Raw genomic sequence first — 144,179 nt, forward strand, 5'->3', positions numbered from 1 at the left:
CTATGTTCAGAGTGGTTATACCTAAAGCACTTCTACATCAGACTTCATATAAATGCTTCCCATTAAGAGTTTAGACATAGAGTCAGAACTCAATCAGACAGAAGTTGGAACATATAATAACTCAATAGCGCATTGAGAATAGTAGATACAAATCAAAAAGTGTTCTCCATGTATTCATCATTATCGGATTATAGTAAAAGATCATAATAGAGCTAATAAACATAGCATCATTGTAATCCGATTCATCTCTGAATCATGTCTGACTACAAAGACTCATTTGCATGAGTCCAGTAGTTATATGCATATATAACTGAATAACTATTTCAGTATGTTGACTATGACAACTAACCCCTAAGGGTACTACTTAGGAGTAGAGCTAGTTATAAGTGCCTAGCTAACCCCTAACACCTGGCACTTCTGGTGGATAGGGTTTTTGATTTGTCAAAAACTATAGACACGAAATCTTTACATCAAATATTCTTTGTAAAAGTTTAGATCAATCCCAAGGCTATCCTTTCTGGCGATGAGCTCAAAATCTTCACCACCCTTGTCTTCAATAGAATGATCAGGATCATTGGTCTTAGAACATTTTCCTGTTATCTCTGCATGTACTCTAGGTCTAATCACTATATTATGTTATAGGATACTGAAATGTCAAACTTCAAGTTCTTTCTTTGCTTTAGTCGCTAGCATGTCTACATCAGGTTCCTATGTAGTAGCCTTTACATCTTTGTTAGCAACATCTTTGATAACTACATCTGCATCTTCAATCTCCACTTCTTCACCTACTCGTTTTTACACACAGAAGCTGCCCAAGCTCTTCCACCAACCAATGCATCTTTCATTTCACTAAGCCACTTCTAGACACTGCTGTGGTAAACACTTCTGCATTGTCACCTATTTAGTGAGTTGCTGAATCTCCTCTTCTTTTTGAATTTTATACTTTTCAAACTCCTTTTGGTGACTCAACAACTGTTGCTTCAACTCCTTGATCTGGTTTCCTGCCTATTGGTTGACATCAATCTTTCTTTGTAATTCCTACTTATCCTTCTCCAAAGCTTGAATTCATACTGAATAATCTGTTTGTATTTCATTTTGCTGCTCATGGAAATGTTCTAACACCCTCATGGCATGATCCATCTCTTTCATAGAAACTTTCCCCGATAACCTTGCTTCAGAGACTAATGCCTAGGCCATGTTTTGTTGTATCCCTGGTTCAAACAACATAGGTAAACTACTATCAAATTGCTCCTTAAGATTGGTTGCCAGTGCCTTTTTGACATTAAGCTTAATCTTCCTTCTTTATGGGTCTCCTACATATTCTTTAAAAGCTCAGTACCTCCAATTGGTACATCCCACAGACTCTGTGCCAAGCTTTTCCCAAAAACCATCTTGTGCACTTCCTCAGTGGTATACTTGGCCTCCTTTAATCCTCAACTACTTTCCATTTCTCCTCATCTATGGATGCCTTTTGCACATGCTGATCTCTTCTTGCTTTACTTCTGGTTTCTTCATTAGTACTTGGCATCTCCCTTATAATGATTGAAGATATTTTCCCATATTCAAATAATGTTGTAATAAATGGGGCAACTTTGGAATGATTATTGGTACCTATTAAAGTTTTCTTACCAACCTCTATCATCAGCCTGTTGTAGATTATGTCCGCCCACAAAATATTGTAGCCCTTCTTAGCTACTCTCAGTAATGAATAGCTTTCCCTTGACATTGTATTTGTCTTGATAAGCAATTTAACCCTCTCCAAGTACTACTCCAGCTATTGCCTTCTCATAGAATCTTGAACATTATACATCAAAAAATCTTTTGTTGTTGTTGCTGTGGCTAACCAAACTCCCGAAGCATGTCTGCTTTGACATCTTTATCATAGATATCTCCTCTTGAATCAATGGTACCCAAAATACGTGAGATATAATTCTTGGGTTTGCCACCATACCTGGAGCTATGAGTCCTCCCGTCCTCTTCCAAGAAAGGTCTATGGAAATTGCAGATTGAAAGCAATGAAGTCCTTCAAAATTGATTGGTCAATGTTGCATAAATTAGCAAATTGACTACCAACTGACAGCTAATGACTAAGAACAGCAAAAGGGTTACTATATTTGACCGTTCAGTCATTAAAAATCAACATACAATCAATGTTTAACTTGCAATAGAGAACTTTCATCAAATGTGGTCAAGCTATAGTTTGGAGCATATAAATACTCTAGGTTGAGTCCAACAAGAGTAGATAAGTAGTAGCTACAGCAACTAGCAAGGAATCTGAATAACAAGAACGAATCCAAGTTGAAAGTCGACTAGCAAAGGTACAAAAGTATCCTATCTTTTAGGTGACTAAGGTTTGTACAACACATGCTTCCAAAAAGACCAAAAAAAGAGGCAACCACAATTCAAATATAAAAGTGGCAACTTCCTCCTGAACATAATGATGTTAAAAATATGTATCTTGAGTAGATCCTAGGTGGTAGGTGTGTTGGTGTAGCCTATTTTACTGTGATGAAAATCAATAAAATAGCGGTAGAATAGTAGATGGAAAATGGTAGAAGCTTGGGCAAAAGTCCTCCAAGATGGGGGCTGAATTTTAAAGAGTTTGAGGCAACTGGATGGTGGTGAGCCTCAACTAGAGTTAAAGAAGGCGGCTTGTCAAAATTGAAAATCGACTAGGCTCCTCTAGCAGCACCGAGTGTCATGTCTCTATTGCATGCGACCAAATGGTGTGAATGGAGGCTGATCTAACAAAGAATGGCCCACTTCTTGGGAATGGAAACAACCTAATTTAGCCGAATCTCAACCACCAAGAAGGCACAACTCGAGATGGATTGAGCAGGATCAAGTCACTTGAATGAGATAATGCAACACAAAGTACCAAAGGAGATTAAGTGCAGTGGATTATGTGACCTAGGCACACTCACATGGAGCATGCTTTATAGCACAGAACTACCATAGTAACTAGAGTAAAAAGTGCCCAGCTATGTTCCTACATGATCACTTTAGTGACAACCCCAACGCAAGGATTTCAATCCCTTCACAATAGTTTCTGCATAGAAAACATTTGAGAAATAGGGGATTAATTTTTTGGGGCCGGTACATCCAATTTCTAAGGAAACACATGCCTGATACATTATTGTGGCCAGAGGTTACTTTTCCATGTGGGCTAAAGCCAAAGCAGTAAGGAAAGCAAATGCTAAAAGTATTGTAATGTTCCTATATGAGAATGTGATCATACAATGTGGATGCGCCATAGAAGCTATGTCAGATAAAGGCACCAATTTTCATCCAAGAAGTGAGGTGAAATTTTGACTAGACATATGGTCATCCATACAAGAAGCATAGCCGACTATCCTCTACAAGTAGAGTCCACCAACAAATTACTTGCAATATCCTCACCGAAATAGTGGAACCAAAGCTTTGCAGCTTGGTACACAAACTAAACGTAGCCTTATGGGCATACTGAGCCACATCAAGGTTAGTACAGGATGTATACCTTTTCAATTGGTATATGGACTTGAAGATATGGTCCTTTTTCATACCAAGCCTACATGTAGCAGTACCAGAATGCCCAAGAGATCAAGAATCCCTCTAACAAAGACTATACAAACTAGAGAAGCACACAAAGATGAGGTTGATAGCGTATCATTTCGTTATATCATAAAAATAACGAAGGAAAGCATGGTTTAATAGAAATCTCAAGAGCAAAGAAATAAATAAAGCCAACATACTTTTGCTCTACAATGCCAAGATCCACAAAGGCAAGCTCAAGTATCTAGTTCAAGGGCCTTATAGAGTCAAAAATCTAAATCCTATCAAAACACATATCACTAAAAACCCTTGGTGGATTCCAGTTCACCTCAGCAATCAATAGGAGCAAACTCCAACATTACTATGACAATATGCAAGCCATCATTGACAACATTAGAGATTTGGGAGTCCCAGATCCTCATTAGTTAGTATTAGATTGTGTAATGGGTTCTCACTTGCATATGCCTATCTATACACTTTCTAGCAATATGCATAAAGAAAGATCTCCCACCTCACTAGTCATTCATAGAACACACACATATTGTCGAGAATAGCTAATAGTGTTGCATTAATAAAGAGACCTAATATGAAAAAGTTTCATTCCACAATCATGGCATCATCATCATAAAGCACTATGGAAAAGAGAGAGTAAAATCTATCAACCTTTGACAAATAGTACATGCACGGACGACACAAGATAGGGTGGCAAGAAGACAACTAATCCGTGTTTCCAAATGCCAGGGTGAACACGAAGTGACAAGAAGGATAGAGGCTTGAAGGTCTATTAAAAAACAAGATCCAATACAAAGAAGGACAAAGCCAACTTGACATGAAATGAAAAAGAACTTCAACGTTGCTAATCAAACAGGCTTTGTGTCAAAGGACCACATCCTCAAAATACCAAAATCCATCCCCTAGTCAAATGCCTGGAGAGCAATGAAGTCAAGTATCATTCCAAAGGAGATCATCCCAAAAACACTGAGCTAAGATGGAGCTTCTTGAAGAACACACACATATTGTCGAGAATATCTAATAGTGTTGCATTAATAAAGAGACCTAATATGAAAAAGTTTCATTCCACAATCATGGCATCATGAGCTATCGATGATAGGCGGGCATGTTTCTGCCAGGCTTGGCCTACAAGTGTATTTTATGATCTCACACCGCAAGGGATTTGCTGGCTGTATAGTCCACCACCGTGGTTTGTTAGCCCTATTACAGAGAATCCCTAGGCAGTGAGCTGGGATCTCTGGCAACAAGCGGGTTTTCTTTTATCCCGTTTTTTGTTTTTGGCCACGATTGGCACCTTTTTGGTTTTGCCAATTTGTATCGTTGGATTTTAAGCATTAATAGAAGTTCCTTTTCTCTGTAAAAAAGCCTTGTGTGGCCAAGTCCCCATGCATAACATATCAGATGGTGCACATACATTCATGAAGTCCAAGGGACTACAAAGAATTTTTTGAGAGGATGCAATCCCTCGTTTCCCTACACTTGATATGATAGAATATATCACTCCAATCACAATGTTATATCAAAGCATAGAGTGATAGTAAGATAAATATGACAGAATGACATACAATCACAAGCCTATTCGTATCTACCTTAGCACGTCAATAATGCAAAATGCCTTCCATTTCCAATTGAGGGAGACCTCTAGATGCAAGCTTCTAAGAAATTCAAGATTGGTTCCCACATTGCACAAAGACAACTTCAAGAGATATGACAAGACATGATCCTAGATCTAGTTTGCAAAGAAGTAGCTAAGTTTATGGCGAAGATCGTATATCATAAGGGAGTAAGAAAACAATACATATTTGTCATAACTTTGACACATCTAAGAGTAGGACATGGATACATGATTGGGCTAGGCACATATCCATGCTATTAAGTAAATATACCTCAAGCACCCACCCCATCTACTAGCAATCATTATTGGCTCAATGATTAAATAAGAGGAAACCTATACATTAGCCTTGCCACAAGGTATAACTGACTTGGAATTTTTATTATCTCCTATTTGGAAAATCGAAGCCCAACCAACAATTGATGAGATCTAATCGGATGGAGGTCAACAAAGAATAGGGACAACCTACTCATACAATAATGAAGACCTCAATAGATAATAATGCAACTCAATTTTGATATACTACCACGAAGGCTACCACAAAATGACATTAGAGACCAACTATGGGAGGTAGCAACATCTCACATGAAACTAGTTTCTAGACACATCACCCATCCAAGCTGCATAAGTAGACATAGTCATTGAACCTATTATTCCATTGACACATCTACACAACAAAGCGATTGAAATTATAATCAATCGGACACACAAAATAAGGGATAGGATGTGACATGTTTGCTTAGGAGCTAAAATAAGGGACAGGATGTGACATGGATGCATGGAAGCCAGTTATATCAACAATACAAATACGAAAACCCACCATTTAAAATCAAATAGATAGGGCATCACATTTTAAATCATATAGATAGGGCATCACATTTTAAATCATATAAAGGGCATCACATTCAACAATTGCAACTGTCAGAACATTTGCTAATATGGCATTAAAAGAGCATCAACATGAAATAGAAAGGAAAATTACCCCATCCCTCAAATAAGGTAACAACAAGTAGAGACAAAGAGTCTAAGGCTCAAACCAAGCTTGCCAAATCAAAAACAACAAAAAATTCTTATGAAATTGCATTAGAAGAAAGTATGAATAATAAAATGTTGGTCACAACTATCCTGGAATAGAACCAACTATAGCTTTTAGATGCATTAAATAGAAAAGGAGTGGTAGAACATTCATTCTACTAACTAAACTCTCTTATAATGACCCAAAAAAAGAATTCATGTAATTGCAAAAAGGGTTGCCACATAGAGAAGTAGAAATAGATGTAGGCCATGAAAAAAAGTAGAGTTGTAGAACACCCTCAACGAAGGGGTAGAATATTCATTCTACTAACTAAAACTGTCATATAATGACCGGAAAAAAGAATACATGTAATTGCAAGAAAGGTTGTCATAGAGAGGAGCAGAGATAGATGCATGCCATGAAAAAACATAGGGTTTAGAAAACCCTCAAGGATTCCAACACCAAGTATCAACAGGAATGTGCAGCATCAAAGAATCAGCTGATGAATGCCTATCAAGAAATTGATGCTCAATTCCAGGTATTAATAAAGTTACCAGGACTAGATGACTAATTGCCAGCATAGACCAAAGCATCTCAATAATTCAAGAGTCTTAAACTTTCTTACATCTCCACATATAATAAGAAGAAATGAACATAACTACAATTTCAAAAGGCAATCATCTCAAAATTGAAAGTCCAATTCCTAAATCAAAACAATGAAGACCTATAGGAGCCAATACAAGATCTAGTGCTAATGTACCACGACGTTGTTTTTAAGACCTTATTGAAGAGTCAAGCCCATAAAACAGATGATCATCTTGAAGGACGGCCCCAAATTCAATGGAAGCAGTTGCAAATAAAAATAAGAAGTGCATTACTCACTCTAAATTGTGATAGACCAATGCATGAAACATCAAAATATGAAGTGCATTACTCACTCTAAATTATGGTAGGCCAATGCATGAAAAGACTCTCATACATCTATGCCAACATATGAAAGAGGATCATCAAAATGTGTTAAATCTGTGATTACGTGTAGGCTTCATATGCATGAATCAAGATTCTATGATGATATCTTAATGCCTAATGGGAAGTCCCCTTAAGGTAGTAGATCGTCTTTTTCCTTTATTACAAAAGCCATCGTCATTATCCATGGGGTTCAATTCCAAGACACATCTATTCTTAAAACTTATGATGCTAGCCGAGCAAGAAAAAATCATGTCTGAAGAATAGGTCATGTATCTCAAATACAACCTCCCTTATCTCCCCACTCTCTTCACAGATCTACAACCGTAAGCTATGATGTTGCCCTTCCTTACCACTATTTGCATCAAACCGATTGAGTGGTGGAGGTGTGCTTTTTATTATAGGTGGTAGCGAGCACCTAAAATTTAATGTAATGCATTGTTGTGAAAGAGCTATAGTGTTGCAATTGCTTTACGACTATAACGCATTGGGGTGAGTGCGAGTTGTTGAGTTATGGTTGCTCTACTTTAATGTGAACTTTGGCCTTTTGGATGCTTTCTAATATGTAGTAGCACTTTAGCACTATTTTGTTATGTGTTGAGAAATGCAAAACTTAGTGGGTACTGAGTATGATGGCAAAAGCATTTAGCTAGTGAGTTATGCACCTAACTTTTTTAAAAGGATGTGAAAAATATAGTAAATACACTTGACACAATGATTGGATAACATTCTAGGGGATCTCCCCAAGAGGATTGCTCCAAGTTGTTTCTTCTTGCTTTGGGAACACTTGAAGCCATGATTGTAGAATATTATTAGGGTTTCTCCCCAAGAAAGCTGTTCCATGTTGTTGCTTCTTACTTTAAGTAGAGTTGGATAGGGTGGACACATTTCAAATTATGAATGCAAAATTTAGGGGGCCTCATACGGATACAAGTTGTCTTCCATATAATGAATAACAATGTCCTAGAATAGAAGTCGCTTTTATGCTTGCTCACATTGTTAACAACTTTGTCCTACGTGAGACGAAAAGAGTTATCCTAAATAAAGGTAGCACATCGACGTCAATCTAGGCAGTGCAAACACAGAACTTGTAGAGGTTGATCTCTATAGCCTACTTTCTTAAGAATAGCAAAAAGTTGTTTTCAAAAAACAAGTTTGTTTGTGATTTACGTGTATCTCATGTACTAACATAGATCAGCAGAGATTTGGTTGGTCTAAAGATCGCATTAAGGCCAAGCTTAAAGGCTAGAATGGAATGCTTGAGCTTTGGTGGTGAGCTCGTGGTGAAACATATGCTGTCAGCAACTACAAAAACACTGTGGAGATTTTGGCACAATCAATGGATGAAATTAGAAAGATGTTTTTGAGCCTTCATATGGGCTGAAGAAGGGGATAAGAGGCAAATGCACTATATTAAGTGGGAACCCCTCAAGGCTCCAAAGCAGGGAGGTCTAAGGCTTCCGGATATCGAGCTGAAAATTTATCCTTGATTGAGAAATAGCTTCCCCGGCTGGTTGGGGAGAGGTGCCCTTGGGTAGAAGTGACCCAAGACTTAGTCGTGGGGTGAAGCTGGGCTTATGGGACGGTTTGTTGTGATATGAGAAATTTTTCTCTGAAGGTGAAGGGGTCTTATTAGATAGCTGATCTTGTGTCGGCATGGAGAATGGTAATTGGTAAACTTGTTTGGAAAGGGATGGGGGGGTCTAAGAGGGGATGCCAATCTTGGGGAATACATCTGGTGGGGAAAGGAAACTATGATCGAGAAGGTTTCCAGTGCACGTTTAGACTTGCCAGTTGCCCGCAATATCGTCAAGAAGGGGTTAGTGTATTAGTCTCAAATCTTGGAGCCCCGAAAAGGGGACTGGAGGAGTATAGGAGACATTAGCTGCAGATACTATCAATCAAGGGGACTGCTTTATGCATAGGGGACTGGGGTTGCTTCCCGAAGGTTGGCCAACGAACTGTATTGAAGCTAAAGGGACGAGGATAGTTCAGTGGATTTTAGGGAAGGTTAAGCTGCAGAAGTGATCAACCGAAGTGATGTATCGAGGTTTGCTGGAGGACCAGGCACTAATGAGGGCAGTTGTGTGTTGGTTGATCCAGCTATTAAGAAATCAAAAGGCCTTTGATGAATCACTTGCGGGAGCTGCACTGATTAGGATGGCGCGATTGTTGTTGGTTGATGTGTCTGTAGTGATGGGGAAGGCTGACTCACTGGTTGGTCATGCATTGGCTGAGGTGGCAGAAGCCTTGGCTGTTTGAAATAATACCTTTTTGGGAGTATATACATGCTTCTGGCTTTACCCCTTAGTTGGGCTAATTTTTGTAAGTGGGTTTTTAAAACCCCCCTCCATAATACAAGCTGGCAATTCATGATTAAAAAAAGAGTTCCTATAGAACCACTAGTTATACAATTTACTCACTCAGAAGTTATCCACTGCCAAAGGTGCACTCCTTCATAGAGGATACTTATAACCATAGACAAATAGAATTAGTATTAGTAGGCGGACGGTTAGTGGCCCCATTAACCTAAAAAATGAATGCGCGATTAATTTAACGTGAGAAGGCGATCCGAAGCTTCTATACTCGCTCGAACCTTCTCAACCTCCATCGCCTCCCTCCGTCTTAACGTTCTTACTGCCTCCCCCCCGCCCCCCCTCTCTCTCTCCGCCCCCCTTTCCTTGCTGCAGTCGGCCTGCCAGCTGTGTCTCCTCTCCAGGGGGCTTTCCCCTCTGGTCCACAGCCCTCCTTGCCTCTCTCTGTCTCTGATTCCCTCTCTCTTCCTCTCTGCATCCTTCTCTCGCTGCTGTCGTTCAATCTCTCAGCAGCACTGCCTTTCAGTTATCTCCTACAGAAAAGAAAATCTCACTCGATTAGATTAGAGTAGTGTTATTAGCTATCATAAGGCTGTTAGCTCCATCTATTAATTAGAACCTAGCGTCAGGCTATCCAATCGATCTTCCTGTTCACACACTAGACGAAATCTCACTCCATTAGCATGGGAATTTTCTTTAAATATTAGAATCAATTTGCAATTGATTCCAGCTGAAAACGATCAGTGGTTTAGTGGTTATAAATTTTTAAATCTGCGTTAGCCATTAAATAGAGCAGAAATAACTGAAGGCATACATAATTGGTGAATAAATCTTTAACATTCTGTTTTTTAAACGCTTAAATCTAATTAAATAGTACAAATATGTCAAAGTGCCACTCATAATACCGCATACACCTCTTCTTCACCGCACCCTAGCCTCTCCACTGCTCGCCCCACCCTACTTCGCTTTGAGCAGAGGTGGTTCTGAGCTTGTTGTTGAGCCCCCGTCCCCCCTTACCTTGCTTTCCGTTTGGCCTGGACCTGCTTGCCAGCGAGGGTTCTGTCAGCAGCATGCAGCGGCTCCTGTTTCCAATTGGCCCCTAGGCTGCTGACATTGGAGCCCACTGCCACTCCGTCATTACATTGGAAGGGGTCTTGGAGAGCACTTCACCCAGGGTTGCTGGGATTCTGTTCGAGCGTGCAGCAGCAACCTTGCTCCTTCGCAACAGCCTTTGGCATACCTCCAAACAGCTTGATGGTTCAAGCAGGTTGCTCCCTCAGGTTCCTTGTGCCACATGTGCTCACGTTGGAGGAGAGCAAGTTGAACACAGATGTTTGGGGCAAGGATTCACGCTCCTAATTTTCTTTCTTAAGCAAGTTTTGGTGTGGGTTTTTTTTGTGAGCTACACACTGAGAGTTTCTCTCTGCCTCTGGTCTTTTGTTCGGATCTGTTGTGGAGGTTTTGGAATGGAGATTACCCTCCCACCTCTGCTGTAATTCATACTTCAGTACTGTATCGTTTTGAAAAGCATATAATACGGTTTTGCTGTTTCAAAAAAGCCACTCAAATGATGCCTCCTCTCAAGTCAGGTATCCCTCTGTGGAAGAAAAAAGTATTAAGAGATGTAAATAAGAACACCATAGACCAAAGAAGACCTGCTGCCAGGAAGACTGGGCCTCTGGCAATATGTCGTCAAAAGAAACTCATCAGATATGCAGCACCCAAAATGCTGATCCAGAACAGTTGCTACACCCATCTAAATTACTTGCCATGTTCCAATCAATTTACATCTCATATACATCACAGACTACAGTTGGAGCAGTTCCCTTTGCTTAAAAGAAATGGCACTTCACTAAAAGTCCAGGTTTAACCTGAATTCATTTATATGAATACTATTTTAACCCCACCAATTGTTGAAGACACTGCAGCACATTATAGCTTGCAGATATATTATATCACAGCGAACAGGGGAAGATATATTATATCACAGCGAACAGGGGAAAAAAATGATCCATGGCAAATACCAATTTAATCATTGGATTTTTACAGAACAAATGATCATACAGAGAGGGGGGCGTTAGCACTGGGCCGGAGTACTTGTTGAAGTAATCTTGCAGCAAGCCTTTGTGTAACACCACCTAAAACTTGCCCACCAATAGCCTGTGCTTCCGGTTGTTGAAGGACCTGCAAGCATCACATACAAATGAGAGGCAATCTCTACCCTGCATATGCTTGTCACAGCAGAGTTCTAATGCCTGCAACCTACACATTCCGCTGCCCATCAAGTCAAGGGTTTAAGGTACAAAACAGAAGGTTTCTAGATAGTCCTCTTGGTTTGATAACCCAAGTACACACAGCCAGTATATCGGAGACTGAGAACACACAAAATGAATGGAGAAGCCCATGAATGCAAGATGATACACTAAATGTACAAGACATGTAGGTTCAAGATAGTAACTGGGAGTTTTAATGATTTCAAAATGAAGGAAAGACATATTCATTGCAAAATAATTAGATCAAAACGTCCAATCAACTTCACAGTTTCAGCCATTTTTTAATTATTAACACTTGCAAGGTTGAAAGAGTCAAAACACCACCTAGAGATGCCCCTATGTCGCTCTTAAGGACTTTCACAAGCTCCAAGCTACAGGCCCCTTGTTGATCTATGACAATAAGAAAATCTTCTATTTCTGGTTATTTTCTATGAAGATAAATTTTATATGCAACTGTAAGAGAATTGTAGAATGCCAAGAGGGACATTTTGGAGCCTTCCACATCAGGCACGGCGTCCTGGAATGGCCTTCTACCTAGCGAGTACCTGTGGTGAGGCACTGTGCTTTTAAGCCCCTTCATGCTTTTGCACCCCGCCGGCTTGCTCCGAGAGGAGTAAAAAGGGAGAGAGAGAAAGGGGCAAGACTAGCAAAGCATGTAGCAGCTATGTGGACTAGCCACAAAGAGAAAGAGAAAGTAATGAAGGATCAGGAGGAAGAAAGCGCTGCAATAGGCGGGGCAGGAGTGCAAGCAAGGGGGTAGCATGGGTGGTGGAGAGGGCACCAAAGAAAGCAACACAATGGAAGGTACAACGGGAAGGGAGGAGGGATTGAGAGTGGGGCGACATGCTAGTGAGGGGAGCAGTATTAGGGGACTTTGGGTTGATTTGCAGCATCGGTACCTGGAACGGCTAACAGGACTCCAAGCAGACAAGAATGGGAACGGAAAGACCACATTACCTATGGTGGACGAGTTGGGGTTGGAGTCTTTAGAGAACATATAAACTAAAGATGATGGATTGCACAAACAAGGCAACTAGGAAAAGACCATGAAAAGGCAAGCAAGTTGGACACAAAGAATAACTCCTTGGATCCTACGAAGCTGAAAACTGTTATCCAGTGATAGCCCCTATGGAATCGCTTCCAAAACACCCCCTAGGCATTCCTTGGCTTTTCTATATGCTTGTGTTCCCCATGCATTCCCAATAGTCATCGTGAGCAAAACGACGTTCCTTGTTGACTACGAGTAGCACAAGGAGGGAAGATAGGGCAAGGAGAAGAGAGCAGTGCAAGGAAGAGGAAGTGCAAAATGGGAAAAGGTGCGATAGAGAGTAGTAGAAGGGAGGGACCGGTGATACTATTAACTAATAGTGGTCTTTTAAAGCAATCTTTTACAAAAATTGTTGTGTTGTGAGCACTTGCTTAGCTAAGTCGTACACTAACTCCAGGACTTAGCTGCAGTGTTCTCAAACTTCCTTTAGGTAGCTTCCCAACTCTTTGACTAGTTGTTCCAACACTGTTTTTAGCGTGTTCCTGCTGTGCCTATATTTTTCTCGAATGTGTGCATAGGGTTGGCATTTTAAGAGCACGTGTTGCTCATTTTCTACCTCCACTATGGGACAGATTCTTGCTTCTCTTGGGATCCTCGATCTTGCCCACCTATCCCTCTCTTTCATTTTGAACATTGATATTGTAAACGTTGTGCCGGAAGCATGTGAATGAGAGAGAGAGAGAGAGAGAGAGTAATGGCAAGTGCATACGTCCAAAAGTACAACCTAAGCCACAGGAGAACAAGTGAAGGAGGATGCCCCAAGTGACCACACAACAAGAGTGAGGGGGGGGGGGGGGGGGCAATTTATAGCCCCCTCGCTATATGGTTGGCCTACTATAGGCAGGCATACATGGACGACCCATGGTTGGTCTGACCGACTGGTAAGTCGGGCTGACCAAACCCAAAAACGATCGGGTTAGGTCGGTTTAACCAGACAGGCTCGTCGGGTGACCTGACCTGGTTAAGTGCCCAAATTGGGTCCCAACCTTGCCCTAACCTTGGGCCAAGTAGACCAGCCCCAGCCAACCTCTAATAGGCCACGAACAAGCAATAGATTCTGCCGTAACCAGCCCTCACCTTGGCAAATTATGCCCTGGTACCTGGCTTGCATGATGAACAGTGTGAACCTATCCTCTCGGGGCGGTCACACCCACAAAGAAGTCGTCTCACTTTACACATGAGATGCCTTAAGCTCTAACATCCTCTCTGCAGCTCATGGTATACAAATGATCTAAAGAAGCAAGCTGAGGAAGATGCTAGCACCGTGAATACTGGTTCATCTCAGAGAGAGATCTTGTCAACTCGGATCCTTGAAACATAATGCCACCTCGAACACCATAGAGATTTCCTTGGCTTTGATTTCCCTATTAGCACTTAGCCCTAGTATGAGCCTTGTAGGTCAGGTCAACTCTGTGAGTTGACTCCTCTGGTCAACCATATGGTTGATTTGGGGGCCATATAGGCCACCCTTTGTATTTTCCTCTTATCTATTTGAGCAATACTACGTTTTGCTCCAGCTTGTTGTTTGCTTCCCGCACTCCACTCTCGTTCCATTGCTTCCTACACCCAACAATGGTATCAGAGCAGGTTCTCTTGCTCCTACCTGGCTTCCCTCGTGCTCTCCCATTGCTCCTACCTGCCATTTTGCTCCAGCTCAATCTGGTGCCTCATTTCATCGCCAGGAACTTGTTTTTTGAGCAGAAAAACAGTCCAGCGATTATTTTTTAACTTTTGAGGTCCGATTTCAACGTTTTTAGAAATTTCTCAGCTGGCCGCATACAAACGACTTTGTCTTGCACCATTTCGGGCGAAAAATTGTTTGTACAGATGTACGGACGCCCGTATGGACGTATGGCCCCGAACAAATGGGTGCACGATGCTGCTGGGAATCCGTACGACTTGTTAGAAGTTGATTTCGAGCATTTTTAAATAGTTTTTGGAGGTTTTTTGCTCATATCTGGACTATTTTCAGTCATTCGGGCCTTCCTCCAAGTGCTCCAACCTGCTCTAGCACCATTTGGTTGGGATTCTCTCCCTCTTGACTCAAATCTGCTTGGTACAGTTAGATTTGAAGCTTTTCACCCTCTTTTATGTCACGTTTGCACACATTGCAGTGACATTGAGGATTTTGCTCTAGAGATTGGGGCTTTTGTGTCACATTTGCTGATTTTGCAGTGACATTTGCTCCTTTTGGTCACATTTTAGGGATTTTGCAATACTTGCCCTATTTTGACTTCATTTCCACTCCGACACTAAGGATTTTGGATCTATTGCTGACAGATTGCGGGATATTCTTAGACTTGCAAGTTATTTTGTCACATTTGCTTTAATTCAGCAAAATTTGGGGCTTTTGATCATTTGCCCCAAATTTGACAGTTTTGCCCTTCCAGAAATTGGGTGTTTTGTCAATTTGTTGAAATTTACAATGACATTGGCTTGGTACAGCCAATTTTGGACATTTGGTAGACATTGACATGCAGGAACATTGACATTGTCTTGGAATTGCAGCACATTGAATCACATTTGCAACTTGCAGCACAATTTGGGGCTTTTCCCAATTTTCCCTCTTTTTGGCATATTTGCCCTCTCAGATTTTGGGGCTTTTGCCAAATTTGTTGTCCATTGCAGTGACATTTGCTTTATTCACCTCAATTTGGGTATATTTATGCATTTGCCCCTTGATTTGGGCTTGTTGTCTTGTCAGATTTGGAGCATGCAGCCTCCATCTGGGACATTTACAGCTCAATTGATCATTGGATACATTTGCAGACATTTGCCCCTTGGCAAGGGGGGACTTTGACCGAACAGATATTGTTTTGCAGGTCATATTTTTGGGGACAGCATGTGCATTTTGCTCATTGTTTGAGCAATCAATTTTTGGTTTGTCAAGTGGCCTGACATTTGCTGTCATTTTTGGACAGCCAGCTCATTTTGTAGTGAAAGCCTTGAGGCTACTCTTGAGCGCACATTTTTCCTTCAGGGATTTATTTTTGCCATGGGAAGCAATGATTGGATGGGTATGTTCTCAGCTGAGGACAAGCTCGATGGACCCAATTATCCCATGTGGTCATACATGGTGAAACAGTTGCTTTCTTACGCAGGCAATTGGAGAAATGTCAAAAGAGGGGGACAGCATGGATGTATGCATCACAAAAACAAGAGCAGCTCATTAATGTGGATGAAATTATTTCGGATGCTCAAGTAGTGTCCACGACACTCAATGGACTTCCTGAGTCCTACTACGGGTTTGCTACTACGTTGAGGTTGGTTGCCATAGGCAATCCCAACACTTACACTTTCGACCAGCTTGTTTCCCTTCTCCTGCAGGAAGAGCAGAGTTGCACAAATCGTGTTGCTTCTAAAATTGCAAATCAGGCTTTTGTCGCTCATCACAAAAATAAGGGAAAGAACGGGCAGAACTACAGCAAACCCAAGCCTTCTGGAGGCTCATCTACTGCTGGACACTCTTCTGATTCTGCCCCATTAGATGCAAAGAAGAAAAACAGCAAACATTGTAATTACTGATGGAAGCCACGACATGATATTTTTGAATGTCGCAAGCGCATCGCTTCTGAAAAGAAAAAGCAGCAAAAGGGACTTGCTGTCACTACTGTTGCTGCTACCCCAGATCATGGTCATGAGGCAGCAAATATTGCTCACCATGAGTGGGCTTTCACGGTGACATGCCAGTACCATCCAGAGAAGCATGCTACAGCCTTGTCTGTCTGATAGATTCTAAGTCAGATTGATGCTTCGACAATGGTGCTTTTAAGCACATCACTTCTTGCATATCACTCTTTCATACATTTGAGGCTGCTCCACATGGTGGCACAATGACATGTGCCAACAATTATCCCGTGAAAGAGATTGGCCAAGTCGAGGTCATTTCAGTTTCAGGTGATATGATCTCGCTCATGAACGTTTTGTTTGTCCCAGGTATCAGAACCTCATCTCCATTGCAGCCATATCCTTGAATGGCTTTCGAGTTCTCTTTGATGGTTATCGATGTGCCGTGTATGACAACTGGTGCGATGACATCATAGTACTTACTGGGTCACTTTCTTTTGGGCTATATCATCTTGATGTTTATGACAAGCAACCTGCTATAGAGGCAGATTTGGTGGCTGAATCTGTAATTTCAGATTCCCACTTATGGCATGCGAGGTTGGGTCACCTCAACTACAGAAGCTTGGTTAAAATGCATTCACAAAACATGGTGGTTGCTCTCCCACCCATGCATGCATCAATTAAATATATTTGTGAGGGATGCTTGTTGGGCAAAATGCACCGTTTCTCATTTCCAAAGGATGGTGCAGTTGGTGCATCCAGGAAGCTTCACCTTGTGCATAGTGATGTGTGCGGGCCGATGCAGGCAGCATCTCTTGGGGGCTACCTTTACTTTTCTACCTTTGTGGATGACTACACGGCTACACCAGATTTGCTTGGATATGGCATGAAGGCCAAATATGATGTGTTCCCATGCTTCAGACATTGGCTTGCCATGGCTGAAAATGAATCAGGGAACAAGCTCCTTACTCTACGCACTGACAAGGGGGGAGAGTACATGTCCCGTGAATTCTCCGATTTTTTGGCAGCTTGGGGTATTATTCATCGATGTACAGTGCCTTACACTCCGCAACAGAACCAGCTGGCGGAGAGGAAAAATCGGTCAGAGATGGAAATGGGCAGGTGCATGCTCAAAGGAAAGACTTTGCCAAATAAGTTTTGATTGGATGCTGTCATGTGCTCAATCGGGCACCCACAAAGGCATTGAAGACTATCACACCTTATGAGGCATGGCATGGTCGCAAACCTGAAATTTCTCATATGCGGGTTTTCGGGTCATTGGCTTATGCTCATGTGCCATCTCAGCTGAGGCACAAGCTTGAAGACAAAGCTGTAAAATGCATATTCATTGGTTATAGCGCAGAGAGCAAGGGATACAAGTTGTATCAGCCCAACACGGGCAAGGTCATTGTCAGTAGGGATGTTGTATTCCCTGAAAATGTGCCTTTACCTTGGCTGGAATGCAAAAAACAGCCTATTGTTGATTCCTCAGATGTCTTTGATACATCGTTGCCTCTCTTCCAGTCGCCCACAGATCCAGAGCAACCAGTGCAGAGTGTAGTGCCATACACTTCTACCAGTGCACATCCTCCTCCAATAGCTCCTGCTCAGCCTGATATGCCTTTATAGTTGATGATCATGCTATTGAGCAGGCAGTTGCACAGGAGAGTACTGTCATTAAACAGCAAAAATCAGTCCTGAGATGGCTTTTGGACACACTCAGGGACAGCAAACAAGATGAGCTTTGCCAGCTCACACTAGAGGTGCGCATAAACAGATGCATGGCAACTATTTGGCTGTAGCTTTGGTTGCTACTGCTTGCAATGAGGAACCTTTATGTCACAAGGATGCCTTTGACAGCAAGGAATGGATGGATGCCATGAAGGCTGAGCTTGAATCCATTCATGCCAACAACACTTGGGAGTTGTGTTACTTGCCAGCAGGAAAGCGTGCCATTGGCACAAAGTGGTTCTACAAGGTGAAAAGGAAAGCTAATGGCAAAGGGATATGCACAGCAGCACGGCATTGACTTTGAGGAGACCTTTGCTCCCACCTCATGCATTACTACTATCAGGTGTGTTATTGATATGGCATCTCATCAGCATTGGGAGGTTCATCAACTGGACATCAAGACTGCCTTCCTTCAAGGTGATCTTCAAGAAGAGGTCTATGTCAGTCGGCCACCTGGTTTTGAACAATTAGGTTCTGAAAATATGGTTTGTTGGCTCAGAAAAGCCCTCTATGGCTTGAAGCAAGCACCTCGAGCACGGTATGTGAAAATACATGCATTTTTGACAGCCCGTGGCTTTCAGAATAGCCCAACCGAGGCCACTCTTTATGTTCGAAAGAGTGCATCAGAATTTTTAATTCTGATTTTATATGTGGATGACATGCTTATCACTGGGCCAGATATGGAACACATTGCAGATTTCAAGGCTGATTTACAGCAGTTTTTTGCCATGATAAATATGGGCCGGTTGCACTACTATTCGGGCATACCGTTTGCATATGTTGAGGGGGGTATAATGATGAGCCAGTCCAAGTATATTGGACAGCTCCTTCATTGCTTCCAGTTTGAGGATTGCAAGCCAATTTCTGGCTTTCGTTTCTCCTCCGAGGATGGAAGTCCGCCATTTGATGCATCCCTTTATCAGCAGGCTGTTGGTTGCCTCATATACCTTTGTCATACCCGGCCTGATCTTCAGTATGCCATTTCCCAGCTCAGCCAGTACATGCACAACTCTAGTACGCAGCATTGGCAAGCAATGAAGTGGGTCTTTTGATACTTGAGGGCCACGCACCATTTGGGTTAACTCTATGGTTCAGAGGCCCCACTTGTTTTGCATGCATTCACGAACGACGACTGGGCATGATGTTACGACACTAGGGTGTCACACAATGGCAATTGTTTTATGCTTGGAGCTTCATGCATATCTTGGTTCAGCAAGAAGCAGCCTACAGTTGCCACATCCAGTTGTGAGGCTGAGTACAGAGCAGCTTTCACAGCTACAGAAGAGTGTGTTTGGCTTCGCAAGTTACTTGCAGATCTTGATATCATTCAGCCCGACTCTACTACGATCTATACCGACAACCAGAGTGCTTTGGCAGTTGCTAGAAACCCAGTGTTTCATGCGCGCACAAAGCATATTGAAGTCCACTATCACTATGTTTGAGAGCGACTGTCTGGTGGAGACATCTAGTTGTCCTATGTTCCCACCGAGGACAACTTGGCAAATCTTTTCATGAAAGCTTTACCGCATCCCAAGTTTGAGGCATTTCGACATGCTTTACACTTGGCTCCTTTTGTTACATGAGGGATCACTCTGTACATATCATAGGTTGCTATATCCCTTTAGGACGAATATGTACGTTTCCAGGTATTCATGAGATATTTCCATGATACTTCAGCCATACCATGGAGGGGGGTTTGTTAGCACTTAGCCCTGGTATGAGCCTAGTAGGTCAGGTCAACTCTATGAGTTGACTTCTCTGGTAAACCATATGGTTGACTTGGGGGCCATATAGGCCACCCTTTGTATTTTCCTCTTGTCCATTTGACCAGTACTACGTTTTGCTCCAGCTTGTTAATTGCTTCCCGCACTCCACTCCGGATTATTCCATTGCTTCTTGCACCCAACATTCCCATACTGAGTTTCCACAAGGGAATGATGAGCTATAGGACACACCACATCCAATATATCCTCTGGTGGACACATCACGTCCAGGAACCTCGAACAATGAACTTCAAAACACATCATGTCCATAGTCTTTTGTGAGATGGCAATGAGCTTCGAACAACTCCACAATCTTGCCTCAGCTGCCACACTTTCAAATGATTGAGCTTAAGTCATCCCTCTCTCCTGCCCACACACCCTCTTTGCTTGTGACACGTGGGGGAATTGTCATAAAGCTAGTGTAATCTGGAGACCTTGGGAAACAACTACCTTGGGCGTCCCAGACTAATCAGAAGATAACTCTAACTAAGTGTCTTGGTCCTCAACTTTGTTCTTGGACCAAGAATCCTTTGCTAAATGCCCTCTCTTCCCGCATACATAACACTTCCACCTTCCTTTCATGAGTCCTGGTGCGTATGCCTCATGGCCCTTTGAGGACGACTTCTAAGATAACACAACGGATTCCTCCTCGAGAAGAAGGGAGCATAAGTCATCGACATCCAGGGGGCTTGTCGTGACCTGGCACCGCAATGTCCGAGAGACCATGTCATCATCTTTGAACCATCCTTCAGGGAGCCTCCCACTCTAATCTTCAATGCATTATCATGTCTGACCTCGTGTTCCTTGATCTCTTCTTGGATATCAGTCTTGTTTGCCTTTGTGTCAAACTCCTCAAACACTTCTTTCTTGATTGATTGTACTTTAGTTATCTTTGACTGTAGAGACTAGTTGAGGAGTAGGAGGAGAATTCTTACATGAGTCCACAACCTCAGCAATTACTGCCTACTTGCCCAATCCCTCTAGAAGTTGAAGTTGAGCTTTTACTTCTGCCAGCTCAAGCCTTAACTCTCTAACTATGAGAAACCTGATACAAACAAGCTAAAGGGTGGAGAGAGAGAGACAGAAGTCCACACAGAAATCAGACATGCTCTGATACCATGTGAAAGTTGTGCACATGCAAAAGCATGTCAGAGACTAACACATAGAGGGGGGGGGGGGGGGGAGAGAGAGAGAGAGAGAGAGAGAGAGAGAGAGAGAGAAGTCGACACAGAAATAAGGCAATGGCAACTGCATACATCTAGAAGTACAACCTCAGCCGGAATTACTATCATCCATCCATTGTGCACCTCACACCTCTCCTTTTGACTCTTGTCCCTTTCCTGTCTCTGCAATAGCCAATTGCATGGTGGTTATCTGTGTTGCCACTACTGGCCCATTGCTTAGGGTTGTCACTATGCCCGCAATCTCCTGACCAAGGCTACGTATGAGGCAATCTTGCGCATCTCTTGTGCATGTATGTTGTGAACCATGACGATATGTCGCAAGCCTCGGGTGGAATTGGGTGTGCCTGAAGTGATTTCGGTGGTGTTTGAGCTGCTTTTGTTCTTTCTCTTCGTTCTTGTCTCCTTTTGCCATGGTGCTTGATGTTTTTTTTGGCTGTTTTTTGATTTGGGGGGAAAGGGCCCATTGCCCTTCCTTCCCATTGATTTTGCCTCTTGGGTTCAAAGGGATGTGTGAGACAAGGCAAAGAGACAACAAGACAAGAGGAACGAGGGGGCACAGTGTAGAAATGGGCCAGGCAATGCTGGCGTAGGGGGAAAGAGGGCAAGCAGGTAGAGTGGGGGGGGGGGGGGGGCGCTGAGGCTGAGGCTGAGGCGAGGGGAATGGGACAAGCAACAGCGGGGGAGGGGATAGAGTCAAAAGGGGTGTAGCGGGTAGGGGCTAATAGGTCGGTGAGGCTGAGTTAGCAAGGTGGGGAGGGGTGCAATAGCAAGAAAGTAAGTGGTAGCATGCAAAGGCTTCTAAAACAACCTTAGATTAACTGCAATTAAAGACTAGATAGCATGAGAGAGATAGAGAGGTAAAGAGACAAAGATTTGACACAAGACACACAAATTGGTATGCAATGCAATGTGCAATTACTACTATGAATGGGAATGTCTAAATACAATAATGAGCACCTTTAGATATTGGGCTATGACTGACTCCTGTTGCGAGGCTACTAAGGACTAAATGCTGATGTAGATGATGTAACCTATGCTGGGGCAAGCAGATCAAAATGGAAGGCCTTTTGTAGCTGAATTGGCGCATTCCAAGAACTGCTCCAAACTGAGGTGGGCTGCAGCTGTATGCTGAGGTGATGCTGACTTTGGTATGTTGGACTATTGTGTAATGCTAAGGCTAAATGTTGATACTTGCTACTGGAATTGAGAGCCTAACTGCCTAGAATGGATCCTGGATTGCTTGAATGGAAAGATGGGCGGGCACCTCCTTTTATGGTCGGCTGGTCAACGCCCACAGTTGACCAAGTCGGTCAAAGTCAACATCAAGTGAAAAGTCACCGCGTTGACTTTTTTACTTTTAAAAAGTCAACTTTTGAAGTTTTGACTACCCAAAACCATGTAAATCTACTGCTTATTGATCATAGAAAATGATGATTGTGCAGCCAGGTGTCACGGCCACCTAGGCTTGACCCTTGTGCATGTGACATTCCCCTCTGTTGAATTTGTTGCTAGGTGGACATCGTGCAACGCTTTGCCCTAGCGGCCTAAGCTGCTCCGTCCTGACCTTTGACTTTGGGGACCTATCGACCCGACACAAAGTCTCACACCAATGACCTGATGGAAGAAACCTTTCATCCCTTTTCTTTGGGAATCCATGAACTGCTGTCTACACCAAGGCGACTACTAAAGTCCGCTTCCTGTGCCATAGACAAAACCTAGGGCTCATGGTATGTGCGAAGCTGCAGAGAACCTCCTATATGCCAAAGCTTGTACGAAACTCCTTGAACTCCTTTTGATGACAGATGTCAGACCACTCCCTAGGATGTCATTAATGGTCTTGCCTATAAAGCTTGGACTAATATGAAATGACTCATCTGACTAAACTTACTGTGGGAACTAAGTGACCGCCTAGAGTGGTAGCCCAAGACACTCACTGACTGCAACTACTGAGCTGTTCTCCATGATGAAAGACCCCTCGAGCTAACGGTGGAAGTTGAGAGCTTTCCATGGGTGGTAGACCCAAGTGAGACCCAAGACTAAACTGCTTGAACTGTAACTGTGATGAAAACTGTTGCAAAGTAATCCACCGTGTTGTGCTCGGAGAACACCAAAGCGGATGAAGGGCTACCTACAAATGAAGGACTCATGACATCACTGACTATGCTTTGACTAGACTGGGTGGCAAGACTGACTATCCTTTGACTAGACTAGGTGGCGAGATTGATTATGCTTTGACTGGATTGAGAATGACTGACTAGCTGTGGCTATATGCTGATGCAAGCCTAATCTATATGCTCCTAATGCGCATGCAAGAAGCACATGACTTGCAATTAGACCTTCAAGATTGGATTGATATGAGCAGAAGCGAATGAACAGTCTGGCAGCATGGTTATGATCATGATCCTAAGCTTGTCCACCTATGCTCTGATACCAATGTAACACACAGAGGCTTCTAACTGTAGTTAAAAAACTCTAGACTACCTGCAATTAAAGACAAGGTAGCACTAAGAGAGATAGAGAGGTAAAGTGATAGAGATCTAACACAAGACACATAAATTGGTATGCAATCCAATATGCAATCACTAATATGAATGCAAATTTCTGAATACAATAATGAGCCCATTTAGATGATGGGCTATCATTGACTCCTGTTGTGCGAGATCTGACACAAGACACGTAAATTGGTATGCAATCCAATATGCAATTACTAATATGAATGCAATTTCTGAATACAATAATGAGCCCATTTAGATGCTGGGCTATCATTGACTCCTGCTGTGCGAGGCTATTAAGGACTAAATGCTGATGTTGTAGAAAAGGGGGAGGGGAAAGGGGGATAGGCTGGCAGAAGGGGAGAGAGATAGGGGAAGAGGGGAGGAGAAGGGGTAGGAGAGAGAGAATGAGGTAGGAAAGAGAGGGAATAGGGAAGAGAGATAGACACTGAGTGAGCGTAGGCAGGAAGGAGGAAGGGGGATTAGATGTCACATCAAAAAGTGTCCTTGTACATGAGAGGACGGTACTTATATAGTACCTCCTTACCCCTTTGGACCCCTCTATCTTGCAAACACCCCCAAGTACTAATTATCCTAACCCCCACTAGCTTGACCAACTTTTGGCCTTCATTACAACCATCCCTGCTCAATAAAATTTTGTCCTCAAAATTGCAGAGTGGTGGCTGGAAACAAAGGCTCCTTGCTGCTGCAAAAAAAAAGTCATGCATGCTACCTGGGTCAAACGGAAAAGTAAGACAGTTGTTGTCCCCATAAGTTGTAGTGCCACCGGGGTCATGTAAGCGCTGATCCCACCTAGCATGAGCTCCAAAATCACACAAAGATGGGCGGTCCCCAAGACACTTATTTTGCGGACCTCTCTATGCCTTGATGTCCACTTTATTCTACATGGGAAGCATCGATTGCTTTGCAATATCCCCCACATGGTAGCTTCCATGAGCTATCTTTGCATTGCATCTCTGGTTATGCTGTCCTCGCCAAATGTCAAGAACTGAAACTCATCTTCATTATAGCTGCTGCAATTGGACTCGAAGTACATGTGCAACCCAAAGTACATGTGCTGACCCATAGTCTTGCGTATGCATGCCATATTGATTGCATCTGAGCATCATTGAGCAACTCGTCTCTGCCATAGTCCTCAAATACAACTAACCAACATCTGGTCAAGCCCTCTGAAGAGTAACCCTTCTTTGTTGAAGGAGAGGCATGAGCTTGCATATGATGATATTGAAGATATGCTGCAACCAAATCTGTAATAGAAGTACCATTACCACACAACACCAGCAGGTTGCATGTAGATACTTTCCAAGTAGCTCCTTCACACTCAATTAGTTCTTTTGCAGACTTGGCTCTGCTTCATGCAAGGCACAATTCCCAATATTGATAACATTGCAGGATTTCAGTCAGCTGCCAAATAATTTTCCATAAATCCTCATTGGGAATGGGCTGAAATAGTGGCATGCACATAGGGCTATGTAATGCATTATCCCTTGAAAATAATTGCATCAAAAGGTTCAGTTCCATAGCCACGATGCTCAAATCTGAAAGTACAATGGACTCATTCCCGTCAAGGCTTGAAGGTTTGTCTATCAAGCACCTATTCATTTCAAAAGCATAGTGACCATGAAGGAACTGGCAAACATATCGGTGGACTCCCTGTGACACCGACATCCATGGACCTTCCTTGTTGACAAGCTGGAACAACTGCATGCAGCATAAATAAGCATAATGCCCTGATGATAAATATGCCAAAATTTGTGGCCCAAAAACCCTCAACATTACACTGCATTAGAGCAGCTGAATCTCGGGGCTTGTCTTGCTGGCCTATGTCTGCAACTTGCTGGACAAGAGCCTTTTAAATATTTTTGAATTTCTAACTCAAAGGCTAGTGATGTCTGCATGTTCCTAATAGTCAACCTTGATGGGCTGTACTTAATAGTCCCAAGATCACCCTCATAGTTTAGTTCAGCCTCATCCTGTGCACATGGATTTGCTTTTGCAAGTGCCACTACTACATAGCTGCAATATTTGTCACGTACTATATGCAGCACGAGGACATCGTTCCAACGTTCTGCCCTTGCATTTACAGCACTCCTATGAGGTGCCATTGTTCTCATTATGGCTGCTGAGTCTAGAAGGCAAAGCTCCCAGGTATGCTCACCTAGTGAGCAGCAGTGATGGGCATTAGGTATGGTAAAGTTGTGGCCACATCCCCCACTACATGCTTATGAATGTGTTGTGATGCAGCTTCCAGATTAAAACTGTCATGCATATCTTGTTCATGCTGCACAAACTGCTGCTCCTCAGTGTGTGTAAGTTTACTTTGGCATCCTTTGATATCATCTATGTGGTCTTCGATATTTTCTCCTTTTATAGAGACCATACAATGCTGGATACTCACCTCCTCAAAAACTTTGTCCTCAAAGTTTGCATGCCTAGAAGGATCGAGTGTAAGTGCATCCACATCCTTATCTTCTTGTGCATCTTCATCAATATCACAGAGTTGCTCATGATATCACAGAGTTGCTTGGCGCCTCATCTATCTTTTCACCAATCAGGTCTGCTTCATTGTCACGGTTATGTAGGCTACTTTGAATATAGGCATTTCTTCCATTAGTGTGCTGACTTGCCAGGGCATCATCTGGAGCAATGTATCGGTCCTGCAAACTGATATAACAGCCCCCTTGCTGTCCATATTTGTTTCCATCATGTGGGCTGCTCTTTTTATCTGAGTGGCTATCCCCAAAAAACCCATTTGTATTTACAGCTGTAATCGCCTTGAAATAATCAGATTTGTATCCTGCATACAAAGGCCTGTTCACTGGCTTTGAAGCATGATTTGGATGTGTACTAGTGGGAGGCATAGGATGTCTTGGCTGCATTGGCTGCGTTACCCACATTTGCACATGTGCATTCTCCTCAGATGTTGGGTGGCTATTTTTATCGGCCTGCTTAGCTTGTGTCATCACCCCGCTTGTAATCATAGCTCCAAAAACACGTGGCTGCTCTATGGCATTTGTATCTCCACATTTAGCGTGGAATGACCCTAGGAATGACATCTTTGTCGGTTCTAACAGCTGAATGTGCAATGTACAGCCACCGTCATATATATCCCGACCTTGCAAGCTGTTTCGTGCTTGCAATGCAGTAGCCTGTGAGGCATATTGTAGTTCAGCTTGTAGACCACCTGAAATTTGATGCATGACAATCTTCTCAATAAGCCCAAAAGGGGAAACTACTTGATGCAACACATCCAATGTAATAGGGTACAAGAGGTTGTAGATGGTAATCGAAAGAGTTCCCTTGGGCTGAAATCCTGTTGTGTGCGCCACATTTGCCATAAAAACTCGGCGTGGTGTAGAGAATGCATTGTGGCTGTCTGATTGGATCCCGTGCTGGGGTATAGGCTGCATGCCTTTGTCCGGTAATGCATGTGCGACAACCTGGCCAATCTGTTGAGGCTGCTGACTAATAATCTGATGTCCCAACTGTAAAGATGTATTCTGCTGGAGCATGGAGGAGAACGTTGCAAGGAATTGAGCCTGAACAACCCGAGATGTAGGAGAGAGGGCTTGAGTGGTAGTAGGAACATTTATACCACTAGTGGATGCACCCACTGTGAAGTTTTTTTTTCTGGGGGGGGGGGGAGGGGTCCTAAGTCACCTATGGCCTTTGAGCGTCGCCATACTTAGTATATAGCCTCTGGTCTCGATTACTTTTCCGGCTAAAAGTTTTGGCCTAACCCGCTAACTAAATCCAAGCTACCTAACCAAACCTACTAACCTAACTAGACCTAAACCTAACCTTAAGAACAAACTAACCCAACCTGACTAACCTAACCTCGAGTTAGACTAACCTTAGAAACAATTAACGCAAGGAAGGGATGGCTGGCGACGCTGCGCGAAAACGACGATGGACTTGGTGAGGCGACAGAATTGGAAAGCTGCATGAACGGGCGGGGGTGGCATGACGGCGACGGGCTATGCAGGGCTTGGACGAAGGGCTGACAACAACAGCGACGGCTAGAGAGGAGCCAGCAATGCAGGTTGGAGAGGAGCGACGACGGGATCTGAAGATTGAAGGCGTCCAGACGGGATTGAAGGCGTCCGGTTGGGTTGGGTTTGATGTAGCAAAGGGGGAGCATCAATTTCCCAAACACACGCTGCGTGTAGGCGACAGTCTACGCTCACAGTCTTACAAGATGTGTTGGGTTGCATGAGACGCGACGAACGATTCAGGCTAAGCAGGCATTTGTCGTTGACGTTGGAGTCAAGATTTGAGCACCACCTGTTGAGTTGGTCGTTAGGCAACTGGTCTAGAATAGGCTGACGACATAGCTGGCTAGGATAGGCTGAGCAATTTGCTGTAGGAAGGGAAGAGCATCAATGGTTGTTTTGCTCCATGCTGGTCTGCTTGCTCCTGTGTCGTTTATCCCCCACAATCGTGAACCTTGATAGTGGATCAGACTTTGTGTTGGATGTCAGACTCTCACGTTGGTCGTACACGATGGATACGACTCCTAACTCCTGCGTTGGTCTACTTTTGGAGTCCGGAAAGAAAGTGAATGGGAAAAAACAATGGTGCCAGGGTCAGAGCTCTGATACCAATGTAGAAAAGGGGGTAGGGGCAGATTTGGAGAAAGGGGGATAGGCTGGCAGAAGGGGAGAGAGATAGGGGAAGAGGGGAGGAGAAGGGGTAGGAGAGAGAGCATGAGGTAGGAAAGAGAGGGAGAGATTGAGAGGGAGTAGGGAAGAGACAGAGGCAGAGCGTGAGCGTAGGCAGGAAGGTGGAAGGGGGATTAGATGTCACATCAAAAAGTGTCCTTGTACATGAGAGGACAGTACTTATATAGTACCTCCTTATCCCTTTGGACCCCTCTATCTTGCAAACACCCCCAAGTACTAATTATCCTAACCCCCACTAACTTTACCAACTTTTGGCCTTATGCTGTAACCTACATTGGGGCAGATCCGACCTGTGGAAGCTTTCTGTAGCTGAACTGGTGCCTTCCAAGAACTGCTCCGAACTGAGGCAGGACTGCAACTGTATGCTGAATTGATGCTAACTTTGGTATGCTGGACTGTTGCATAATGTTGAGGCTGAATGCTGATACTTGCCGCTGGAACTCAGGGCCTGACTGCCTAGAATGTATCCTGGAATGCATGAATGGAAGGATGGCAGGAACCTCCATTTATAGACTTTTAGGGCAGACTGGCTGATCCTGGTTCAATGCCGACCGTGGATCCTGGTTGGGCAAAATCAATGTTGAGCATAAAGTCAACTCACTGACTTTTGACTGAAAAGTCAACTGTGTGTTTTGGCTTATGTTGCCTTTCGCTTCCCAAAACCATGCAAATATGCTGCTAATTGATGATGGGAAATGATGACTGTGCAGCCAGGTGTCATGGCCATCTGGGCTTGACCTTGGTGCATGTGACAACAAGAAGGGTGCAGCAGCAAGAAGCGCGCAGGAGGGGCGGGTTGAGTGCAAGGCAGCCCGCTGTGGGGCTGAAGGCGGAGTGGAGCAAGGCGGGAGCAGGAGAGGCAGACAGGGTGTGGCAGGCAATGCGAGCAGGTGGAGCGGCAATCGCGAGCAGCCCAGCAATGGAGATCAGGCTGGGCAAGCGATGGCAAGCAGGATGGCTGAGCGATGGCAGGCGATCTGACTGGGGGGGAGACAGAGAGAGTCCTATTTCTACCATGTTCTTCGTCAGCATCAAAATCAGTATGGAGAGGCATTAAAAATACTCCAATAACTTGCTTCCCCTGATGCAAGAAAGACCTTACATCCAATTTTTATAAATATAATTAGCACTCCTATGCTGGATTGACTAAGAAAAAGCATAATTTTGGACGAACGTGTGAAGGCAAAATCTAACACTACACCTACCCAACCTAGACGCTAAACAAGCTTCCTGTATCAAAATGTTACGTACCGCATGCAGTTGTAAAACCATCTTGTTCATTAATCCCTGATGTAGAGAAAGAAGGCAGCGATATCAAAAACAAGAAGGAATGCAATAAGGATATGCTTGACTATTTGTATAATTCATCCTTGGATGACAATAAGCATAACATACATATCTACATTGAGGATGTAGTTACCGATGAGACATAATTATGCCTCGAAATTGTCAACTTGAGTTCCATAAAAGACCACATAATCAAATAAGATATTAAAGTACGGAGAAAGCCTCTTACCTCCACGACTGGCTGAAGAAGAGCAGGATCAAAACCATCAGAGGTCCGTAGGAGGCCCCAGATTCTAATAACCTGCTCTCGTAATGTAAGTATTGCAGCTATTTCACTTTCTTTCATTTGCAGAATATTTGCATTGTTTCCACTAGGCAGAAGATTTTTAACCGGCTGTGGGACAGCATTATAACCCACTAACGCCGTGCCAATAATAATTGCTTCAGCTACTCTTACAGCCTCCTTAACTACAAGATTGCGGAGTACCTCTCCCTCTGGTCCAAGGAGAAGTTTTAGCACCGGCTGCAGTGCATCTTTTGCTGCAAATTCAGAATCCTTCCGTCCCTGCACAAGCAGGTTTTCCAGCCTGTTCCACCTGTCAAATGGCTGCAAAATCAGTCATATATATACTATCTGTCAATGAATTGGGAAATTTGCAAAACTATCCTTTACTTGGAGGAGGACAGATTGCCCCTCTGGATGCTTTTTACCTGAATCTACCATCCTTGAAAAGAAGCTCAATTAGAGCATCCCTCAAATAAGGATTAGGATCTGTCAGCAACCGTTTAGCGAAATATGGGTATGCAGCACTGAGCACTTTGAAATTTGGATCCGTGTACAATGCCAATCCCTCTAGCACTGTGAGTGACCTGAGGATCAATGCATAATATGCTGGGACTGCAGAAAAAGTAAAATGAAGACTCATCACTATCTTTGTTTTGTATCGCTACACTATGTGATACTCTTTGCATCAAACTCTATGTTAAGACCTCCTATGTCATTGTATAACCCCACTTGCCTCAAAAGACAAGGGAAAGGAACAAAAAACATAATGTTCTGTGGTCCTTCTGGTTTGGCAAAGGCCTTCCCTGTTAGCAGAAAATTATAGAGTATGCATCCTTGAAAACAGAAACAAACTGACCATCAAAAGGATACTGGTACAAAACAGCCCCCAGGCCATCCACAATCGTCTTGAAATTAAGCTCGCTGACAGTAGCGTTCAGTGCACCATCAAAAAATTCTTTAAGAGCTGGAGCTATAGGTGAGACATCTATCTCAGGGGAAATAAAGTCGAGGGCATAATAATCACGAGCCATAGCTTCATAGTCACGATTCACCATATGTACGACATGGCCAATGATAGCAAATCTTGCTTGTTGTGGAGTCTCACTCATCATTCCAAAATCTAAAAATGCTAGCTTTCCATCGTTTGTAGCGAGAAGATTTCCAGGATGTGGGTCAGCATGAAAGTAACCATACTCAAGGAGTTGACGCAAGCTGCACTGTATCCCTGTATTTACAAGTTCCAGTACATCAAGACCTTTCTGCTCTATCACTTCTTGATCACTCAGCTTTGTGCCTTCCACCCAATCCATTGCCAATACTCTTACACTTGTGTAATCCCAAAACATTCCAGGCACATACACATCAGGCCTGTCTCCATATAGCTTCCTGAATCGTACAGCATTTCGCGCTTCCTGTGAACAGACATTACAGCCAATTTGAATGCAGCAGCAAAGAATCTCTACTCACTACTCAACACAGGACGTTTAAAGGTTTGCACACAGATACACACATGCACCTACACACATATTTGTCCTTAAGCCTGTACCAATGCGCACACACATGCATACAGACTTTTTTGTACAGTCAATTGTAAAACTCAAGCGATTGCCACTACAGCATGAATGAAAAAAGGAATTAAATAAAGATAGCCAGAACACATCTTGTCAAAGGTGTGTAAAGCGAGGACAAAATTGGAAAGAAAGGAATCAGATAAAGACAGCTAGAACACATTTTTTCAGAGATGTGTAAACAGATGTTGAAGCTCCACCAAAAATAACTCAACTGCCGTAATTCAACCATATACAATTAGTTGCATTATACGGCGTGCACATAACATTAAAAAACTACAAGCATATACAACCTTCCATATAAAGGGTTAAAGATGAATCTGTTCCCTGCTTAGAGATAAAGTAGTTATAAAACATTATCTAAAAACCTTCTGAGTTCAAAACTTTGATGCCTTTCCCATTATCGATCAGAGTACTTCTCAAGAGGATTTGATGGGTGCTCAGATCACTGTACATAGATGTGCAAAAAATCCAATATGATGGAGTAAAAAACAATGTCATTGCACAGGGTAAAACATTAGTTCTTATGAAGACCATTGTTCTATGAGAGAATTTAGGAGAACTACTGTCTATGATTAAATTGGGAGGTTGAAGTTACAAATATAAAGGGACTGTTCTGGTCACAAAAAAGCGCATAGGAGGCTCATAAACTGCATGGCCTGCTCTAGGCTCCATGAGCTGAGAAGGTGCTGGATGCATGAAAATCTAGCTCCATCAAGAAATATCTTTTGTATAACTTTTATACACAGAGAAATCTATCGCTTCATTGAGAACAACGCAAAAAGGTGAGAGAGCCTCAAGCTTTGTCTCATGACCTAGTATATACATCATGAGAGAAGGAAAAGTCAACCCAATTCTGGAATGATACCAGAAGCCATAAAACCACTTCGTAACAAGCACATTAGTGCTCTTTCTACAAGGGAACGCTGAGCTATACACCAAAAAGCTAGCTTCTAGAACCTTCCTCAACTAGCACAAACTAAAGTGAAGGATGGATATATGTAACCACCTAGAACAGAGTTCTTGTACGTAGAGCCTCACAGAACCCATGTAAAAGCTCTGCTCCCAGATCTAGGGTATCCTCCTCCTCACCAATGAGGAATGCCCTGCTCTTCTACCAATCCACCAAACTACCAAAAGCTGTGCAATGAAAATCACTAATAACTGACCTCATCAAGGGAATGGCAATCAACACCTGTGTAAACGAAGAAACCATATACATAATTAAGAACATACAGCTCTTCATCTGACATGATGGACTAGGAAACACGGAAATTGACATATCGTTTCACACAAGGAACAAAGCCCAAAGTCTCTCCCAAAAGAAGAAATAGATATAGAGCTAACAGGCAATCTGATCTAACTAACTTAGGGGTCATAAAGAGTCACTCATGCCACCACCAATGAGGACCCTATTCACAAACTTCGAATAAAGGCTAAAACCCATTGGACCCACTACTAACTAAAACCAAGAAGCATGGAGCCCTCCATGCAAGTACCTCTCAACTCTATTCTTAGACGTTTCCCAAATGTTCAAAAAAGACTGATATTTATGAACCCTCTCAGGGATCTATGTGAACTTCAAAAAGTGTTAAGTAGCCTAGAATGCTACAAGTTGATGGACAAAGCCTATTTGCACACAAAAAATGATGTTGGACAATAGGCTTGCTATGTTTTAAGGTATAAAAAGAAGAGAGATCTATCTCCCATTACCCAATAAGGCATTTGACCCCCTATAGGGACAAAGGTGATCAAATTGAGTGATTCTTGCTCCAAAGATCATGAGTGAAGAACATGTGGAGAGGAAGGAGTTGGGGATCAATAAAACCTCAAAAAGTCTTGAAGCAAAGCGAAGAGAAGCCATCATCACATGAACATCTCCTAGTTGACAAGAGGGACAGAGCATAGTCAAGCTGACCACAAGTTAGGAGCTCACACAAAGTACATTGAGGTTCACTATCACTATGTCAGAGAGAGATTATCACAGGTGATGTTCAGCTGTCTTATGTTCCCACTGAAGACAACTTGGCAGATCTTTTTACGAAGGCTCTTCCTCGACCTAAGTTTGAAGCTTTTCGGCAAGCTTTAAATTTAGTACCTTTTGTTACTTGATCTGTTGTACTCTGTACAGTCATAGGTTGCTATATCCCTACAGGATAAACTTGTGCAATCATGACATTAGATATTCAAGTATCCTGAGCCATGTCTAGAATACTTCAGCCCATACCATGGAGGGGGGTTTGATGGCCATTCTATGGGCTATCTATAGGTGCCACTCATTCCTTGATATGTGCCTTGTAGGCCTAGTTATAGTCAATTAGGTCAGTTAGTACAGTTAGTACATGTACCACTTAGAAAACTTTGTCCAGTTAGGGCATTTAGCCCTAGGGTTTTGTTATGTTGGCTCTCTCTTGAGCCTCCACTCTCAGTTTTGCAGCAATTCATTATAGCATCTCGTTTTTTGTCTTCTCACCTCCATTTTTGAGCTTCCATTTCTTGCCATAGCCTCCAGGGTGGTGGAAATTTTGTAAATATATATGGTAGTAGCCAATGTATTAGTTAATTAGGAGAGGAAGTAGCACATTTTCCCCCCTAACCACGGTTAGTGGTTGAGTTAACAGCTTTGTGTTTTAACTCATCTAGGCTCACCCTAGGTTTTTAGGGTTTTATCATGTTGATAGCCCGCTTGTATCTTATTCTTAAACTTCAATTCAGCTCAGCTCCATGTTTTTGAGCTTTCTCCATCTCCAAACTGTCGCATATTTGTGTTACAGACGACTTCCATTACTTTTTCTTGTTCATTAACAGAAATCGACTATGGTGAGGATCGTGTTGTCGAGGCTTACTCAAAAGAAGATGCAATACTTTGCACATTGTGACGGTACAAAGGGGGACACACATCTCAGTGGCTTAAACATGGTGCTAATAAATTATATATGTTTGGGAGTCATCATTCAAAGGAGATTTCTAAATCATTGAGCTGGGCTCTCCTAGTAATGTTAGTTCATGCAACTGAGAGTTTACGTCTTCATTGGTATGTGTAATTTGCTCTGCTAGAGATTTACAATAGGCTTTTTTGACGGATTTGAACATCATGGAATTCACTAAAGACAATCTCGGAGGTGTAGCACATGGTTATTAGTTTCGTATCTAGGAGAGAGCCCTAACTTGAGAGAGGAATTTTTTTGGCCACAGGATTGTTCTATTTGACTCACCAAATTTTGGATTGAGTGAGCTGGAACCATGACAAGGTGTAGAGGACCTGAAGTAAGTACCCTGCACTATTTGCAAGCCACATGAAATGTGAGAGCTCCTTTCTCCTCGGCAACGACTCCACCATTCAGTTTGGAGAAGGCTCTCGGTCTTCGATCTCCTGGCTTTGAACATGAGCAAGGCTATCCTTGGATGACAACCTTTGGCTCTGATACCATGTAGGAAAATAGAGGGAAGTTGCTTGGGAAAGGTCAAGTCCCTCACAGCGGAAAAATTACCCCGAGGTCAAAAGACACATGTACGGAACAATAGATGGAAGTCGCTTGCTAAAGGCCAACGCCCACACAACAGCAGCATTACCCCGAGATCAAAAGAGACATGTACGGAACACTCTGTTTACTTAACTGCAGAGAGGGCAACACAGATCTGAAAGAGAACACAGATGTTCAGCCAAATGAGAATAGGTATAATGGTGTAACCAAGTACAAAAACTGCCACAACATGTACCAATACTTTTAGCCCAAGGTAAGGTACCAAAAGATGGCTCTGTTTGCTGCATCTCTGTGGTAAGCTCTTCTCTTCTGCCTCGTGCCTCCATGTAGGGTTCAGTAGCTACTCGAGGGAGAGCACTCCTGCAAAATCTCTGCTTTGATATTCTCTGCGGAGACAGCTTCCTTCCACACATTCCTAGGGGTGTAGGACTGCACCTAGGATTTGCTTCAGATGTCAGGGACCTATGCTTCTGCAAGAATTCTTCAATGGGGTGATCACAAGGGGATCCCACTTCTCGCACTCCTCCCAAGATGATCTGCAGGCTGAGCACTTAGGATACTAGGACACCCCCACATGGGGCCTTATAAAGGGTCTAGATGGCCTTAAAAGAACTGACTGGTTAGGCCGACCCTTGTGACAGACTGGCCGACAGTTCTACCACCCGACCTGGTCAAGGTACTGCCAACTCAGACCTGGACCTCAGTTCACCTGACATGTGATATGCCAACAGGCCTGCTGCCTATTTGCTGCCCCAACTTGCTCCTGCTGCCTGTAGCCTGTTGAAGACCCGCTCTGCACTTACAGTCCATCCATGCTAACTGTGCACTATCCTTTTCCTAATACAGCACCTGTCCAGTCCATGACCTGCACTAGCCTCTGCACATACATCTGTCTGGGATTTTTTACCAGTAATTGCTGCTGGTGTGGGTGGCCCTTGTGACTGCCCCAAATCAACATCAAGGAGGATCTGCCTTTTTCCCATGTGGCTAAAGAGGCCCCCCCTACAATAGAACTTGGAGTCAATGACCTAGCCAAGTCCCTGAATGATCTTCGGCTTGAGATGGTGGGCATCAAAAATCAAGCCAACTACCCTCCAAGAGACCGTGCTAATGTTGTATGCTACGAGTGCCACCAGAAGAGTCATTATCGCACAGAATGTCCCAATATTCCAAGGCTGAATCTTCTAAGTGAATCAGGCAAAGTGAATCAGGCACTGAGGATTCTGACGTAGAGATCCTTGACCTTGGGAAAAGAAGTCGTACCACCTCGAACCCCTCTCCAAACCGTGTTTGTTGCCTGCATGGCAGCCTCATTCCATCCCCCTACTGAAGCATCTACCGGCAAATTATGCAGGTGTCAAGCCTTAGCTCTCCTAGTTAGAGGATTACAGGTGGGGCATTGACCCTATACTATCAACAACATTATCACTCTTAGAGCTTGATGTCTCACGGATAACGAGGACGTCCTTCAGCCTGTGTGCCTACAAGAGTTATGGATATGATGATGCAACATATGTTTGAGCTTTGCACATGACACATGAAATGGTTAGACAACATTATCGGAGTAATATGCCCACGGTGGTCAAAACTCTAAATATTGGAAAACGGGATTCCGTGCAACAACCAAAGTACTTTGACTATCAGTGAAGATGACAGTAGGAGCAGTCTGGCATGCATAAAGATCTGCAAGTAATTTCCAGAGCCAAACACACTCCACTACTGCTGTAAAGGCTGCTCTATACTCAACTTCACAGCTAGAGGTAGCAAACTGTACTCTGCTTCTTGCTAAACCAAGAAATGCATGAAGTATCAAGCATGAAATAGTTGCCACTATGGGACACACAGATGTCCGAACAGCTAGCCCAAACAATCACTATCAGTGAAGCCACGCATAACAAGTCAAGAATCAACCTCATAAAGAATGCACAAATGCTAAGTGCCTTTGAGATACATGAAGAGACGCTTCACGGCATGCCAATGGTGTGTAGAGGGGCTGTGCATATATCTGCTCAACTGTGAGACAACGTATTGAAGATCAGGTCTCATATGGCATAAGTAAATCAAACAACCAACTGCCTATTGATAAAAAGTGACATCACATGCACCGCTGCCATCCTCAGAAGAGAAGTGAAAATCAAGCTCTAATGGTGTGGATACTAGCTTGCAATCCTCAAACTGAAAACGCTGCAAAAGCTGTCCAATATACTTGGATTGTGACATCAAAAGGCCCCCTCACTGCTAGCAAATTGAATGCCCAGGTAGTAATACAAAAGACCAAGATCAAAATAGCAAATGTCTTCTGCAAATCAAGCTTAAAAGCTGCAATTTGCTCAGCATGTGTCCCAGTCACAAGCATGTCATCCACATAGAGCACTAAAATTTGTCCCACTCTTGCGGATGTAAAGAGTAGCCTCTGTAGGGCTGTTTTAAAAGCCAAGTGTGAGTAAATGAGCATGAATCCTGGAATACCAAGCCCGAGGTACCTGCTTCAATCCATAGAGGACTAACTTTAAGCGGCATACCTTGCTTTCAAAACCTTCAACCTCAAAGCCAGGAGGGTGGGAAACATAGACTCCTTCCTGCAAATGCCCATGAAGGCACAGGTGGGGATCTACCATGGTAGAGGAATCAAGAGCCATGGTAGAGGAATCAAGAGCAAAGGCATCTGCATCTGCAAATCCAACCTCATCCAAGCATCTGTCATAGGCATCAAGTCTATATAGTCCTCTAATCAATGTCCCACTCAAGACCATGGTAAAGACGTGTAGCATCATACACTGCACACCGAACACCATAAAAAAGAACATGATAGCCACATGTAGCGATGGCTGAAATAGCAATAAGGTTCTTGCGAATGTCTGGAACATAAAGCACATTCTCTAGAGTGGCAAGACCACCACAAACAGAAGTAAGAGCAACTTGCCTAACGCCTTTCACTGTATATATTATTGGCACATGTGACACTTCTCCCTTTAGATGTATGCTCAAGTGAGCTGAATAACTTCTTGCAGAAAGTAATGTGCTTGTAGCCCCACTATCAAAGAACCAGGCATCAGACCAGACTCCTTTTCAAATGTAATTCTCTTCCTGCATTCAAAGATATCATGCCCAGGTATCCTATAATAGTTATATCTCTTCTTCTTCTTGTTATCCCCCAAAGAAGAGGCACCATGAGAGTGACCAGCATGGGAATGAGGGGGTTTACCAGCTGAAACCTTGCCCTTGCCTTTGTTTTTATGCTAGCAGCAAAGGCTTGTTCACTAGCCATAGAAGCATTGTGATTTGCACGGCTTTGTTCCTCCTGAAGTAGTAGAGCAACTAGCTGGTCAAAGGAATAATGCTTGGCATTACCACCTACAACCAATCTCAATGTAGTAGCAAAGCCCTGATATAAGTTAGGCAACCCATCAAGGGTATTAGAAACAAGCTCAAAATCAGGCATCACCTCATCAATATTAGCCAATTGCTCTATCAAATCCTTCACATTGGTAAGATAGGCATCTATATTATCACCCTCTTCAAGCTTCAAGTCCTTTAATTGGTTGTGGAGATAGGCAACCCTCGCCTCATTCTGCACCTAATATAAGAATGCAAGCTGATCCCACGCTTGCTTTGCTATCTTGCAAGACCGAATATGAGGAATAATGACCCTTTTCATTGAAAAGCAATCAATGCATGTGCTTTGGCATCATGACCATCCCACTGAATCTACTCTTGTGTAGGAGGAAAAGTACCTGTAGTGGTAGATGCAGCTGCTCTAGAAGTAGCATTAGACCCATCACCTGATGAACCTGAAGCACTAGAGACAGTGGCTGTAGCACCAGAAGTTGCATTGCGTGTAAGCCTAAAACAATGTGCCACAAATTCTTGGCAACCAATACATGCCCCATCATGTATGACCACATCAGGTAATTTGTGCCATCAAGCTTGTCATCAGCTCCAAGCATCCTAATCAATTAGCAAAATTCTGCTCAAGCATCAAAGCTTATGCCTGCAAGAGACTCTGCTGTCCCAAGGTGTACCTATTGCAAAAAAATCCCCAAAAGGCAACACGAGGCCTTCCACATGGGGCCTTTCCAAAATGCAAATGAAGAAGAAATTGGAAAGAACCAATGCAACACCAGCTTACCCAATGGTGTAGCAAAAAATACAGCAACGAAAAGGCTCTGAATGAGAGCAGAAGAATTCACCCTTGAAGGAGAAGTGAAAATGAGAGCAAATGGCAATGAGAAAGGCCAAGTGAGGGCTGGACATGAGAATTACAGCAAGAGAAAGTGCTCTCACGAGGAAGAGAGCACTTGGAAATGAGAGGAGCCCGAGGCAAAGGGAAGTCAAAAGAGAAAGAATGGGCTCAATGAGCCTCCGGATCGCTTCAACAATCTCCAAAAGTCTTCAAACTCCGATACGCAACACGAGACAGCTCCAAAATGCTGAAAAAAGATTCAAATTGATTGACACGAACACTGAGGCAGACCCGTACAGCATTAATTGCACTGAAACAGGTCCGTAGTGCAGTAAATGCACATACAATGGCTTTAAATGCACCGTACACCTCCCGAAACAGTCCAGACAGGTCAAAACAGCAGTAAACAGGTCCGTTCAGCGCTGTCCATACTGCAATTAATGCTGCCTGCTGTCCGTACATGCCGCACAGACATGCCGCACAGACTATACGGAATCCATACAGTCACACATGTGAGGCGGTACAGGCCGTACAGCGACTGCAGCAGCAATAAATTCGCCGTTTTTGTAGTAGGTGCTCCAAAATGCAGATTTCCCACACAAAATGCAGACTTCCCGTGATGGAAGTGCTTGGAGTAGCTTCGGGTGTTCACACACATGAAGAAAACCTTGAGAAATGAGCAAACCAGCAGTAGAATAGGCTGCCAAACAGCTCCCAATGGCAAGAGGACTCCGGGTGGCTGGAAATGGCTAGAAGGAGAACCCTTGACCTGCGCTGAACCTCTGTAGGCTATGGCAAGCAATGGAAGCTCAAAAATGAAGGTGAGAAGACAAAAAACGAGATGCTGTAATGAATTGCTGCAAACTGAGAGTGGAGGCTCAAGAGAGAGCCAACATAACAAAACCCTAGGGCTAAATGCCCTAACCGGACTAAGTGTCCTAAGTGGTACATGTACTAACTGCACCAACTCACCTAACTAATTGTAACTAGGCCTACAAGGCACATACCAAGGAATGAGTGGCACCTATGGATAGCCCATAGAATGGCCTACACACCCCATGCAGTGAAATGTCCTAGTGTACAAGGAGTGATCTCAATCACCAAATGGAAGTGAGACCAAAGCTTTGCAAAAAGCTTTGAACTTTCAAGTTTCCTCTAATCAGGTCTTGGTAAAAATATCTGCAACATTCTGATGTGTAGGACAGTAGATCAAATTGATCTCCCATGCATGTAACCTCTCTTTGAAATAAGATATTGATATGAATGTGTTTTGTGTGTGCATGAAACACAAGATTCCGTGCCACAACAATAGCACTCTGACTATCATTGAGTATAGGAGTAGATGGCTGCAACCACTACGAAGATCTGCCATCAATCTCCTGTGCCATACATATCAACTGTAGTTGTGAAGCTTGCCCTGTGTTGAGCCTCACAAGATGATATATCTAGATGAATCCAGAAACATGCCCAAACTCATGCTCTAAAAACACAACACATAGTGCAATTTCAATCTCATGGTAGTCACTCATAAGTAACCATACACCCCATCATGCATAGCAGGGACTAGCTCCTATGACATCCCGATTAACGTCATCAGCACCTAACAGGGGTTAAGACCATAGTATAAACATCAGCTTCACAAGATGAGGGCTGTTTCTTGCTCAACCAAGATAACCATGAATTGCCAATAAAGAAACAATTTCCCTTGGTGCAATGTCTAGTGTCATAATCCCTAGCCCAATATGAATCACTGAAAGCATGCAAGTCAATGTCACCCCCTGTAGTACCTTGCAAATATTTATAGCACACCAGCGTTGTGTCTTTGGGTTGTGCATGTACTTGCTCAACTAGGATCCACTTTAGCGAATATATGGATGGATATTGCAGAGATAAATAAGGCATCCAACAGCTTGATTGTATATAACATCACCAAAAGGTTCACCTGCATCATGCATGGACAGCCTCAACCCTAGCTCCATGGAAGTTGAAATAGGCTTGTTGAAAATTGAACCTTTGTAATAGTCCCTGAATGTATTGTGATTGTTGAGCACGATGCCTTCATCTGTTTGCATAAAGTGATTGTTGAGCACAATGCCTTCATTTGTTTGCATAAAGTGCATACCCAAATAATAGAGTGACAAACTCAGATTAGACATCTCTGAGCTTCAAGATCCTTCTTGATTTTTGAAATTTTCTCTTAATTTGTGCTTGTCATCCACACATAGGATGATAATCATCAAATATTTTATGCCTTTCTTGACATAAAGGGTACTCTCAGTTGGACTATTTTCTCGACCCTGGTTGGTAAAAAATTTATGAATTTTCTCATACCAAGCCCATGGGACTTGTTTCTAGCATGCCTTATCGAGTCTATATACTTTAAGTTCATTACCGGGTATCTGAAAACCAACAGGCTGACTCACAAAGACTTCTTGCTGCAAGTCTAAATTGAGAAAGGTTATTTTTATATCGAACTGGTGTACTGTCCGAGCAGCCAATGAAACAATAGACTTGATGATAGTCATCCTGGAAGTGGGTGCAAAGGTTCATCATAATCTATCCCCTTCTGCTGAGAATAGCCCTTTGGGCAAATCCACCAGCTCCCATGTATCGTTCTTCATGATAGAATCCAATTCTACCTACATGGCCCTCATCCAATTCTCATTATCTTGAGCATCCTCAAAACTACTTAGTTCTTTTGTATCATACACTGAACTCAACCAAGCTAAATCAACAAAGTTTGTTCCACCTGTCCCTCTTGGACACCAGCCCTTGTTCTACTAGACAGAGGGGCTGAAAGTTTGCTGCCTTATAGAGTCCGTAACAGCCATCTAGAGACTGCTCTAGCTTCTTGTGAAGCAGCCCAGCCCTCTCTTTCCAACAATGTCCTACATCCTGAACCTGATCTGGAGCATCCAAAGGCTTTCGTGCATCAGCATGTGCAGGCTGAATATTCGAATCTTCTACTACCTGCTCTGAAACCTTCAACTACCAGTGGGAAGCAACCCTTTCAAAACATCCCGAGTGCCTGTATGCGGCTGTCTATCAAACTCAGTTTTCTGTGAAAAACTAACAAAAATCCTTCTTGTCTGAGGATTGTAGAGATGGTAAGCCTTGCTCTCAATGCTGTTTCAAGAAAAAAAATGCACTTCATTGCCTTGTCATCCAGCTTGCTTCTCGATTGATTAGGCATATGTGCATAGGCTACACCATGAGATAGTCCATCTTGAGTTTTCAATTCTACCAAGCCTCAAAGGGTGTTACAAATTTCAAGGCCTTGGTGGGACATCTGTTTCACCAAGGCATCTGTTCAGAACATGTACTGCAGATATTATTGCCTCCAACCAACATCTGTGTTCCCTTTCATCATGCATCGGGCCATTTCCATTAGAGACATGTTCTTCCTCTAAACACCATTTTGCTGAGGTATAAGGGCTGTACACTCATGCATAATCCCTCTTTCCTTCAAGAATTCTATGAAGGCATCAGACATGTATTCCCCACCTATGTCTGTTTCAAAGTCTACACTTTGCACCTAGACTCATTCTCAGCCATAGCATCAAACTGCTTGAAGCATCACAAGACATCACATTTTTATTTCAAAGGATATACCCATGAAAATATGGAAAAATCATCTATGAAGGTAACAAAATATAGACAATTGTTAGAATTATTGCAATAATTTAGCAGTGACCAATGTAATGTAATAAGTAGGTTAGGGGCACTATTCCCTCACTTAGAGGTTTTTCCCCCTAACCACAGTTAGTTCACTAACTATGGTTAGTGAAGTGATAAAGTTTTAGTCACTTAGACAAAACCCATCACTCCATTCAGTTGTATCTTACTCTCTCATCTAATTGCAACTACGTTTTCAGCTCTCACACTCTCCTGCTCTTGTTCTCACCTTTGCTCTCTCTCCCATTCTCACATTTGGTATCAGAGCAGGTTGATCCTGCTCCCTGCTCCCTTCTTCTCGTCCTCCAGCTCCAGCCCGCAAGCTCCCTGCTCTACCAGACTGTCGTACAGCTCCCATGCCAACTCACTGTATCGTCCGTATAGACAGCCCGTACAATCTGTACGGACTGATTCCGTACAGTTCCGTACTATGCCTGCGCTGCCTTCCGTACTATCCCATTGTCATCGCCACCGCACCTGCACCAGACGCCGTACAACCCGTACTGCAACTGCAACGCCGTACACATCGCCATCACCGCCGTACAACTCATCGCCAAACTGTACGGTTAGCCGTACAGTTCCGTACAGCTCCTACATACCTTTGCGTCGTACCCGCACGTGTGGCGCCGTACAACCTGTGTCTCCGTACGTCCGTACAGCAGCAGTCCATTCAAGCATCTTTCATACAAATCCGTACTGTTGGGCATCAGTCGTCCGTACAGTTGGGCCCTTGAATCTTTCGTTGGCGTTGTACCCTTCGTAGGTGTCTGCACTTTGTGCAGGTTTTCCTTGCAGGATTTTCTTGCAGGATTGCTTTGCAAGTTTTTGCTTTACATAAGAAGAGCAATTTGGGAACTTTGCAGGAAGCCATTGTTTGACAGAGCAGTTTTTTGGGCAGATTTGAGCGTATTATTTGAATTAGGCATTTTGTAAAATTTGGGGCTTTTCTTGGATTTGCCCCAATTTCATCTCAATTTCACCTAAACATTTGGGGCTTCTGCAATTTCGCAGTGAAATTTGGGGCTTTTGCAGACAGAGAGCAATTTATGCAACATTTGGGGCTTTCAGACCATTTGCCTCTTTCTGGTTGCAATTTCAAGCCACAAATTGGGGCTTTTGTGTTGGGAGAGCAATTTTGCAGGTTTCAGTTCACACTGCCTTTTTGTGAGTGCTTTGAAACGCTTTTGGCAGGTTTTGGAAGAGATTGGATCCTCTGGCAGATTTCTTACAAAGACATTACAGAGATTTAAGTTGCATTTTTAGCAAGTGTTTGGCTGTGTTTTTTTGGGATTTGTGCACTCCATTCCCAGCAAGGGAATTCAGATTTGCATTTGCTGTATTTTCTTTCTCAGACATGGCCCAGCAAAATCAAAATGATTTCGGTTTCAGTGGTCTCTCACAAGAGGACAAGCTGGATGGTACCAACTACTCCCTCTGGAGTTTTATGGTACGCAATATTCTGATTTCTCGTAATTTGTGGGACTATGTAAGTGGGGATGAGTTCCGGCCAGCAAATGTGGCACCTAATACCCCTCCCCAACAAGGAGGAGGCAGAGGTCGTGCACAGGGTACAGCTGCAGCACCAGTTATTGGTGCAGTTACACCTACCACTCTAGAGCAGAAGAGATGGGATTCACGTGATGCTTTAGCTTTGTCGTGTATTTCTCTTTCAATGAAAAGATTCATCATTCCACATATCCGGTCGTGTAAGACCTCAAAGGTAGCATGGGATATTTTGGAGAGCATGTATGCAGCTCGGAATGATGCCAGGGTGTCTTTTTTGAAAAGAGAATTGTCTCATACACGTATGGAAGAGGGTGACTCCATGTCAGTGCACCTCACAAAGCTACAAGATTTACAAGAGCAGTTGCTGAATATTGATGAGATCATTCCTGATTCAGAAATGATTACCACTACTCTGAATTCTCTTCCTGAGTCTTATCTCAGCTTTCATACCTCGCTGAATTTGTCGTTGAGGGGGGGTGCAAATCCTCTCACTTTTCACGAGTTGATAGGACTTCTGCAGCAGGAAGAGCAGACCAGGAAAAACATGGCTTCACGAGCAGGTGAACATGCTATGCTCTCAAAATTCAAGCCTAAAGTAAAGGGACAGGCAAAGACTTCAGCAAATCAGCCTTCCAGTGGTTCAGGACAGCCTTCTCAAAAGGCTAAGGGTGATGCAGGTTAACCAAAGAAGAAGGGAATATGTTATTACTGCAAAAAGCCAGGTCACTACATTGGAGAATGCAAGAAAAGGCTTGCAAAAGAAAAGAAAAACAGCTCCAGTATGGCTGTCTCAGATTCAGCTCCTCATGCATCTGACAATGAGCAAGCTACAGCCAACTTTGTGGAGCACGACTATGCCTTCTTGTCTTGCATTTCAAACTCTCAGTTGGCTGCTCGGGATAGTACAACCAATTGTAATGATGACACACATGCTTTTTTGACATGCAGTTATGATTCTTCCAAGGATGCATCAGCTTTCAGTGTCAATGAGACACATAATACATGGTATTTTGACAGCGGTGCCTCAAAGCATATCACTTCCAGGAAGTGTCTCTTCACATCTCTGCATCCACCACCTGTTGGTAAAAAGGTCACATGTGCCAACAACTCCTCCTATTCAATCCGTGGTACAGGAGAAGTTGAACTTACAGCCATTGATGGCTCAACATTCAGAATTTCTGATGTCTTGTATGTGCCTGGTATCACAAAAAATCTACTTTCAGTTTCCACTCTTAACAGAGCTGGATTTCAGGTCATTTTTGAAGATGACAAGTGTGCAGTCCATGATAGAGAGCATGACTATGCCTTAAGTGTTGGAGATAAGTGCACACTAGGTGTACTATTTCCCTAGTCTACAATTGTCTAGTCTCAGTTTAGTCTTTGTGTCTTGAGTGTGTGCCATGTGGCACCTCTACAATTATCCCATAAGCACTCTTGCTCTCTGTCTTGTACTTTGGCCCATATATTCATGGGTCACATCATTGCAATCTATCTATCTTGTGTCTTGTCTACACTCATCTCAAGGTACTTCTTTGTCTTTCAATCTTGTTCTTATTTTACTTCTAGTTTTCTAGTTTCTAGCTCTCTCTCTTATATTCCTACATGGTATCAGAGCCATGTAGATCCCTCTTCTCTCCCCTCAATCTGCTGTAGCCATAGCCGCACCTCTCCCAGCTATCCTCTGCTTCTACCCCGATCTCGTGAGCTGAAGGAGCCGCCTCTTCTCAGATTTCTGCCCCGCTCAGCTGGTCGCCATCATCTCCGAAACGGGCTGCTCCTGTCTGCCCTGCCATTCTCTGCGCTACCACATCAGGCCGCCTCTTTCTGCCCCACCATCTCTCTGCCAGATCTGCGCGCCATTTCTGCCAGCCGCTGCTGTTCTTGCTCAGTTCTGCCCGCCATTGCTGCGCTCACCTCTTTCAACAGGCGCACCTCTCCAGCCCCTGTTCATGCTGAAGAGCTGCCCACGTCTTCCCTACGGCATTGCTTTGGAGCTCGCGCTGCCTGCACCTCCTGGACCGCGCCCCTTTCTGCGCCTCTGCCTCTGCCTGGGATTTATTGCGCATCATCTAGAGGCAGCTGCAGATCGACTTTCCTCTTGTTAACGAGCTATTTGCTGCATTCAGTTCTGCTCTCACTTCCTCTTGAAGAGTCTACAAGGTACTGTGCATTGTCTCTTTCAGTTTGCTGAGCAGTCTTTTTTTGTTATCCTCATATCTGCAAACTGCTGGTTCCTCATGCTTCGATGGGCTGTCATATGCTATGGCCTTGACAAGTGGTGAGAGAGCCGGCTTCTTGGATCTCTTCTTTCATTCATTTCTGCAATCTTGTAAGGGAATAGACACTGCCCTTGCATCTTAGCAAGAGGCAAGACCTTCCCACATGGCCTCTTCTACTCATTCTCTCATGTCTATCGACAAATTCAATGGGTCCAACTTTCATACTTGGCAAATCAAAATCAAGTGCCATCTTATGAAAGAAGGTCTTTGGGACGTTGTTCACCGTGTTGCTCCCGAAGATTCTGACATTGAGCAAGTTGTCACTTATGTTCCCACTGCCAAGAACGACAAAGCCTATGCTATCATCTTGCTCGGTCTTGGAGATGATTACATTCATCACATCTCCGACATACAGCCTGCTTCTCAAGCATGGATCACTTTGGATACCCTTTTTGGACCCCGATCTAAAAACTCTAAGATTGCACTTATGATCTCATTCTTTGATCTACATATGCAGGAGGGAGCTACTATAGCCTCTCATGTCAATTATCTTCGCAGTCTTATGGTTCAGCTTGCATCAGTGAAGTCCCCCATCTCCGAAGATATTGCTATTGCTGTGCTTCTCAAAAGCTTACCTGACACCTATGCTACTCTTGTCACTACCTTCAAGTATCACAATAATCCTTCTCTTGAAGGTATCATCAATGCTCTCCAAGAAGAAGAAAGAACTCAACAACGAAAGGTAACTGACACTGCATTTTTAGCAAAGAAAGGAAGTTCTAAGGTAAGAACTAGCCTTGCACCCATTGTGGCAAAACTAATCATATGGAGAAGGACTGTTTCAAGGCTCATCCATGCACGATTTGTGGCCGTGATAATCACCGGGAGAAGGACTGCTACTCCAAACCCTCTACATCAGCCCCTGCATCTACCTCAGCCCATGTTGCTGCAACATCTCCATCAGCAGATCTTGTTGTTCCTTCCTCATATGATGAGAAGTGGGCTTTCTGATTACTTCATATTTCTTGTCTACCACTTTGACCACCGATGATGTAGGTCAAGGGGTTCTAGTGTCTTACTCATTCTGCTTTTGGACCTGAGGAGGGAATGTCTCCAAGGTCCATCTGTTTGACTACGGTCAGTCTTCTGTCTATCTAGTCTTGTCTGTCTGTCTATTTGTCTATCAATATGACTGTATTTTGTTTTAGATCCATCTTGTCCCTACCCTTGTGGACCCATATGAGGATATCACTTGAGGAGGGGTGTCTCAGATCTTTGTCTGTCATGTCTTCTGTCTTGTCTCTCAGTCTATCGGTCTTTATGTCTGTCTTCTAGTCTTGTCTTTCTATCTTCCTCCTAGTGTCCACTTAAGGAGGGTGTTGGAGATAAGTGCACACTAGGTGTACTATTTCCCTAGTCTACAGTTGTCTAGTCTCAGTTTAGTCTTTGTGTCTTGAGTGTGTGCCATGTGGCACCTCTACAATTATCCCATAAGCACTCTTGCTCTATGTCTTGTACTTTGGCCCATATATTCATGGGTCACATCATTGCAATCTATCTATCTTGTGTCTTGTCTACACTCATCTCAAGGTACTTCTTTGTCTTTCAATCTTGTTCTTATTTTACTTCTAGTTTTCTAGTTTCTAGCTCTTTCTCTTATATTCCTACATTGAGATTGTCTGGCACTCTGTTGCGTGGTCTTTTTCAGCTTGACATGTATAAGAAAAGACCAGCACATGCTCTTACAGTTTCCACTCCTACTGTTGCTATGCAGAATGCGGAGTTATGGCACGCGAGATATGGACACATGCATTATGGCAGCTTGATGACGCTTCAAAAACATGCCATGGTTGATGCATTGCCTCCTCTTGAAACACCTCCTCCACATGCCTGTGAAGGGTGCATTCTTGGTAAAATGCACAACTCTCCTTTTAAGAAGGATGGATCAGTTAATGCTGTTCGAAAATTACAGCTTATACATAGTGATGTCTGTGGTCCCATGAGGACTCCATCATTGGGTGGTCATCTTTACTTTGTTACTTTTATAGATGACTACTCCAACTACACTTGGGTTTATGGGCTGAAACGCAAATCAGAAGTGTTTATGGTCTTCAAACACTTTGCAGCCATGGTTGAGAATGAATCCGGACTCAAGATACAGACATTACGCACTGATAGAGGAGGGGAGTACTTGTCTGCAGATTTTGATGCTTTTTTGAAAGACAAGGGCATTATACATCAGCTTACAGTGAGGCTAACTCCTCAGCAAAATGGAAAAGCTGAGAGAAAAAATCGTACTCTTATGGAGATGGATAGATGTATGCTGAAAAGCAAAAAATTGCCTCACAAATTTTGGCTTGAAGGTCTCATGTGTGCCAATTATGTTTTAAATCCGGCACCCACAAAAGCTTTGAAGACCAAGACTCCCTATGAAGTTTGGCAAGGGAGAAAGCCTTCTATGGATCATTTCCGTGTCTTTGGATGCCTTGCATATGCTCATGTGTTTGTTGAGTTACAAATTGTCTGATAAGGCAATCAAATGCATTTTTGTTGGGTACAGTGCAGAAAGCAAGGGGTACTTTCTCTACAATCCTGTTACACGCAAGATCATTGTCAGTAGAGATGTAATATTTTCAGAAAATTCAGCTCACACTCAAGCTGAATTTGATATGCCTTCTTCTTCCAGTGATGTCTTTGAGGGGTTACTACCCATTGCCCCACAGGATGTCATCCCACCTCCACAAGCCATGGAAGAGGTTGTTCAGCAAGAAATTGCAGATATACATGCAGCAAAAACAGTTCCAAATTGGCTGTTATAGACTCTCAGGGAGAGTAAAATTGATGCTCCATTACCTGGCAGAACTCGGAGTGCAGTAAGGCATGGGGAAGGTGCTCTTTCAGTTGAATCAGCTTATGCAGGTACTCTTCTTGATGAAGAGGAACCTGAGACATTTGAAAAGGCACAGGATAATGTGCATTGGATGAATGCCATGCACGATGAGTTGCAGTCCATTAAGTGACATGGGAAGTTGTCGATTTGCCACCAGGTAAACATGCCATAGGTACACGGTGGGTTTTCAAAGTTAAAAGAAAGCCAGATGGCACCATTGACACGTACAAGGCAAGGCTGGTCGCAAAAGGATATGCTCAGAAAAAGGGCATAGACTATGAGGAGACTTTTGCTCCTACATCCAGAATGACAACCATCCGGTCAGTCATAGCAATGGCTGCAAATTTTCAGTGGAATGTTCATCAGTTGGACATAAAAACAGCCTTCCTTAATGGAGACTTGTAGAAAGAGGTTTATGTCAAACAACCTCCAGGCTTTGAAATTTCAGGTAATGCACTTCACGTATGCAAGCTGAATAAAGCTTTGTATGGGCTGAAACAGGCCCCACGTGCATGGTATGCAAAGATTCATGCCTTTCTGACCAGCAAGGGACTGCACAACAGTCCAACTGAAAGCACCCTCTACATCAAGAAGGATGGGGGGGATATTTTAGTCATCATTCTTTATGTAGATGACTTACTACTCACAGGGTCAAATGAAGATAATATTGCAGATTTTAAAGCTGAATTGCAAAACACTTTTGACATGTCAGATTTGGAGCTGCTACACTTTTATTTGGGGATCCAATTCACTCAAGAGCAAAGTGGCATCGGTATGTCTCAATCCAAGTATGTGCAAAAACTCTTGGACAGATTCAACATGCAAGATTGTAAGCCCATAGCTACTCCCATGGAGCCGCGGCTGAAGCTTACAATGCATGAAGCAGGTGAATCATTTGATGTCACACTCTATAGTCAGGCTGTTGGATGCCTCATTTATCTCTGCAATACACGACCTGATATTTAGTTTGCAGTTTCTCAGGTGAGTAGATATATGCACAGCCCAAAGACTATGCATTGGCAGGCTGTAAAACGCATCTTCCGTTATTTGCAAGGTACCAAGTCTTTTGGCTTGATGTTTCCCAGGGGGGTTGACTTGCAGATGCATGCCTACAGTGACTCAGATTGGGCTGGTGATTATGACACTAGGCAGTCCACAAGTGGCAATTGTTTCTTTTTGGGCAAAGCTTGTATTTCTTGGTTGAGCAAGAAACAATCTACAGTGGCTACCTCTTCATGTGAAGCTGAGTACAGGGCAGCTTTCACAGCGACAGTTGAATGTGTTTGGCTGCGTCGTTTATTTGCTGATCTTCATCTTTCATTGGAGGGTCCTTCTCCAATTCTCACTGATAGTCAGAGTGCTATTGCAGTGGCAAAGAATCCTGTGTTTCATGCTCGCACGAAGCACATTGAGGTTCACTATCACTACGTCAGAGAGAATTTGCATGCAGGAGAGATAAGCATGATCTATGTGTCAACACATGACAATGTTGCAGACATTTTCACCAAAGCACTTCCACGTGAAAAGTTTGAGGCATTTCGCAGTGCCCTGAACTTCTCCTTTTGGTGATTGATCATTTCCTTGTACATGACATTGGCACTGCAGGGGGGTGTTAGAATTATTGCTATAATTTAGCAGTGACCAATGTAATGTAATAAGTAGGTTAGGGGCACTTTTCCCTCACTTAGAGGTTTTTTCCCCTAACCACAGTTAGTTCACTAACTATGGTTAGTGAAGTGATAAGGTTTTGTCACTTAGACAAAACCCATCACTCCATTCAGTTATATCTTACTCTCTCATCTAATTGCAACTACGTTTTCAGCTCTCACACTCTCCTGCTCTTATTCTCACCTTTGCTCTCTCTCCCATTCTCACAACATCATTGTGTATGAGTTGCAATTTCTCTCAGCACACAGGATGTGTGCATTAAGCTTCTTCAACAATCTTACTAGCTGAAAGGGACCGAGATATGGGATAGCCGAGGAGCTCACACAAGCTCAGCTGAATCAAAAGGCAACGGAACCGGCCAAGGTCAAGGTTGCTAGGAAGGATGGGAAATGGGCAGTATATCGTGAGGGCATGGCCCTCATTAAGGAGTTTAAATCAAGCAAGCAGTGAAAACTGCTCCAAACACCTGCAAATGTATGTGCTCTGTATCAGGCCAAAAACCTCCTGCAAAAACCCCAAAAACAGTCCCAAAACAGTCGCCTAACAGGTGGCTGTGTATTGCTTTGTTTTGGAATCTGTCAAAAACCCCAATCCCCAAAATAAGTCGAGTAGTAAGTGCCTGTTTTGCTGCAGGAAAATTCACCATAAACAGATCTGAAATGCTGTGCAGATGTTGGGGCTGCACGCAAATGCATAAAAACAGCTGACAGCACTAGAAAAACAGCAAAAAACCATCCAAAAATCAGTCGATCAGCTGTGTAGAGGCTTCAGATGAAGGCGGCCAGGTACAGAACAGGAGCAGCAGCAACAAACAGGTCGAAACTGAGCTGCAGCGGCTAAAAAATGGTCGTACAGGTTGGAAACACAAGGTTGGAAACACAGTAGCACTGCTCCAAAAGTGGCGTCCAGCTCTAGAACAGCTGTAGAAGGTCGTGGCTGATGAAAAACAAGCTGGACAGCGAAGGTTTTCACAATGAAAATGAGTTCTTCACAATAGTAAGTGAGCAGAAGTGAGCTCCCAAGGGGTAGCCAGCTTTGATACCAAATGCGAGAGTTTGGAGATGGAGAAAGCTCGAAAACGTGCAGCTGAGCTGAATTGAAATTGTAAGAATGAGAAACAAGAGGGTCATTAGCATGATAAAACCCTAGGGTGAGTTGAAACTCACACAATGGCTAACTCAACCACTAACTATGGTTAGGGTGGGAACCTTAGAAGGAAAAGTGCCTCTAACCCTCCTAAATGACTAGTACAATGGCCACTGCCTTAAATAGTACAATATTTTGACATCATGAGCAAATGCATAAAAGATATACCTTTGTAAGACTAGAATATATCCAATCGCACAAATTTACAGTTTTTGTTGTTCTAAAGTCCCAAATTCTACAAAGAAAATAAAAGACAAAACGAAAGAGAAGAAAAAAAGAAAAAAGAGGTAACAAATTTTTTTAAAAAACAAAAGGAACACATACTTAGAAGCAATGAAACACTAATGTTGTCATCAGTGCCCAAGCATAAGTAGCTATACTGGGTTTCTAAAGACCCGCGAAGTCTCTTGGGCAAACCCAGTACTTACTAAAATACGTCCAAAAAAAACAAGAAATAAAGAAGAAAGGAAGAAGGTGACTAAGCAAAAATAAACAAGCAAATCAAGAAACAAAATTGACCAAAAAATAGGAATAAAATCTCTCTCTCTCTCTCTCTCTCTCTTTTAAAGGCATTGTACAGTCTCGTACAGGCGTCGTATCCTAGGCATTGTATCAGCCCTGTACAATTCCGTACCTCTCCCTCTCCCACCTTTCAACCTTTCAAATCGTCGTACCTTTCCCACCTTTCATCCTTTCAGCAATTTCAAAGCCAAGGAGACCCACATGAGAAGATTTACTTCTTGCAACGAAAACTTAAGGATGCAAAGCTTTGCATTGATTCTCTAGAGAAAGCAATCTCTGAAATGAAGAGCAATGGCAAACAAGAGGTAATCCAAGAAGTTTTACAGCAATGTAGTATTGCAGCTCATGCATCACAACTTTTGACCAAGGTACAAGAAATTGTCACTACTCAGCTCAAATCTATGGGACAAGAAATTACAGCAACAATGCATAACAAGATTGACAAATGTGTTTTATGGAGAGGTACAAGAGCAAGAAGTCATAGCAAGAAACAAGAAGATTTTACACATTGGGGGATTGCAAGAAAATTGCATTAACTGTTTTGATGAGGAAGGTGAATACACTAAGGAAGAGAGGAATCCCAAACTCAAGAAGGCAATACCACAAATCGAATGGGATGAGAAGGACAGGCCTTATCACCCAAAAAGGGAATCAAGAAAATATCTCAAGAATTAAGATTCTTAGACAAACCAACAAGCTGAAGGGTCCTAGAGTTTGGATATCTTAAGAGCCCACTCTGACTCGACTCAAACAAAGGACAAATGAACTCACTAAAGTGAAGGAAGCCCGCAAAGAGGGTAAATGGGCAGTTTATCTCAAGAAAATATCTCAAGAATTAAGATTCTTGAGACAAACCAACAAGCTGAAGGGTCCTAGAGTTTGGATATCTTAAGAGCCCACTCTGACTCGACTCAAACAAAGGACAAATGAACTCAAAGAAAATATCTCAAGAATTAAGATTCTTAGACAAACCAACAAGCTGAAGGGTCTACTTCAAAGAAAATATCTCAAGAATTAAGATTCTTAGACAAACCAACAAGCTGAAGGGTCCTAGAGTTTGGATATCTTAAGAGCCCACTCTGACTCGACTCAAACAAAGGACAAATGAACTCACTAAAGTGAAGGAAGCCCGCAAAGAGGGTAAATGGGCAGTTTATCTCAAGAAAATATCTCAAGAATTAAGATTCTTGAGACAAACCAACAAGCTGAAGGGTCCTAGAGTTTGGATATCTTAAGAGCCCACTCTGACTCGACTCAAACAAAGGACAAATGAACTCAAAGAAAATATCTCAAGAATTAAGATTCTTAGACAAACCAACAAGCTGAAGGGTCTACTTCAAAGAAAATATCTCAAGAATTAAGATTCTTAGACAAACCAACAAGCTGAAGGGTCCTAGAGTTTGGATATCTTAAGAGCCCACTCTGACTCGACTCAAACAAAGGACAAATGAACTCACTAAAGTGAAGGAAGCCCGCAAAGAGGGTAAATGGGCAGTTTATCGAGATGGACAAGCACTCATTTGAGACTTCAAACCTAGACCCAAAGAGTCTCAAACACTGAGCGTCAAAAATCGGCGGCCAAAACGATGCAAAACAAAGCGTCAAAAATCGCGTGCGGGCTTTTTTGAACCAGGAAACACCCATGTTTCGGGCGTTTCACCGAAATGTTTCCGTCGCATTTCGATGCCCCGAAACGCATTTTTTGGTTACACTGATCTCTCTCTGTCTCTCTCTCTCTCTCTCTCTCTCTCTCTCATGTAGGAGTGAAAGAAAGAATTTATAAAATGAATGAATTATTAAAACATAAAAAACTAAATGAACCTCTTACACTTACGTACCGCTTCCTCCAAAGAAGCAAAATTACATTCCTAACTTAGAAAGCACATGCATACTCAATCAAACTTTCTTTTGAAACTAAAAGAAAAACGGGTTGTTCAGCTCCTCCGTTTGTTTTCACCTTATGTTCAATCATTCTAAACATGCCTTTGTTTTCACCTTATGTAGGTAGAGAAGAGAAGTGTTGAGAAGGCCGATACATCAATATCTAAGATTGTGTATGTTGGGGTTTGTCAATGTCCTGCCTCTCCATAGGCACACTTGTGATCCTATGTGTGTGCTAGAGGGGCAGTTAGGTGTGTTAGGTGGAGCTAGATGCTTCTAGAGGATAGGGAAGAGATTCTAGGAGCTTGGTGGCCTTTGGTATGAGGTCATCTATGATGTCAGTGTGGATGTAGAGGTAGCCTACATATGGCCCTCATTTCTCTTCATTCTACGTGACAGTTCTTCATTTGTGTCCATCTTCTTGTCTCCATTTTGCTCAGCTTGCTCTTTTCCAACATGGTATCAGAGCAGTACCAGCCTCCTTGAGCCTGATCCTGCCACCTCATCATCTTCTTCTCCACCTCCACCCTCTTCACCATTCTTCCCCCTTTCAGCCCAGCTCTTGGAGCTTCGAATTCTACACCTACAGTCGACTATTGCCCGAGCCCTTGGAGCTGGAGAACCCCCAGACATAGGCGACCATACCCCCCAGAGGATTTCTCGACATTGTCCCTATGCAGCCCGAATAGCGCAGTTTTTCGCCATCTCTCTGTTGCAGAATACTCCTTGCCTATTGCACCATTGCTCGAGCCCTCTTAGGAGAAGATGGGCGACCTCAAGACGATCATTTTGAGTCACTTTGCAGCGCATTTGGTTCAGTAACGAGGGAGAAAACGTCAAAATACAGACTCAGCCTGCAGCAGCTCCCCCGGGCAAAACAACGCCCAACCTCTGTGCTGGATCTTCTCCTTAGTGAGAGCTTTCTTTTGCTCCAGAAAGCCCCTTGAGTGCTCCACTCTGTTGCTCCAATTTCGGCCTCCAGCCTCAAACTGCTCGATTTGGGGATAACTGTGATCTCTCTTTCCGCTTGCAACTATTTCCAGAGGTTTCATGATAGAAAGTTCTGGAATTATATCAGTTATCTTTTTTCTTTAGGATGTTTGATCGTTGGATGTGATCTAGAGCACATTTGAGTTGCATCTTTGGAGCACCTTCCTGCAGTTTGACAGTTTTACAAGCATATGCATAAAAAAAATTGTGGTCAAAGGTCAGCATTTCTTCAAAGATTTGACTGTCAAAGCTGCATTTATTATTGCTAGACTGTATCAGATCAGTTTGACAGAGATCTACCCTCTCATGGCACCTTCATTTGACTCCAAGTACAAGAAAAAGATGAAGGTCAGATACCTAAGATATGCTTCTCTACACAACTATGGAAATGACAAGATAATTGTTCTCTCGAAGGATATGATTTTCAGATCCACTTGTTTTACTTCTTTTATCATGGTACCATCTTATAAGGCACTAGACACTGCCCATGTGGTAAGACCTTGCCTTGACATGGATATTTTGCTTTGCTACAAGAAGAGGCTTCTTGTCAAGCCCACATCATCCAAGAGATGATGAGTATGTTTTTTGAGCTCCACTTGTATCTCCCCTACTTGTCAAGGTACTCTGCCTGGATAGTCCTCCAAAATGATTGTAATAAACTGTGAGTTCTTTGTCCTCACCTCTGGTCACCTATGATGGAGACCATGTGAGTATGTGTTGTCCCCTTGGTACCTCCTACAGACTTGTGTTTGTACATGCAGGGGAGATAACCATTAGGGGGGGTTTTGCCCTCATGGTACCTCGTGCAGACATTTTGTTTGTACATGCAAGAGAACCATTGGGGGGGGTTGTGTTCCCCAATCTGTATACCTTACACCCATGGGAACCCTTGCTAGCTTGAGATCCTAGCCATTGATAGATCCATGACCACCATGAGATGGCATGTGACACCTTGTGCTAGCTGTATCCTTGACATAGCTTGAGGCAGTCCCTTGAGGGGGGTTTGTTGGGGTTTGTCAATGTCCTGCCTCTCCATAGGCACACTTGTGATCCTATGTGTGTGCTAGAGGGGCAGTTAGGTGTGTTAGGTGGAGCTAGATGGTTCTAGAGGATAGGGGAGAGATTCTAGGAGCTTGGTGGCCTTTGGTATGTTTGGATAGACCCCAAACCTTCACAAGTGGTTCGAAACCATGCACCCTTAGAGATTGCATTAGGGAAAGTGACCAGTATTGAGAGATGGGCAAAAGAAAGATTGATTTTTATGCATCAGCAACAACAATTGCAATGCTTGAAAGTCAATCTTCTTTGATCCTTTCTCAAAGGATCTCGTCCAATAGCTCCTTCTAAGCTCCAAATGCCCTGCATCATTCATGGTTCACTCAAAACATTGATTGTCTTGACTTCCTCAATGAAATGATTTCAGATCGTGGCATAATCTCAGATGAGAGAGGAAGTGGCAAGATTTGAAAGAAAAGCACCCAAAATAGAGAAAGAAGAACATACCGTAAATCTCATTCGAAAACCTTAAAAGGTTTAAAAGAATGAGAGTGAAATGGGGTGAAAGTAAGGAACATCTGATACAAATAAATCATCTATAAAACAAGAGACTTCAAAATTCCTACCTTGCCAAGAAAAGGATAAGTAAAAATAAAAATCAAGCGTTCCTTATTTAGATAGAGTTATTTGCATTGAAAGGAAGCTTTTAGTTTTAACAAGCGATCCAACAAAGTTTTAACTCGTATGTAATGGAGCTTATTTAGATTCAAATCCTCAAATGAGAAGTTTTCCAAGGTGTATTGAAGTTTGAAAAGAAGTTTGACATTATAATTTTCAAAAACTTTTATTGAAAAAAAGCCCGGAGACATTTCTCTATCTAGGTGAAGAAGTCTTCTTTTATAGCCTTGAGAAGCAAAACTCTTGGAACTAAGTTAAAGGAACTGAAAGAGGAGGAAGAGGAAGTCACGCGGGTAAATCACGATCAACATGTGAGATTGCAAGAGAGCTAGGTCAATCCCATAACATAACTTTAGGTTTCCATACAAGGGTAGGTATATGCCTATGTTGGTAAAGAGGAATGTTAAAGGGCTTGATATGAGTTCTCCACGTCATAGGGTTCTTTTTAGAGGTTCATTTATTCTTACGATGAGTTGATTCTCCTTCCAAATTAAAACCTCTTGGGAAGAAAGTGTGTAAAGTTCTTGGCCCTTGTAGCAAATGAGTGTCGCATCAGTCTTGATAAATGTTGAATTGGATGAGATATATGGAGCGGTTCTGTGTAGAAAGGGGAAAGAGAAAAAGGTTTTCAAGCTTCATAAATCTATTTATGGACTCAAACAAGTACCGCTATTGTGATATGCAAAGGTAGTTGCTTTTTAAAGACATTTGGCATGACAATGATCTCATCATTACAAGAAATGATTAGGCTCTCATAAGCAGTTCAAACCAGCAGCATGCAAGGAAATTGAAATGATAGCTTTGGGACAGATGTATTAGTTTTGGGCGGCATAAAATGATGGCAATACGGACACGAATATTTCTTATCCAGGCAAAGTATGCTAAGGGTTTCTTGGAAAATTTTCACATACAAGAAAACCAAATGTTAGACTCTTATGGAAACAAGTCTACATTCATTTGCTAATGTGAATAAGCCATACGTTGAGGCCATTTGTGCAGGCAGCCAGAGGCAGCTTGATGTATTTTATGACTACTAGGCTTGACATTTTATTGCTCTTCTCCAAGTGGGAGAGGAGAATGTAGGCAGCCATCACACACTAGATCTCAAAATTGTATCATCAAATCACAATTAAGTTTGCAAAAATAGGGTTAGAACGAACTATAAGTACTATGACAATAGGAGCTACCATTTGATTTGACAAATGCCCTTGCTAAAATCAATTCTCACCCATTCCTAGCTGATTATTGTGTTTAGCAAGGATATCGATCAATATTTGAGTCAACTAAAGCAGCTCTTAAAGCTTTTGCATGCGAATAAGCTCTTGAAAAGGGGTCTAATTGGTTTTCTTTGCGGAGAAAGATTTCTTGATTGGCAAATTGTTGTAAGTTTATGACATTGTTTTATTTGAGAATTGCAAGATTTCTGGAACAAACCTGAGTAAGATAAAAGGCAATGCTTGATTGGTCGATGCTGAGTCTATTTGAAGATCGTGAGATTTCTAGAATCACTCTCCTTGTTTTACCCACTGTATATTCTCGAATTGGAAGATTGCCGCCATTGATTTACCAAAATTACGAGAAGATAGATGTGCCATGACTAACGCTACAAGAAAACAAAAAAACATGTTTTGCACAACTGTAGGAAGCTGTTCCTAAAGCACCGTAGATACAAATATTGGATCATGTCTAACATTTTGCAGTTAGGGTGACACTAGTGATTCTCCTATCAATCCTAGTTACCATCCATGGAAAACATGTGGCTGTTGAGAGTTGAAAGCTTAATACAGCTCAATTCATATTTGACTCATGAAAATGCTTATTTTCTATTTTTTTACTTTCTATTACGGTGCCATTACAAGTCCAGTACTCCTTTGAAGTGTAGGCAAATCATAGAGTTTTATGCTATGCTTGCACTCAACCTGAACTTCAACGCCAGTGAGACAGATTACCTATAGTATTGGCCAACTATTGAGACTGGTATTGGATAAAATGAAAAGGAAAAAGTGGCAGATGCATTTCCATGTATACCCTATCACATGTCGCATGTGAGCCTTATCAATGATTTGTTAAATGTTGTCCATTATCTTGCCAAGCAGACCAACATTTTGGTTTGTAATGGACAAAAGACTGGTGTTGGTAAGTTACTAGATGAGGCTGACTATGCAAAGGTTTCAATTCAACACGATTTGTTGTCTAACGAACAACCCATGCCTTAAGAATGGAAAGACGTTTGAAGAGCAGTAAATCTATCTATGCCAAAGAAGTGTCTGGAGCAAAGCTGAAAAGCCTAGTCCCCATTGATGCCTCCCCCTTTCTTTTCCCCCTTTCTTTGACAGAAAGTACGAAAGCACATCATGAGCTTATTATTAGATTTAACCATGAATCAGAGGTGATACTCTGTCATTTAGGCTATGTAATTTTACCTCAAAAACAAGATGTTTTATTCCTATGAGAGCCGTGTGGAAGCACTAATTTCTTGAGCTAGTGTTTTGTTTTGTTTAAAAATATGACGGAGTAGGGGACCTAAGTCCATGCATCCCTGTTGCCAAACAACGACTTTTTAAACTTGTGGGAAAACTGAGACTGAATTTGGTAAGGAAAAAACTCGATAGGATGGTGTTGCCATTGTTTAGTTTGCCTCCAACAACAAGAAGCATACTTCAACAAGATCTAGCTTTTTATATTCACAAAAGTTATAAACTAAAAGCCGACAGGATCCGCACTTGGACGATGTCGGCATACAATAAGCCAAGTTGGTGCATGTGTTAGAGGTCATCTCCTGTATCATAGAGCTAGGGCCTTGGTTGTGGGCTTGCCCACCCATGTGAGGATGAGTGAGGGCCACGCTTGTGGGTTTGCCTACCCAGGAGAGGTCAAGGGGAGTTCCATGCATGCTGCTCTGATGGAGGGGGTGCGGAGAGGTGCTGTCATGTCTTGCACCCTCACCCATGCCCGGTTCCTGGCCCGCTTTCTGCTCTGGTCTGTCACGGGAGGTCATGGGGCCTGTTGTGCCCACCCCCGGGGCCTGTTATGGCCCAAATTAGGGCTGCCACCAGGCCGCCTACATGGTGCCTAAGTGGCGCCTCAGTTAGGGGGTCAGTTGGGCCCCCAACCCCATGATTTCCCACCAACCAGCCAGTTGGCCTGGCCCTCCCTAGGGTCGGCCCATCTGGTAGGCCAGTTTAGGGCAGGGGGGGCCCCTATATATAGGGCTCCTCTCCCCCCCATTTCATCATCTCCCCCCATTTCATCATCTCAGCTCACAGTTGTGCAGTCACCAGTTGAGGGTTTTTCTCCAGCAGTAGAGGAGGTTTTTCCTGAGATCTTGTGCAAGTCTCTCTTGTTTTCCTGTTCTCCTTGTGAGTGTTTGCTGTTTTCTCTCCATTGTTGCTCCGCTCTGCTGCACTTCTCACATGGTATCAGAGCCTAGGGCTGGCTAATCCGACGGGAGTTTGCCAACACCGGCACTACCTCTGAAGCAGGAGTTGTTGAGCGCAAGGATCGTACCATGGTTGAGATGTCATGGACCATGCTAACTTACTGGGAGGTTCCTCGATTTCTTTGGACTGAAGCATAACCTTCCACATCGTGATTGCCTTGCTCCAACCTGCGCAATCTCTCAAGAGTTTGCAGAATTGTATTTTTTTGATGAAACCGTCTCAAGAATGTTCCTACATTGCCCCTAGCTCCAGCATTGCCCCCACCCCCAGCAACTGTTCCTAATCCATCTCTCGAGAGTGACCCCGATAGTGACCCAGATGATTCCCCACCTCTCCATGCCGTAGGGGACAGTTTCGGGTCAAGTTCTCAAAAGGTACCTTGACTCTTCGTGATTCCGGTGTCATCGACATTCCTTCCTCATGGCTTCGGGAGGAGAATGGATCCCGGCGCTCCCATCATAATAAGGAAAAGGTCCTAGAGGTAGTTCCACTTCAGGTCAACTACTCCTTGATGTCCCGTATCCTAAAGACAAGGAGCCTTCGAACGTTCGGGAAGCCCTCTCTCAGACACACTGGAAGCAGGCCATAGAGCAGGAGTTGGATTCTATTGAGCAGAATGGGACCTGGGAATTAGTACCACGCCTCAAGCATCATTCCATCATTGGTGTCAAATGGGTTTACAAGACCAAGTATTCCTCTGATGGGACTGTGGATAAGCACAAAGCCCGACTTGTGGCCAAAGGCTACTCTCAACGCCCTAGGATTGATTATGATGACACGTTCACTCCTACCGCCAAGATGGGAACTCTTCGGACAGTGTTAGCAATTGCAGCTCATGAGCAGTGGCCCATTTATTAGATGGATGTTAAATCTGCCTTTCTCAATGGTTATTTGAAGGAAGAAATCTGTGGGGAAAAACCACCTGGGTTTACCAAGTCAGTTGGTATGGTTTACAGGTTACGGAAAACCTTATATGGGCTTAAGCAAGCTCCTCGAGCATAGAATCAGAAGATTTATGAGTTCTTTGTTCGCAAGCACTTTCGCAGATCCCAGGCTAACCCCATTTACCGTCAAGGATGACTTCTTTCCCTCATTATCCTGTATGTTGATTATCTGTTCATTACAGAAGTCATGCTGCACATATTGCCGAGACCAAGGCAGCTCGTTCTCAGGCCTTTGAGATGCAGGATCTTGGTCTTCTACACTTCTTCCCAGGTCTAGAGATTTCACAGGGACCAGATGGTTAAGACGTTAAACTCAAGAGCTTCTAGAATCTTTTCATATGTCAAACTGCCGTGCCATTCCTCACCCATGGACCCCGGTACCAAATTGTTCAAGTATGACCCCAATAATCCAATGGATGCAAGCACATACCGCAAATTGATTGGTTCCCTAATTTGGCTCCTCAATACCAGACTAGATCTATGTTTACTCTATTGGTCTTCTCAGTTCCTTCATGCAGACACCTAAGAAGACTCATTGGAACGCTGGTATGCGGATCCTTCACTATCTTCTAGGGTCTCGCAATTGAGGGTTGTTCTATCAGTCCAGACAGCATTCCAAGATCCAGCTTTTAGGTTGGAGTGATTCCGATTGGGAAGGAGATTCCGACACTCGCCGTTCCTCCACTCAGTATTGTTTCACTCTTGGCTCAGCCGCTATCACTTGGAGCAGTAAGAGGCAACCGACAATCGCTCTATCTTCCACCGAGGCAGAGTGTCGTGCTACTTGTGAGGCAGTTCGGCTTCGACGGTTGCTCGGAGAGATTGGGTTCCCACAAACACCCCCGACAGTCATCCACAGTAACAATCAGACAGAGTTGTATTGCTCTTGCCAGGAATCATGTGTTTCATGCCTGCACCAAGCATATTGAGATCCAATACCACTATGTCCAAGAGAAGGTTCTTGATGGCGTGATCCAGCTGATGTATTGCAAGACGGAGGACAACAAGGCGGACCTCTTCACCAAGCCCTTGGCACAGCAACTGCTTGGTGATCATTCCAGCTCCCTCAGGATAATTCATTATCCAGGAGCTGAGAGGGGGTGTTAGAGGTCATCTCCTGTATCATAGAGGGAGGGCCTTGGTTGTTCCCGCCCATGTGAGGATGAGTGAGGGCATTGCTTGTGGGTTTGCTTGCCTAGGAGAGGTCGAGGGGAGTTCCGTGCGTGCTGCTCTAATGGAGGGGTGCAGAGAGGTGCTATCATGTCTTGCACCCTCCCCCATGCCCGGTTACTGGCCCTCTTTCTGCGCTGGTCTGTCATGGGAGGTCACAGGGGGTACGTGCCTGTTCTGCCCACCCCCGGTCCCTGTTATGGCCTCAATTAGGGCTGCCACCAGGCCGCCTACATGGTGCCTAGGTGGTGCCTCAGTTAAGGGGTCAGTCTGGGCCCCAACCCCATGCTTTCCCACCGACCAGCCAGTCGGCCTGGCCCTCCCTGGGTCAGCCAGCCCATCTGGTCGACCAGTTTAGGGCAGGGGGGGGGCCTATATATACGACTCCTCTCCCCCCCATTTCATCATCTCAGCTCACAGTTGTGCAGCCACCAGTTGAGGGTTTTCTCCAGCACTAGAGGAGGTTTTTCCTGAGATCCTGTGCAAGTCTCTCTTGTTTTCATGTTTTCCGTGAGTGTTATTTTGAAGAGTTGAGTCTGACTTATTTGGCCATTCCCATATCCTCCCATGACATTATATCAATGGTGGATGTCTCCACTTATGTCCACTCACCTTTAAGCTAGATTATTTGCTACTCCGCATTCCTGTAATTGAGACTCCGAATCTTTTCAGAGAGAGGCGGCACAGCCATTGCTTCTTCGCTGGATTATACCTTTGTAAGACTAGAATAAGTCCAATCATACAAATTTAGATTTTTTGTGGCAAAAATCTACACAAGTTTAGCTGTGGGGCTTCTGCACCCGCGTAAGATAAAACGATGTAGTTGAACAGCTGATCACCAGTGCTTCTTCGCTGGATTATGCCCCTTACTCAATAACAGTCCACAATGATGTGATCATTAGCCTCCTAATCATATTGTGTATGTTTTTGCCTGTGCAGTGTACCATGGATACGCGTCTTTATATACATAGAATAAGTGAACACAATACAGAGCTCCTGCAGTACTAACCATGATCAAATACCTTATCAAAACATTACAACAGCATTCGTCTTGGCCTTTCGGCTGACAAGAAAAGAAATAGTCGATCATTGCCATAACAAAAAGCAGTCTGCCATTAAAAATTTGTGCAAATCAGTCACCTTTACTTTTAGAATTGCCTTTTAATGAAACCAGTACGGATGAGCGTAAACTTATACACAGGATTGAGAAACCATTCACCTGCACATAGTTGAGCTCTTGATAGACTCTACTTGCAAACTCATCCAAAAGTGCAACCACATCACTGGTCACAATATCTACTTTCTCATTGATCAGATAGCATAGTCCCCGCAATAGATAGAAATCAAGTCCTATAGCTTCTTCGATGCCAGGTCTCTGCACCTTGACAGCAACAGTCTTCCCAGAGAGTCTTAAAGATGCCTTATATACTTGTCCAAGGCTTGCTGCAGCAATAGGAGTTGCTGTAATGGACGAAAAGATGGACTCCAATGGCATCCCTAGCTCTCTCTCAATACATGCAAAAGCTTCAGCATCGGGAAAAGTTGGCAATGCATCCTGCATCAAATGTCTGCATTTGTTTAATGGCTTATCACAAATGATAATGAAAAAACATGTTGACCCATTGTGAACCAGTCATTACTTTCATTGGACTCAACAATAGAAAAAAGATTAATGATTTGCCACCAAAACACTAATAGGGAGAAGACAATAAAGTACTTAGCTTACTGACTCAATCTTGCCAGCTAAAAATTACTTCTTCCAAAATCTAGCTCTTATGATATAATCTACAGATTCTGATATTCCTTGCATGCCATTTGTCCAAAGGCAGAAAGCTCTTGGATTGAGCAGATATAACCATCTAAGACCAAAATTTGCAGTCATTTGCATTATACATAAATTCCATTTATTTTAGTCAAAAAGACTATGTCTACAGACACAGATCTCATTGTTTCTTTCTGACACCCCAGCTCAATGGAGCCACAGGTATAAGCACAATCTACTTGTTCCCAACAAGCCTTCTGGAAGCAACACTTTCTAGTGCACGGAAGAAACAAAGGTCTGTATGGAAATTGCTTAAAGATAACAAAAATTACACTGCCCTGCATTACAAGCCCACGGGCCACAAGTGCACAGAAGACACTGAATCAGCAGACCTATTTACAGCAAATCTTTGCATGAAGTTGCATGCAACATACTAGTCCATCGGTCATAAGTGCATAAGGACACTGAACCAGCAGATGTGTTTGCTGCAAACCACATATCCTGCCATGGGAAGACCTACAGTAATGACCCTCCTTAACCAATGACCAGATAAACGAGGTGCCTAAACATTTGCGGAAAGATTAAATACCATAAATTACAGTGTCCTGCATTAACAGCCCATCATTGTAATTGCACACAAAAAACTAAATCAGCACCCCTATTTGCTGCAAATCCTTGCATGAGACTGCATACAACTTACTTGCCCAGCGGTCATACGTGCACAAAGGACACTGAGCCAGCATATCTATTTGCTACAAAGCATTGCATGAGGCTGCATACAGATTTAATGGCAGGTGGGGCAATATCACCATCACTTGTGCCTTTCCATAAGTCCAACACAGCAAACATGAAATCATGGGTACATTCTAATCACGTTCACCAACACATCACTCAAAGAGTCTTGCCTCATTTTTTGTGTAAACAATACCATGCATGGGAACTTAAATAGACGAGAAAGGTGCACAAATCAAACGTTGCAAAGATAGAAACATCAGCCGAGACAACAGTACCTGTAGCTCTGAAAGCTCTTCCAAGTATTCTGGAGGACAGAGATCTGGCCGTGTTGAAAGTCCTTGACCAACCTTGACAAAAGTTGGGCCAAGTTTTGTAAGCTTCTTTCGAAATTCAACCGCACGTTTGCGTTTATTTTGATTAATCTGGTCTTTCCTTTGGTCAATCAAAAGGCTAAGGCCGAAAGAGCCCAAAGACACAACTATCTGAAGTGTTCTTCCCAAGACCTGACAACATGAAAGGCCAAAAGGCTATCATCAACAATGAAGCAGGCATAGACATGCACCATAGAAGAGAATCGTAAATAATGTAGAATGTTTCAATATTTTTTAACTCAGTCAGCTTCTTTGCCATGGCCATAATTTAACCTACCTGCATTGACGTGAAAAGTTAGAAAAATCGCTTTTTGCTAGAGTCATGCACACAACACTAATCGTGTAATGAGTATATATCTAGATGCATATTGAACATGCCCAAACTCATCCTCTAAAAACACAACATATAGTGCAGTTTTAATCTCATGATAGTCACTCATAAGTATGAAAACCATAAACTCCATCACGCATAGCAGGCACTAGCTACTATGCCATAGCCAATCATCCACTAAGGTAGAGGGCTGTCAACCACTGCTCTATTTGCCAGAATTGGTGGATCTACCTCCCAGCCTCACTAATTCATGCAGTGTCTTATCCTTTATGGCAAAGTGCGCAACAAGACGCTCTCAAGTGTTAATCTTCTAGGATGTCCTGAGAGTATGCATCTTCTTTTATTCCCCTCCATAAGGAAGGCCAATCTCTTTGCTACTTTTAACGGTTAGCAAAACTGAGCTGAGTTGAGGACCATATCTGATTAATCCTTAGGTGCTGACTGGTCATAGGAATTGGCTTGGCTGAAACTCCTATATTATGGCATGGCAAGGGTATATGGGATTCCATGCTGCTAATGGTACTGCTGATCAATGCACCAGCTAAAATATACCTGCAAAAACTAGTAATATTTAATGAAATGTATCTTAAAAAGGCTTGTCAATAGAGCTCTGAGAAACATTAACTGTATAGCAGGAGCATATAAGACCTTGACCTTTAGATACAGATGAAAGCTATCGGAAGATTACCTAAGAAAGCTCCCTGAGAGAAGTAGAACGAGGTTGCACATACCTTATGCAGCTAAAATTTTAAAAAGCAGACTCTTGGACATTGCTGCAGTTATGGTCTTTGTGGGACCCTTATTCGACACTCAGTATTGATCCCCTTGACTTAGCAAGCCACAAGGAAATGGCAGACCTCAAGACCCCTGAGTTAGCAAGCCACAAGAAAATTGCAGGTAAATCTCTTGGCATTGCTACTTCCTGCACTATAATTCACAATTATTCATGGGGCTGTTGGAAGCTCTGTCTTTATCTTCTAACATGGCATCAGAGCCATACGGAAGAACCATAAGTGCAAGGAGCTTGACAGTGAGAACCTTTGGAAGGAGATCTCAGCTCAAGTCTATACCTAGATTGTAAGAAATCCTAGATTTACTATATTTAGAAATGTGCTAAGGAACAGAAAGGAGACTGAAATAGCAGAGAACAAGGAATAATTGTATTGCTTGAGTGTCTGTAGTGTATCTGTCGTGTGTCATCCATACAATTGGGCCTCTCTTATATAGAGAGTGAAGAGTCACACATGAAAAGGTGTCTACTCCAAAGTGTATGTGCATGAAGAGGTGTGTACCCCTTGTGAAGGGTGTGACCCTTGATGAGAGGGTACATTACAATAGGAATGTCTCTTCAATAGAATGTCTCTTGTGAAGGGTTGTGCCTCATAGGAAGTGTCCCGTCGAAAGGGCATACCCTTCCACAAGTGTCCATTCATCAAACCATCCATAAGTCTAGATATAGAGAAAGGAATACGTCACAGATCGTGACATCCCCTCCCACTCAAAATAAGACCCTAGTGGAGATAATGAACTGATGTAGAAAATATCACGGTAAATTCTGAAAATACTGCTGTAAAATGTCAGGGTATTGCTGTAAGTCTTCATCAGATTGCCAAGTAGCGTCGGAGTCGTCCAGATCTCGCCAAAGAACAAGGAATTCCGGATAAGTCGATGTCAAGTCTCTCACTATCGATGGTCCAGAATACGCTCAGGAATAAGGAGAACATAATCGTCTTCGATTTCTGGGACATAATCACCTACAGGAGGAACTGCTTCATCGCCTGGAATGTACGTCTTTAGCCAAGAAATATGAAATGTCGGATGGATTTTACCCCATGATGGTGGTAATTCCAATTTGTAACTTAAAGGTAAATTTTTCTTGATAATCCGGAAAGGTCCATAGTATCTTGGTCGCAACTTAGGAAACACAGACTTAACTGTCTTATAGTGATGTGGGGCTACAAATAATAGCACCATGTCACCAGTGTCAAATTCCAGGTGACGTCTATGTTTGTTGGCAGACCGTTGATACCGCTCTTGCGCTTTTCGCATATGATCCCTGACTTGGAGTAGAATGTCTTGCATTTCTTGAACCAGTTGATTAGCTAGGGCCACTCGATGTTGAAGTACAAAATTCATTGGTACAATCGGGGTGTGTCCATAAGCTGCTTGGAATGGAGTCATGCTGATGGCACTATGGAAAGAGTTATTATAAGCAAACTCAAGGAGTGGTAGATACTCTTCCTAAGCTGCTAGGCATGACTGAATATAACGTCCAAGCATTTCTTCCTGAACTTGGTTGACTCTTTCAGTCTGGCCATCTGATTTTGGGTGGTAGGCTGAACTGAACAGTAGAGTTGTACCCAAAGATTCGAACAGTGAAATCTAAAAGTGACTGGTAAACTTAGGATCTCTATCGGATATGATATTCTTCGGCAATCCATGGTGTTGGAAGATGTGTTGTATGAAGAGTTTGGCGATGTCCGCAGCCTATGCATTGCTTTTACAAGCAACAAAGTGTGCCATTTTGGACAATCGATCAACAATTACCATAATCTAATTATTACCTCGGGAGAATCGTGGTAGTGTTGTAATGAAATCCATGGAAATACTTTTCCACCGTTCAGTTGCAACTGGAAGAGGCTGAAAAAGTCATGCTGGAAGTCGTCGGCTTGCTTTCATTTATTGACAAGATAAGCAAGATGTAACCATTTTGATGACGTCGCTTTTCATCTGAGGCCAGTAGTATGTTGCACTGAGTAACCTATAAGTCTTGTTGATGCCTGGATGGGCAGCATAAGGAACTACATGATGCTCTTTTAACAAAAGACGTCGAACATCCTTGTCATGTGATACACAGACGCGATCTTGATAACACAGAAGATCATCCGTATAAGAATAGGATGAGAAAATCTTCTGTTCGGAAGTCGAAGGTTGATCTTTTGAAAGAACTTGTACTGCTGTGCCGAAGTCTTTATCATTGAAATACTTCCCTTTGAATGAATTCGGAACATCCACAAATAATGTAGAGATTACCATAGCTGATGCTAGAGTTAACCTGCTGAGAGCATCTGCAACTACATTGCGTAGTCCTGGAATGTACTCAATGGTCATGTGAAAGTTGGCCAAAAACTCAACCCAGCATGCTTGTCGAGCATTCATGACTGGCTGAGTAAAGGTATACTTTAGAGAGTGATGGTCTGTCTTGACCATCGAGTCGGCTCCCATGAGATAATGTTTCCAAGAGCGATAAGCATGTACAACAGCAAGAAACTCCTTATCATAAACCGGGTATCGGGTTTGGATATCGGAATGTTTATGGCTATCAAAAGCAATAACTCTGCCTTCTTGCATCAAGACTGCTCCTGTAGCGATGTCGGAAGCGTCGATCATGACCTCAAATGGAAGGTTTGGGTCAGCAATAGCCATAACTGCTGTGGTAGTGAGTGCTTGCTTGAGTTGTTGGAAACTATACTCCGTTTCGGGAAGCCATTGAAAAACTGATGTGCTTTTCAATAATTCCGACATAGGAGCTGCGATTTGGGAAACTGATAGACCTTTGTATAGTAGAAGTTTGCCAATCCGAGAAAAAAGCGGACATCATGAACATTCTTAGGAGTAGGACAGTTTCCAATTACCTCGACCTTCTTGGGATCCACAGAGATGCCTTGAGCTGAAATAACATGTCCCAAATATTCGAGTTGGATCTTGAAGAACTCACTCTTCTCAATGTTGATGTAGAGAGAATTTGCGCGGAGAACTTCAAAAACTTGGTGAAGATGTTGTTTGTGCTCATGTAGATATCTGCTGAAAACGAGGATGTCATCGAGGTAAATGATGACGAACTTATCGAGGAAAGGCCTGAAGATGTCGTTCATTAGTGTCATGAATGTAGCCGGGGCATTGTTTAACCCAAAAGGCATGACCAAACATTCATAGTGTCCATACTTTGTTCGAAAAGCTATCTTGTACTCATCGCCTTCTCGTATGCGAATTTGATGATAACCTGAACGAAGATCAATCTTTGAGAATTGTGTTGCGTGTAGAAGTTGATCGAAGAGGTCATCGATGCGAGGCAATGGATACTTGTTTTTTATAGTGAGCTTGTTGAGGGCTCGGTAGTCGATGCAGAGGCGCATTGACTTATTCATTTTTTCCACAAGTAGTACAGGAGATCCGAAAGGGCTGCGACTGGGCCGAATGTGACCTTTGTCGAGTAGTTCGGTCACCTGTCTTTGGATTTCTTCATTTTGAGTGTAACAAACCCGATAAGGAGGTTTCGACGTTGGATTACTGCCGGGAATAAGTTTGATTGGGTGATCCACTGGTCGTCGAGGTGGTAACTGCTTTGACAATTCCTGTGGAAAAATATCCAGGTAGGGCTCGAAAAAAGCTTGGTTGAGGTATTCAGGAGAATCTTTTGTTGGTGTCTCCTCTATTGCCGTAACCAACAAAAGTGAAGTCTTTACTTGACGTTTACGAACCCACTTCTTTACTTGTAGGGCAGAGGCAACTGGGGTTGAAGGAGAGTCCCTAGAACCAGTTAGCTCAATAAGTTTTCCCTGGTGGACAAACTGGATAGTATGGCTGCGAAAACTGATTGATGGATCATAGTCGTAGAGCCACTGTTGTCCAAGTATGACATCACACTGAGAAAGAGGCATGATGTCGAAGTTCAACTTGTCCGTATAATGTTGGATGCGAAAAGACAAGTTTTTGATCCTGGTGTTGCACAAGAAGGTAGTTTCATTTGCGAGTTCAATCTGATAGTCCATGAGACTAGGACTGGTGGTCAACCGAAGTTTGTCGACCATAGAACTAGCTAGGAAGTTATGAGAGCAGCCACTGTCGATGAGGATAGTGACCGTAGTTCCACGAATCGATCCTTGAACACAAAGTACTTGAGTGGCCAAGGAAGGTTTGGGATTGCTGGCAAGGCTCAGGTGGATGGTATTTGCCATTCGAACAGATTTGCCTTTCTTGTCTTGTGCTGGGGTAGCATCTTCTGTTTGGGAAGTGCTAGGTTCCATATTGGAATTTTACTTTGGTCGCTTGGGACAATCGAACCATCTATGGTCACTTGTACAAATGGTACAAAGTCCTTTTGTGCTGGAGTTGTTCTTCTTGTCAGTGGCCGCACCTTTATATTGGGGATGACGGTAATGACTTTGTGAAGAAGAAGAGGCGCAATCCTTGGAGGAGTGCTTCTGTTGGAATCTAGCATTCGATTTCTGAGACTTGTGGGGATCTTGAGACTGTCGCTGACCTTGATTACCCGAGTTTTTTCTAAACCTAGGGTTATCTTGAGGGCGAGCACCTTTGGCCATAGTAGAGTTCTGTGTTCGATTAGCACTCTGCTTCCCTGTGTTTTGGAAATATGTTATGCGCTCTGCGTAAGCAATAGCGCCAGCTGTGGTGGTGATGTTTGCTTTAAGGACATCAATGCGTAACGAGGGATTTAGGCATGAGATGAAAGCATGAAGGCGATCATCATCAGTTAACCCATCAATCTCCAGCACCAATGTGGTGAACTGAGAGATGTAGGAAGACAGGGAGCCTATTTGCTCCAATTGTCGAAGTTTTGAACGTGCTTGAAAGTCCGCATTGGCAGGTATGAACTGCTTACGGAGAACGTGTTCAAAACGTTCCAAGGTTAACACACTTTTGCCGTCTTTTAAGCGTCTTTGCCACCATATCCTTAAGGAGGGAGGCTGCCAAGGCAATCTTTTTGCCTTCCGTGAGGTCAACGGTATCAAAGTACATGTGCGATTTTGCGAGCCATTGGTCAACTGTTCGGCGATTGCGTTGACCAGTGTAGGCTTCCGGAAGTTTAATGTCAAGTCTTTTAGTTTTGGAAGCTTGGAGTAAACGGTAGAGGGCACGGAGTTCAGTGTTTTCTACCTCTGGTGGGAAGGAGTCCACATAGTCGTCTGGTTGCGTCATGTCATCCTCTATATGTGTGGTACTGCGAGAATCTTAGAGTTGTTGGACTTTCTGGACCAAGCCGGAGATGTTGTCCTGAAGCTGGGAAATTTGAAGTTGCAGTAGTGTTTCGCCTTGTATGTTGACTTCAGGGATCTTTTTTGGACTTGAGTCGTTGATCTCTGGAGAGGCTGCACGCAAGCGTTGCGACATATCTGAGGTCCCCGTGAGAAAAGCACGAACCTACGCTCTAGTTTATACCATTCCTGGAAGAAGATTCGGGCTGCTCCCTGAGGTTGCTCATGTTGGAGGGGGCAAGAGAAGCAGGATGGAACCAGCCATGGAAATCTGGTAAAGGAGGTCCTGTCTGAGGTAACACTGGTGATGCCGAAATGGGTGTTACTGCTCGTGAAAGTACAGGAGTAGGTTGCAGAGTCCACAGATCTGAGAAGGGATAAGGAGCTGCTGTCGGAAGTGGAGGATATCCAAGAGAAGGAGTGCCTTCAAAGTGTAAATACTATCTTCGGGAAGGTACAACCTGTATAGGAGGATATCTGGGAGCTGAAGGAGGTGGAGAGTACCCTGGAGATGCTGAAGCTGAGGGGTCAAAGTCTCTCCAAAGATGGACAGCAAACTCGTGAGGAATATCGGGTTCTGGGTATCTTCGTGTCTCGTGGAACACAACCTGGACTGTGCTGAGGAAGTAATGTAACTGAGGTGCCTCACGCAGAAGGTATAGGATGTGGTCCAAATCACTAGGAGGGCACGTGACACAGAAGACCCTCGATGCCAAAGCTCCGAAATGGGCTGGTTGTGCAATCTGAACACGATATTGTGTGGTAGATGATGCCTGAGGTGTCCTTGAAGGGACGGGTGAATTACCAGGGGTTTCCATGCTTTAAGGAAGCGGCTTTCATTTGCTGTAATTTGATAATAAGCGTCAAATGACAATATAAAAAAGAATCCTTAGAAATAGAATGGAAAGAATCCACCTAGCATAGATTTAATCTGCCAATTAGTTGCGTAGAAAAAGGCCTACATATCTCTGTCCGAAGGTCCAATATTGCTGTCCTTGCAAGTCCACGTATATGTGTGAACCAGAAATAGGTGCCGGGTAGACTTTCGAAGTAGACAGCGGCGTTGGCAGAGGCTGGATGCAGAAAAGGCAGATTTCCTGCGTTGATTTCAGAGGCAAATACCGGTGGGTTGCGAGGAGCAGATCTGGGCTTGGCTGGTCCGGATTGGAAAACAGCAACAGCACGCGTTTCACAGGCTGTCTGAATCGCGTTAGAGGGCTGAACCGCTGCTGGCCAAAGGCAGGTAAGGTGGCGATCACAAAAAAAAAAGGGCAGGCTGCGTATGGCGAAACAGGCTGCGGCTACCAAGGCTGGATCGCGATAGAGGCTTCCAAGGCTGCAGGCTGGACCGCCTGCTAATCTGGCGCTGGCAGGGACCCAGGGCAGCAAAGCGGCTGTGGGGGGGGCTGCTTATGGCGTGGAAACATGGCGGATCTTGTGTGACCAAAATCCGTACGGTCAAGGGAGGCGAGCCTGTGTGACAGAAATCCGTACGGGCATCAAATGGATCGTCCTGTTTCGTTTGTGGCTGCCTAAGGTTGGGTGGTTGCCAAACATTAAAGTGTGGGTTTAATTAACCCTTGAGTAGTCTAGGGTAAATCCGTACGGGCATCAAATGGATCGTCCTTTTTCGTTTGTGGCTGCCTAAGGTTGGGTGGTTGCCAAACATTAAAGTGTGGGTTTAATTAACCCTTGAGTAGGCCTAAGGTATGGGGCTGGGTTTTCCTTTTTAGCCCTTCTAGGTACCCTTTTTAAAGGTGCTTGGTGCGAAAAGGTGTGCCTATTCTAAGGGGTGTGGCCCTTGGAACAGGTGTACCTTTTCATGAAGGGGCGTGACCCTATTTTCAAAAGGGGTGTCCCCACATGAAGAGGTGTGTCCTTTTTTCCACGATGGGGTGTGTCCCTTGGGTGAGGAGTCAAAACTCTTCATCAAAAGGTGTGTCCGATGGTGGAAAAGGTGCATCCCTTGGTTTTGGGACAGCCCAAGCACATGAAAAGACACGATTTTTGTCGTGTCCCAACTCGTGATGTGTGGGAGATGGAGAGGCCATTGATGACTTTAGGCAGGGTTGGCGCTAAAAATTTTTATGCTCATTCTCTCCATCTCTTCCATGCACAATGTGCAAGCGGAAAAAGATGTATCAGATAGGCGCTAGAAGGTGGGGGGCATTTCCTACAGGCAGGAGCGAAATTTGCTCTGATACCACTGTAAGAAATCCTAGATTTACTATATTTAGAAATGTGCTAAGGAACAGAAAGGAGACTGAAATAGCAGAGAACAAGGAATAATTGTATTGCTTGAGTGTCTGTAGTGTATCTGTCGTGTGTCATCCATACAATTGGGCCTCTCTTATATAGAGAGTGAAGAGTCAAACATGAAAAGGTGTGTTCTCCTAAGTGTATGTGCATGAAGAGGTGTGTACCCCTTGTGAAGGGTGTGACCCTTGATGAGAGGGTACATTACAATAGGAATGTCTCTTCAATAGAATGTCTCTTGTGAAGGGTTGTGCCTCATAGGAAGTGTCCCGTCGAAAGGGCATACCCTTCCACAAGTATCCATTCATCAAACCATCCATAAGTCTAGATATAGACAAAGGAATACGTCACAGATCGTGACATAGATATATCCAGGAACATTCCCAAACTCATCCTCTAGAAACACAACATAGTGCAGTTTCAATCTCATGATAGTCACTCATAAGATTGAAAACCATAAACTCCATCACGCATAGCAAGGACTAGCTACTATGACATCCCCACTGACGTCTCAGCTCAAGTCTGTGGAAATCAACCCCTACGTTTGAAGAACAGGTACATTTTCGAGAAGGAAGGCAATGAAGAGTCGCTCACACAAGTGTGCCTTCGTGTGGGATTGTTTGTCGCTGTGTCAGTAGGATATGTTTATTCCACGAACTTTAATTCGATGGCAACACATGTGCTGATTCCAAACTTTGGAGAAGCACGCAAATTAGGTGGGGATAATTTTCCTCTCTCGAAGGTGAAGCTACAGAGCCACTTGGTGGCAAGGAAGTTGTGGAAAGCAACAACGGGAGGCAACAACAGGAGAACACTTGGTGGCAAGGAAGTTGTGGAAGGCAACAACGGGAGAAGATCCAAAGCCGAAAGACATCAAAGATGCGACACCAAAGACAATAGAACTAGCTGATCTAGAGCTTGTAGAAGAGTGGGAAGAGAAGGATACCGAAGCACTGTCAATTATCATTAGCACAAAAGCAGAGACAGAATGATCCTTCACATTCAGTTGGCAGATACTTCGCTAGAAGCATGGGACATCCTGAAGGACTTGTATGAAACAAACAATACAGCAAGGGTCCTCAACCTCCAAAAGTAGCTGTTTGCAATGACGATGGATGACCATGCCAGACCACCTCACCAAAGTGGAGGTATTGAGAGATCAACTCAAAGCAGTGGAGGAATTGGGGGCCATGTTGGTACAAGAGGAAGCTAGGGCAAGGATGTATGACAAGGAGAGAGGCAATGACAAAGCCTCTGTTGCACAAGGCACAAGCAAGGGTACAAGAAGGGCAAGCCTGGCAACAGCAAGCCCAACAAGAAGAGAGATGACAATTCGGATAATGAGGAGGACTCTTCTAGTAGTGGAAGCAAGTAAAAGGAAGTAGTAAAATCAAGAATCAGAGGAGTCGAAACCAGTAGCAAATGTGGTACTAGAAACAGGAGAACTGTTCTTGGTGATAAGTCCAAGTGTTGCCGAGATCAAGTATGCAGATTTAGGTGGAATTATTCTTATGTCTGACAGGGACAAGAGGCTTTAGTGATAGTGGAGGACAGCAATGTTTACTCATGATGTTGTTCTGAGAACAAAGCAAACACGACTTGCATCAGGGAGATGCCTTTGGGGAGACTTCAAGGATCCGAGTTAGAGGAGAAAAGGGATACAGGAGACTGTAATATAGAGTTACACATGGATGTTGTAGATGCCTCCGGGAGGTAGCTAGCTTTTTCTCAAAGCAAGCATTTGCACGGGTGCATCAAATGGTAAGAATATTCCCTTTGCATACATTCAGAGCTCCGTTGCTTGATCGTTTGCCGTGTGTCTCTCAAGACTTGAGAGAATGAGGGAGAAGACCTTCCAAGCAAACAGAGGGGGAAGACTCATTACAGAGGTCATCACTGCTTGCTACATGACTTTTGTCAAGGATAATGATGATAACTTCGAGCAGTATGACTCATTGACATGGACAGGAGTCTCAGAGGCTGCTTCTGTTAGAAAAGTAGAGGGCAGTTGCTTGTTTCAGGCCAACACTCCTATGCAGCTGAAGATTCCCCCCAAGCCACTTAATGTACAGCTGGATCAAATGGTATGAATATCCCCTTTGCATACATTCAGAGTTCTGTTGCTTGTTTTGGGCATGTTGTTTGCCTTCTGTTTCTCGGGACTTGAGAGAATGAAGGGAGAAGACTTGACAGAATGAAGGGACAAGACCTTCAGGGCAAACAGAGGAGGAAGACTCATTGCAGAGGTCATCACTGCCTGCTGCATGACTTTTGTCAAGGACAGTGATGATTACTTCGAGAGCATGACTCGTTGGCATGGACAGGAGTCTCAGAGGCTGTTTCTGTTAAAAAAGTAAGGGACGTTAATTGTTTCAGGCCAACACTCACACAGCGGAAGATTCCCCCTAAGACACAAGATACTTAATGTGGAATGCAACTCGAACACATGTGCTTAAAAGTAAAGAGGGCAGCTCAGATCTAAAGAGAACTCAGATGTACAGAGAAGACAGAATAGATATATAGGTAGCTATCAAGTACAAAAACTTGCCAACATATATACCAACACTTCTAGAAACAATCCCTGAGGTAAGTACCAACATAAGCCTCTGTTTGTGGCACCCTTTTTAGGTAACTCCTCTTCTTCTGCCACGTGCCTCTGTGTAGGCTTCAGTAGCTGCTCAAGCTGAGCACTCCTGCAAAGATATGCTCAGACAAAGCTTTATTTATTTTTCCAGAGAATAAATTTCTATTAATGCTTTAAAACACCTTACAAAAAGGAGCTGAGGGTGATAAGTACACAATAAAAGGAACTGTTGCCAGCTAGAGGAAAGCCAGCTTGTTTCCAAAGCAGGAGCTAGCAACCAAGGTGTTGATCTATACATCAAGCCAATACCCATTGCGGAAAGAGCGTAGAAGGCCAGACCTTGCAGAAACACTCCTGCATCACGCTCCAGCTGGCCTCCCATCACCTGACTGTATCGGGCGACCCAAATTTTCCAAGCAGAGATGCTGGACACAGTCTCCCAAACACTATCCTCTGGTGAAGGCGACGGGTGTAATCGGGAAGGCGGCCATGCATCGTAGATCTCTATCCAGGAGACCTATTGTCCATGAATCATGTACGCCAGTGAGACTGGATCAATCACGAAGGCATGTCCTCCCTCTGTGAGCTAGGCTACCATCCCCTAAGTGAAGTCCCTCTGCATCCGCTGCAAGCTTACCAAGACCCTAAGGGATGCCAACTAGATCCTCTATGCAATTGGGCATCCCCAAAGGCAGTGGGAGATCGTCACCAGAACTCCCTCCGTGCAGCACATACATTTGCCATCGATCCGCATCTACTCCAGCCTGGGCAAACCCCCATGAGCCAGAAACCAGTCTAGAGTAGAGGACAGAAGCGGGAGATAACCTCTCTCGGGACATCTTGCTCAATCCAATGTCATTCTCTGGAGGGGGTCCAAGCTGCTGTCTCAAGCTGTAGGCAACGCCCAATGCGAGTCGTATATGAGAAGAAAGAGACCTCCTCCACCATATCTGACTGCCCTACTCGGGCTGGCCAAAACTACTCTCCCGGATCCAACTAGATGCAAAAGAGAGGTCTCCCCTCCCAGAGCCACAGGCGCCACACTACTCCCTCCAAGGTCGATAAAACTATAGTGGAGAGTCTATGTACCAAGTCTTGCCCAAGCAGACCACTACCCTAACCCTCAGCCACTCCAACTCCCTCCAAGGCCGCCTCGGCCTCTACCTGCAATAAGAAATTTCATAGACAGATTCAAACCAGACGAAAGATCCTGCAGGCCCTGTTGGACCTTACATCAAGTTAGAGACACTAGAATGACAAAGAGTTTGAGTGCCAAAACGACAAAGTTTAGTTGTGAGGAGTAAAGAGGTGATTTCAACAATTCTTCCCCATTTTTTGGATAAGGCCCTCCAAGTGATCGTGGCCGCCCGTTCAAGCAATCTAAATTTCCCTGGGTGCAAGAATTTTTTGACGAGAAGGCTGTTTCGTACGTGCATCTACGATCTCGTGCCCCTGTGGAGCTTTCCTCTTCCTCGTCGTCCTCTTCCTATACAGTAGAGAGTACAACCAAATTAGAGTCTCTTCGTCAAAGTCTAACACGGTCACTATACCTTCAACGGCTGCCGTTTGTATCGCTCAGCAAGCTTTGCAGGATCGTAAATGACAGCATTAGCTGCTCGGGCTGCCGCCCGAGCCTCAGCGCTTGCCTCCTCACTATCTTCGTTAACTTTGTAGCTTCTCTCCAGTCTCCTTACAATAGCCCCATTTTGTTGACTGACGACGGCTTCTTTCCTTGTGGGGATACCTGAGTTTCTAAGGGCACCACCTTCGTCCTTTGACGTGCCAGTATTTCTATACACATAAGGCCTTTCTGCCAATGTCGCCTGCACAACCTTGCCAAGAGAGCTGCGATGCCGACAACTGCCTGATCGAGAACAGCTAAGGGGCAGAAACCTCCGCGGTGTAGTAAGGGAAGCGGCTGAGATTCGTGTATTCTGGCACGGCTCTGAGGCTTTGGTAGAGCACGCAGAAGCGGTTGGGGTGCAATGACAAGCAGAGGATGCCATGGCTCATTCAAACCTCAATTGCCGATCATGTAGAGCAGGGACAAGGAACGATTCCACATGTTCTGGAATTGAAGCTGTCAACGTTAACGTACGTACGTTCCTGGGAAGAAAGCGTGAGGGCTAGCTCTTGCCTTGCTCCGTCAGCCAGGATAAGGCGCCCTTTTTTTCTATGCCTCTCTACTTAGAGCTCCGTCCGCTCTCGGACTTCCGGCCAGCAAAACTTGCGTAAGGCATTAACTCTCTCTCTCTCTCTCTCTCTCTCTCTCTCTCTCATTTCGCGTGTAACAAATGCGCTCTCTCTCGTCTATGCCCGGGAAATGCCTCAGGCTTCCTCGCGCTCTCCTTCCTCCTTTCTCTTCAAAAGGTGAGTCTCCCGTTGACATGCGGCCCTTGTACATGCAGGGAGCAAAGGCTCAGAGGAAGGCGAGATCGGAGAGTACTCTCGTTGGTTGACGAGCCGAGCTGAACCGCAAGTCCCAGGCTGGGTTCTTGAGCACTTAAATGCTTTGCCGAATGATAGCCTCGTTGTCACATTAGGTACTTCTTGTGCAACGAGCCTCCATTGCCACATCGGACCAATCAAACCTCCTGATGACTGTATACACCATATCCTTGTTTCATGCGATTCCTCCAGAGTCCATACCCTTCGTGGCCCTCTGAGCTCCACATGGCAATGCACAACTCCTCTCATCAACATTGCTCTTTTCGTCGCACTTAACGGCCCTATCAATGACGGTAGTGCTGTCCTTGCCTTGTCATTTCAATCTTGCATTTGGAGATCAAACCAGACACGTCGAATAAACAGGCCCCAGTGAGAAAATCCCCCCATTAATTAATTAGCTGGTGTGTGTGAGGAGGGAGTGGTATATGATGGCAAAATATTTAGGGATAAAGGGGGAGGGTGAGGAGCAATAATTAGTCTCACTCAAGGGAGGGGAGAGCTTCTTCTCTTCTTATTTTCTTATCTTATATTCCTTATTTCAAAGATTGAGGTGGCATTCAGAGGATAGTGCCATGTGTCATGCAAATAGATGTAAGAGTTTGGGCCATTGGATGTTAGGGTGGGATATTTAGTTCCCTCCATACTCACTACTAACGAAGGATCCTCTTCTGTTGGATTGTCAATCCCACAATCCCTCCCTCAATCCAGTGGGGGAGGAGTGCTCAAGAAGTAGTGGAAGGAGGAAGAAGACCAATTCCGGTGCGTAGGAAATGAAAGTGAACCGTAGGGAATGCCTTTGTGAAAAAATCTCCGAGCATGTTGGTCATCGAACAATAATGTAGGGTAAATGCTCCTCGTTGAACAAGATCATGAGTGATATTGTATTTCAATGTGTTCGAAGCGTTTGTATTGACACCCATTTTTGCAAAGAAAGATGCACCTGTTGTTGTCATTATAGAGGATGGTTTGGGGGATAGAGATGTTGATTTTGGTGCTGAGAATTTGAAGCTAGACATGCTTCTTGGCTGCCTCGCATAAGCAAATGTATCGGCTTCTATGGAGAGTGCGATGGATCGTTGTTTGGAGCAACCCCATGAGATCGGTCCACCAGTGAGAGGAAGAAGACAAAACCGATCATTGATCGTCAATCGTTTGTATCACAGGCCAGTTAGAGTTAGCATATCCTGATAATTTGGATGAAGAGTGTTGATATACGAGACCAAGGGAGGAAGTGCCCTTCAGGTATCAAAGGACACGTTTTACAACTTGCCAATGCTGCAAGCCAAGGTTGGTCATACTTCCTCGCTCCACAGCAAGCCACCACCTGTCCATCTCCCACATTTCACACCACCTCCACCTGCCCATACCTCCTCCATGCAATTGCCACCTCAGCCGACACCTCAGCTTGTCTCTCCTCATCACGATGCCACGCCTCCTCATCGCGCCACGACAAAGCCCTAATGCCCATTGTCGAATTTCGTGGCACACACACACCCACTATTGCCGGCACTAGTAGCCATTCACACCCTTCGCCCCTCACCTACCTCGATCCTCATGATTCGCCATCAGACAACCCTCCTATTTCCAACACCAGCAAACATATTGGTAAATGAAAATCCAACACCGGCAGGAGACTCCAAGAATAACATATTCGCTACTAATGGGTCTCCTAATCTATGCATTGGAGCATCAAATTTTGGTGGGATTTGTTATAGTGGGATTGTAATTTTGTGTTTTAATTGTCTGTGCATTGAAACCTTCTTAGATTTACGAACTTCACTTGAAAAAATAATTGGTAATTTATGTAACACTTTAGCCGAAGTTTAACTCCCTAATCTAATTGATGCAATCTAATTAATCTAACCTAGTCTAATTAACTTAACTAACCTAACTAACCCTCCCTCCCCCTCCAGCACTCCGCCTTCCACTTAGCCTAGCCCTCCACCCCTCAGCCCCTCCTGCTTAGCCTTGCCCTCCGCCCCTCAGTCTTTCGTTCGCCCTCCAGCCCTCAGCCCCTTCCGCTTAGCCTCGCCCTTAGCCCCTCTGGCGCTTGCTGCCTGGGGCCTTTTCCACTCCCTCCACCCCTCAACCCCTCGCTCCACAATGCAATCACACCTCCCACTCCCTCCTCAATCCATCTCGTACACTTCATCCCCGCACACCTCCTCAGTCGAGGGAGAGGAGGGTAATTGTCATATTGCTGATTGGGCTTGGGCTGGAAGTGGTGTATTGTGGAGGCTATGCAAGGAGAGGCAGAAATTGAGATATGGCAAGAGCGCCTTGCCAAGCTTATCTAGCAATCTAGCAGCACTACACATGATCATGACTCACCAAAAACCCATTCCTTCACTGTCCCCTCACACATCAGGTACTCACTGATTGATACTGGCTTTGTAAAATGTTTCTGAGCAACACGAGGCGACGCCTACTAGTGATTTAAGCTATCGGCTCTGAAAGTGATAACAACAAGAAACAACAAGGCGAATACAAATTGCAGGAGCGAGTTGGCCGATGGCACAGGTGGTTATGGTAGAGCGACATCGCGATGGAATACTCGGGCCTTTTAGCAAGCTTTGGACCTCCATCTAGAAAGTCCATTAATTTTTTATGTACCTTAGAGTATCACTGTTTCCTTTTCATCCCTTTTGCTTTCTCCAGAACTAATTGATGGAATTTTTTCAAACAGGGCCCCCTATTTCCATTGATCCTACATTGCCTCCTTGCCACGCGGCCAACCCACCCTCGCTTGACCCACCTTATCCTCATGGCACTCACAACCCCCACGTATCGACTCCTCGGCCTCCTTCGCTATGGACTGTCCCTCGTGGTTCCATGCGTGATGGACACCCTCCCCACAAAGAAGAGGGCGGTGCGGGTGAATGAGAGCCATGTGGCGTGGATGATTCAGCATGATGGTCTACATACTAGTCATCTTCGATGAACAAGACATTGCGTGAGGTTTCCAATTGATGAGTAAGAGGGTTGAATACCTTGGAGCCCCGACAGTTAGAAGGGAGTTTCTCCCCTTGGGTAGAGTTTCTCACAGGCATCAGCGGGAATGGGAATGAAGACCCGACAACCGAATATGCAAAGATGAGCAACATGAGGAGCACATCTATGCACCAGATGGCAGAGAGTGTCTGGAGTAGAGAGATAGATGGCAATCATAGGTGCGTAATTGAGGAGATAGACGGCAGTGGAGGGGGCCTCAACCCAGAGGAAACAGGGGAGATTTTTGTGAGGGATCATACAACAGGACATTTCCATGATGGCCCGATTCTTTTCTTTAGCGATCTTTGAGGGATGGTATTCTTGATGTATGCTAGTAGCGGCTCATAATAGGGGTGAAAGCTTGACTACAATACCCGCCACCATTGTCAAAGCGAAGGTGTTTTATGCGGCGACCTGTCTGAGTTTCAATGAAGGCCTTGAGATCTTGGAATTTGTCGAAGATACCATCTTTGCGCGAGAGGAAGTAGATGAAGGTGTAGTGAGAGAAGTCATCAATGAAGGTGACGTAGTAGTGAGAGCCGCCAAGGGAGGTGGTCGGGAGTGGTCCACAGACATTGTTGTGGATCAAGTCAAGGATGCGAGTGGCTCGATTGCCGAAATGTTGGTGTAGAGCTTCTTTGTGGTCCTTACCATAGACACAACCAGAGCATAAGTTGAATGTGTAGTCGAGGGTGTAGTTGAAACCTTCAACAAGGGATTTCTTGGCCATGCTCTTCGAATTCAGTGTGTTGCTCTTCCCTTGCAGTGGTTTTATAAGTTCATCATAGGCTTGATTGCAATTCTCTTTATAAGCAGTTGTCCTACTCTTCCTTTGCAGTGGTATGATAAGTTCTTTGTAGGCTTGACTACAATTCTATTTTAAACCAGATTAGAGTTTCACTAACCCAGGCTTTTAAAACATATGTAGGCAACAAGATGGGGGAAGGGAGAGAATGCGGGTCTTAGAAAGCCAGAAAGTGTGAAGGAGAAGTGTGCGAGATGAAGAGAAGGAGAGTGAGCAGTTTACCATTCTCGACAGCTCAGGTTGAAGTGAAATTTCATGTAATACTTCAAGGTTTAGTAGTTGGCTCGCATCAATTCTTGACAAAACGATTGACGTGGGCTGCATCATGTTCTATTTGGTGAGGAAGGGTCCTATGAAGAACTTGAGCATTTGGGCATGACCTCTTTGGAAGACCATTGACTTAAGTTTGGCGAATGGTGTTTGCCACTTCGCCACCTCTTGTTGGCACCTCGAAACTCTCTTAGTTGCATGCTCCAATGGAGCTTCAATGGGCTAGATAGATCCTACTCCAATGCCTCTCTTTGTTTTCCTTCTTCCTATTGGAGATATGCTGATACAATGAGTGTTCTCTTGAAGTATCCTTGGCCTCCTTGTTGCTGCTCTGGATGCAACCAATAATGAGGCAATATGGATGTTGATCCCGGGTCTCCTTGCTGCTTTAAATGCAGCCGAAAGTTGAGGCACAAGATGATGCAAATACCCTTGCTAAAGTTCCCTTTTATGGGGGTGAGACCCCTTTAGATCTAGTCGACCAGATCTGTGGATTGGCCAACTAGTCCTGCACTGACTAGGCCGACCTTACCATGTGGCAACTTGCCACTGGCCTAACTATACTGGCACCCAATTTGTACCTATTGACTAGTTCTTGTTTCTACCAACACTTAGAATTTGACCTAACATGAGCCAACGAACTACCAACACTGTCTTCTCCCTGTCCCATCAGCCAGACACAAACTTGCTATGGCATGTGCCCTAGTCACTATCTGCCCTTTTGCACTGTTCTAGGGCTTGTGTGATAGCCATAGGGTGTTGCCAACATGGCACCTACACATGTACTCGGATCTGTTCACGTGGACTCTGTCATAGCCCTCTTTTGTTGCTAGTCTACCCCCCCATGTCTTCATTTGTGGGCTCACCATAGGGAGCCTTCATGTGGAGTTGGCATTTCACTTTCTCATATAGTCTATGAACATCATGCATGTTTTCTTGGGGGGTTCCAATGTCTTTCATTCTCTACCATATGTGTTTCTTGGGTACTATATCAAAGGTTATAAGGCAATCTACAAAGCAGCAACTTTTACATTCATCCTGATGGTTGGTTTAGATTATTTGGATTTTGTGGCAATGGCAATGAGAGACATGATTAGATGATAGTGTTGTCTTTGATAAATTAATTGTCTCTTTGATAAATTAATTGTCATCACTATTGGACTCTTTAGCTACTATTGAGTTATTAATGTTTAGGGTTAGGCAATCCAATCCTTCACCGAGCTCTACAAGGCTTCAGAGGACACCCAATTCCAAAGGGATGCTGTCTGTAAGGTTGTTAGCATAGAGCACAAGGCTTTGCAGGATTCAAAGATGCACTAATTGGGGAGGAATATTGCCTTGCAGACTCTTGCTATCGAGATTATTCCTTGGATGCCCGCCAGATGGGTCATGCTACTCATGAATTAAATAAAGGGGAAAGGGGGTCATGTTGGAATACATCCATTGTGTTCACATAGCATTCATTGTGAGCTAATCATCAGGTTCTTCAAAGAGTCCAGTGATGAGGACACCTGAATGCAATCGATCGTTAAAAATGCATGAACACTCACGTTGATCTTGAGCGTGGAGCACAAGTTATTCCAACAACGTCGATTGGTTACAGAGAAGCTATAGAGAAGAGATGCATTTCTACTCTTTCCATCTGGTTGCTCTGTGTATGTGTGTGTGTGTGTGTGTGTGGGTCGGTGGGTGGGTGGAAGACAAGACAACAACCCCTTTTGCATAGTAAATAGACAAAAGAGTCAAGGTAAAGAAAAAGAGAACAATATAGAATTAAGGAAGAGTTTGAGTATGTAGGAGGTAAAGCACCTACAAAATTGCATAAAAAGTATATAAGAACTTTGATATAAAATGACAATAATGTTTTTGCAAAAAAAAAAGGAGCTTGGTGAAGTCCTGATAAGCATCTCTTTTATTAAAGAGGAGAGTCTACATACCTACAACCATCCAACAAGAAAACATGGTAAGAACCAGCTTAACTTTAATTGGGAAGACAGGTGTCATAAACACTGCTCCTTTGTTATCAAGGTCACAATAAAATAGTGGCTTAAACACAGACTTAAACAGCTTGATGTGGACTTTAAAGGTGTAAAGAAAGGGGCCTAGAGATAATTTGAAAAAAAGGAGAAAGGATTTAAAAAGTTAGTTTTAAAAAATTAATAAAAATAATTGGGGGGAAATTAATTGAAATTAGGAAAAATTATGGGGAAGGAAGAGGAAAAAATAGGGAAGAAAATTGGAGAATATTAGTTAAAGATGTAGGGAGGGTGGGTGGTGAGAGAAAATTTTAGAGCTTTAAGAAAGAAATTGGGAAAAAATTATAAGGAATTAGGAAAAAATAGGGATTGTTTGTGAGATAGAAGGAAAAAGAATTAGAAAAAATAAGAAAAGGGAAAATTACAAAATTAAGTGGATGTAAAAGAAAAAGGAGAATAGTAAGTGTGTGTGTGTGTGTGTGTACCCACTTTTGCCCCAATAGGATACAACACACTAGGTGAGACAGTAGGTCATCACCTAGTGTGATGACCTACTGTTTACTCGAAAAAGACCAGTAATGTTTTAGAAGTAGAAGTGTCAAATAAGCAGTGGAAAAAGAGTAACAGAAGTGCTTGAGTATGACATGCAATTTTGGAGCAATGGGAGCAGTTGGTTTTGCAAGTAACCAAGGGGAAAAAGAGTCTATATGAAAGACATAACAGCAGCAGGGGACGATGGGGTTCACAAGAGTTAGGTTTAGTTTAGGCGAAGGGGTTTGGAGTAGTTGAGTGTAATTAGGAGGAGGTATACTAAGGGAGAGTAGTTAAGTAGAGGGGTAGGTTTAGTTTTAAAAATTATATTTTAAAAAATTAGGGGGAAAGCATGTGAAAATTAGGGAAGAAACCAGACAAAATTAGGGGGAAGAGGGGGAGAAATTTGGGGAAAAGATAGGGGAAAAGGTTTGGGGGGTTGATTTAGAGAAATGTAGGAGGAAGTAACAATAAAAAATTAGATATTTAAGAAAAAATAAATAAAAATTAAGGGGAACTATAAAAAATTAGGGAGTATTAGTGAGAGAGTGGGGAGAAGGAGAGAGAGTGAGGGGGTAAATAATAGAGAGAAATTAGAACAATTATGAAATAGAAGAAAGTACAAGAAAGAGGTTTGAAAACACATTTTTCAAGAAGGTAAAAGAATTTAACTGCGTAAACACAAAAGGGAAGAAAGGATAGTGAGTGTATGTGTGTGTGTGTGGAAGGTAAGACAACAACCCCTTTTGCATAGTGAAAAGACAAAAGAGTAAGGGCAAAGAAAAGAAAGAGAACATTATAGAATTAAGGAAGAGTTTGAATATGTAGGTAAAGCACCTATGAAATTGCATAAAAAGTATATTAGAGCTTTGATAAGAAATGATAATAATGTTTTTGCAAAAAAAAAGTGGAGCTTGGTGAAGTCCTAATAAGCATCTCTTTTATTGAAGAGGAGAGTATGCATACCTGCCACCACCCAACAAGAAAACATGGTAAGAACTAGCTTAACTTTAATTGGGAAGACATGTGTCATAAACACCCCTCCCTTATTATTAGGGTCACAATAAAATACTGGCTTAAACAGCTCGATGTGGACTTTAAAGGTGTAAAGAAAGGGGCCTAGAGAGAATTTGAAAAAAAGAAAAAAGGATTTAAAAACTTCGTTTTGAAAAATTAATAAAAATAATGGGGGGGGAAATCAAGTGAAATTAGGAAAAATTATGGGGAAGAAAGAGGAAAAAATAAGGAAGATTATTGGTTAAAGATGTGGGGAGGGGGGGGGTGAAAGAAAATTTTAAAGCTTTAAGAAAGAAATTGAAAAAAAATTAGGAGGAATTAAGGAAAATTAGGGATTGTATGTGAGATAGATGGAAAAATAATTAGGAAAAATATAAAAAGGGAAAATTAAGAAATTAAGTGGATGCAAAAGAAAAAGGAGAATAGTAAGTGTGTGTGTGTACCCACTTTTACCCCAATAGGATACAACACACTAGGTGGGACTGTAGGTCATCACCTAGTGTGATGACCTATTGTGTACCCGAAAAGGACTAGTAATGTTTTAGAATTGTCAAATAAGCAGTGGAAAAAGAGCAAGAGAAGTGCTTGAGTAAGACATGCAATTTTGGAGCAATGGGAGCAGTTGGTATTGCAAGTAACCAAGGGAAAAAAGAGTTTATATGAAAGCCATAATAGGGATGGAGTGGGCTAATCTAGGAATTGTTTGGGGTGGAAGACTTCTTAGAAAGAAGGAAAAATGAAAAGAAACATAAAATTGCTCGGCGAGCAATGAAGTGAGTCAAAAGGCAACACCATGATGACTTAAATGTAATAAGTGCAATCATCCAAAGATGCTTGGGATGTAGGAGAAGGAGCCGGAAGAGGCTTGTTAAGAGGTTCTGATTGGAGCGAAACATCCCATGAAAAATTCTGAAAGGAAAACAGGACATAAGTTGGAAAAAGGAGTCAAGAAGCCAAAAAAGGCCTTAATCACTTAAGTGTACTATGTGTAACCAAAGAGTTGCAAGGGAAAGGACATGTGTGTGGAAGACAAGATAACAACCCCTTTTGCACAGTGAAAAGACAAAAGAGTCAGGGTAAAGAAAAGAAAGAGAACATTATAGAATTAAGGAAGAGTTTGAGCATGTAGGTAACGCACCTATGAAATCGCATAAAAAGTATATAAGAGCTTTGATAAGAAATGATAATAATGTTTTTGTATTAAAAATAAGGAGCTTGGTGAAGTCCTGATAAGCATCTCTTTTATTGAAGAGGAGAGTCTGCATACCTGCCACCATCCTACAAGAAAACATGGTAAGAACTAGCTTAACTTAATTGGAGACATGTGTCATAAACACCCCTTCCTTGTTATCAGGGTCACAATAAAATAGTGGCTTAAACACAGACTTAAACAGCTCAATTTGGACTTTAAAGGTGTATAGAAAGGGGCCTAGAGAGAATTTTAAAACAAGAAAAAAGGATTTAAAAAGTTAGTTTTAAAAAATTAATAAAAATAATGGGGAGGAAATCAAGTGATTAGGAAAAATTATGGGGAAGGAAGAGGGAAAAATAGGGAAGAAAATTGGTTAAAGATGGGGTGAGAGAAAATTTTAAAGCTTTTAGAAAGAAATTGAAAAAAAATTAGGAGGAATCAGGGAAAATTAGGGATTGTTTATGAGATAGACGGAAAAAGAATTAGAAAAAAGAGAAAAAGGGAAAATTAAGAAATTAAGTGGATGCAAAAGAAAAAGGAGAATAGTAAGTGTGTGTGTGTGTGCACACGTGCATGGTGCACTAAAATGAATAGGCACATCTCTTAGTATGGATCGGAAATACGAATCTTAAATACAACTCAGGCATCACTCCCTACTCTTAGGGTTATACATGATTTTGAAAAATGCCAAGCTAATGTTAAAATATGGTGTTTTTCAAGAAACCATGATTTGATAAAAATATCTTCAATCTATTATCTTGTGTGAACAATTTCTAGCTTACCTTTGATAACTTTTTATCTAATAAAATGATAAAGGTACCATGTTGGAAGATGTGGTGAGAGATAACAATTCTCATATACATTAAAGAGTTTACATGGAAGAATTACATTGAAGAGAGAAAATTGAAGAATTTATACTAGTAGATATGGTAGTGTCTCTTAGTCCATTGACTATGTCCATTGGGGATGTTTTGCATGATGTAATGTAATTTATATGCTCCAACATGATGAAGAAGAGATTGAGTGGACATTAGCATGGTGAATCAAGGCCTCAAGCTATAGGCAATAAGAAGCAAGAGATCTTCTTGTGAGGGATGAGATAATGATGGAGATGCGGAGGAAGGGTGTGTATGTGGGATTATTGTCAATAATACTTTGAGTAAAAGATATTATTGTACTTTATATTTAAGTTACCATCCCATTCCAAACAAAATCCGTATATTGTATATGATTCCTATTAGCATGGTCAACATCACTACCCATTATAATTTCCAAAAGTGACTATGGATCCCAAGGCTTATTCCAATGAAAGTTTTGCAATTATTAGGCTCTAGATTCATGAGGCTTCATTAATTTTTTGCTCCAAGGTATGCCCATGACAAGCTATAAACTCTAAGATAGTTCTAGGAAGACTTGATTAGTCCATGACTTTACTCCTAGGATCGAACAATGGGAGGATTTGGGTAATCCCTAGCTAAAAGAATGCCTAACACCATGCATGCAAACATGCACAAGAGACTAGACACCAAGAGGATACATGGGACATGAGGAGAAAGGAGAATGAAAGCCTTCAAAAATGGTAGCGGAGCAAACTTTAGCTATAATAGCCCTTCAGCTTGAGATGTAGACAAAGTGTTAGCACTAGATACCAGGACAATAGAAATATTAAAGATGAAAATGTCGCACTTAAAATAAGCCTAGAAGCGCTTAGAACCCTACCACAAGCAAGTCTTGGAAGAATCCAAGATGGAAGGCAAATGATAGCCAAGATAGAGGAGCAATTTAAAGGGACTCAGGGGCAGAAACCTATGAAGGTGATCAAGAAAATGCTAAGGAATACACTTGGAGGCTTGAACCTCAAGATGTTAAGGAAGGGGGGTTGCAATAAACCCATTGGAAATAGCTTAGAAGATCGTGAGAAAAATTAGATTGAGTGTGAATGGAGGGTGGTTGACAAGATGAGATAAGGGATAAATCCTTGATTGTCAAGTTCAAGGATGCATCTAAGAGACAACAAATCTTGGCAAAGATAGCAAGACTAAGATGCACTCTAGTCTTCTTTAACAAAGACCTTTGACACATGCAAGTCGAATATTGGAAAGAGGGCATTAAAAAGGTGATGGAAGCAAAGGAATATGAAAATTGGGCTGTCTAATACAAGGATAAGAAGTCATTCATTGGGCTGTCTCTATAAGGATAAGAAGTCATTCATCATCTAAGATAGGATCCCCCCTCACTTGCAAATGGAGATACATAGGCTATGGGGCCATTAATGCTTTGTCGCTTCCCTTTTGGAATAGGAACTAGTCTTTATGGTCTTTGCCAAGCAAGTTTATTGAGCCTTTTAAGGGAATAAATCTTGTAATTTTCATGAAACATGCACAAAGCCATCCATTTCAAATTAGAGACCCATAAGGATGGACGGGTATGAGTGTCAACAGGAGTGGCAATTCTCTTTCGATCCACCTATAGACAAATCTCACAATTACCAATATACATTAGCATGTCCATTATGACTCAAGAGACCCCAAATCACATACATCTCCATTGCAATATGCTATTTCCTTCTATAGACATATAACTATGTCAGGATGACATCAAGAACAAGGTAGGTCTCAAATTTCCTAGTGCTTTCTCATGAAACCTAAATATACATAGAGTTAGAGGATGTACTACTCATTGGGTACTTCAATGCTCATAGATCAAAGATGTTGAGGCATGAATATTGGACTTTTGGTGGGATGCTTAACACTATTCAACCTACAGGCTTTTGGTACTAATCTTCAAGTAGAGGTAGGTCTTGCCCCTCAAGTAGAGGGTAGGTCTCACCTTTCCTAATACTTTAGGATGACATCCAAAGACATATGGAACTGACAGAGGTACTACTTATAAGGGACTTCAATGTCTAGATAAGAGATTCCATCTTAACATCGAGCTCATAAGAGATTCCATCGTGACATTGAGCTGATATCTCTTGTGCCATACTAAATCTAGTGTACAGTTAGTTATTTGTTGTGTGCTCTCTAGCTGTGCCCTCTCTCCTCATCTCCACTCTTCTCCTCTCCCCTCTTCATATTTTGTCATGGTATCAGAGCTCCCTTACTTTTCGCTGAAGCATTGCGATCCGAGAGCATGAGAGTGTGTGAGAGATCGATTGAGAGTTCTCTTGAGTGATCATGAGTTCTTTCCATTCACTTCCGTTGAGAGAATTTTCGTCCGTTTGGTGATATATTTCCATCATTTTTTTTGAGACAGAGATTTAGATTCATTCTTCAATTCATTCCATTGAGAGATTGTAGAAGTAAGATGCTTTGAGAGAAAGATAGGGAGAGTTTGAGAGTGTTTCTAAGAGAGAAATTCTTCTTCTTCAAGTGAGAAAGACAGAGAGATTTCCTCTCAGTGAGAGAAAGAAAAATATAGATCTTATTTTAGATCTACGTGTGACTAAGGCACCTCCAAAGCTCTGCACACAAGTAGCTGCAACAAGCAACTAGTGAACCAAGGCTTGACTCCACCAAAGCTAAGTGAACCAAGGCTCCGACTCTGACCAAGGCTTCCTTAAAAAGGAGATGCGACAATTCTGAAGCAGACAATGGCTACTATGCCTGTGTGGGATGAAGGTCGTGGAAGGAACTAGCCCTAGTTGTGATCTTCTCGGTCCAACTGCCATGGCTTTCTTCTTGGCCCAGCTGACCTACATGCATGACTAATAGGGCTCTATTACCCTTCAAGGCTACATCGACCACCAATCTCCAACGCCTTCTCAACAGAGTTGGTTTTTGGCAAGGTGCATCTCTTGCGACTTGTCTCAGTGCTCCAGCATTCTCTGCAATGGCCTTGTGCCCTCCTCCATCGACATCTTTGGATCGGGAAGCAACCCGTCTTTGGCATAAGCCTCCTTAGCCTTAACACCCTTGTGAATCAATAGAGTTGCATCTCCCCCAGCGTCGACAATCAGATCCGCAAGACCCCAGTCCAGAGCTCGCTCAGTGCACCACCAATACTCGTGGAGTGTCTCTTCTTTCCATGAAAAGACAGAAGCATTGTCACGCGCAATAGCAGCAGCCTTGCATGACCTCCATGCACTCAGGCTAATGGCTCCCATCCTGTGAGGCGACCTCTCCAATTGTAGCGACCTCTAATTGTGCTATAGATTCTTGCTTCAGCACATGCACATAAGACACTGCTCAACTGCAACAACCTTTGCTCTAGTGTTTTTCAACATCATTTCTACCTTTGAACAATGATAGCTATGTGTTGCATCATTTAGAACACGAGAGCCAACCATCGAGCCACTCCTCGAGTTTTTGCTCTGCAACCATAGTTATGACTACCATTTGGTATGTCGTTCCGAGAACCTGGAGTGAGCCTACCATCTACGTACATCATCTACGTACATACTACAGTAGTGACCCTATCATAGCTCCTGTCCAAACGACATGGCTCCCATCGGGTTCACACTAACCCAGGTACTGTCAATCATGGGTCAATACTGGATAGGGTTTGTCACCATTGGACACGTGGCAGATAAAGTCCATCCATGGTTAGGTCAAGTTGACCTTGGGTTTAAGGAGTGGTTAGTGTTTGGCCACATGTCAACTACACCTTATCTGTCACATCACCCTAGTTACCTTTGACCACATGGTTGGCCAACCCTAGTTATCTCTGACTAGTGCCACCTCATCAGTGCCTAGTTAGCAGCCCAGTCACTTGCCACATCAACGTGCCCAGTTAGTATCCATGTCAACAGAGTGCCTCCTAGGCACAATTCTCCACACAGACACACTTTTGCATTTGTGCATGTGATCCTGAGTGCCACATCATCATTGAGCACTTTGCACCCTTTTTTTGCCCCCGATTCTCCTTGCCTGGTTCAACATAACCTGCTGGTTGTTAATAGCATGTAGACTTCCTCGTCTAGATAATCATCAAGAAATGTATTCTTGACATCGAGCTGATAAACATTCCATCTGCTGAGTGTTGCTAATGATATCAAGAACCATATGGAATCCATCTTTGCTACTAGAGCATAAATCTCACCATATCCTGACTGTACTGCTGTGCAAATCCTTTTGTAACGAGTCTGGCTTTGTATCTTTGAGTCTGGCTTTGTATCTTTGAATGCTTCCATCTTGCTTGTAGTTCACTTTGTATACCCATTTGTTTGCTATGGCCTTCTTTCTTGGTGGAAGCATCCATTTCTTCATTCATAGCAATTTGCCATTATGGCTTGTCAACTAGATCTTCGAAGTACACCGGCCCTTTTGTAGCCATGATGGTAGTCACAAGAGCATAGTTGGTGGTTTCAACCTAAATTGCTTTGCCTTTTTGAGCATATGTCAATCTGGTTAGAGGTCTGCTTTCCCTAGTAGACCGTTGGAGTTGCTATGGTTCATCTCGGGGTGTTTTTGGCAATTCTTGCTCTTCTTCATTAATTTTTTCTGTAGATGACTGTGAAATCGATGTGTTTATCTCCTGTGTATTTGAGGTTTTCCATTTTGATTCCTCATCGAAGATTACATCTCTAGAGATAATGACCTTATGATTGATGGGATCATACAACTTGTATGCTTTGCTTTCTTCACTGTAGCCAACAATGATGCATTTACATGACTTCGCATTCAATTTCCTGCAATGGTTATCATGTATGTGGGCATATGCTATGCAACCAAATATGCGGAGATGCCCAATGCATAGATTATGTCCAGTGAATGCTTCATAAGGTATCATACCCTATATCGGTTCAGTCGAAAGTCGATTAAGCAAGTAGTTTGTTGTGGCTCTTACTTCTACCCAATATTGATTCGGAAGATTCTTCTCACTAAGCATTGCTCTAGCACTGTCTGCTAAAGTACCATTCTTCCTTTTAGCTCTTGCATTCTGCTGAGGAGTATCTGCACAAGTGAATTGTCTTCAAATGCCGTGACTTATGCAAAAGTTCATGCATGTTAAAGACAGGTATTCACCTCCTCTGTCTGATCTCATGACTGATCTTTCTGTCTGTCTGGTTTTCTACCATGGCTTTGAATTCTTGAAATTTGGAAAACACTTTAGATTTCTCTTTCAGAAGGTAGACCCAACAATATCTGCTATAGTCATTGATGAAAGTCAAGTAGTAAAGTGAACCATTGATGATGCGGATCTTGGCATAGCCCCATACATATGTATGAATCATATCAAGAATACCTCATGCTTGTGAGGTGCTTCTACCAATGTTGGTTTGCCGAAGCAGCATGCTTCACAAGCTTTTCCAAGAAACTGTAGCTTAGGAATCCAAATAGCCATATTCTAATTCCTGAGATCTGTCAAGCTCTTGAAATCGACATGATCATATCTCTTGTGCCATTTTGCTGATAGTGGCATCTGTTGCATTGAGCTGACATGGCATGCAAATCTGGTACTGTAGCTAGCGATCTGAACAAGCGTCCTTCCTTGATTACTTTTCCTACTAGCTGAAATCCTCTAGATTTGTCTCTGATAGTACATTCATCTCCATCAAAGGTGACTCGGTAGTTGTGTTCCGTCATTTGACCTACTGATAAGAGGTTCTTGCTGAGCTTCAAAACATAGAGTACATCTTTCACCAATTCTTTTGTACTAGTAAAATTGTTCATAGGGATAATGCTTATCCCTTAAATTATATTTGGTGTATTATCTATTGTGTAGATGACATTATTTTGACCCTCTAATGGTTTCATCTCTATGAACCATTCCTGATGCTTTGTTATATGAGATGATGCACCGCTGTCGATGTACCAAGGATCTTGATCTGTTTGGTGACTTTATAATCTTGAGTATGTAAGCATAACCGATTTCGCTATTGTTGTAGAAAATCTGGTTGATTTGGTTTCTTAGTGTGAGAATCTTAGAAGTGTTTTAGGACTCGTAGAGAGATACGAACATATCCCATGCTTCTTTTAATGTCTTGAATGTGTTGAGCTGTCCTAGCATGACATCTTGCCCCCATCTTGCACATTCTGCTTGATTAGATGATATGCATACTTGTCTTTCTTGTCCCATTCTGCTTATGCTTGGAAAATGGTAGGATTTGCTACACGTGCAGAAACTGTTTGTGTTGCTAGAGATCCCACTCCTGGTGTTGTGACAAGTAGAGTAGAGCTACCGCTAGCTGGATCATCCAACGGGCTAGGTGTAGATCCATCAACATACTCCCATTTGTCCTGAAGTACAAGAATGACTCCATTCGGTATTTCCATGTGCCATAATTGGAGTTGTCTATGACAAAGAGGTTGATTTGTAGTGTAACCTCTCATGCCAAGAGTGGACGATTCACACTTATCCTTCAATTTGTCCCTTCCACAACCCATACATGATTCCCAAGGCCCACCCCCTCTAGATAGTACTAATACAACTTTAATTTTGATAGGCTTGGTCCCACTAAACATGACTACATGGTTGCCATAAGCCTACTGCCTACCCATATGCCACTCACTAGACCACACATCTATCATAGTTATGTAGCCACTTCCTCGAGACCACATGTAGTTACCTAGCCACTTTGCTAATGGTAGTTACCACATATGTGGTAGTTACCTAGACACTTTCCTAGAGTACATAGATGAGCAACAATATATAGATGCCAAATCTCTTCTACTCACTTATACCATCCCACATCATAGAATAACACACCTTCCTATATGTGCTTAAAAAAATAAGCAAGTTAGATGAAGGGTCCATACTCATAATAGTTGGTATGATGACCAATGTAAAGCATGCACTTAGGCACATTGGCACTCCAAGACTAATTTGGGATGCCTTGATTAGGATTGAATTAGCAAATATTATCCTCATGAAAGAAGCAATAATTTCTCATGCATCATGAAGAAGAGCTCTTAAGTGTCGTATGTAGTAATAGCTCCAAAGAATTATAGACAAAGTTATTAGAAATAAGTTATCATGCCCTATTAGCATTTGAAAAACATACATGGATGCACCCTATGATGATCCCATTTAGCCCAAGCCTAACCTTGAGGATATCCCTCATCCCACCACTCTCTATTAGATCCCTCTAATAAAAACCATCAAGAAGCTCCAAAATAACCCATAGGTTTGGAATAATGTCTCCAATCCTAGCCAAGGTATTCAATAAATTTTTTTGTATACTAACCACAAGCACTATCATACCCATCCCTCAAGGTAGTCAATCCCATGGATGAAAATTGATATTGGGAAATCATGGATGTGGTCCATGTCATAGCAAGATATATGGGTTATATATATACATAAGTGGATCCCATGGATGCAAATAAATACTAGTCTTTTGTGGTGGTGGGCATAGCCAAGGTATATTGGTCATCTCTTACGATACACATTAGTGTGGGATTGAACACATAGAAGCAAGCAAATTTCTAATGGGGTTGTTCCACATTGGATCAAAAATTCACTCTAAGAGCCATCATAGAGGAGGCAACATTCTAAAATTATAGAGTATTTCTAGTTTGTGTACTTTCAAAAGGCCTTATATTCAGAACCATGGGCTTAGCTTATTACTTAATTTTGAGCCATGGATATGGCACACACCATTATATGGGTAGTCATGCTTCTATATAAGAGGATCACAAACACCATTATATGGGAAATCATCCCTCGATATGAGAGGATCACAAGTAGAGTACAACCACATAGGGGATGTTGGAGAAGGTGAGCAACATAGTGATTGGAGTGAAGCAAGATTTCCCCCCTCTCCCCACCTTCTTTGGACTCTACATAGATGAGATGGTCTTTTGTGTTGGCACATTAGGAGTGATGGAACGATCCTAAAATGATTAGACATACCCATCTTGTTATATGCAGATGATGTTGTGCTGATATTAACAAGCAAAGGGGCTATAGATGTAGTTGATAGCTTTGCCAGCCTTTTGTGAAATATGTGACATGAAGGCCAACCTAGGTAAATCCAAATTCATGATCTTCATCATAAATGAAGCTCAATTCCAATGGGAGAACTTACATGTCTAGTGAGGAGCTAGTGGAGTTAGTTGATCCTATGTATACTTGGGATGCATGAAACCATCAACATAGACATGATTGACTAGAGTGCATGCTTCTTTGGCAAGGCTAGAGACAGTGTGTTTCCAAGCACATGTCTAGCATGTTAATATTAAGTCACTCCGTTTTTACTCTCTAATTCCTCCAACTTATACATGAGCTTTTTGGGAAATGGAGTTTGATAGAATGACTGGGCTAGATTTGAGAGGCTTAGGTAATGATGCTATCACAATGGTACTCCACATGACATTGTGTGCATAGATTTTGTTGTGAGACCCTCCACAGAGATGCCTCATTTTATATCATCACTTACTTGCATTGAATTAAATAATTTGGGTTGTAAACAAAGACTATTGCGGTGGACCTTCTCATGATCTATTCAACTTGTAGCAAAAGGAGATGAATAGTGTTGGTATTAATGAGATCTAGATTATTTTGGTCATGGTACATGTCTATCAAGACTATTTTTACCATCCTTCCATTATTCATAATTTGCCTACTTTTACCATCACTCCATTATTCACTAGCTGCCCTCTTTTGCATCTAACTCAACAAGAGATCCATAAAATTGTATGGGATAATCCATGAAAGGTATACGTCCATAGACATAGATATTCCACTCACAACCATGTGCCTAAGATGAACTTTTGAAGAGAGAGCCTCCTTTGCTTAAGCATGAGAGTTTAATCTAGGCTCCTAAATACCTATAGATTCATCTCTCGCATGTAAAGGACCTTATACCATCAATTCTAGATCAAAGTAAGATGGGAGATTATGGCCCCATGACATCATAAAGATCTGCAACTCTGTGATAAGAGATAAAGACTAAGAGGATCATGTTTGGATGTAGTATCTCAAATACTATTATATTTAGAGGAGGTAACATTGCCTTGTCATCCATAGATACAAATGAATTAGCTACCTAGACCAAATATGTGCCACACTTGTCATACATGAGTTCAATCAGGTCAAGTCTAGACACATGAGCCCTACCATCGATTATGGGCCTTGTTAGTTAGGAGATCATAGGCCTTTTCTTTATAAAGAAGATATGATAGGGATATGTCAATATTAGGACTTGAACTTTCATGTACACCAGGTTAGCAAGAGACTATACACAAACCCTATGAGTAATTAACCCATCCAAGGAATATCAAACAACATCTCAAACCTAGGCTACTTCACTTCACACATGAGTACATCCATATAAATTATTAAAATATATCAACAAAAGATCCATAATGTGTTCTAAAAACACCAAGACTCTCAACAAGACCCTCATTAGGCCCATGTTAAGATTACACTACTCATGGGTGACACAACATAGGATCAGACGTGAGAAAGGGTCAATTCAGCCAAGTAGTTCACACTTTGGAACCCCAATTGTTCTAGTGAATAAGAAAGATGGTATTTATATGATGTGTGTCAATCATAGGGCCCTCGACAAGTTGATAGTGAAAAGGAGATATTAATACCTTGAGTAGATGATTTGCTTGATTCATTAAAGGGCAATAAGATTTTCAGTAAGTATCATGAAGTCAAATGATTGGAAAAGAGATTCATAAGAGTACACTCAGTGGCCATTACAAGCTTTAACTAATGTTCTTTGGAGTTACTAATGCACCTTCAACTTTTTGTTGATTGATGAGATGAGTCCTTTAATCATATCTAGCAAAGTTCAGTATCACTCTCTTGAAGGACAATCAACTTTTGTTGAACACTAAGAAGATTGAGTTCTTTGAGATAGAGATTGAGCATCTAGATCATGTGGTGAGGTGAGGGATTAAGTTTGACCCAAAGAAGGTAATATTGATTAATGTTGGAGGATTAGGGGGAGAACGTGGACTACACAAGATAGCTAATTGTACATTATGTTGCATTGACATAAAGATGAATATGTACATGAACACCTCAAGGTTATTTTTAGGATTTGGGTTTGAACCTATGCCTTATATCTATGGTGCAATTTACACATCTTAACACTCCATCTCAAATTTCACTGGAAAAGTAGAGGGTGTATGTACAATATCTATTTTTACATTTTACTAGTGCATGTGAATGTCTAAGATCTATTTTTAAATTTTGTTGGTGCAACCAAAACTGGAATAGAAAATTGAAAAAATCAAAGTAGTATGTGCATGTGTGAGTGTAGTGACTATGCAATGGATGAGTACAACTTGCTCGATTATATGCATAAATGTCTATTTTCTCATATTATGTTGTAGATCATCCTTTGCCTTTGGGAATAAGACCTATAAAGCAGGTCAAAGGGAAGAGGAAAGAATACAAAAAAGAATGACATCTGTATGGATCAGAGATTGGTCAATCAAAGGATGATTATATGAATAAGTGCATGTATGATAGCATGTTGAAACATGTCATAAGTCTTCGTGGATAGTGTAATTGATGTGTAGAAAATGCACTTAGATATAAACTCTAGCCAATGTAGCCATGAAGATGTGATTCAAAAGGTTGTGACAAACAAAGGTGCCAACAACCCAAAAGAGGTGACAGTATTGCAAATAAGATCCATCACAGCAGAGTTATCTCTATCATATAATGTAGGGTCACAAAAGGCTGCATAGTCAAAATGGACAAAGTAATGCAAGGGTTACATAAGAGTGGGGGTTGAAGGAGCAAATATGGTTCTATTATTTGCTCAAGTGGCTTGGAAAAATGGGAAGACATGCCAGCCTATCAAACATATACGCTCAACTATATGAGTGAAAGGTGATTTGGTGTGTGTATGGCTAAACATCCATCGATAAAGGATGTAGCATCTATCATAGATCATAGTGAAGCTGATGGTAAGAAGGCCTAGAAGCCTAGAATACAATGAAAAATACATAAATCTAGTTTATTTCATACTAATGTAGCAAGTTGATGACTACATTGTATTGAATCTTTAGATTTTGAGAAGTCTTTCTTTGTGGCTTGTACAAATGCTAGTGGTCCCTTCATTGTCATTGTATAAATGCAAGAAGTTCATCTAGTTATCTTTTAGAGTTAAAAGATTCAAGGAGCTAAAATTAAGTAGGACTTAAGTATAGCACCTATGAGAAGTAGTTAGGGGATGCACATTCCAGTTGCATTTGCTCAAAATTGACAATAGCTCATTCCTTGAAGCTTTAGAGACATTATCCATATGGGACCGACTTCAAGATTAAGAGTGGTCATCAAATCTCAAATGTTAGTTTCATGTAGAGAATTTAAATGGGCTAAGTATGTTTAAAACTTTGGAAAAATTGATCTAGAATACCTACCCAATAAGGAGAAGGTACTAGCTATTGCACTTAGTTGAAAGCTATGTAAATTTATTTTAGTCATTAAGGAGTCCCTCAATGTCATGAAGGCTACATAGCAAGGCAATATTGATTTTGGGATCATATACTCCAAGTTGCTATAGGGGTAAGGAGATGAACTCAAAGGGTACTCTATACATGATGGGTATCTTTTAAAGGGACGTTTTCTTTAGATATCAATCACTCATCTGGCTCGAGTTTTTAAAGAGTTGCTTAGTAATCCATATGTTAGACATAGACGTATCTATGGTACCATTGATGCTATTGAGAAATACTTGTAGGGGCCAACAATGCAGTGATGTGTGATTATTAAAAGGTCAAGTGAGACAATGGCAAAACTATTGGATTACTTTAGGCATTACCAAATTCCTAGTGAACGATGGAAACATATGATTGTGGATTTTATGTATGAGCTTCCTAAGACAAAGAGCCATAATGAACTACCAAGGTATTGCTAAACCTTTGATTAGAGAGATTTCTTATTGACATGGTCTTCTTTAGCCCATTACTTTGGATAATGGTGCTAAATTCTAGAGTCAATTTGGAAATATTCATTTCAAAATTTAGGAACAAATCCTCCACTACATACTACCCATAAACAAGAATAGCCCAAGAATATGATTTCATTTGGAATGGTACTTGGGGTCTAGTTGACTTACCTTTTGTAAGAAATCCATTGGCACAAGCCGGGTTTATAAGATCCATAGACTATCTAATGGCAGCATGGTCACTACAATGCTAGATTTATGGCAAAGGTCTTTGCACAACAAAATGGCATAGATTATGAGGAGAGATTTGCTACCCTTTTGTATGATCACCATTAGGTGCATCATTATATGGAAGCCAATCATAGTTGGGAGGATAGATGTTAGGCTTAGCCTTCATGATCTAGAGAGCCTTTTGATTAGACATTATATCAATAGGTAGTTGGATGCTTGCTTTATCTATGCGATATGTGGCTAGACATTTATTATGAGGTATCACACTTGAGTAGAATTATGGATTGTCTTGGTATCAAGCATTGGTAGGGTCTTGAGTCAGCTTTTAGGGTGAATCACATTGGCATGTTTTCAATGATTCAGACCAAGTAGGATGTGATGATTCCAAGGTGTCCATTAGTGTCTTTTGCATCCATCTTGGTAATTCATGCAATCCTTGCACATGTTCACATCATCACACTCTAGGGGGGGTTGTAGATAGTTTAATGTCATTGGTCTTGATGTGTGAACATGAGAACTTGCCAAGGCATTTCCCCCCTCTGTTTTCTTCCCTGTGCACTTTAATCCTTACCTTTTAGCCTTAGACTTCCAACTTTATTACTTACCTTCCAAAGGGATTTCTAGTTATAGAAAGTTTTGGATGGTTCCCTCATAATCTTGTCCAAATAGGCCATAACCTACTCCATAGGAGTTATCCTTGTACATGTTCACATCATCACTCTAGGGGGCTTGTAGATAATTTTTTTTCATAGGAAGTGGTGTGTGAGCATTAGGACTAGTTGGGGCACTCTTTCCCTCCATAAGAGGCTTTGTAGTGCATAGGAACACACTCTACCTCCTTTTGTGGGTGTGTATCCCTTATCTATTTTGTTGATGTGTGTATCCCTTTCCCTCCATAAGAGGCTTTGTACTGCATAGGAACACACTATACCTCCTTTTGTGGGTGTGTCTCCCTTATATTATTTCATGGGTGTGTATCCCTTATCTATTTTGTTGACGTGTATCCCTTATCTCCTTTATAGCCCTCTTATAGGGGATTACCATTAGAGCTAGCCCACCGTGGTGCAAGAAACAATTGCCATGTCAAGCGAATTATCGGCACACTTCTTGTGATATAGTAGTCTTGAGCCTTACCACCTGCATCTCATCTTGCTTCCTCACCTTGATATGACACTCCTCTCTATCTAGGGAGGTTGAACACACACAAAGTGTTTGTCAGCAACATATCTAGCATCTTGGGGGGCTCCATTAGGGAATAATGCCATGCTTATTATCTCATTCAAGCCCTTATTTTAGCATCCTTTGCTATGATGCTGCCCTTCCATTTTCTTTCCACTCTTATCCATACCATGGCTTCATTAAATAAAAACTACATCATCCATATGTGATAAAGTATTGGCTCCCATCAAACAAGTGAGGGCATAATACTCATGCACCCTACAATGCCAATTCACACCATTGCTAGTGGTCTCTAACCATGAGATATTAATGTTCTAGCATCCCAAAGTAACCCTCCAATGGTAGGCAAACATGTATATGGTTATTATTAGTTGTTTCTTCCAAAAGCAAACTACTAGCTCAATGCCTTTTGGTATTCAAAAGAGTATCTGTAGATAAGAATGTATTCAAACATGATAATGCATTACATCTTTAAAAGACAGTGGTGCTAATATGTCCCAATCAAAAGACAATGGTAATTAAGTTATAAGGTCACATAAAACTATATAGATTGTTAATTACTAAGGACTCAAAATCTAAAATTTCGATTTGATGTACAAAAAAAAAAAAAAAAAGAGTGTGTGTGTGTGTATGTATGTGCGTTTTTTTTATTTAAAGGAAAAAAGGGGAGAAAAATTAGGAAGATTTCTGGGAAAATAGGGAGAGAAACATTAGGGAAAATGGGGAGAGAAAAGGTAGGGAAATTTAGGAGGCAAAATCAAGGATAATAGGGAGAGAGAAAAATAGGGAGAATTAGGGAGAGGAGAAAAAAAGGAACAAATAGGAAAAACTAGGGATAGGAGAATTAGGGAAAATTAGGAAAGAAGGGGAAATTAGAAAATTAGGAAAATTTAAGAAGAAACTAGGAAATAATTAGGGAAATTTAAGAATTTAGGAAAATAAAGAAAACTAGGAAAAAAAGAAAAAATATGCAAAATATAAAAAATTAGGAAGAAGAATTAGAAAAAAGTTAGGAAAAAATATGGAGGAAATTAGGCAAAAAATAGGGAAAAATTGTGGGAAAAAAGGAAAAAGTAGGGAAAATTAGGAGGGAGAAAATAAGGGAGCTTAGGGGGAGGGATATAAGGAAATTTTTTTTAAGGGAATTAAGGAAAAATTAGGAAAATGAGGGTATAGAGGGAAAAAAAGAGGTAAATAGGGAATTTAGGAGAAAGAGAGGGGAGAGAAGGGTAGAGAGAGAGTGAGGGAACAATTGTGGAGAGAGAGAGAGAGAGAGAAAGAGAGAGAGAGAGAGGGAGAGAGAGAGAGAGAGAGAGAGAGAGAGAGAGAGAGAGAGAGAGAGAGAGAGAGGAGGTTAATTTAAAAGGGTTTTTGAAGGATTATAAAGGGAAGAATTAGTATGGTCAAAAGAGAAAAAGGGATAGTATGTGTGTGTGTGTACCCACCTTTGCCCCAATAGGATACAACACACTAGGTGAGACAGTAGGTCATCACCTAATGTGATGACCTACTATCTACCCGAAGAGAAAAAGAAGTATTGAGAAGTGCAATTTAAGATATGGAAAAGGAACAGAAGAGAAGTACTTGAGTAAGGTAGGTTAAAATTTAGCAGTAAGGAAGCAAATTGGTTTAATAGATATATGGGTGAGTTGTGGTTATAGTAATATTAGGCAAGCAGAGGAAAGTGGAAAATTTTGACAACAATCTAGGTTAGAAGAGTTATATGAAAAGGGAAAAACTAAGATAAGTGTAATAAAATAGTAGTGCTCATAAGAGAAATGAAAGGAGTCAAAAGGCCAAGGGACATGATGACTTAAATGTATTGTTTGGGAGGTGGGAGCCGGAATCAAGGGTGAGCTATTGAGAGCTTTGGATTTGAAGAGTGACATTCAATGAATAATTCTACAAGGACAAGAGAAGGATTGGAAAGATGTTTAATAGAAACAAATAAATAAAGAACAAGTTATAGAAGGGAGTCAAGAAGCCAAAAAGGCCTTAATGACTTAAGTGTACTATATGCAACCATCCATAGTTGCAGGGGAAAGGACATGTGTGTGGAATGCTTGACAACACCCCTTTACATAGTGAAATGACTAGAGAGTGAAGTTGGAGAATGGAAAATAAAGAGAAACTTTTGCATTAAAGGAAAAGAATTTGAACAAGTAGGTGAACCCCTAAGAGTTGCGAAGCGAAAATTTTGTAAAAATGATTTTACACAACTGCGTAAAAGTAGAGCTTGGACAAGTCCTAGTTAGCATCACTTTTATTGAAGAGGGGAGTCTGCATACCTGCCACCATCCAACAAGAAAAACATGGTAAGAACTAGCTTAGGGAAGATAGGTTTCATAAACACCCCTCCCTTGTTATTGGAGTCACAATAAAAATAATAGCTAACCACAACCTACAAAGCTCGATGCATATTTTTAAGTGTAAAGACATTCATTTAAGGGGAAAAGTGTGGAATAAAGTGCAATTAAAATGCATGAAATTATAGGGGGATTTATTAAAAAGGGGTTTCAATGGGGGGTTATATGAGAATTAGTAAAATAAAAGTTACAATAAAAGAATATTGTAGTAATACCCATAAATGTAATGGGGAGAAGGGGAAAGCATAAAGGTCCTAAGATCATAGAAGGTGGGGGGTAAAGGATTAGAAATACGAGGGATGAGGATGGTTAGTAGGGGGGAAATTTTAAATGTAAGGGGGAAGGAATAAAGGTAGGAGGGGGTTTTAGAATTGCACTTAAAAGAAAAGGTGGGGGGGAAGAGGGGGAGGGGGACATGTGTAAAGAAGGATGTGATTTTAAAAGGATCAAAGGAGGTCAATGCAACCTTTGAATCCATGAGTAGCAAGGAAACCGTGAGTTGGAAGGTCCTTAAAGGAATCGAAAAGTGAAATCACAGATGTATGCATACAATTGCAGAGGTATTTAATGTGAAGACCATGGTTTTGCATGCAAGGAATGAGACAGATCGGCAATGGTGAAGCATGAGGATGTCAGTGGCGGTAGCAACATCGAAGAGTAGAAGGTAGTAGATAATCAGGGATTGCATTGATGAAGTAGAGAGTCAAAGGGCAGGAGATGGTCATCAGCTCGCAGTAGGCAGCCACAAACCATAGTTGAGGTGGCACAATAGAGAGGACAAATAAGCATGTAAGGAAGGGCGAGAGAGAAGCAAACTGTTAACGGCGATGAGAAGGGTGGTAGAAGGTGGAGTTAGCGGGTGATAGAGGCACGGGAGGGGGTATAAAGAATTGGTTAGACAGTGTAGAGGAGAATTGAGATAAGTAAAGTGAGTTAGAATGGAAGAACGAGTCGAGGCAACAAATGTAGTCAGAGAGGCAATGGAGTAATACAACGCGTGTGTGGGTAGGGCAGCAGTACGTAGAGTGGGGTAGAGGCAACGGGTTTGAGATGGATAAAGAGGAGGTAGAGCCTCCTTATATAGGTTGGTGTGTAGGTAGTCAGGATATTGTAGAGAGTTAGGGAGTAAGAGGGTTTGGGAAGGTGGGTCAGCTAGGTGGCTTAGAGCATGCAAAGTGTTAGCGGGAAATGTGAGATTGGCGTATAATGGCGGGAGGGTAGAAATTACAAGACGGGCGTATAATGGCGAATCTGAACTAGAGGGTTGGGGAAGGCGAGAAGGTGACCAATCGGGGGGGTCAGCGTAGTTTGAGCATAGTTAGGTTAGGGGGCGAGGGGCAAGGAGTGAATGATTAGGAATAAGGTTAGGTTAGGGAGGGTTTTTCTATTTAAAGAAAAAAATTAGAAGAAAAAATTAGGAAGATTTCTCGAAAAATAGGGAGAGAAACATTAGGGAAAATGGGGAGAAAAAAGGTAGGGAAATTTAGGAGACAAAATCAAGGATAATAGGGAGAATTAGGGAGACGAGAAAAATAGGGACAAATAGGAGAAACTAGGGATAGGAGAATTGGGGAAAATTAGGAAAGAAGGGGAAATTGGAAAATTAGGAAAATTTAAGAAGAAACTAGGAAATAATTAGGAGAAATTTAGGAAATAATTAGGGAAAATTAAGAATTTAGGAAAATAAAGAAAACTAGGAAAAAAAGGGGTAAATAGGCAAAATATAAAAAATTAGGAGGAAAAATTAGAAAAAAGTTAGGAAAAAATATGGAGAAAATTAGGCAGAAAATAGGGAAAAATATTGGGAAAATAGGAAAAAGTAGGAAATTTTAGGAAAGAGAATATAAGGAAACTTAGGGGGAAGGATATAAGGAATTTTTAAAAAAGGGAATTAAGGAAAAATTAGGAAAATGAGGGTAAACAAGGAAAACGTAGGTAAACAAGGAATTTAGGAGAAAGAGAGGGGAGAGAAGGGTAGAGAGAGAGTGAGGGAACAGTTGTAAAGAGAGAGAGAGAGAGAGAGCGAGAGAGAGAGAGAGAGATGGGGGGGGAAGGGTAGTTTCAAAGGGTTTTCAAAGGACTATAAAGGGATGAAAGGTAATTAGTGTGGTCAAAAGGAAAATGGGATTATGTGTGTGTGTGTGTATCATTCTACTTTCACAAATTTTTGTAATTTTACTAATTCTTGAGGTAGGATTTTCAGTTTCACTCTCTCTCTCTCTTTCTCTCTCTCTCTCTCTTCTCTCTCTCTCTCTCTCTCTCTCTCTCTCTCTTGTGTGTGTGTGTGTGTGTCTCATAAATCTTGTTACAGACTCCAAAATATACAGATGAGAAGATGCATTAATGCAAGAAGATACATTCTAATTATATTGGTTTGCATTTTTGTTACAATAAATATGTATGCATTAGTAGCAAAATTCAAATTAGTATTCAACATATATTTTGTCGAATTCGTATTTAACATATATTTTGTTCAAGGCATAATAGCCTTGATGTAGGACTGTAACTAGATTTTTGGCATTTGTAGGGATAAAACTTATCTCGTTTGTTGAAACATTGATAGGTAGGGTGCTATATAACTCCTCTCAATTTGAAGAGGTTGGATGTTCTAGGTGTTCCTCAATGACTTGCTAACATCTTGAGGGGATCTACTCCTAATTGATCCCAACCTCGTCTGGTTTAGTTCCCTTTTTTGAACATTCTTTCAATCCCATTTCTCCCCCACTCTAGTCCATACTGTGGCTTCATGAAGAAGACAAATACTTTTTTAGCATAATCAATGATCAATAGATGTGACAAATTTTTTTTTTCACCACCAGCATGTGCAACATTGCTTTGTATAACTTCTAGCAATATCTAGCCATGGGACATCAATAGTACTCGGATTTCTAGCATCCTAAAATAATATGCTAGCTGAATAGCACTCATGGAATCATTATGCAATGTCAGTACACCTGTATAAATCCCCAAATCTCCCACTAGCTGATCAAGCCATATAGCCTCTTTGCAACCCTTTGTGGCTGCAACATACTCGACCTCTATGGTAGACAAAGCAATGAACTTCCGTGCACAAGAAGTCCACGATATTGCACCACCTACAAAGGTGAATAGATAACTAGAATTGGATCCCTTGCTATCCACATGCCCTACATAGTCTTAATCTATGTAGCCAAGTACATGCATCTCTCCTCTGCCAAAGCAGATGCACATCTCCTTGGTACCCTTCATGTACCTCATGATGCACTTAACTACCCCCTAATGCCTCTTTCTTGGATTAGCCATATATTGGCTAACAACTCCCATTGCAAATGCAGTGTCCGGTCTAGTAGCTATCATAGCATACATAAGACTCTCAACCAATAAGGAACCTTGGCCATCATGGCCTTCTCCTCATTTGATGTGGGACTATCTGCCTGACTCAGTTTCACATATGGAGGCAATGGAGTATTTACTGCCTTCCCCCCCTTCATATTGAAACATTGCAACACTTTTGTAACATACTTCTTTTGTGAAAGCCAAAGGAGTTTCCTACTCCAGTCACACGTGATGTGCATACTAAGAATATGACCTGTAGGTCCAAAATCCTTCATGTCAAAGGCCTCATGCAACTCGACCTTCAATTCATCCAGCTCATAAGTGTTCTTGCTAGCCAATCGCATATCATCCACATAACATGCCAGGAGTATTGGGCTATTATCCTTAGCCCTTTTAGTGTAGAGGTAGTGATCAATCTCACTTCTTCTGAAACCATGGAAGCACCAAACTTATAATACCATTCTCTAGGTGCTTGCTTAAGGCCATAGAGACTCTTTTTCAGCTTGCAAACCAAGTGTTCTTTGCCCTTTTCTTCAAAGCCTTCCAGCTACATGTAAATTTCTCTATGTAGATCCCCATGTAAGATAGCTGCCTTGACATCACTTTGCATAAGCTCCATATCCTCTTCTGCCACAAGTCCAAGCACACATCTAAGTGTGGTCATGTTCATAACCGGAGAGAAGATCTCATCAAAATCCACACCTTAGCAACCAAACAAGCCTTGTACTTAGGTACATCATCACTTGTGACCTTCATCTTGTAGAGCCATTTACATGGCAATGCTTTCTTTCCATGTGGCAAAGAAACCAAGTCCCAAGTCTTATTCTTCATTAGTGAACTCATTTCCGATTCTTGTCTGATGCTCGTGCATTCTAGCCTCTCTGTAGAGTAAGAAGGCTCCGTGCAATCAGTAAGCATCACATAGTCGGCCCCTAGAACAAATCTATTAGGCGGTCTAGACATTCTAGTTGATCTTCTCAAGGGCATTTCAGCTTTCTGTCCCACCTGCATATCAGCCATATTTGGCTCATCATTTTCACCAATAGATGATTCATCATCTGCCCTTGATTGTGTACGTGTGGGAGTATCTAATGGCACCATTTCTTACACATTCGGTGCATGGATAGCTTGCTATCTATCAACATATGCAGGTAGATTCACATCCTGAAAAGTGATTCTCCTCATTTCCACATCCCTCATTGGTGTTTTATGCATATTCTTCTCATTGAAGACCACATCATGGCTTCATATGATCTTCTTTGCTTCTGAATCCCAGAGATAATAGCCGATCTCTCCACTTTCACCATAGCCCAAAAAGATGCATTTCCTAGACTTAGGATCTTCTGAAGCTCTTTTGGCACATGTGCATATGCCTCACACCCAAATATACACAAATGAGAGTAAGAGGGCTTCTTGCCACTCTATGCCTCTTTAGCAATACCACCATCCCAACTCTTACTAGGTGATCTATTGATCATATGCACTATAGTCTTCATTGCCTCAGCCCAAAAACTACCAAAGAGACTTGCATTAGAAAGCATACATTGCAACCTTTCTTGAATGGTGTGGTTCATCTTTTTTGCAACTAGATTTTGCTCTAGAGTACGAGGGGACGTGAGTTGCCTCTTGATCCCATGTGTATCAAAGAAATGCTGAAAGTAATGAGAGAGATACTCTCCACCATTGTCAGTATGTAGGCATTTAAGCATTCGATTTGACTGATTTTCAACCAAAGCCAACCATTTTTGAAATACCTAGAACATATCGCTCTTTTAAGCCATAGCGTAAGCCCACACTTTCCTAGTTGCATCATCAATGAATGTCACATAGTATTTAGCCTTGCATAGTGACTGTATAGGCACGGGACCACATACATCTGAATGCACCAAATCAAGCTTTTCAAGCTCTTTGTTTCCCCTTCTTTTATGGGCTGATTTAGTTTGCTTCCCATAGAGACAATGCTCACAAAATTCAAGGTCAGAAAAACTCAAATGAGATATACATAACCCAAATGGCTGCTTGATTATTGCAACAACATGATTAGACACCCCTGATACATGTAAGGGATATAGAGTCCCACACTTGGCACCCCTAGCAAAAAGCATAGAGCCCTTTTGAATTTTCCAACCCCCAAAACCAAAGATGGTCTGAAAACCAGCATCATCTAGCTGACCTGCTGAAATGAGACTCTTGGTGAGCTTAGCCACATGTCTCACATTTTTCAAAACAAATGCAGACCCATTTGCAAAAGAAAACTTTATGTCACCTGCTCCCACTATGTTCCATGCACATGCATAGTTATTTCCAAGATGCACACAACTGTCTTTCCACTATCATAAGTGGAGAACCATTCCCTATGGGGAGTAACATGGAATGAAGCACCAGAATCCAAAATCCAATCCTGGGAATATGCATCATTTGAAGTGGTAAGCAACTCTGTAGGTAGACCAGAAATGAAGAGAATGTCTTGTCACTATCATCAGTGAATGACTGCATTGATCTCCTCGATCTTCACTTTTCCTTTGTCCTCCCTTGGACTCTCTTCCTTCTTATTTGCACCCAATTTGAATTCTTTTTCTTATCTTTTTTCTCTCTTTTAAGCTTGTAGCAATCATTTTTCATGTCGCCCTTCTTGCCACAATGGTAACACTTAATGTTCCATGTCGTGGATTTGCTACAAGACTTTCCTCTTTCTTGGGACTTCCCCCTGAATTGTGAGCTACCCCTTCGCACATTTAAGGCTGCATCCTACTTGTTAATATCCATAGACTTCCATCTAATCCCCTCGTCCAACAAGTTACCCACAATATCATCAAAATTTAATACTCCACCAGGTACAGAGTAATTGATAGATGTATAGAAGGTATCCCATGAGGATGGCAATGAAATAAGAGGAATATTGCCTTAGTCTCTGCATCAAAATTCAGCTTCAGAGCCTGAAGTTGGCTGAAAATAATATTGAATTCATTCAAGTGAGAAGCAATGGAGACCCCTTCCTTCATTTGCAACTTAAACAACCTCTTCAGGAGGTAGATTTTATTAGAGGCAGTTTCCTTCTCATAAGTGGCACATAATTTCTTCCACAAATCTTGCATAGTCTACTCATTTATTGCTATGAAATAAATTGACACTACAAGATGAAATATAATAGTAGACTTTGCTAATGCATCTGGCTCATTCCAATCATCCTTAGACATAGTTGCAATCCTTCCAAGGGTTTAATCTAAATTCAAGTAAAACCTGCCACATATTGAACACCCATCATGTGCTTTAAATGTGGGCAAAACCATCGAATAGTAGGGTGCCCACACAGAGGTAGCCCAAGTAAATTTCAACCTATGTATAGAGAGTATGGAGGTTGGCATTCACACATAGATTTTTCACTAAAGCAAAGCCTCAATAGCCCAATAAAGTAAAACTTGATGTACCCATTGGAATCATTAGCATTGAAAATTAAAGTGTGGTAACACAAAGTGTTGTAATAACTTGGAAAAAACTATCTTCTACTAAAAAAGCAAAGATTTTGAGAGATAAACTAACCCAAAACAAAGTGAAGCAACCACAAGCACATCAACTTCTAGTGCTGCTCAAGAAATAAAAGAACTTTGACCCTTAACACTAAAATAGAAAAATCCTAATATCAAGCCTTGAGGAAATAAGTAAGATAAGAATAGAAGTACTTTTAGGTAGACAAGATCGTAGAAGTAGCAACCAAGGTACCCATGCCACCTAGTAGAGAATTGTGATCAAACCTTCCACCAACCAAGTTGTGATGGATCTAGATGCACCACAGCCAAAATTGGAAGGTTCCTCATTATCCATCTTAATTAGATTATCCCTCAAAGTGGGATGTCTTCAAGGGTTGTATTGAATGCTCACAAGGTTCCCCAAAACCAAAAAAAGATGATAAGCACATTCCCATAAATTTTTGTGATAGGGATGAGATTGAAAAATGTGATCATTGTTGGGAATTATGTGATCAAGGGCTTGTCCTATGATTATGTGTCTGTGTGTGTATCACACTAAGTGCTATGATGTGTCTAGACTATGACATAAGTGATGATGTAATGCAAAGGTCCACACATGGGGAGGTGCCTTACATTTTAGAGCCCCTATGATGTAGGAGAGGTGCCTATGATCTAGGCCACCCTCTCTCTCATTCTATAAAAGAGAGGATTTCCTCTCAAATCAATGGAACATTTTGGACTTGGTTCCCACACTCTTTTCCATGATGTTCATCTTCTCTCCCACTCCCCAACATGTGGTATCAAAGTGGGTTCACCCTCCATGAGCCTAGCCTAGCCCCTAGCAACCTAGATTCCAAGATTCTTTCATTTTCTTCTCACTTGTTTCTCATCTTTCCACTTTGCCCTCTTTTGAGCTGATCCCTGGAGGATCAAATTCATGCCATCTGCTTCACCATTGCTCAATATACTTGAGCAAACTCTTCCCCACTCCAAGGCACTTGTCCTTACTGGAGGGATTGATGAAATTATTCCCGGATCTACCACATTTGTCATTTTTCTTCCTAGTGCACCGCTTTAGAATTTAGGTCATGTGCTTAACCATTCCCAAATCGCTCATAGCCCAAGCTAGGCAATCCTAAGAGCTATCTACTGATGTATTTTGAGATTGAACTGATCAATATCCAAGGAGCAATTAGCAAAAACACAGTTGAAATAAGTGCATGTCTCCACGGTGACACAACATGACATTTCGTGATTACTTTCATGGGGACATTCTTTGGTATACAAGCTTTATTTCTATCCAAAAAAACCTCTTAGAGCTTCTTCCTTCAGCTCCAATTTTGGCCTCCAGCTTCAGATTGTTTGATTAAGTATTGACTCCAAAATGGACTCCACAAGTGTCATGGTACTTGTCATTTATGGTGATGATGTTTACATTGTCTATGTTTGAGTGCCATTTGCAAAGGGATAGTCATCATTTTGGAGGTTGGTGACTTGTGTTGAGAGATATTGGTTGTAAGAGTTTAGACACTACCACATATCAAGTGGTAAGACCTACTCAATATCATGTCTTCATAAGGAGGAGTTGCCCAAAGGTACTTACTTGTTCACAGTAACATATATAGAAGATCATCACTTTTCATTGGGTGCTCTGCCCCTCCTCTGTCCTAACCTTGATGTCTAAAAAGATTGTGAATGATGAGCTTGGATGTGATATGATCAAGATGATATGTTGTGGTACCAAGATAAAGCTTGGACATTTGAAGAATATTATGGGGAATAAGAAGTTCACCATCATGAAAAAAGGGATAGTCACCATCATCGAAAAAGGGATATGTGGCAAATGGTAAAGAGAAGAAGCCAAGGGAAGTAAAATAGATAGTCCAATATGAAAAGCCCCTTGCTATCATAGTATTAGGACTTAGTGACTTATACATTCATCATGTTGCTGGTTGTGAGACTAAACATGAAGTTTGGGTGCAATTTGAAAAGGTATTTGGTGCACAAGTTTTACTCAAAAGTCTTCTAGATGAAGAGTATAGCAACACTTTTACATCCAACTTGGTGGATATTGAAGCTTATATTTTGGAAGAGGAGAGAAATGGTTCTCTACTACAACTCCAAGGAAAGTGAAGCATATCTTGTGAAGAAGGGCTACATCAACAACAAGGCAAATATAGTTGAAGAAAGAATTCCATTAGCAAATGAAGTCAGAAACTTTGTGGTAGAAAATAAATATTTTATCTTTTGAGCTTTTTTAATCATCACTTGGTAAATTTTGAGGTTCTCTACCCAAAGTAGTACACCAAAAAGAATGTTATGGTTATATGCTTTGTCCTTCTAGTCTTTGTAAATCACCTCTAGTCACCATATGATGTAGGCCATGTGATATGTGTTTGCCTCCATGGTACCTCACTCAATCGGAATTTTTGCAAACCTTCTAACTGGTTCAACACATCTTCAAATTCAAGTCGAGATTCTCGCCAAATAAATCTACCCAATCCTTCGAGACCATTTCCATTTCGAGGAATACAACCCAACAATTCTGGTTACCCCCGCACCATTCAGTGCACTTATTGTGAATGGCTTGGACATTTGGAACATGAATGTTGCACAAAACAACGGAAGCAGTGTCCTCAGATGCATTATTAATCTGAGCAGCATCCTCAGATGCGTTATCAGCCTAGAGCATAAGCCTGAATTGCCCAAATTAATGAATCCTCAATCTCAGATTACACAGATGATTCAAACTCAGAGCAACTTCACGTCTTCGCTGTGACAATTCACTCCCCAACTCCTATTGATGATGAATGGTACTTTGATACGGGTGCCACGCATCACATGACTTTCAACAAAAACTAGCTGATTCATTATACCTCCCTTTCCAGTCCTCTTGAAGTGAGACTCGGAGATGATAGTACCCAATATGCTAAAGGATTTGGTCTCCTTCAAATTCATCTCCCTAATGGCCAAAATACCACCATTGACAGGGTATACTATGTACCTGCACTAACACGAAACCTTCTTTCTGTTAGTGAAGCAACAAAAAATGGCTCCTTCATTGAATTCCACCATTAGCACTGCATCTTTCACTTCGTATTGACCACAGGACAAACCATCCAACTTACCTATTAGCAACGAGGACACCTTTACCCATTTGGAGTTGCAACAGGACCTGCACAAGCAAATAATGCTGTTGCTCAGACCAATTCCCAAATTGAAACACTCCGGTGGCACTACAGACTTGGTCATCCTCATATTAATTCTATTCGAAACATGCAAAGACACAATCTTGTTGATGGACTTAACTTCCAAATTGCTCTTATCAATCTATGTGAAGGTTGTATTTTTGGCAAATCTCATCAAATACCTTTTCCCAGATCCCATACTCATTCACAAAGACCACTCCAACTAATACACTCTGATCTCTGTGGACCGATGCCCACCCGGTCACTCACAGGCTCTCAATATTTCCTTACCTTTATAGATGATTGCACTCGGTTCACCATTTAACCTTTTTGAGACAAAAGTCTAAAGTCTTATCTCACTTCATAGCCTATAAACAGCTTGTGGAGAATTAGCTCAACCTAAGCATCAAGTGTATCCGGACTAACAATGGAGGAGAATACATTTCAAATGACTTCAAACATTATTGTCAACATCATGGCATCCTACACCAACTCACGGTTCCATACACGCCCCAACAAAATGGAATAGTAGAAAGAAAAAATAGAACCCTTATGGAATCAGCTCGAGCCATGATGAAAATGTCCAATCTTTCAAATTCCTATTGGGAGGAGGCAGTCTCTACAACATGTTATGCTTAGAACCGCTCGTTCACTACCACATTAAGGCATAAAACTCCTTATGAAGCCTGGACAGGTACTCGTCTTGGGGTAACTCACATGAGAATCTTCGGTTCACCTGCATACTCATATGTACCTGTAGATAGAAGAAACAGGTTAGAGGACCGAGCAATCAAACAGATACTTGTGGGCTATGGAGATCGATTCAGTATCACATCATACCGATTGTATAACTCGAGCAATAGACGATTCTCCTTCAGTAGGAGCATTTTTATCAATGAACTTGCCCTGCTACCTATCTCTAATACCCAGGATGAACCATCGTCATCTCATCAACCAGCTCAAACGATTGATCAAGACCTAGAATCTTCACGCTGTGCAAGACTGCGCCACACTTTGCAACAAGTCATTGAAGCCCAAGAAGAACAGGATGAGATGGATGACATGATTCATTTCGTCATCCAACAGATTGCAAACCCAGCTCCACCCGCCCAACCGGCTCCAGCACAAGCGGCACAAGGTCCACCTTCACCACCTGACTCGCACTTGCACTTGTTGCAAACCCCACAGCCTCGCCAAGAGCAAACATGTCACATCGCCATCTCCCTTCACCGAGCTCCCCTACTCATACAATGCTAGATCCACCTTTCTCCCCAGCCATGTTACGGGATCAAGCTAAACATCACGCAGATCGGATCCTTCCTCAGCTGCGAAATTGTTGGAAAGAGTGGCGGGACACACTGTGCACCACTAAAGAAGATATTGGTGGTTTTAATTGTATCATTTGTGCATTCACATCTAGTAACATTAGATGTGTTGTCTTGTAATTATCAATTATGGCCAATGCTTGTATTTAATTGTTGATATCACTTTGTGTATCAACCTTTTATGGCTAACTAGTGGCTATGATGGTGGAAGAGGTGTCATCAATATTCCTAGGTATAATGGGTTTGATTTCATTCATTCCTAGATTTATTTTAATAGAAGTATCTCTGCTTTGGATTGTGATCTTATCTATGCCCCAAGCATGGAGTACCAATGATGCTCTTAGCCATGGTCTTCCTAGAAATATTTGATATGTTATTGATCCTTTGGGAAGAATTAGTATGGGGAATTGTATAATGAACCTGACACTAGCAATTTTAGTTGGTACATTGTCAACAATTCCTAGAGGTTTCATCTTTATCTGGTGGTATATTGAATGTGGAATCCCTCATAGTAGTACTTCCCATTCTTCATAGAGATCCTATTGTAGGATGTAAACTCTTGCTCCACATTCCACTATTGTAGGATATTGGCCAAAGACTTTATGCTCCAATGGGGTGATTGTTGGGGAGTGGGAGAGAAGATGAACATCATGGAAGAGAGTGTGGGAACCAAGTGCAAAATGTTCCATTGATTTGAGAGGAAATCCTCTCTTTTATAGAGTGAGAGAGAGGGTGGCCTAGATCATAGGCACCTCTCCTACATCATAGGCAATGAACCCTATATCATAGGGACTTCTAAATCTAAGGCAGCTCCCCATGTGGGGGCCTTTGCATTACATCATCACTTATGCCATAGTCTAGACACATCATAGCACTTAGTGTGCTACACACACACATACACACACACACACATGATCATAGGACAAGCCCTTGATCACATAATTCCCAACATACACCCCCTCAAGGGTTTGCCTCTTGCTATGTCAAGGATTCATCTAGGCACATAGTTTCACAAGCCATCTCATGGTGGTCAAGGATAGATCTATGGCTAGGATATCATGCTAGCAAAGGTGCCCAAGGGTCAAGGTTTACAAAATGGGATAGAAACCCCCAAATGGTTATCTCCCTTGCATGTACAAGAATTAATCTTAGGCCTTTGTGTTTATCTTGCTAGCAAGTAATGCTACTGTTTGATTTATGACAGTTGATTGAGTCGTGATAAATGATCTCCAAGTCGAAGGTAATGCTGCAAGTAAGAGCTGACTTGCAACGTATCAGGGATTACCAGTCTGGCGATGATGGTGTTATCCAGCATTGTCTGCCATTCATCAATGAAGGTGTCAGCCGATTGTTCCAATTTCATCTCAAGGTTGATTAACTTCTTGAGGATTGTGACTTGGGAAGGAAGGTCTGTGTACTCATATTGATTTCTGAGATGCTCCCACATTGCGTGAGAGGTGGCCAGAGTTCGAACTAATTGGACTTGTTTGTCGCTCAGGTGTAAAATAATTTCCATCCTGGCGCTAAGGTCTTTGAGATTCCAGGCGTCTTGGGTAGCCGCGTGAGCAACAGGGGCAATCGGTGGTGTGCCAGGAGCAGGGATTATTGAAGAGGGATTGACCTCTATGCCAGATACAATGCCCCACAGATCAAGGCATGTAAGGCACATTTCCATCTTGATGCACTACGCCAAGTAGTTTGTGCCAATTAGTTTGTCCAATTTGTATGAGCGGGCTATAGCAGCAGCCATGGTACTGAAGAGGAGATTGTTTTGAGGGAAAATGAATCGGTGTTTTCAATTGCTGACACTGCAATTCACTCTGTCCAGATCAGAGGAACTGCAGTATGAGCACGGAAGGTGATGAGTTTATTCTACTCAGAAACTGATACCATGTGAGAGAACAACTGTGCTTGCATACAAAATGAGTGAGGAGATAGCATACACAGAGAGACTGAATAGGTGAAGCAAATTATATTGTTATGATCCCAATTGGGATGTTAAAGTGATACAAAATTTGGGTCACGTCTGTTGACGTTCTCGTCTGTTGATGTTTTTGTTCATAATTCAAGTTTATAATGTATTCTAATTACTAAACTCTCATTTATTCACAAAGAGCTGCTATCTCTCATGCTTCCCATGAGCTGCAAGACCCACCTTCTAACTCTAAACTTATCTCTTCATGTGCCAGCCCTTGTTTCTCAGGGTTCGTTTGGAACAATCGACTGAGACAAAGTTGTTAGGCACCCAGCCCGGGAGGCATTTGATTGAGTAGCGGATGAAGTGCCACTACTATGAATCTTGATTGGATATCTACTATATGAGAGGAGCGAATACGGAGGAGAGAGTGAGAGATGCTGCCTCTGCCTCTATTGGACATTGTTGAAGTAGCACCAAGGCTCCTTTTCACCATTCTTCCTAAAAAAGGCACATATAGAGGATCTCTCTATATTTTAGGGATGCATGCGAGTGGACTCTTATGGGGTGGAAGCACATTAACCCGCTCAAAAAGGCATGTCCATGGACAAAATGCTAAGAAGCACCATTGAATAGCACATTTTGGCTTTATTTGTAAGTGACCATAATGTTGATTGGCGATTACACTTAGCCCATGCGTGGAGTGTCTCTCTCTTTTGAATTTCAATTGTAGTTATAGCCCTCTCTCTTCCCCCCCTGCCCCCCCCCCCTCTCTCTCTCTCTCTCAACTCGTCTCTCTCAGCCCATCTCAACCCGTCTCTCCCAGCTTGAGTCTCCTCTCCCAGCCTCTCTCCAAACAATGCATCTCCCCATAACCTGAGCCACCTTATGAAGTCGCTTCGCCATGCCATCAAGTCGTCGCCTTTGTTTTTGTCACCACAAAGTCTCCTCCAAAGCTCCTTCAAATTTTAAATTTCGCAACAGCCATTTCGAGTTGAGTTTCAGTTCACTTCAGTTTAGCTCATATTGGTTTAGTCTGGTCTAGTCAGTTTAGTTCAATTTCACTAGTTACTTCCACACTCCAGTTCATAGACTCCAAGTTGGTTTGAACCCGTAGCCCAACCTTGGGGGTTAGATTGAGCAAGGGGTACACACAAGTGTAGGTCACCATGGAATTCCCTAAGGTCAAAGTTTTTGCAACCCTAGCCCCCTCTTTTAAGCCTTTGTATTTAACCATTGCAAAGACACCTTCCCCGTATGCAAAAACACATCAAAGGCAGATGGTTAATATTGACCTGCAAGAGCAAATCTATTACCTATAGCAAGAGATTAGAGAGCTCAAGCTTCAGCTTGCAGGCCTTGGGAGAAAAGTGCAAGATATGGAGAGTAATGGAAAGGAGGAAATTTTTGCAGAGGCAGTACACAAATGTAATGCATCTCGACCGGCACCGATACTTGTCTCCATGGTTCAAGACATGATCACCACTCACATGAGCTCAATCAAGCAAGAAATAGCTACTACTAACGCCAGTAACAAAGTCAGTAGAGCTGACCTTTATGTGGAAGTAAAAGAGTAAGAAGCTATAGAACAGAATAAGATGATCTTATGCATTGGGGGATTAAAAGAAGGCTACCTTCATGATGATGAGGATAAAAGCACATATCCAATATGTAGCAATAAAAAGGTTTTTTTTAAAAAGAGGGGGACGGGGGGAATTGATGCTTCAAGGTGAAATTACAATTTATAAGCATAAAGGAGTAGTTAAGGGGGACTAGTTTTAAAAGAGGATATCAAAAGGAGGGGAAAAAAGGGGAAGGTTTACAAGGCTTACTTAGGGAGAGAAAAGGACTAACCAAAAAAAAGAAAGGGGTTATCTAAGGGGGGTAACCAAAAATCAACAAATTTAGAGTGGGAGTTCAAGAGGGGGCAATTTATGTGGGCATCATGGGTGTGCATGTATAAGACATGGGAAGTGTGTGTGTGTGTGTGTTTAAAATAAAAAACCTTTTAGCAACACAGCACACGAAGCTCAGATAAGGGTGGAAAAAAAATTATTTATTACATGGGTGTTCATAAACAAAAGTTGGTACAAAAAAATTGAATCCTTCAAGTAGTCCAAGCTCCGGGGTCAAGGTCCACTTATGAGAATGTAAGAGTTCATTTGGTAAGGAATGCCAATAATGTTAAGCAAAAAACTATTTGCAAACAAAAGTACCACCGCTGAAGTCTTGACAAGCATCTCATTTACTGAAGAGGAGAATCTGCATACCTACCACCATCTAACAAAAAAACATGATAAGGACTATCTTAGCTTTAGTTGGGAAGATGGGTGTTATAAACACTCCTCCCTTGTTATCGGGGTCACAATAAATTAGAAGCTTAGCACGAACTTCAACAACACAGTGTAAAATATTGAGTATATAAAGGATGGACTATTTGGGAGAGGGATAACTCGACCTCTTCCTTTCTGTTCAAGGCATCAGATAGCTATATGTGTTTTTCTTGGAGAGAAACCGTGGCTTGTAGGGCATCCTTTCTACTTTCTGCTAGAGCATTTTGGGCAAGGAGCTGTTGCTCCATTTGTTTTGCCATGCTTTCCTTGAGCTTATGAATTTAAGTTTTGACACTTTGCAACTTGTTTTGGAGTAATGGGAGCATCTACCTTTCCATTTCTCTTTCTTGCTCATCTGACGCCATGGTAACAAAGAATTGTGACCATTCTTGTAACTGTTGACTGTGATGTTGTATGATCTGGAAAGTGCTATGGCCTTGCTTATATTGGACATATAGTTGAATCCCATGTGCCCATGTGGAATTTTGATCTATTCCTTGAACAATAGTCTATTGTATGGTGCCACTAGAGGCACTTGGGGGTTGTGACTCTAGAGTCATGGAGTCGTCAACATTGGTGACTTATGATTCTTGAAGAGGCATGATATTTGGCTCACTTGCAAAGTCATTATGTGGCATGGTCTCCTCTTGGATTTCCACACTCGAGTCCTTCTATTGTGGTAGCAAGAGCAAATGGGTTCCCTGTCTTCTTATATCTCTCAGTTCACCACATTGGTGCTAGAGATTGATGGTTTAACTGAGGATGATCGCCTTCATGCTTTCATCTCAGGCCTACAACCCTCGTTACGCATTGATGTTCTTAAAGCTAATATCACCACCACAGATGGCGCTATTGCTTACGCGGAGCGCATTACAGATTTCCTAAACACAGGGAAGCAGAGTGCTAATCGCACACAGAACTCTCCTATGGCCAAAGGTGCTCGCCCTCAAGATAACACCAGGTTTCGCAAAAACTTCGGTAATCAAGGTCAGCGACAGTCTCAAGATCCCCAGAAGCCTCAGAAATCATTTGCTGGATTCCAACAGAAGCACTCCCCCAAGGATCGTGTTTCTTCTTCTTCACAAAGTCATTACCGACATCCCCAACAAAAAGGTGCGGCCACTGACAAGAACAACTCCAGCACAAAAGGACTTTGTACCATCTGTACAGGCGACCATAGATGGTTCGATTGTCCCAAGCGACCAAAGCAAAATTCTAATATGGAACCTAGCACTTCCCAAAAAGAAGATGCTACCTCAGCACAAGACAAGAAAGGAGAAGAAAGATTTCGATTTGACACGTAATGTGAGACGAAAGATTTCGATTAGATCACTAATGTGAGACTAAAAGATTTCGATTAGTGAACTATTGTACCATGAAAGATTTCGATTAGACAACTAATGTGAGACGAAAGATCTAGATTAGACAACTAACATGAGACTGAAGAATGAAAAGGTCGGGCTCAATGAACTCTCTCCCTATTAAGTGCATTGTAGACACAATTAAGAGCCCATTACGAAATCTAGCCCTAAAACTATGTACATTGATCCACCTACTCCGAATCTATGACATATCCAAAAGACTTTTGTTCTATCTGACAACGATGTTGGATGGCATCCTCGCAGAAACAGACCCGAAGAAGGAGGAAAATAGCTGCAAGGAGGACGTGCTTCAGTGGTGGGTGTATTACTTGGAGTCGGCACAGACAGTGATTATTAATTTCCCTAGCTATTGTTTTTTCTGCTCCTTTAAAGTACTTGTCAAGCTCATGATGTAGGTTTCTTTTGGCAAGACATGAATGAGGCTTGAAGATGTATAGAGCGCAAAGAGCAAGATGAAGAGGACCCCCAGCAAAAGGAGGAGTTGCTATGGGCATATAAGTTGGCAGAGTCAAGAAAGTAGTGTGTGATCCGAGTGTATGAAGAGATCTGCCATAATGCAATAGACTAGCCTCCAGAGCTAGGAGATGCTTGTTGATAAGATAGTTGGGAGTCTAGAATTTCTTTGAAATAATAAAAATCTTGCAAACATTTCTTGAACTTGTGGATATTCTCATGGTGCTCTTAATACTTGATTGAAGTACTTAAATGCTTTAAGTAGCCCAGTGGTTGAAATCTAACGGTTAACTATACCCAGTCTAAAGGGCACTAGCAATGTGCAACAAAATTTAGGATAGCACAGCAATAGTGTAGGGACAACACAGTAGTAGTGCAAGATAAGTTATTGCTAGTGTGGTGGTTGGTTGCACTAGAATATGAACAGCCCACTAGCGCGGTGGTTTGCTTCTATACAAGATGAATGGATTTGTTATGGGAAACCAGCGTAGTGGTTGTTGAGATATACTAAAAGTAAGCATGGGATGAAATTTAACGGTTAACAAAATGATAAATAGTCTAAAGGTCATTGTTTTAGTATAGCACTGTGCAACAAATTTTAGAATAGCATGACAGTAATGTAGGGATAGCATGGTAGTAGTGTAGGATAAGTTATCGCTAGTGCGGTGGTTTGTTTGCACTAGGATATGAATAGCCACTACCACCGTGGTTTGCTTTTATTATTACAAGATGAATGGATTTATAGGATGTGTGGATTCATTATGGGAAACCACCACGGTGGTTGTTGGGATATATTAAAAACAAGCATGGGTTTTACCATTTGTGATTTACAAAAATAATTTAATAAAGCCAACATGGTGGTTGTTTGAGATATACTAAAAAGAAGCAGTCTCAATACAAATTCCATTTTGTAGGACAAGTGTACATATTGTTTCCCTACAATGAGACTACATACATTTTCTTAGTACTATCTCAATCATCCTCGTCCACTACTCCAAGACACCCTAACATGTGCTCATGCGTGTCTAATCCAATTTGAAGATACTCTTGCCCTTCTTTCGTTGTGGCATAAGTTGCATCTGGAACTTAATAGCTCTTACTAGATGAGAGTACACACATGTTTGTGGACTCTTATGTAGTAGTTCATCATTGTGGCCTCTCTTGGATGTCTTTTGGTACCAAAAAGCTCCGACTACTACATCCCACTTCTCACAGGTTGTTCCCCAATTATCCTTAAATGTTTCCTCAACCTTGTGCTTAGGTTTTGTGCATTGTAATAGAAAGTATGGGCCATCTTCCTTGTTCTCCCCAGAATCTGTGACAACTACAAAGTTATCCCCCTCTTCTAGACAGTGAGTGAGGTCAGTGAATCTCTCCCCAAACTGTTGTGAGTCGTTTGTCTCTCCATTGCTTGTGACTCCATCTGAATGTAGAGGAAAACTTGAAGTCGATCCCATGTCTTTGCAGTTGCAATGTTCTCACAATTGACATGATCCCCTATGATGCATGCACTATAGAAACAAGAAAGTTTTCTTATTTTAATTAGTTGTGTTAATAGATTGGTTAACAATATGCCACCATGGGTTACATGATGTGATTTGATGGACAGTGGCAAGTCCACAGAGCCTGGATTGTGTTGGGGCTTTATGGGCCCAAGAGGATGGTAAAAGAATGAGAAGGGAGAGTGATATAAAGAGATTAGGGTTGGCCCTCTCTTCAAAAGGTGACTTGTATTAAAGGGCCAAATGGTTGACTTTGGTCTTCATTGTTGTTTGCACAAGTTTGAATACAAGCTCCCTCTTCTCTTCCAAGAGAGTGTTTTGGTTGTTCTCTTGTCAAAAGTCAGTTCTCACTCTATGCAAGAACCACCACCAAGTAAATTATCCAGCTTGGAAGAGTCCATGAGTCAAGATAGAGACATGGGTGAACCCTCTAATGTTAGAGCCTCAGTGGCTCTGAACTCCATCCCTACTGATCTCCACTCTCCTACCCCATCTACAACATCAGGTACATTAAGGGAAACCTTTTCCAATATCATGGGAAGGTTTGGATTGACAGACCCGGTAGAGTGGCTAAACCCATTTGCTGGACATCTAGGGTAATGCTAGAGGCTCAAATGCTGGCCCAACCCCCACTGATGTTTGAAGCCATACTCAAGGAGCCAAGTCCCACAATACCTAATAGCAATCAACTCCTGTCATACCAATTCTTTGATGAAAGACAATCCTATGGGGAGGGATTTGGACCCACATTCTCACTAGGGACCCAGAATCTAGAGCAAAGGGGGCATAGGAGTAACTTGAAGGCTCACAATTAATGCCCTCCACCTCATAATCCCCTATGATGCCTCCTTGCCAACAAAGCATGGGAGATATTCCCTACCAGCAAGTGCCCCTTATAGGCCTATGCCTGCAGGGAACATACCACTCCCTAGAGGACCTCCTGTCCAACTTGTTAGGCCCAAGTCACAATGCTAATGCCTAGTGGGCCAGGATCCTCCCATCCCAACCTTGTGCCATCCAATCCATGGACCCTTCATCAGGACCACCAATGTATGGGATAGCGCCCACCATACACAACCTCCTCCTGTATCACAAACGGTCCTTATAGATGAAGCTATGAGAATCCTAGTGCAAGCACTAGGAAGGGGGGCCACCGCTCCACCACTGATGTTTCCAAGATGGGATACCAACCCCTCAAGGAGCAAGCCTATCACAATCTCCAAGCTAATCACCAAGTTTGTAGGAGAAGGAGACACAGTCTCCCATGTTGAGAGATTTGAACAAATCTGTGACACCTTTGGTGATATCAGGGATCTAGACAAGGTCAATGCTTTTAGCTTGAGTCTTGATAGCAAGGTTGGACAATGGTTTAGAGCCTTAAACCCTGACGAGAAAATAAATTGGGACACATTGCATAGATCTTTCATTCTAGGTTTTGCCCCCAATGGTCCCAAGTGGAGCCCGCTAAACTAGCTTTATGAGGTAAAGGAGAAGGACACCGAACCTTAAGGGACTATATCACCACAATTAAACATCTGAGCTCACAATGTGAACCCGATGTGGATTGGATGGAAATGTTTTGAATTAGATAAGGGGGGAGGGGTCTAAAAGTAATAGAAGGTGTGAAATAATAAAACAAATTAATATGGAAGTTGCAAAGGGTAGATGAGTGATAGAAGAGTAAATTTTAAAAAAATAGCAAGGATAATTTTAATGGAATAGCTAAGGATAGGGTAGGGTAAGTGAAATAACAAAAGAAAAAACCTAGGTGAGAAGAGAAATTAATAAGGTACAAATTAGGAATAGGATTACTAAGGTAAGGTAGATACTGAAAGAACATCAATTAGGAAAGGATTAATTAACCAAGAGATAATGAGTGTAATTGTAAAGGAAAAAATATTTTTTGATTAGAGGAGGGTAGATGATATATATGGAGAGAAGGGGAGATAGAAATCTATAGGGAAAGATAAGGGTAGAAGAAGACCTTTAAAAAGAGCAAGAAATAGAGTACTAAAAAGTATAATTTAAAATTAACGAAAAGAAAAAAGAGTGCTTAAAAATTAAATTACTAGAAAAAATAATGAAACAAATTAATCTAAAAGTAAGTATAGAATAGAGCAAAAAAGATCTAATAATAATAAAAAGGGTTGTACATAGGTCTTAAAGTTTTTAGAGCAATTTAATAAACATAGATTAGAGAGAAATATCGTATGAAGGGGGAGGGATTAATTTAATGGAAAGAAAAAAGAAATGGGAAGAGAGGTGGTGAGGGGGGAAAAAGATTACCTTGGATAAAGGAAAAAAGGTTTTTGGAGAGGGGGGGGGGTGTTATGTAAGTGGTAGAAAATAGAGAAAGGAGAGCATGAATAATGATTGAAGAGAGGGGTAATAAGTACCCGTGAGTCCATCGATGAAGGAGCGGGGAGTTTGACAGGAAGGCACAAAAAGGACCGCGGAGTACAAATAGAAAGGAGGGATGTAGAAAGGCTAGTCAACTATGTGGCATGTAGCGTGTGGGGGCTAGTGAGAAACCCTAGAGTGTAGTGGCTACAATAATGGTTCGGAGGTGCAGAGGCAGGGGTAGCATCACAGCGGGCTATGGGTAGTACAGCAGTAATATGAGCGGGGGAGGGACTATGGGATTTGATGGATAGTAGCAGAGGTAGAGCCTTCATTATATAGGCTGGGCTGCATACATAGTCGGGCATATAGATAGTCGGTGGAGTAGCATCATGATAGTGAGTATTTATTAGGAGGCAGGTTGGCTAGATGCCTGTGAATGTGTGTCTGTGCAGAAAACCATGAAGGGTGTAGAATAGCAGGCTACAGACCAATAAAAAGTGTGGGGAGGGGGGTCAATAAGACAGGTAGATTTAACCAATCTAATAGGATTTAGATGCCTAGGTAGTTTAGAGAAAAGACTAGGAAAAGGTAGTAGAAAAAATTAAATTAATTACTCTAATACTAGGAAAAGGTAGTTTAGATAGAATTAACCACTTAATACTAGGAACATGTAGTTTAGGAAAAATTTGAAGTGGGGTGTTTTTTTTTAAATTTTTTATAAAGAAGAAATGAAATAAAAGTAAGGGATAAATTTGTAAATTTGGGAAAGGGAAATAAGAATAATTTAACAAGGAGACAAAGATAAGTAGGGGTTCTATTCTTTAAGAATTAAGGAATGTAGGGAAAATAGGTAACAAATATAAAAAAGAAATAAAAAATTGGATAAAAAAGGAAAATTGAGAAAATATGAGTTGGAAGGGGAAAAAAATAAATAAAAATGGAATAAAATAAAAAATACAAGAAAACTTAAGGGAATATGGAAAAAGATGGCGAAATGGAGGAAAAAGAGGTTTTTTAAACAAATTGGAGATAAGGGAGGGGGAAAATTTTTTAATTTTATAAACTAATAAATTTAGAAAATAGAAAAAATTGAAGGCAAAAATTAAAAGCTTAAGAAGAAGGAAATCGGGAGAGTAAAAAAAAGGGGGGGGGATTAAGAAACACAAGGGGAGGGGGGAAATGTATTAGTGAGAAAAAATTAAGGGAAATGGAGAATAAATGGAGTTTGGGATAATCTAGGAGGGGGGGGTGTTAAGGTGGGAAGATAAAAGGAGCCAAGGATTTGAACAAAGGGAGGAAAGGTTAGGAAGTGTGTGTGTTTAGATTTTAAAAATTTCATCAATAAATGAACCATACAATTAATTCAATCATTTGGATAGAGAGATGCATATGAGAAATGAATTGAAATTCTTTAAGAAAAATAAATTGAAGTAACCTTTGACAATATTGCAATTAAAAATTTTATGAAAAGCAAGAGGATTGGCAATAGAATTTTTGTTTATATTGAGTTTACAAACTTAAGCAAAGAATTAGTACAAAAATGTCAAATCCGTCAGGCCAGTCCAGGCTCCGAGGTCAGGGTCTACTTACCTGCCACCATCCAAACCAAGCAGTTGTTAGAATAATGAAGTTGAATTTGGGTAGACAGGTAATGCTTGTATCCCTTGGCTTGTTATCGCTTTACCAAAGAACATGAACAAACCATTCGAAATTCAAAAAAAGAGCCCTAAAGGACTTTAAGAACATAGCGAGGGTTTACATTCTAAAGAATTCTGATAAAGTAAACAAAACCTAAGGAAGGTAATCCATACCCTGTACATAAAAACAAAGGATTAGTCAAAAAAGGGTTATTCCACACTCTTAGAAAAAAACCACATACATTACCAAAATTAAATGACAAGAAAGATTAATTAAATGGACATAAAATGTTATCCAAGATTTTTTACATCAATAAAAATAGAGTGACACTTTTACCAATTATTGTTAAGTAAAGCTACACACCCTCACAAATGTTTACATAAAGGGGGACAAATACAAGTTAAAAGAAAAAACTTAAGTTTACTAAGTAATAAGGGTTCTAAAGAAAATTTTAAAGAGGTAAACAAAATGAAAATTTTAAAAAGAACACAATAACTTGAGGATTTTAAAGAAAAATAATTTTTTAAGAAAATAAATACATGCAATTGTAGATCACTAAGAAAACAAACAAAACTAACCAATGAAAGAAATAAGCTATATATATCCAGCAAATAATATATAAAGGAAAAGTGCTCCGTAAGGGGTGCTTGAACCAAAAAACAACCAAGGGATTAACTATAAGAGCATTAAAAACTTGTTTTAAAAAGTCATAAAAAATCATGCAACCATCAAATTAAGCTAAGACAAAAAGCAAATTAAATAAGCAATCAAAATTTTTTTTTGGAAAAACTTCTAAAAAAGTGTATACATAACTATTAATGTATAAATAATTAAATATATAAATGAATACAGGGGAATGAAGGGCCTAGGGCAATATGAAGGCCTAAGAAACTTAAAGGCCTAAGCAAGTAAATAAAACTAAAATACTACCAAGGGCCGCAATAAACTATATATATATATAAACAGGAAAGAAAACTGTGTTAAAAGACCGAGGAAAGGAATCAGAAGTGTCGCCAAGCGCTATAAGGAGTCGCTAAGTGCTAAGTAGCTATGTCTTAGAGGTCAAGCAATAGAATGCACGTTGCCATGCAACCATGTCTCTGAAAACGTAACTCCACTCAATACGTGAGGTGGCAAAAGGCTTGTCCCGTAACGCTAAATGAAGGCTGTGAGGGTTTTCGCCAGCAAGCCAGAGAGGACCAGCAACATAGAAGCTGCATAAATAGAGTAGTCATCTCCACAGTACATAAGGGAAGTAAAGACCAGCTGAATGAGAGTAGAAGCTATAGGGAGGCAGATGATACGAAGGAGGGAAATCCACAAATGGTAAGCCAAGAAGAGAGGACAATGAAGAAGAAGCCATTCAACAAGAAGGCACCGTGAAAGTCGACCATAACAAGTGGTACATAAATATCCATAAAAAGAGAAAGAGGGGCACTCAATCAGAAAGCAAGCTCATGAGGCAGTGTAGTAAGAAGCTTGAGGGAAGGAAGCATCGTGTGAAGAACGTTGCAAGTTTGACGATCCATAACACAATTGGCAAGCAACCCAACGATAAAGGAAAAGCAAAGGACCTATGAGGGCGCCAAGTGGCAAGTAGTAAAGTAGGCAAACTTGCAATCAGTGGGTAAAAGGAGAAAGAGAGCAGTACGCCAAGAAGGTGCAAATGAAGAGGAAATCTAGAGAAAAGAAGACCATAAAAGGGAGAAAGGTGTACTCACTTTCATGGGCAGTGATTGGACATTACAAGAGACTGTGAGATGGGGGGGTGGGGGAAGGGGGGGTTATCTTAATTATGTTTAGTAGATGTAAGTAAAGGTTTCACGTAAGCAAATGCTTTGAAAACTTGATTTTTGGGGGGGTTCTAAATGACTAGCAAATGTAACTATAGTTAAAGAAAACAAACTCTGAGTGTTAACATTGTCATCTTCTTTATCACCTAAGCATGTTGTACTTAATATTGCAAGAGAGAGCATCTTCACCAAGTGCTGAATAGGGTCGAGTTAGCCCCGAGCACTTTAAGCTAGCCATGGGTGAGTGAACCTAAGCATCAATACAAGTGGTGGTAAGAAGGAAAGTATAGTATGTTATAAGATCATTTGATTGGATGAGATTTATTCAACATTTTATAAAAAAGGGGGGGGATGCTCTAAAAAGTCACAGCCATTCACATTACTTTTGCATTCTTTTAAAGGATGAAAAAGTAGTGATGCAATTGCAATATTATTCTTTTGATACAAAATGGGACCTTGAAGATCCTTGTAGTCTTTTAAATTGAATCCAAGAAAGGACATGCATCCAAAATGGGATCCTATACAAGAATTCATTGTGTGTGAATGCAATGCATCTATACATGATTTGATATAATACTTGAGGAATTGTAAAAAGAGACTTTGAGAAAGAATGAACTTTCTTTGGGCCAATTGGTAATGACATGTGACCAACTTCAAACTTTGGAATGGAATTTGAATTGCTACTACCACATCCATGTTGTGGATTGTGTGGAGAAAAGAGAGAGTTCATGCCAAAACTAAATAGAAGCCAATGATTTTGTTGTAGTTTGACCATCAGATGATGAATATGAAAATATGAGAATGTAAGGTTTTGGGTTGCAAAAGTAATGGATGTAAGTAGGGACAATCATGGAAGAGCCATGACATTTAGGGTAGTATGGTATGAGCCAAGAGGTAGGATAGTTCTAGAAGAATACAATGGGTCCCAAAAAATGAAGTGGTATCAAAGCAATCAATAAAACATTTGTAGTATCTTGGAAAGCAAAGAGTAAGAAAATCAAGGAGCTTTAACCATTTAGCATGGTTTCAAAACTAATATTTGCTCCTGAGACAACATCCACAATAACACTTTGAAGGGGTGGGAAGAAAAATTTACAAAGGGTAAAGATAGAAAAGAGGGGAAGGGGGAGAAGGAAAAGAGGGGATGAGGGTGGGAAACATTATTGTTTTAAGGAGGATACTTTAAATTAGATATACTACGATTCTCTAAACTAAGTTTTTGTAGCAAAATAAGCTCAAGAAGATGATAGGGGATGCATCAATCTAGGCATCAAAGACAAGTATCTCAAAATTATGCGATTTTTAAAATTTTAGGTACAAAAAATATATGAAATAATAAATTTATTTGATGATAGCACGAGATTGTATGAGACTAATTTATAGACAGCCCTCTTGTACTTTGCAATTTAATTGGTTCAAAGACTAGTAAATCTTTAAGACTTAATGATTATTGGTGTCAAAAGACACCTTTCAAGAGCTTTATAAAGTAAAACTAATTTAAAAAACTATAAGGCTTGATAATGGTATCAATAGACACCTTTCAAGCTTTCCAAAGAAAAATATCTTAAGAAAATGGAGCTTAATGTAGGACTATGAGTGCACTTATGACAAGATGAAGACCTATTAATTAAAAATAGTCGACTCCCAAGCAAGAGGGCATGCCATGAAAAGATTTATAGCCTAGGTTTTTTATTAGGCTAATTGATGATATGTATTAAAATAGAAGGTAGGTCATGTAGGTATAATGTTCGAAAGCTATGGACTACGTATTTGAATATTGGACAATATTATAAAAGATGAGTACTCACATATGCTAGTTCCTAGGGGTTAACTAGGAATGAATAGGATGATGGTGCATTTAAGATGGTAGGCATTCATGAGTCATAGACTAAAAATAGTGAAATGGGGTACTTGGTTCTTAGATCCCACTGTCCATTATTGAAGGGGTGATACTTTTTCATATCTTGCATTCATTCTCCATAGTTCTCTTGCATTCTCTCAGTTCTCCCCCAATTCTCAAGGTTTTTGTACATCTAGAGGAGCTCATATAGAAAAAATACATTCTCTATTTATTTGTCCCAAAGACATGTGCATTCTCCTTGATTGGAGGGATAATGCAACATCATCAATATTTTTGGATCTTCTACCTTTTGGTGATAGGTCTATCCATGTCCCTTGCCTTATGTCTTTTATAGAGGCCCCCCTCCTCAAGTAAACAAAGGCAATGCCACATGCACCATAGCATTGCATTTTATTTCTTTTTATATATGAATAGTCTTCTCTCTTGAGTGATAGCTATAAAATATGGTATGATACACGGGTGACACACATGACATATCGATCTAGAATATTTTTTAGGTGATCACGAATAATGTAGTTTTAGCACTTTTAAGTTATAAAGTGAAATTGATTTTCATGATTGGCATGTATGAGCCCCAATGGAGGATGTAGGCTTGGGGTGGAGGGGGCATCTAAGGGATATCTTCTTTGGGTGGACTTAAGAGAGCAATGACAAAATAACTTTTTGAAATTGAGATATTAATTTCAACTAAAGCACTTCAATAATCTATATTAAAATAATCAAATGATGCATACTTTTTCATGTGACTTTTAATAGCCTTAATGCTATTTTTGTGGTAAGAGAAGTTGAAAAAATGGCTAACAAGGAAAGGCAAAGAAGAGAAGATGGAGAGAGGCAGGTGAAGTATCTGTATAGGTAGCTTGAAGACATGAAAAAAGGATGAGAACCAAACAGTGGCCAATGTAACAAAAATGAAAGAACAACTTAATGCTCAAAAAGCAGGAAAGAAATTTCTTTACCAGTAGCTCTACAATGTGCAACACACATTGAACATCGAGGAAGATGATCTTATAGCTCAGCTAAGAAGGGACAAAGCACACACTATGGTAGTGAAGCAAGAGCTACAAGAGAGCTTTAAAGCTAAGATGGATGTAGATGGGAAGCAGGCTATGGGAAGCAGGCTGTAGATCAAGCAGAGAGCATCCATCAAGTAGAGAACAAAAGAGGTGGAGCACACAAAAAGAATAAGAATGTGCATTATTGGAAGGAGAATTCACAATATTGGGAAGATAAGCACAATTCCCTACTAGAGCAACATGCCCTAGCTCTTGAAAATCTGAAGAGGCAGTCCTTCATCCTTTCTAAAACCCAAACTACTCTAGTGATCTTTGCAAGTGGCCTAAGGTGAAGTTGCTAAAGAGTTAAAAGATGTTCAATTGAAGCTAGAAGAATGATATAGAAGTGCTAGTGTAGCAGAAACCAAGTGGAATAGTTGGAGATGAACATTTGCAGTCTTAAGATGAGGCAAGAAGAATCAAGAAATAGATTGCTTGTGTATAGTGTGAGACTGTGATATTGAGAGTTGCAATTGTTAAATAAGAATAATTTCTTCTTTTAATGCAACATTGTATGTGCACAATCGGCCTTTGGCACATTATTGAGATAATGAGTGCCAAATCCAATGGCCCTAGTGTGACCACTTTGTGCATGTGTTTTGCTTTGGGAAGTTTGTGCATAAATAGAGCTTGTCAAAAGGAAAGGCTCTAGTTGTTGAAGTAAAGATGCAACCCTGATAAAGAGAAGAAGTAGCCCCCCAATGAAGGGAAGAAGCAACCCCCTCATGAAGGAAACAGGAAGCCCAACCTCGAGCCACTTTGAAGGGAATGAGCCTAAGATCAAGCTCTCATTAGCTTGCGAACTTGTTAAAGGGTTGTCAAAGTAGAAAGATCTAATGGGTTTTGTAGCACTTTCTAATATGTACATGTCTTATTATTGAGGAAACCATTCTACTAGAGTTCTTGTATGTTTAGCAATGAGAATACAATTTTACATTTTACAAGTACTTTCAGGATCAACTACAATCATTGTGGTGGCTATAACTTATAAGTGGTTTAGGACTAACTGCAACCAACATGGTGGTTTTCCAAGTTGTGATTCAAGATTAATTGCAACCAACATAATGATTTTATAGGATTTAACAAGATTTTAAAAGAGCTTTTTGGACCACTTTCTAGCACTATTTGAGCACTTTTTGGCCACTATTTAACACATTTAGCACTTTCTTAGCACTATTTGGTACTTCTTAGACTTTTGAGCATTTTTTGACCTCTATTTAGCCACTTTTTGGCACTATTTGACCATAATAAGTTTAGGATTTATTGGATAAGTGTTCGTTTTCCTTTAGGTTAGGATTAACTACAACTAGCATGATGTTTAACTATAACCAGTGTGGTTGAGCCTGATGATAAACTATTTACCATCATTTATTGTGGACTATAAACATACATTTTCCCATACTTTCTTAGTACTCTACTCCAAGGTAGTATATAATACAATCATATCTTCTTATATTGGGCTTAGTACTCTATGCCAAGACACCCCATGATGTGCTAGTCATGTTTAAATCCATTTTGAAGACTCTTTTTCTCTTCTTTTGTTAACAAATAGCTTACAATTGAAGCTTAATAGCTCTTACTAGATGAGAGTACACATACCTCTATAAACTCTTATGTAATAGTCTATAATTATTACTTTTTCTTGGATGTTTTTTGGTTCTAGCTACCTCTAATTGCTACATCCCATTTCTCATATATTGGTCCCCAATGATCCTGAAATGCTTAATCATCTTATGTTTTGATTTGGTAAATTAGGGTTACATTACAACACAAGGTATGGGTCATCTTTCTTATCCTCCCTTGAGGCAATGACAAAGTCATCCTTCTCTTCTAGAGCATCAATAAGGTCATCAAAACTATCCCCAAATTATGGTTTGTCACCTTATATCTCCAAAGAGACACCTCCATATAGAGGGAAACATGACATAGCTATAATTTAGATTGGGTCATGGATTTAAACCTTGAGAAAAAGTAGAATCCATGGGCTAATTTAAATTGAAAGAAAGCACCATCTAACCACAACTAATGTTGTTTTATTATTTCTTTATATGGGCATCATCTTTTTTTAGCCATTCCCAATGCAATAGAAAGGCATGATGAACAAACAAGGTGTTATGTTTCTTGTCATCCAAAATTTAGAAGTGGTACACATGTTGCAGTTTCTTGAACTCTTCTGACTCAAGAGGTAGACTAGTATTAGTCATAGAAGAATCAAGTAGATGATTGTACATAATATGCAATAAAATTGTTATCCACTTGTAATGCCAATGAGCAATTTGTACCTGAGTCTTGTTCTTGAAATGAGTAATTTTTAGAAAAGTTTATCATATAAAGATACTTATGTGGGGAAATTAACAAGGCACATCCTAAGTTGCTTGTCTTGCTAGCTAGCCACCATGAAATTGTGAAGTACATATTTTGGGGTGGATTTAAGCAAGTGATGTGTAAGCTACCTCAGTTGAGTGCTCTTGTAGTAACTACAACAACAATCTCTTTTTGTTAAGTCCTTCAACATCAACATGTTCAAATCTCCTCCATTTTATAGAAACAATTTTGTCTTCCCTTGTTTGGTTTGGACATACATCTTGCTTCACCTTCACACCACAATGTTTACATTTGCCGTGAATGCATTCAATGGAGTGCATGGCAAAGTCTCCCTTTTGATATAGGATTGGTTCCCACATAGACTTTTGGCTACCAAATTTGGTCTCCCTTGCAACACCTGATGAGGATGTAGGTGGCTACAAATTGAGCATTCACCTACGAGACATGGGTATCTATCTCCATGAAGCAATGCTCCAACATGGCTACATCTTAAGTCATTCAAAGCTTGTTAAATTCTTGTCTTTGATTTTCTTTATGTACCATGGCTAACAATGCTCAAAGCTCCTTTACCCAATTGAAAAGTCAAGGTTCTTAGCCATAAATATGGGGTATAATTATGTTTGATCGCCCAACATGTGGGAAAAAAATTTTCACATATAAACAAAAATAACAACACATTATACAAAAAAACCATTGGGCTAGTTTTAAACATAACATAAACTATTTAATTAAATTATAACAATATGCTATTTCAATCATTGGGCTAGTGGCATGCTTAGAACATAGATAGAACTATTTAGACAAAGATGCTATTTTCCTTCGAGGGTTGGATATGTGTAAAATTCTTTTCAATTCATTGAAAAAACTTTTACATATATCTAGTCCTTGAAGGAAAATAACACCTCTATCTGAACATCGAAAATTCTTTTAATCAACTCATGATCCTTCTAGTAGTAGTTGCTATGCTAGTTGTGTCTATTGTTTATTTCTTCTCCAACCACAATGATGGTTTAGGATAGTCACATTAAGTGGTGTTTGACTTGAACTAGCTCATTGATATACTACTATTCCAACCAAGGCTGCTTTAGGACACCAAGCCGGTGCAATATTTGAACCTAAATTGACTATATTTTCTCTTTTGTGATATGAATTTCTTTTATTGATATTCCAACCATTGGGATTGTGTAGAGCTATCACATGAGCTTAGACAACCTAGCTTATTTTACAAAGATATTTATTGATTTTCTTTGTGTTAAGCATGTGTATGATATGCTCATCAAACTACTTCCATTGCTTGCATCCTATCTACTTTCTGCAAATGTTCTTCTTATTTGGAGAAAATCGCATGTTGTTATGCTAGCACAATATCCCTCTAGCATTGAATTCCTCACTTAGGCTGTCTCTCCTTTTTTAGCATTTTGTTGTTGTGATGCCCATAGACTACTCACATCGGGATGGAGCTACAGAGGCAACTACCCATCAAGTCCAATCTAACTCTAGTAGTATCAAATGTTAGTTTTAAAGATTTTCCATTCTTTACATTCTTCAAGTTGTTTAGCATGGTCCTAAGGATCACCCTTGAGAAACATACCTAACATCCATTTAATTGCTCTATTGCTTCTTGACCTACAAGAATACCATGATTCCTATTGTATTAGGAAAGAAATACCTTGTCTTGTTCAAAGCAACTTGAACATTTGGTCACAAGCTTGAAGCCTTGACGACTCCATCTCTGCTAATCTAAGATTTGCAAAAAAAAATCTAAAAGGTCCTTTTTCCTTTATGTATTCTCCAAGTAGCAATCTTGCAAACGACCTCTAGATATGTTGAGCATTTTTTCAATCGAGCTTCTATCGATACAAAATTTTGATCATGACAGATAATATATTCCTCCTTCATATTCACTTCTTTTTCATCTTGGTGAAGTTGACAAGAGCTCATATTGGGCATCTAAAGTTGGATGGGGCTATGTCTCATGGTTTTAAGATTGGAGAAGTTAGATTGAAGCTAGATGGGATATGTATCATGAATTCAAGATGGAGGGAGTTGGATGGTGAGTGTTAGAACTTGGTATGTCTAGAGGGATCCACTGGGGGAGGGGTTGGATGGTGAGCTAGAAGGATCCATTGGGGAGGAGTTGGATCTCAAGTTTTGGAACTCGATGTGTCCATAGGAATTCATTGGGGATGGGCTAAATGGTGAGTTTTGAATCTCAGTGTGTTAAGAGGGAACCATTGTGAGAGGAGATGGAAGTGTAGGAGGGGATAGAAGCAGGAAGTTTAAGATGGTTGAGTGCAAGGGAGTCTACAAGGGTGTAAGGTCAAGAACTTCAAGAGAGTAAGATGTCTCAGTGGCATGTGCAAGGGTGGAAAAGACTTAAGAGCATAATGATGATAGCCACAATGGCAACCACCAAGCTTGCATGCACCATCGAACTTGCATGGAGAGTAAGTAGAGTGTGCAACAAGTCACCAAGACTAAATTTGGTGGATAGCCACTCGCCACTTGGAATGAAGTCACTTGGCTAGAAGGCATTAGATGCAAGCATACTGCTCATATTTTGTTGATGAAGATAGATCATGATTAGTTGGACATGCCATTAGGTTTTAATGTCTGATTAATTTGGTGCAAAGGCATGTGTGATTGATCTATGCAATCACAGACATGCACCAAAAGAAGTAAAAAGTGCCACAAAGTGCTAAAAGTGGTAAAAAAAGCTCTTAAATCCTAAAATATGAGTGTCTCTATGCCATCATGACCTTGTACTAAAATATCTTTAAAGTTCTATATTAGGTGTATTGTAAGATAGCTGTGGAAAAATAGTTGTCAGATAGCTCTGGAAAAATAGTTATAGTTTTCAATATAGTCAAGAGATATAAACATCCTAAAATATGAGTGTCTCTATGCAATCATGAGCATGCACTAAAAGAGGTAAAAAGAGAAAAAAAAATCTTAAATAAGTATATCATAAGATGGCTATAAAAAAGCTAGAATAGCTATTTTATGAGGTAAACTAGTGCAAGAACAAGTGTGATGATTGATTTACTTCTCTTTGCACTAACATAGCTATAAAAATGTGCATAGGCGAGTGTGTGTGTGTGTGTGATGCATCTACAATAATCTATTGAATATTCAGACATGTGAAGAAAAGAAGATCAAACTATTGTTTGGATAGTGAACAGTTTTCAAGTGGCCTGAATACATTGTTCGTTACAAGTTTGGATGGCGGGGATCAAAGCAAGCAAGAGTATATAGTGATAGAGTCAAAGGATATATTGCAATCTATGTGGGTAAAAACCATTTCGGGATGCATGAGAGGTCATAGAAATAGATATAAAGTGCTCACTTCATCCCAAATGGAATGTCTCTAACATTTCTTACTTGATGTTTTTGACAACCATGGAGGTGAACCTATTCAAAGATTTTAAATACGCCATGTGTCATGTCCTTCATGTTACATATGTTAATCTTTTGTGTTGTTATGACTTGCATGTAGAGCTACGTCAAAAGTTTGATTTCTTCATGAGGATGCAACATTAATATGATTTTGCCAAAAGATGCTGTGAAAGAGTCCAGTCAAATCATCCTCTTTCCATTTTCCTAGCCCCACCAATGGTCTAGGATATAAAGATGAAGAATCTGCTGGTCTGATTATTGCTCAGGGTTGTGCTAGCTATGGCTTTGGTATTGACAATAAAGATATGTTTAAGCTTGCCTGTCGAGATCCATACCACCACTTCTATTTTGCAAATATGTGTTAAGAAGAATCACACGAAAAAAATCCATGCTACAGTAAGTTCAATGGTATTGCCCAATCATCAATTGGTATGTATGCCTCACTCCTTGTTTTGCTCTAGTGTTAGGTATTATAGAAAAAACTGTCATAGATTTGACATTGCATGTCTGCTTAGCATGTTCTTTGTGACTGCATTGTCACTACATGACCACTTTATGATCAATGGGGCTGCTTTGACTCTTCACGAGATTGCTATAACACTACTTTCTATCTGCTTTGTGACATGCCATTGCATTGTGCCTGCTTTGTATGTGCTCTGTTATTGCCTTTCAAATGGTTTGTGACTGCTTTTTGAATGCTTTGGCACTGCTTTGTATGGGTTTGTAAGCATTGCTTTGTCATGACTTCTTTATGGCTACTTCCACTACTTTATCTCTACTTTCTATTTGTGATTGCTTTGCATCTTCTTTACAAGTGCTTTAGATGTGATTTGTGAGTGCTTTGGCACTGCCCCAGCTCTGCTTTGTATGTGTTGTCACTACTTTGTCATTGTGCATGAATGGTTGCTTTGCTGCTTTATCATTGTTTTGTGTTTGTGCCTATGTTTGTGCTTTGCATGTGCGTTGTTTATGCTTTGCGTGTGATTTCAAAATCCTCTAAATGTGCTTTGTGACTGCTTTGGATGTGCTTAGTGTGACTTGTCTCTCATACCTTTGTGCATTGTGACTGCTTTGGTAGTACTTTGCATGTGTATGCTACTACATTGTGAGTGCTTTGTGCAAAACAATACTTTGCATGTGTTTTGGCAGTGCTTTGCATGTTTATGCTACTGCATTTTGAGTGCTTTGTGCCTTCTTTGTATGTGCTTTGTGTCTGATCTCTCATACTTTGTGTTTTGGCATTGCTTTATATGTGTTTTGGGCAATGCTTTATGTGTTATTGGCATTGATTTATATGATTTTATGGCACTAGTTTATATGTGTTTTTGCAAATGCTTAAATCAGCTTAAATCTCCATCTAAAAATTTATATGTTCTTTTTTGGGATGTAGTCGTTGTCGATAATTTGCAGGCTGGGTCATCAAACAAGCCAGGAAGACACAAACCTATGCATACATTTGGTGTTGAACCTAGATCTCTTTTGGGTAGAGAACACAACAAGGACGTTGAGCTAAGCACATGGCGTGGGCTTTTTACCCTAGATGCAGTCATCCAAGATAATTTGCAAGCTAGGTCATCTGACAAGCTTAGAAGATGTGAACCTGCACATACCTTTACTGATGAACCTGTGCCTTTGGTGGGTAGCACAGTATGTGAAAAGACTATTAACCTAAGCCCAGGGCTAGAATGTAATTCAGAATCAACCAAAACCCCATAATCATCATAATCGGTGACTTTAATGTAGACATGTGTCAACAAACCCCCCAATCTACTAGTTTACAAAATATGATACATCAATATGGCATGCAATTACAATTTCAAGAACCTACAACAATCTATGGAACTCAACTAGACCACATTTGAACAAACCCACCTAGATGAAATTCAATACTAGGAAGAAGATATGCATAGTGCAGAGACGATACATGTACATGTAGGAATTCACATCATCACAACAAAAGTGGTTTCCAGCAGGAAGAAGATATGCATAGTGGAGAGACCATATATGTACATGTAGGAATTCAAATCATCACAACAAAAGTGGTTTGCCACCTTGTTTTTAGCTTAGTTATAAGTTATAACTTAGCGTAGAGAGCTCTAGCATGAAGAGACACGCGGACTGGCATAGCTGACATTGTAACTTCTGTACTTTTTCTATAGTAGCTGCACAGAACGTGCCACATCAAATTCCCAAAAACGATGATAAGAGAATCGTGACGGAAACTAACTTTAGACAAAGCCTCCGAGTGTTGGGGGTGAGCACGATGCGCGAAATGTGTAATAAGTATATGCCTCAATACATTTCATCCGCATCAGTGTGGGGAGTCATAGCGATGATGATAGCATCATAGCAGTAAGCGAGGTTGAGCGCTTTTTTCCAAGTGTGCATTTACCAGTCCTTCTGGAAGCGCACAACTTTTGGTGAGGTTGTCGGAGGAAGTGAGCTTAAAACTTAAAAAAGACACTAATAAATAAAAAAGACGAAGGGAGGGGGGGATCCTGGAAGACTTTTAAAAATGTCATAGATGCTCGTTGCTGAAGGAGCTGACAGCCTACAGGGGTACTTGAAAATTGCCGTTCATAATAAAACCGCGCAGCTGCGCAAATTGCAAAAAACACAGAGAAGGATAGAGATTCATTGATTGCTACAGTCTAGCGTCCACAGACACGATGCCACTTATTATGGCCATTGATGATAGGTGCTGCCCTATCGATTGCGGGTGGGTGGAAGCCCAGGAGGGATAGGGATTTTCATCAGGACAGTAATTGATAAGTTTTAAGCGAGGTGCGATGCACGTGTGGTTTTGCAATCACGCTGATATTAATCAGATTAATGACGAGATCTGCAAGGCATCATCTTCAGCTCGCTTGCAGACTGTTTCTGTTGGGCGATGCGAATCTTTTCTGCTTTTGATGGATCGATCATTCATGGGTTTGTTCCTTTTTATTTATTGTGGAACTGTGGACACTGGAGGGGGGTCGGGGACGACGGGGAGGCCGCCCCCGGATTACCCGTCTACGTTAGAACTTGGAACTTCGGATGCTGAAAAACTTCCAAGTTTCAACTTTGAAATTTTGCTAATTGGTTGATTCAAGTTTCAACTTTGAATAGCAGCAATATGCGCCGCTCTTTTTGTTCCTGCCCAGTGCAGCCACCGGTTCATGAGTGATGATAGTTCATCCCCTGTATTATCATTAATCAGGTTTCGACTGATCGGAGCCGGAGGTTATCATACGCTCCTCGGACGGTGGGGCGCCGTGCAAAATTATCTTTATGCGATATCCCTGCCCATGTTAAATATCATCATTTTCAACGACTGCATGCTTCACAAATGTCCTTTTCCTACAAAACCATTGACCTGGATCATCCGGTTTTGTTGAGGACAAATGAGGAAAATTGGTACAAGTTACTACAATTCTTTTTTAAAATAAAAAAACTCACCCACCTGTTTGTCTTTATCAAGATTCAAGGGTACCCTCCCTTTATCAAGATTCAAGGGCACCCTCCCTGGGCCTATGTTGCACTCAATGGGTTGATTGACGCCCCAGTAGGCAGGTGCCCTACTACCTTCAAGCCAAGCTTTGAGAGAAAAAAGGATAGAAACTTCAAGATACAAACTTAGAGACTCTCTAACAAAGGTAAGAACGGACCTTTAGCAAAACTTCGACAGACCAAGGGATCCTTGGCATTAACCAACGCATGTTTTATTCCAACATCCTGCTAGTGCACTGCAAGCCGAGGGCAACTAGCCCACTTGTTGGCCACATGTCTTTTTCTACCAGACCGACCACCCCTTAATATATTTGACTTTTCTTTTTTTTTAATTAAAAACTAGAGAACAAATTAGCAAAAGAGTGAAGAGATTAGAAAATAGAGTGTCTTCATGTTAGGTGCCCACATAGCAGCATTCGGTTCACTCAAGAAATGGAGTTTGGGCATCAAACTCGCACCAAAGGCGCACAAAACACCGTGTGTGACAGAGGCATCAATCTCAAATGAATTGCAAAGTTCTAAAAATGAAGTTAAAGAAAAGTTTTTTTGCAATTCTGCATTTTGGGTATATAAAATTGTAAAAGAATTTATTTTTATGTTTTATTTTTTTGACACACGAATTTTGGATTTTATAAGAATACATATATGTGGTGTATATATAAATGTATTACATATATATGCATAGAATATGATTATGTAATTTATAGTTTTAGACTCTTACCTACATTCATTCCTCCTCCTCTCTCAATCTCAAGAGTGCAAATTCTCTAGGGGGACATATACAAAAAGGTGTTACAAATTGTTATTATGTCGATATAAGAAACTCAGATTGGGGTGTGTGTGCACGCGCGCGTGCACGTGCCTCTCTTTGCCAACTGAGGGACACTAGGGAGCGGTACTAGTAGAACTTTTTAGGAGCCCCATGGTTCATAAATGTTGAGGGATGTCAGTTTCCTTGAAGTGGAAACTACTTGGATTTTCCAAATTCTAGCCCAACATTCCATTGCTGGACTAGCACCATTCCAACCTTCATTAAAAAAATTCTAGCCTCTGGACTCTTTCCCTAGCCAGTTTGCTTTAGCTTGCAACAAATCGTAGCCGAAAGGAGGGGACGTATTTCGTTCCAAAGCTTCACTTGTTGACTTGACGACCTCCCTAGCCTTAGCCATGACATGAGGAGGCCCTTTAACAGGGAGATCCCACTTAGCTTCCATCTTGGCAGAACTGTAAGATTTTGCCATCGCTCATACGGTTCACACACAATGCCCCGATAATATAGGTGCCAAAACATGCCCGGGTGGAGACTGAGAAACCTCTTACTTGCCCATTTCAAGGCTACCTAACAATATAATATGTTTTTCCTACACCTTTGACAGTTTGTAGGCATATACTTTCAATTGAATTGACTTATGACCTACTCAAGAGGTTTACAGGAGGTCCCCAACACTATTTACAATGGAGAACAATGGAGTTTGCAAGCTAGCACAAGCAAGTCAAAATGTATGCCCACATTTGTGAACTCCCACTAAGCTACGTATGCGGAATGTAAAGCTATCTAGGTTGCTAACCAAAGTCACATGTTGTGACTTACAAAAGGATTCATATGGAACTTGTGCTTCGTTGTCTTATTCCAAGACTTGGAGGTATGCAGGCAAAAGGGGTGTCCCTTGATAGTGTAATTGTTGGACCACCTGCCTGTACTACAGGCAAAAGGGGTGTCCCTTGATAGTGGAATGATTGGACCACTCGCCTGTACTACATTGCAGGTAATCCATTCATCTATAGACCTAATCTCGTAAATATGCATTGACTTGTGTATACCAACACCCCTTGCTCCCATCTCTTGCAATGAGTCTTTAATGAGCTCTGGGATCATCTAATGTACTTGTAGGAAGCTTTATGTGAGTTGTACTGCTGCTGAGTTCATAGCTAGCTAGTTTTCATTGGTTGAACATAGCTTCTTGTCAGCTATGGATTCCTGGAAGAGCATTCATGGCAATGGTGAGAGACACATGTCGAGCACTCATTGGTTGGAGCCCAAATGAGCACAAATGCTCAAATGTAAAATGGAGGTGCCAACTTGAGGACTAGAGGCGCATTGGATTTCAGCTTTGGGCTCGTACCTAAGCCTAAGTTGGGCTCACTGTGTAAGAATCGGAAGTTGGCACTTCCACGCTGTAAGGACTGCCCGAGTCCCCATACACTTAAAACCCCCCCGGGGCTACACACACACACGTAAAACTAGTTGTGGATGCTCCTCCCCGATCAAACGTGCAGTTGCTTTTCGTTCGATAAGCTGCCCCACACAGATTTCTAGCCAGCAATCGTCCCTTCAACCAACGATGGTCTTGAGGTAGTGCGCGTACATCAGCTTTTGGCCGAGACAAATTTCTTTCATCCATCTGGCCTCAAGCTAGCCTTCCTTTTCCATGTTTGAGTGATGAAGAGACCTTCGTACAAATTCCTAGTCAATAACGACTGCTCACTGCTCAGTGCTAACTAGGCACTAGAAGAGAAGGGCTCGCCCGCATAATGCAGGTGTCGTTGGCAGGCTGGCTGAGAGCATCCACTGGTATCATACCCGCGGAAGTGCAGCATATAATATATTGCGGCCGAGTGGGATTGCTGTTGGAGCTAAGGATTGCTGTCGGTTTTGCTAGCTGCAATCGAAGATTCTGAAGTGTAGCTGCTGGATCCGAGCTCAGAGTTGCTCATCATCACTCCATTTCCATTCCATGTAGCATTGTGTCGTAAACTTGTATTGTAGCGGATAGCGGCAAAGAAAGGATTGGTGTTCCCAGCGACAAACC

At 41.7% G+C, this 144,179-nt stretch overlaps 2 protein-coding genes across 3 annotated transcripts in view; one reads left to right on the forward strand and one right to left on the reverse strand.

The window, feature by feature from the left end:
• Positions 1-10,393: 10,393 nt before the first annotated feature.
• LOC147894789 (Protein kinase superfamily protein) lies at positions 10,394-79,259 on the reverse strand. The gene is made up of 7 exons (XM_087384670.1): positions 78,332-79,259; positions 65,519-65,746; positions 63,966-64,301; positions 30,642-31,197; positions 30,211-30,397; positions 29,729-30,095; positions 10,394-11,635 (listed from the first exon to the last, which is right to left on the reverse strand). Exons 1-7 carry the CDS (start codon positions 78,785-78,787, stop codon positions 11,510-11,512), a joined length of 2,256 nt encoding a protein of 751 aa, XP_087240796.1. The 5' UTR covers positions 78,788-79,259; the 3' UTR covers positions 10,394-11,509.
• A 64,672-nt stretch (positions 79,260-143,931) lies between these two features.
• The window catches only part of LOC147894790 (protein neprosin-like), a 4,105-nt gene continuing 3,857 nt past the window's right edge, over positions 143,932-144,179 (forward strand). For both annotated transcript variants that reach the window (XM_087384386.1, XM_087384388.1), the window contains exon 1: positions 143,932-144,179. This exon is cut by the window's right edge and continues 1,133 nt beyond it. The gene's annotated coding sequence lies outside the window, so the exon portion shown is untranslated.

The sequence above is a fragment of the Dipteris shenzhenensis genome, chromosome 14 (genome assembly GCF_047967505.1).
Source record: "Dipteris shenzhenensis isolate YYH24624 ecotype China chromosome 14, Dip_SZ_1.0, whole genome shotgun sequence".
NCBI lineage: Eukaryota > Viridiplantae > Streptophyta > Polypodiopsida > Gleicheniales > Dipteridaceae > Dipteris > Dipteris shenzhenensis.

What these genes read in the sequence shown, in the direction of transcription:
- LOC147894789 (XM_087384670.1), bottom strand. Translation starts at nt 78,787, where the DNA reads ATGGCATCCTCTGCTTGTCATTGCACCCCAACCGCTTCTGCGTGCTCT. An exon ending in AAGAGCTTTCAGAGCTACAG is followed by an intron (nt 64,302 to 65,518) that starts GTACTGTTGTCT and finishes CATTTGATGCAG; the next exon opens with GATGCATTGCCAACTTTTCC. An exon ending in TTCTTCAGCCAGTCGTGGAG is followed by an intron (nt 11,636 to 29,728) that starts GTAAGAGGCTTT and finishes TGATGCTTGCAG; the next exon opens with GTCCTTCAACAACCGGAAGC.